The sequence below is a fragment of the Oreochromis aureus genome, linkage group 14, assembly GCF_013358895.1.
Source record: "Oreochromis aureus strain Israel breed Guangdong linkage group 14, ZZ_aureus, whole genome shotgun sequence".
In the NCBI taxonomy this organism is placed as follows: domain Eukaryota; kingdom Metazoa; phylum Chordata; class Actinopteri; order Cichliformes; family Cichlidae; genus Oreochromis; species Oreochromis aureus.
This window is the reverse complement of record NC_052955.1, coordinates 23,642,069-23,748,141: the sequence shown is the minus strand read 5'-3', so window position 1 is coordinate 23,748,141 and position 106,073 is coordinate 23,642,069. Positions and strand designations below refer to the sequence as shown.

At 38.4% G+C, this 106,073-nt stretch overlaps 3 protein-coding genes across 6 annotated transcripts; 2 read left to right on the top strand and 1 right to left on the bottom strand.

Annotated features, from left to right (window-relative positions):
- The first annotated feature begins 496 nt into the window (after window positions 1-496).
- LOC116322872 (von Willebrand factor A domain-containing protein 5A-like) lies at window positions 497-48,001 on the top strand. 4 transcript variants are annotated; one of them, XM_039622850.1, is made up of 25 exons: window positions 497-700; window positions 1,832-1,891; window positions 2,401-2,448; window positions 4,559-4,761; window positions 4,857-5,079; window positions 5,793-5,959; window positions 6,034-6,148; window positions 6,269-6,417; window positions 6,524-6,612; window positions 6,703-6,847; window positions 7,138-7,217; window positions 7,299-7,413; window positions 7,568-7,726; window positions 7,812-7,915; window positions 15,812-16,032; window positions 17,176-17,205; window positions 18,009-18,041; window positions 23,508-23,540; window positions 24,117-24,155; window positions 24,912-24,947; window positions 25,713-25,766; window positions 30,002-30,040; window positions 31,173-31,318; window positions 45,820-45,943; window positions 46,049-48,001. In XM_039622850.1, the coding sequence occupies exons 3-25, from the start codon at window positions 2,406-2,408 to the stop codon at window positions 46,126-46,128; spliced, it is 2,427 nt and encodes an 808-aa protein (XP_039478784.1). In that variant the 5' UTR covers window positions 497-700; window positions 1,832-1,891; window positions 2,401-2,405; the 3' UTR covers window positions 46,129-48,001. The 4 variants fall into 4 exon arrangements, with proteins under 4 accessions (XP_039478784.1, XP_039478782.1, XP_039478785.1 ...); XM_039622848.1 differs by having other exon boundaries at window positions 498-765; XM_039622849.1 differs by lacking the exon at window positions 497-700 and adding an exon at window positions 1,531-1,725.
- Window positions 48,002-51,590: 3,589 nt separating this feature from the next.
- On the top strand, window positions 51,591-75,764 carry LOC116322917 (von Willebrand factor A domain-containing protein 5A-like). The gene is made up of 22 exons (XM_031743131.2): window positions 51,591-51,722; window positions 54,763-54,810; window positions 55,420-55,622; window positions 55,718-55,940; window positions 56,062-56,228; window positions 56,303-56,417; window positions 56,536-56,711; window positions 56,799-56,887; window positions 56,987-57,131; window positions 57,635-57,714; window positions 57,799-57,913; window positions 61,727-61,885; window positions 61,971-62,074; window positions 65,459-65,679; window positions 68,687-68,725; window positions 69,689-69,727; window positions 70,028-70,057; window positions 71,139-71,177; window positions 71,571-71,606; window positions 72,670-72,815; window positions 73,265-73,388; window positions 73,499-75,764. The coding sequence occupies exons 2-22, from the start codon at window positions 54,768-54,770 to the stop codon at window positions 73,576-73,578; spliced, it is 2,373 nt and encodes a 790-aa protein (XP_031598991.2). The 5' UTR covers window positions 51,591-51,722; window positions 54,763-54,767; the 3' UTR covers window positions 73,579-75,764.
- Window positions 75,765-85,087: 9,323 nt separating this feature from the next.
- On the bottom strand, window positions 85,088-89,160 carry LOC116323011. The gene is made up of 8 exons (XM_031743270.2): window positions 89,135-89,160; window positions 88,581-88,629; window positions 87,943-88,085; window positions 87,709-87,829; window positions 87,538-87,632; window positions 86,690-87,049; window positions 86,562-86,609; window positions 85,088-86,194 (listed from the first exon to the last, which is right to left on the bottom strand). The coding sequence occupies exons 2-8, from the start codon at window positions 88,625-88,627 to the stop codon at window positions 86,151-86,153; spliced, it is 858 nt and encodes a 285-aa protein (XP_031599130.1). The 5' UTR covers window positions 88,628-88,629; window positions 89,135-89,160; the 3' UTR covers window positions 85,088-86,150.
- Between the last annotated feature and the right edge of the window lie 16,913 nt (window positions 89,161-106,073).

The window sequence follows — 106,073 nt, the reverse complement described above, 5'->3', positions numbered from 1 at the left end:
CAGGCAAAAGGAAAAAAACAAAAAGCACTAATAAGATTCTGTCCATTTACCGTTTTAAAATCAGTTTTGTCAAAAGCATCTGGAGGCAGAGGGTGGGGGGAGTGGTTCCCTATTTTTTTTTCTTTTTTTGCTGGGACTTGGTAACACTATTAGGTATATGTAATTACAAATTAGGTTGTTTTATATTTTTGCTAAGTACTGTTTAGGATAGGGAGGACAATGTAGTTTTAAATTTATTATATAGGCTTTATGGCTTTTCCTATAATACCATGGTGGGCCGGTCACTAGTCAAAATGCCCAGGCTGTCTTTTTTTGCCTCAGTCCAGCCCTTGTACCAGTGCATCATAGAGTTAAGGGAAATGATTATGGCAGACAGAACAGCAAAAGAAGCTACAAAGAGGCCATTATGGATATGGAAATCAGTGTTAGTAGGACAACAATCAAGAGTAGAAAATGGCACAAAATAAAAGAAAGGTGGCAAAAGCAATGGGAGGAAGAAAGGAAAGGGCGATGGTTTTATAAAATACAAAGGGAAATAGAAAAAATGAGGAACAGGAGAGAGGAGACAGTTACATCTCGGTGGCGAGAATGCACCATTTTGCTGTTTGCCAGCCGCCACTAAACAGTATAAAGAGGAAGAAAACGAAACCTGTCAGGATACACACGTCTGTTTTCTACAGTCACTGGTCTGTCCATAGAAGTAAGCTTCTATTGCACATCATTCTTCACTAGCGGTCTCCAGCGCCACATTTTCATATCTCACAGGTTTGTTTTAACCATTCGTTCTTTATGAGTTAGTTCATTCCTAATGTCACATCATCGGGTTTTATTTCCGGATTCATTATTGTCTTTAAAAAAAAAAAAAAGTTTTCGGATCCCAGTCAAAAACATGCAGTATAACCTATGCAGTTTCACAAAACAGAACGATTGAAGTGTCGCATATAATCGGGTGGGTGCACAGTCACTCTGTACAAAGAGATGCCATTCATCGTCGGGACAGGAAAGTCCTCTGACTTGAAGTTAGCAGAGGGTCGGAGAAGTCCCCGGTGCTGCCGCTTAACTGATTTTCGTGTTTTCTGGTGGCGTTTTCCAACGTGTATAATAATCCGTGGCAACATAATACAGATGCTTCTGGTCGCAGAGTCGCCATATTAATGCGCATCTTTGTAGAAGAGAAGACTCGATTTTAGTAGACGTGTGCCAAGTCATTAAAATTATGTTTAGACGATTTAAATGGTTAATAAGACGTCAAGTTAGGAGTAAACAGCAGCACTGAGAGCGCACTCCGCGTTAAAATGGTGACATTGCACATTTTCTGCAGCAAGAAATGTTTTCTTATTTCCAACGGTGCTCTTTTCACTATGATATACTGTTTTTTTTATATAGATTTTTAATTATCGTTTTATCATCATCACTTCATAAAGTCTCTGACTGGATTGCGCTGTACGCGTGACTAGTTAAACGCCCTTTCTATCGTGAGTGCTCGCAGACCCTCCTGCGGAAAGACCGACTTAAAAAAAAAGTTAATAACTACATTCATGATACCTGTTATCTCCAACGAGGGTTTTAGTCTTATTTTTCATATCCAGCTTGTGCACAGAAAGCAGTGTTGAGTTGAACTTCGTATCTGTTCCTGGAGACACAGCAACGCACGACACAGACCAAACCAAACCAAAACTAAAGGCCGAGTTACCATTAACTAAAACAATGCACCGTGTTTGTCAGGTGAACGTCTAACTACACGAGATTCGCTTTTTTCAGATGTGTGAAACCTGCACTTCCAAAGTGTTATTTTTGTTGTCACGTGACTTACTCTGTCATTGGATTACAGGGTTCTGAGCAGCTAGTTTGCGCTGTTCCTGATCATTCTTGAAACGAACTGGCTGGTTGTGTGAGTATTTCACTTGTTTACTAATGGCATCAAAATGTCCCTAAATGAGTTTGTCATGAACACAACATAAATAATGTGTACTGATATATTTTGATTACCTAAAAAGTCTGTATAGCTGCAACGAACAGTTGCATTCATTCTGAGTTATTTGTGCTGTTTTTAATGTCAGTAAGGCTGATCACAAGAAAAAGATAACTAGAGAATGGAAGTAATGGTTAGTCTTAACTTGGATGTTGACGAGAGATTCTGCTGCCACTGGTTATTAGCTTTGTCAGAGGAAAACTAGGTGAACATTTTAACTCTCAAACATTAACTTTAAAAACAATTACACTACTGCAAGTCAGCTCATCAGAGTTTGTTATATTCATTGATTTAATCATAACTACAACATTATATGACCAGATTAATCTGGAATTTTTTTTAATAATATCTACATAGGTAAGGAATGCCTGGAATGTACCGCCACTATAAATTTTATTTCACAGTCCTTAAATGTTTTTGTTTCACAGATACGATGATAAACCGCTGTGGTCTGCTAACTCTCCAGGAGGAACCAGGTACTGACGGAAAATAAAGAGTCTTCTGTTTTCTCTGCAGCCTCTTTTCATTCATCTAATATTCAAATGTAAAGACTTCTATCATTTGTACTATTATAAACATTTATTATTTACTAATTCCACACTTGCCCTGTGGACAGTCTTTATCCTTCAACCTTGGGTCCTCTACCAGAGGCCTGGGAGCTTGAGGGTCCTGTGCAATATCTTTGCAGTTCCCAGGACTGCACACTTCTGGACAGATGTTGTTTTCTGCTGGAGCCACTCGCCCGGCTTGGGGATCACTGCATTGTGTGCTCCAATTACCACTGGGACCACTGTTGCCTTCATCCTCCACATCTTCTCAAGCTCTTCTCTGAGCCCTTGGTACTTCATCAGCTTCTTGTGTTCCTTCTTCCTGATGTTGCTGTCAGTCAGTATAGCTACATCTATAACTATGTCTGTCTTGTGCTTGTCCACCACTACTATGTCCTGTTGGTTAGCCATCAGTCTGTCTGTGTCTGGAAATCCCACAGAATCTTGGCTCGGTCATTCTCAACCATCCTAGTGGGCATCTCCCATTTTGACCTCGGGACTTCCAGGCCACACTCTGCACAGATGTTTCTGTATACTATGCCGGCCACTTTGTTATGGCGTTCCATGTATGTCTTGCCTGCTAGCAATTTGCACCCTGCTGTTATGTGCTGGATTTTTTCAGGGGCATATTTACACAGCCTGCACCTGGGGTCACGACTGGTGTGACAGACCCCTGCTTTCATGGATCTTGTACTTGTTCCTGTGCTGCCATGATTCGTGCCTCTGTGTTCTCTTTCAGCCCAGCTTTGTCAAGCCACTGGTAGGATGTCTGGATGTCAGCTACTTCTACCTGTCGGTGGTAAATACCGTGCAGAGGCCTGTCCTTCCATGATGGTTCTTCTCTTTGCTCCTCTTCTTTCTCAGGTTTCTGCTGCCTGGGGTATCTAGTGAAACAATGTCTTGCTCACTCCTAGGATACAGCTTCATGTTATCCATGTAGAGGAGATGGTTGATGATTGGTCCATTCCATAGTATGTATCTGCAGCCAGTCTTTTTAATGATCTCACTGGGGGGTTCAGACCGATGCAGATCAGCAGTGGGGACAGAGCATATTCTTGGTAAATGGTAAATGGACTGATTCTTATATAGCGCTTTTCTACTCTCCTGGAGTATTCAAAGTGCTCTATACAACACGCCACATTCACCCATACACACCAATTCACACAAGTACTCTATGCTCTTTTTCAGTGCTTTTAACTAACTTACACTCACACACATTCATACTCCGATGGACGCATCGGAGAGCAAGTCAGGGTTAGTATCTTGCCCAAGGATATTTGGGCATGCAGACTGGGGGGGCAGGAATCAAACCACCAACCTTCCGATCAGCAGATGACCTGCTCTACCTCCTGAGCTACAGCCATCCCACACTTGATGGTGACTTGTGCAGTTGGTTGAAGTTGACCTCTAGTGTTGTTTGCCACATCCTCATGGAATTCCTGTTGATCGATGGGGATCAGGACTGTCTGGTCAGCTAGCCATTCTGGGTGTCTCTCATCCATTAGCAGCTGGTTTATTTGTGCTGAGAGACGCTCATTGAGTACAGTCAGTTTTTTAAGCTTTTTTAAGATCCTATTCAGGGAGGTTGTTGTGGTCTGTAGTTACTGAGCATTGTCGTTATGAGTTGCTTCCTTCTCCCAGATCCTCTTCCAGTTTTGCTCTGTATCTGGCCTTGGTGGAGCAGTTCTCATTTTGTTCAACTGCCACTGAGAGTACACCTTGGATCATTCTGTGGAGAACAGCTGGTTTATTCTCCTGCCTTCTGTTTCTCTGGTATACCTCTTCAAGGCTATGAGTCTTTGCTTGACGGTTTCAATGGCCTCAGCCTAATCACCAACATGCTCACTATCATATACATATTCCAATGACTTGACACACTTAATACAAAAATCCACAAAGTATGAAACAGAGGTTAACAATATTATCCCATTCCTTCTTCTGAATTTCAAAGAAATTACAGATATAAATCCAACATGTGTGAAACAACCATTTGTAAAGCATATATGGTTTATGTATAACCTGATCATGCTTCTGTCAGTTCCTCTGAAGAGCATTGAGGTGGAGCTGGAGGTGAGGGACCATGTGGCTACAGTGGTCTCCACTCTGAACTACAAGAATAAGGAGGACAAACCATTAGAGGCTGTTTTTGTCTTCCCTCTGCCTGGAGATGCTGCTGTCTGTCATTTCAGTGCTAAGATTGGACAGACACAGATTGTAGCTGAGGTGAAGGAGAAACAGAAGGTGAGCTGGAGAGAAAATATAACCTGATTGTAAGTAAGATTCAAAATAACAATAAACACAGTGAATGTCACTGACATGTGTCACCTGTCCTCCAGGCTCATGAGGAGTATGATGATGCTCTGAGCTCCGGTCAGCAGGCCTTCCTATTGGAGGAGAGTGATCAGAGTCCAGATATATTCTCTCTGAGTGTGGGCAGTCTGCCTCCAGGAGAGAGCGCCTCCATCAGGTTGGAGTACGTGACTGAGCTGGCTGTGCAGGCTGATGATGGTCTGAGGTTCTGTCTGCCTGCTGTGCTCAACCTTCGATACCAGCCTCAGGGTAGGAACACTTCAAAATACTTGGACCAGAAATGGTTAAACCATATTAGGTCTTGAACCAACCTCACAATACAGACAGAACACAATATATGGCAGAAACAGTCAAGCTTCTAATTCATTTTCTAGCACAAAAAGTGATTTTTCTTTCAAATCTATTTGTCAGAATATAAACTTTTTTTTTAGAAAGCAGAGGAAGATGCATTGAGTAAATAGATGGTCACTGTGTAGAATTTCTATCAGCTTTAAAAGTTGTAACTGAAATGAGAATATGTAAAATTTTTAATGGATATTTAATTATTTTACCAACATTGTTATAAATTAAGACTGGAGCATGTCCCAGTTTGCAGTGGTGTCTGTTTACATTCATCAAATATGTAAATCATTTGCAGAACACACGGATAAGCACCTTGTTGTTGTGATTTGGTGCTATATAAATAATATTGTATTGAATGGAATTAAACTAAATTTTCAGTAACTTAAGCTTTGATGTTCTGTTTATTCATGAACACTTCGACAGCTTTAAACTAGTGTACATACTATTGTCCATACTTTATTTAAAACATGGGAATATTTAGTGAAACAAAAACACTTTTACTTTAAAACAAAAATAAATATGGCATGTAAGAACAGGTTTAAATTATTTTTGCTTGTAAACATTTGTAGCTAATTAAAGCCTTATTATTTAGAGCATTTCTAACCTGATGTTGTGTACAGGTAGTGAAGGTGCAGGAGTCCAGGTGACTTCTGTTCCAGCCTCTCTGGTGCCCTACAGCCTGTCTTTCTCTGCCCGAGTGTCCTCTCCTCGTCCAATCTCTAAAGTAGAGTCCAACTGTTCCCTGGACCCTCTCCAGTACCTCAACACTGATCAAACCCAGGCCACGGTAGGTAAAGTGCTGATGTGTGTGGTTATTGCATATTACTGAGAACTAAATATGAATGTGTTTGTGGTGTGCAGGTCAAGCTGGCTGCAGGACACAAGTTTGACAGAGATGTTGAACTGCTGATTTATTACAAAGATGCCCACCAGCCCACTGCTGTGGTGGAGGCAGGACAGGCCTCTGCTGAGCCAGGTGAGTGAAAATGAGTGAAGTAGTTAATATGCAAATAAAAAGTTAATTATCTTTACTCTTCAAGTCAGGAGTTTGAATAAACATTGAAATGTTTTAAATTGTTTCTGTCTTACTTCTCAGGCTCTCTGATGGGTGATCCAGTGGTGATGGTCAGTCTGTACCCTGAGTTCCCCCAGTCTGTGATGTCTTCAATGGCTTCATGTGGAGAGTTTGTGTTCTTAATGGATCGATCTGGAAGTATGAGTAATACTCGCATCCGCAGTGCCAAGGTATTTGTAATATTTATATATATATTTATATATATATATAAACTCTTTAGGTTCATAGTGTTCCTCTCACACAGAGGCCTCACCATCTTATCCATGTTCTCTTAAGGATACTCTGCTGCTCCTGTTGAAGAGCTTACCAATGGGCTGCTATTTCAACATTTACAGTTTTGGGTCCAGATATGAACACATCTTCCCGTGAGTCTCTCCGTCATTTCAAGAAAAGTCCTGCTGTCTTTGTTAAGTATCTGAATGGATGTTTTGGTGCATGTGTTTCTGTGATGGCAGTAAGAGTGTGGAGTACAGCCAGCAGACCATGGAGGAGGCTCTGAAGACAGTTGAGCAGATGCAGGCTAATCTTGGAGGAACCGAGATCCTGCAGCCCCTCAAACATATTTACAGCCAGCCCTGCATTCCCAATCAGCCTCGACAGGTAACACACACACATTTACATTAATTTCCTGGGAACTTTAGAAAACTTAAGCTGGATATAGAGCACTTAGATTTGGAAAAAATGCTTGCATTCACTGATTTTTGTCTTTTTCTTTCTTTGTGAATGGTTGAATGATACATATTGTATAAAGAGGTTTGAGTGCTCAAGCAAAGTAAGAAAGTGCTATATAAGAAACATTTACCATTTCTGAAACCTAACTCAGCTCTCAGAACAAGCTGTGTGTTTGTGGGTCTGATGTTATGTCCTTATGTGCCAACTCTCCTCTCTAGCTGTTTGTCTTTACTGATGGAGAGGTGGGGAACACCAAAGAAGTGATAGATCTGGTGAAGAAGAATTCAGGTTCTCACAGGTGAAACCACAAAACAACAACTATATCTACACAATATCCAGAATGCCCAACATGTACTTAAAGAAAACTGTTGTATTGCAGGTGTTTCTCTTTTGGGATTGGGGAAGGAGCCAGCTCTGCTCTCATCAATGGGATGGCCAAAGAAGGAGGAGGTCACGCTCAGTTCATCACAGGGACTGACAGGATGCAACCAAAAGTAAGAAATTAAACACAATTAGAAGTCAAGTTAAACATTGCAGCAGCAGCAGCAGCAGCAGCAGCAGATACATATTTGAGATCAGACCTGCAGTGAGTAAAATCTCCGTTCCAGCTGTTTGCTTGTATTTGGAGAGTTTTTCATTATTTTTCAGGTGATGCAGTCGCTGCGATTTGCTCTGCAGCTGGTTGTGGTCGACATCTCAGTTACATGGGATTTACCAAAGGAAGTGTCTGTCACTGTCCTCTCTCCACCAATCACAGCCCTTTTCCAGGGTCAAAGGTCACTGATTTATGCCCAGCTCACTGGACAGGTAGGAGCAGCACCTTCTCATGTTGTTGTTTAGGTATTTGATGACAGTAAATAACGTGACTTCTAACCCTGTGATTCTGTGTCAGAGTTCAGAGGCAGCAGAGGGCTGTGTGACGGTGAAGTACAGCCTGGCAGGTCATCCCTCTGAGAACCAGCTGCACTTCAGTCTCAGACCTGCAGAGGACACTGGGTAAAACAGTTTAACACAAACAGTACATTGACTCTATGTACTAGAAAACAGTTAATAATGCATAGACCTAATGCTGTTTGTCTACTTTTAAACATGCTTCACTTCTTCCTGATCTTATTTTCTTGGACTATGGGGTAATATAATATCCAACTTTATGTAATTAATCATCACAAAGATTGAGACACAACAGAGTAATCTCAGTCTGCAGTTTGTGTGAAATCAAGGAGCCATTGTTTCAAGTCCAGAAACTATTGTGCAATAATCTGCCACAATTTTACTGTAAAATACATAAAGAACAAACAGCTTGATACAAACAGAGGTACCGCACCAACAACAACTAATTTGTGTCCCCAGTACATGTTTTGGTAAAGCATTACAGAATTGTCTGTGCATTCAACATTGTCACAGTGTTGTATTCGTTTGGAGAAGAAAACAGCCTGTCTGGGCTTTAGTTGTAAATTGTTCAGCATCAGTAAGGAATCTGTGCAACATACTGTCAGGACTACTTAACTGGGGTTAACCGGTACAGCATATCTGTGTGAGTATAGGTCACCATCAGTGTTGGTCAAGTTACTTGAAAAAAGTCATCAGTAACTAATTACTGATTACTTCCCCCAAAAAGTAATCCCGTTACTTTACTGATTACTTATTTTCAAAAGTAATTAATTACTTAGTTACTTTTTAAAAACACAATTTACAACCTGAATAGGTGATAAAGCGATAGATCTTTCAGCCCAGTTCTACTTTTTCTGCATAATCCATCATACAAAATGCAATAAAATGGAAAAGTCTCTTTTTAAAACTTGTTTTATTAGTTTTAATCTTTTAACTTTATGCATCAAGCAAAACATTAAATTATATGCAACATTCTCTGTCTGGAAGAAATTTGTTTAACATTTAAACCTATTTTCTGCACATTCTAGCACATAAAATAAAACATTTTTTTGTGTTTACACTCACTCTTTCAAATAGATGCAAGTAAAACACAGCAGAAAATAAATAAAGTCAAAGACTCAGCGGTCCTGTTGCTCTATTTTCTGCTGTAAAGCAGGACTGGGGTAGGCGGAGGTTTACCCTGGTGCAGGTGTGCCGCAGCGGTCAGTGGAAGAATCCGCGAGTTTCTCTATGAATTTCCCATTACAGTCGTAGCACACTCGGCGCTTGCTTGGAAGTTTAGGGGTTTTTTTTCGCTGTAAAAAGAAGTTTTCTTCCCACGCACAACGGATGCTAATGTTTTTGTCACTTTTTATGGAATCAAACTCAAAATAAGGTCAGTACTTCCACGCTTTAAACGCTGCATGCTCATACTCTCTCCCGCACTCCATATATTATCCATTGTTGATCTGCAGACAGCTGTTGTCACAAACGTCGCACGCGCTTACGTCACTGTCATGAGACATTCTGGCAAAAAACTCACGGTTTTAGTAACGCAGCGTTCCTACGGGAAAGTAACGGTAATCTAATTACCGTTTTTGCAATGGTGATCCCTTACATTACTCGTTACTTGAAAAAAGTAATCGGATTACAGTAACGCGTTACTGCCCATCTCCAGGGGCGGATCTAGAGAAAATTTCTTAGGGTGGCATGAGGGTGGCAAAGAAATTAAATGGGGTGGCAAAATCAAAGCCTTTTTTTCCCCCCAAACACACATGCAGGTGGTTACATATGGTTAAAATGATTCAGTTGCAGTAAGTATACACGTTTTTCATATAAACATAGTCTATAACTTAATTATTGTCTGTAGCCCACATAATTACACACTTTAGTTACATAAAACATGTCAGTTTTGATGTTATGTACTGTATAGCCTGTATAATAAATAAATATGTAGCCCAATAAGTATAAAATCCAGAAAGCTACACAACATGGGGCGGTTCATTTACAAACACAAGTCTAACTTAAGTTTCACATTGTTTTTTGTTAGAAAACAATCACACTGTTACAGCTTAAATTACACAAAATGTCAGAAATCTGCACTGTCATGAACAAAAATTTAAACCTAATTTTTCATGATTTGTTGGATTAACCCACTGAGGTCTGAAATACAACCGGCCATTTTTGACTCCTTTTGAGTTTACGTTTGTATTTCACCCTCAGATTGTTTCATTTTATTTTTTTCCCTCTTGCCTTGTTTGGTATCATTCTTTTCAGCTCAACTGAATTTAGTTGTTTTTTTCACTGACATACTGCATTAGTATTACTGATCTGAAATCACACAAAGAACTTAAAATCCTAGTAGTATGTTTTTACTGTAAAAAAAACCCCACAGACATGTTGACTAAATTTTTATAACTTGAAATGCAAATATAAATTGTACATTTTGTAAACATATACAACTATTTATCTAAAAATGCAGCCAATACACCTGCCACTTTTTTTTCATTTTGTACAACCATTTAAAAATATTACTAAAACTAAAATGAGAGAACAAAATCAGGTTTCGCAATAAGATGCCCCACAAATGATGTGTGCCAGTAAAAAAAAAAGTTTGTCCACCAAAAGACAGAGGAGAACAGCACAGGGATAAATCTGCAGGCCTGACAACAGGAGGTGTATCACTCCGCTGGTTTTCTACTTAGTGACAGTGTTTACACTGCAATGTGCCTTAGTGACATTCATTAGTGCCCTCACTGACACACAAAACAAAACGACTACACAACAGAACAACTACACAAGACAACACAACACACTAAGTATACACTCCACACTAAACGTCACAAATCTCCCACATCTAAAAACTCTCTCTCTCTCTCACTCGCTCGCTCTGTCTCGCTGCCGTTACCGTCACTCCCAAAACTCTCCCCTCTTCCTAAACAACCAAATAACCAAATCCCACGTGTTGACTTTTTTTTTTATAATTGGTCGACATGGTACATTTTTCCACCGATAGGAAAGAGGTGGCTTTTTTTCCCCTTTCTTTACTGTTTTCAGGCTGTCCTTAGAAAACGCTTAAAACACACACACAGACAAAAACGTGATGACAGTATTTAGAAAAAAGCATGGCTTATATATATTATCATAACTCTGGATTTACTGGCCTGTAATTAAAATTTTAAAACTTTGAAGCCCGAACTTTTAATGTGGGCTGAAATAGAGACTCAGCGTGGCTGCAGCTTTTTGCTATGTCAGCTTAAAATAGTCATGTGATTTGGAGGTGCAGCGTGTCCGTGGACCACAGAGGGTTAATAACACTCACCTTCCTTCCATTTCCAGAGTGTAACATCCAACCACCTGTGTAAAATCCGAAATTCCCATGGTGTTGTTCAAAGTGTGCTCTGGCACAATCATAAGCATGGCTTGCTACTGAAAACAAGAAAAAAGCCGCTCCTGCTATGGGCTGAACCATTTGTTAATAGTGGAGGGGGGGGGAACACTATGCAATATATTCAGTTTTAGCATTTATATTCACTGTTGACTGTAACTACGCTCAAACTGTTAATGCTATCTTATTTTAACAAACAACACTGTCATATGCAAAACTGGGGTGGCACTTGGGGTGGCAAGGGATCATTTTAGGGTGGCACTTGCCACCCCATGCCACCCTTCTAGATCCGCCCCTGCCCATCTCTGGTCACCATCCTCTTTCAGTGTGAGTGATAGAAGTGTAACATGAAGGTAACTGATAACTTTTTTGGTTCATTTTTAAATCTTGGAAATGCAATTGCTAGAAATGATGAATTATTTTCTAAAAATACTTTTGGACTTCACAATCAAAAACACCTACCTTTTACAGGAAGTTCAAATTACTGTTATCTATGGCGCTTTGAGGTGACTTTTGTTGTGATTTGGTGCTATATAAATAAAATTGAATTGAATTGAATTATGGTTACCAGATTTTCTTTAAAAATGTTTACATTTCTAGTTGCCTTCTTAACTATGTCTCCATGAAGCCCTACCTTTTTGAAGAAGTAACTAGTAACTATAAATAATTACTTTTTCAAAGTAACTTGTCCAACATTGATCAAGACCTGGATGAACTCAGATTTTTTTGCCCCTAAATTGTGAAAAAGCAGAGGTTATTTTACTGGGCCTTAAAAATCTTAGAAACATTGTGCCTAACCAGATACATGTTGGATTTACTCTGATGTGCATTTAATAATTTTAAGTAAGTAAAATTTTTATTTACCGCATTTTCCGCATTATAAGGCGCACTTAAAATCCTTAAATTTTCTCAAAAATCTGCAGTGTGCCTTATAATCTGGCGCACCTTATCTATGAATTCTCGCTGTGTTTACTGACCTCGAACCAATTTTATGTCGTACACGGCGCTCAAAAGTCTGTCAAAAAATATTTTAGCAGGACTTTGCTAAGCTACGAAGCCGCACCACTTGATGGATTGTCTGAGCGTTATGGCTACTGTAGTCAGGAGCCTCACGGCCAATGTTCCCTCTAGGCTGCGCACGTGCGCAATTGCGCAGTGCTGCCACGGTCTCTGCGCACAGAAAATCTGCGTTGCGCACAAAAAATCTAACCTGAATTGAAATTAAAATTAATACTTTAACAATCCTGTTTTGCAGTGTTAGTCAGTAAGTGACTGGCTGCTCCCGTATGGGATTAGAACGATGCCACCTTATCCCATAGTCCAGCCAATAATGCGATTTACATTCGTATATATGCAGCCAATCAACGTCGTTGACAGGCTATGACAGCATCCTTATGTGCCGACACCGGTGTTTTAGCTGGCAAATCGGCGTGGCTGATGTGGAGTGAAGCCACGTTAATGACAACGTGTACAACCATTGGAGATGTGAGCAGGACAGATGGAAGAATTAACGGGAAAAATGGGGACTTTATACCAGTTTTTAAATTGTGTTGATAGGCCACGTAAAACCAGAGTTATGATAAAATATATGCAATGTTTGGTTTTCTTCCTGAATACTGTCGTTGTTTATATTTACTGTGGGAAGAAACAGTAAAAACTGCGTTTTATAAGAAAAAAGGCTCGAAAGCACTTTCCGCCTGTGAGCAAAAACAAACCCCACCGCCCTCTCGCTTTCCTATTCGTCCAAAAAAGTACCATGTCGACCAATCAAAAAATGATATGGCAAGGTGGCATCTAGTTGTTAAGAAACGGGGGGGGGAAGTTTTAGGAGTTACGGCGGTGCTATGCGATGTGAGAGATTTGAGACGTTTGGCGCAAATCTTGTGTAGTTAGTGTGTAGTGTAGTCAATAGTTTTGTTGTGTGTGTCAGAACAATGAGGCGACTGCTGAATGTTACAGGTGTTACAGGAGTGATACATCTCCTGTTGTCAGGCCTGCAGGTATCAGGCTGTTGTTCTCCTTTATCTCATAGTGGACAGAAATTATTTTTTGGAGTGGCACAAATGATTTGTGTGGCATCAGATTTGATGCAGAACAGCTGATTGTTCTGTAAATAGTTTGTTTATTTAAAAATGCCTTGGCTGCATTTAAAAAAAATAGCTGCAAAAAACTTTGTTGTTTGCCAAACTGAGTTACTTTTTTGATGTAGTAACTATATAATTAATTGCCCAACATTGGTCATTATATACTATATTTTGCAGACAGAGAGTTACAGGACTCTCTCCCAGAGACTCATACTCATAATACAATTCAGAGGTTTATAAAAAAAATTTAAAAAAAAGAAAGTTTTCGAAATTGGAGTTCAAGTTATTGTTACTTCCAATAGTGTTAACATACTCCATACATACATACATCCTTCTTTGCCATGAAAATTAACTTCATCCCAAAAAAACCTTTCCACTGCATTTCATTAAAGGACCTGCTGTGATCATTTCAGTAATCGTCTTGTTAACTCAGGTGAGAATGTTGCCGAGCACAAGGCTGGAGATCATTATGTCAGGCTGATTGGGTTAGAATGGCAGACCTGACATGTTAAAAGGAGGGTGATGGACTGCTGAGGACTGGGGCAAAGTCATATTCTCCGATGAAGCCTCTTTCCGATTGTTTGGGGCATCTGGAAAAAGGCTTGTCCGGAGAAGAAAAGGTGAGCGCTACCATCAGTCCTGTATCATTGTCTCTGTCAGTGCGCCCCAGGGCACCTGTGGCTACAATGTAGCTTGCCATCGTGTGTGTGTGTGTGTGTGTGTGTGAGTGAATGGATGGATGACTGAACGTGTAAAGCGCTTTGGGGTCCTTAGGGACTAGTAAAGCGCTATACAAATACAGGCCATTTACCATTTACCATGCCAACAGTAAAGCATCCTGAGACCATTCATGTGTGGGATTGCTTCTCATCCAAGGGGCTCACTCACAATTTTGCCCAAAAACACAGCCGTAAATAAAGAATGGTACCAAAACAATCCAACAACAGTTTGGTGAAGAACAATGGATTTTCCAGCACGATGGAGCACCTTGCCATAAGGCAAAAGTGATAACTAAGTGGCTCGGGGACCAAAACATTGAAATTTTGGGTCTGCCTGGAAACTCCCCAGATCTTAATCCCATTGAGAACTTGTGGTCAATCCTCAAGAGGCGGGTGGACAAACAAAAACCCACTAATTCTGACAAACTCCAAGAAGCGATTATGAAAGAATGAGTTGCTGTCTGTCAGTATTTGGCCCAGAAGTTGATTGAGAGCATGCCCAGTCGGATTACACTGCAAATACTGAGTCTTTGCATAGATGTCATGTAATTGTCAATAAAAGCCTTTGAAACATATGAAGTGCTTGTAATTATATTTAGTACATCCCAGAAACAACTGAAACAAAGACCTAAAAGCAGTTTAGCAGCAAAAGTTGTGAAAATTAATATTTTGGTTTCTCAAATTTGGTTTCTTTGGCCACGACTGTACTCAGGCCATCTAAGTTCTTTCACACCAAACTTTCTCATCCATGTTTTCATGGGCCTTACTTTGTGCACTAGTGCACAAAATTAGGAAAAGGAAAGGACCATCCTCAAACTGTTCCCAACTTTGTGGGAACAAAGCACAAAAAGATCTAAAATGTCCAAGGGTCAACTCCTGAACTCCTGAAAAACAACCCTACACCATAAACACACCAAAATAAAAATGATACGACCAAGACAAAAACTGTAATATTTTGTAAATATAGTAATAAACATGAATCCACTGTCTAATTGTGTAACTTTATTAGCAGCATCCACCTGAAATGTGCCAAGAACATTGAGAGTAACATCCTCCTCTCTCCCCCTTAATGCTCTCCTGTCGCTATGGTAACACATAAATATATAAAAAAAAAAGATATAGATTACATTTTGGTCAATAAATTGATTCCATGATTACTTTTTAAACTCCACTTGATTATTTATACTACGCTTTCATTTCAGAGTGCAATGAGACAATACACTGCGTAATTATCAATAAAACAATGTCAGTTATTGTGAAATGAGCAAATTCCACCACATTTGAACATTCAGTCACATATTTAAACATATAATTTTAACATAACCCACTTTCTAAATCAAACACAGAGTGATATTTTGTTTTGAAAGAGATAAGTTGATTCTCCCAAAAAGAGAGAATCTAGCTAAAATCAGCTGCTAGTTGAGACTGAGATAAAGAAGGAACATTCAAAGAAGTAAGTCTATTTTGGGGATGCAAAACGATAAAAAAACAATTTGTATTTTTCTTATGAAACTTATTCTGAATGGGCAGAACACTTTGACACTCTTTGTTCTAGGTTGCAAGTATTTATTTTAAACAAAGAACTTTCTCATTTTAGGAAAGTGTCTGATCACAAATTTTAACTTGCGGAATTATTATAGTTTTGTGCAAGAGCATTAAGAAGTATGCTTTTATGCATTTTCCTTTCTGTTGGGGATGCCAGAGTCTATACAGTGGTATTTGAAATAAATACAAGTTACTGATAAACTAATGAAAGAAAAATGCAAAACATGATAAAATGTAGTAAAATGATAACCATTAGAACTGCAGTTGTTTTCCTTCTTGTCTGCAGACTAACAGTCCACAGGTTGGGTGCTCGGACTCTGATTCGCTCCCTGGAGATGGATGAGAGAGAGAGCAGAGGACAGCAAGATGGAGGAGTGAAGGAGAAGGTGGTGAAGCTCAGTGTCCAATCAGGAGTGAGCAGTTCTTTCACTGCCTTCATTGCTGTCAACAAAGACAACAGCGAAGTGATTCAAGGACCTCTTGTGCGCAGAAATATTCCAACGCCCTGTGAGTTTATTTCAAAAGAAAAAACTAAAACTCTGTCGGTCAGTTTGAAGATAAAGATAGCTGAATGTGAATGAAAGGAGTACAATTATAAGTTAATGAACAGACTTTTAGGGTCAGTTCACTAGGCTGGATGGCCTGTCCTAACCAAGCGAGGTTAATATGAAACCATACCAGCTCAGACGTTGCCTGGCTTAACAAGGTCCATGTCGGGTGTTGACGAAGCTGATGAGAAGTGGGCTACCAGAACAAGATGGCATTGGTGGGTAAAAGACGGAAAATAGGTGGCTGTTGGAATGCTGCTACACAAGTAACCCCAGCGGAAGGGGTTACATCAGAGGTGTCAAAATCCAGGCCTTGAGGGCCGGTGTCCTGCAGGTTTTAGATCTCACCCTGGGTCAAAACACCTGAATCAAATGTTTAGTTCATTACCAGGCTTCTGGAGAACTTCAAGACATGTTGAGGAGGTAATTTAGCCATTTAAATCAGCTGTGTTGGATCAAGGACACATCTAAAACCTGCAGGACACCGGCCCTCAAGGCCTGGAGTTCAAGGACCTGCAGTTCAAAAAAGTGCCCCTCCAACAGCCAAACCCATCTGTTCTCTGATTGGATAGTTAAATTTGTGATTGACATGACATTGACCAATCAGATGAAAGGAAGAAAAATAGGGTCAAAATTCGTACTTGCAACTTGCACACACGTATTTTTCTTTGGCTAAGTCCACACACAAATCTTTTTTTACACACACACAAATTCTTTTTACACATACAAATCCTGATTTACAAGTACAAAATATTTATGACCACAATTTGAGCCCATACTTGTCGCCTTACCACTCGGAGAGAAAAACTATGAATAGCAGAGAACAACAAATACTACAAACAGTAGTTGTTTGTTGGGTTTTTTTGTATATCACCCTAATAATGTTCTTTCCAAGAAATAAAATGTCTGGACTTTTTAGTTTTGTTTACGTAATAGTGTGTAAATCCATTCCAATGTGTGCTCGTGCAAGTTCTGAAATGACAGAGGAGTTAGGACATGATTAGTTAGGACATGATATGATAGCTTGAGTGTTTATGTTATATGTCTACATCACTAAAATGATATCAAGTTCTTTTTTTCTTTCTTCTTTTTTGCATTCTAGTTGCTCGGAACTGGGCAGGTAGTTCACTATGTAAGTAAAAGCTGAATATTAGTATAACACACTTCTGCACATCTATGATTTTCTTTTTCTTTTCTTTTTTTTTTTTTTTTTAATATTTGTAGTTTTTATTGATTGTCTTCCACAAAGAATTTACATTAGGGGCAGTACAACATTCCTGGAAACAGAAACCTGACATTTATATGCATAGATTTTGTCTATACACAATTTTGCTAGACAATGGAGATCAACATGTATGACAAACAATTCCAATTCCTCAGAATTGTAGCAAAATGTAAGTGGCAGCTCCCAGTTGTATTTAATAAATTAAATAATAATGTATTATTAATTTTATTTTTAGAGTGTTTATTTGGAATATATGGCTGGTTGATATTTTAATTACAGGCAAAGAGAAAAGCAGGCAACCAACCACCAACACCAACAAAAAAACAAAACAAAACAACCCCCCACCCCCATTACAAACAATATTTTGCACTGTTTGTGTTGTATATCAGCCTATTAATGTTAAAAAGTAAGAAATTAAAAGTCTTGACTTCTTTTAGTGTGTAAATCCATTCCAATGTGTGCTCGAGCAGCCGCGAGTACTAATAGCAGGCAGTCTGGCATGAAAAGGATAATGAAGGAGTGAGTAGAGAAAGATGGTTAGGTTAGGCAACTTTATTGGCAGACACATCAGGGAGGTGAGAGTAGTAAGTTCTGAAATGGCAGAGGAGTTAGGACATGATATGATAGCTTGTAGTGTTTATGTTAATATGTCTACATCACTAAAATGATATCAAGTTCTTTTTTTCTTTCTTCTGTTTTTTGCATTCTAGTAGATCAGGTGAGGAATGGTTGTTCACTAGAATGTAAGTAAAAGCTGAATATCAGTATACTTCTGCACATCTATGATTTTCTTTTCCTAATATTTGTAGTTTCTATTAATTGTCTTACACAGAAAATTTACATTAGGATCAGTACAACATTCCTGGAAACAGAAACCTGACATTTATATGCATAGATTTTGTCTATACACAATTTTGCTAGACAATGGAGATCAACATGTATGACAAACAATTTCAATTCCTCAGAATTGTAGCAAAATGTAAGTGGCAGCTCCCAGTTGTATTTAATAAATTAAATAATAATTTATTATTATTATTATTATTATTATTGTTATTATTATTATTATTATTATTATTATTATCATTATTATTATTATTATTATCCATCCATCTTCATCCGCTTTATCCTGGGCCGGGTCACGGGGGCAGCAGCCTAAGCAGAGAAGCCCAGACCTCCCTCTCCCCAGCCACCTCCTCCAGCTTATCCGGAGGATATTATTATTATTATTATCATTATTATTATTATTATTTTTAGAATGTTTATTTGGAATATATATCTGTATTTTAATATTAGACAAAGAGAAAAGCAGGCAAACAAACAAACAACACCAACAAAAAAACAAAACAACCCCCTCTATATTACAAACAATAGTTTGTACTCTTTGTGTTGTATATCAGCCTATGAATGACAAAAAGTAAGAAATTAAATGTCTGGACATGTTTTTGTTTATGAGAAGTGGGCTATCAGAACAAGATGGCATTGGTGGGTAAGAGATAGGTGGCTGTTGGAATGCTACTACACAAGTAACCCCAGCGGAAGGGGTTACATCAGAGGTGTTGAAATCCAGGCCTTGAGGGCCGGTGTCCTGCAGGTTTTAGATCTCACCCTGGGTCAAAACACCTGAATCAAATGATTAGTTCATTACCAGGCTTCTGGAGAACTTCAAGACAAGTTGAGGAGGTAATTTAGCCATTTAAATCAGCTGTGTTGGATCAAGGACACATCTAAAACCTGCAGGACACCGGCCCTCAAGGCCTGGAGTCGGACACCTGTGGGTTACATGAATGGGATGAGGGACTTATGGAATCTTTGTTACCCAGCATCCAAATTGATAGCAGAACTTATGAAGGCTGAAGAAGATGTAGAGGGTGGAGTTAACAGCGGTCCCAGTGGTAATCAGAGCACTAGGTGCAGTGACTCCCAGGCTAGGCTAGCGGCTCCAGCAGATCCAGGAACAACATCTGAGATCTCTGTCCAGAAGAGCGCAGTCCTAGGAATAGCTGAGCATTGCCGTTATGAGTTGTGTCCTCCTCCCAAATGCTCTTCAATTATTGCTCTGTCTCCAGCCTCAGTGGTGCTGTTCTCATATTCTTCCCCTGCCACTGAGAGTTTACCTTGGCTGGTTTATTCTCCTGCCTTCTATCTCTCTGGCGTACCTCTTCAAGCAGCTGCCCAAGGCTGTTAGTCGTTGCTTGGCAGTTTCTAAAGCCTCAGGTATGGACAGCTTGCTATACTTCTTGGGCACGTCTTCATTGCACTTTTCTGCAACTCTGATAGTTGGCTAACTTCCCTCCATGCTACCTTGATCTTGACCAGTAGTCTCCTTCTCCATGAAGGGTACTGCTCCTTGCAGCTGTTCTTCTTGTAGGCAAGCGTCTCACTGATCACTTGTGCTGTGGTCTAGATCAGCTGATCAGCCACAGTGATGCTTGCAGTACGAATTGCCCATAGTGCTGCATTCAGATCATCTTGTAGATCTTCAGAGGGTATTTCATGTAATCTTGGTAACTGGCTACAGAGGGTCCAGGTTTCAAGCTTTGCCATGATCCTATCATTCAGGTCAGTTCTTCTTGCACTCTACCCCGCTGGGGTTTCTCGCATAGTAGCAATCCAACAGCCATGTACTCATGTCTTGCCCACTTGTGCCTTCTCGTTCCATTAGCCCACTTCTCATTAGTGTGTCCTAGTTCCTCAACACCTGATGCAGATCTTGTTAATCCGGGTGACGTTCAAGACAAAAATGGCTTCAGTTTTCTGTCTCTTGGTCATATCCAAGGTGGGCTTGGTTAGCACGGACCTGAAGTTCCAAAGGCTTGTCTATGGGCTCAAATTATGGTCATAAATATTTTGTACTTGTAAATCAGGATTTGTATGTGTAAAAAGAATTTGTGTGTGTGTGTGTGTGTGTGTGTGTGTGTGTGTGTGGACTTAGCCAAAAAATACGGGTGAAACTCTGCAATTTGCAAGTAAGAATTTTGACCCTACTTTTCTTCCTTTCATCTGATTGGCCAATGTAATGTCAATCACAAATTTAACTATCCAATCAATTAAGAGGTTTGGCTGTTGGAGGGGCGCTTTATGGAGCTTCAGGTCCTTGAAGGGAATAATTGCCCTTTTACATGCCAGCTCAGCATTTTCCTTCATCACTACAAAGGAAAACAGTCTGTGGTGGTCTGAGTTTGGTGATATTTGTGTCACAGGTTTACGTGCTTAATACAGGGACTTTCACAGCCTTTTCAACAGCGCTGCAGACCACGGGGGGCAATGTTTTGGAAATGACAGTCTTCACTATTGGGGATAGTTAGAAAGGTTTCTTCGTTATGAATTAGCGATACATGTTTTTATTGAACATTTGAAGAACCAGCAAAAAAACCAGAAAATCTTGTAGAGGACATAAAGTCCAAGATAGAAATGACAAGCAGGGGCGGATCTAGAGAAATTTTCTTAGGGTGGCATGAGGGTGGCAAAGAAATCAAATGGGGTGGCAAAATCAAATAAATAATCAAATCATAATTACACACTTTAGTTACATAAAACGTGAGTTTTGATGTTATGTACTGTATAGCCTGTATAATAAATAAACATGTAGCCCAATAAGTATAAAATCCAGAAAGCTACACAACATGGGGCGGTTCATTTACAAACACAAGTCTAACTTAAGTTTCACATTGTTTTTTTGTTAGAAAACAATCACACTGTTACAGCTTAAATTACACAAAATGTCAGAAATCTGCACTGTCTGAAATACAACCGGCCATTTTTGACTCCTTTTGAGTTTACGTTTGTATTTCACCCTCAGATTGTTTCATTTTATTTTTTCCCCTTGTCTTGTTTGGTATCATTCTTTTCAGCTCAACTGAATTTTGTTGTTTTTTTCACTGACATACTGCATTAGTACTGCTATTACTATTAACAGTACTATTACTAATCTGAAATCACACAAAGAACCTAAAATTCTAGTAGTATATTTTTACTGTTAAAAAAAACCACAGGCATGTTGACTAAATTTTTATAACTTGAAATGCAAATATAAAATGTACATTTTGTAAACATATACAACTATTTATCTAAAAATGCAGCCAACACACCTGCCGTTTTTTTCATTTTGTACAACCATTTAAAAATATTACTAAAACTAAAATGAGAGAACAATCAGGTTTCGCAATAAGATGCCCCACAAATGATGTGTGCCAGTAAAAAAAAAAGAAAAAAAAAAGTTTGTCCACCAAAAGACAGAGGAGAACAGCACAGGGATAAACCTGCAGGCCTGACAGCAGGAGGTGTATCACTCCGCTGGTTTTCTACTTAGTGACAGTGTTTAAGTTGCAAATGTGCCTTAGTGACATTCATTAGTGCCCTCACTGACACACAAAACAAAACGACTACACAACAGAACAGCTACACAAGACAGCACAATACACTAAGTATACACTCCACACTAAACGTCACAAATCTACCACATCTAAAAATGCTCTCTCTCTCACTCGCTTGCTCTGTCTCGCTGCCGTTACCGTCACTCCCAGAACTTCCCTCTTCCTAAACAACCAAATCCCACATGTTGACTTTTTTTTAATTGGTCGACATGGTGCATTTTTCCACCAATAGGAAAGAGGTGGCTTTTCCCCCCCTTTCTTTACAGTTTTCGCGCTGTCCTTAGAAAACGCTTAAAACACACACACACAAAAACGTGACGACAGTATTTAGTAAAAAGCGTGGCTTATATATATTATCATAACTCTGGATTTACTGGCCTGTAATTAAAATTTTAAAACTTTGAAGACCGAACTTTCAATGTGGGCTGAAATAGAGACTCAGCGTGGCTGCAGCTTTTTGCTATGTCAGCTTAAAATAGTCATGTGATTTGGAGGTGCAGCGTGTCCGTGGACCACAGAGGGTTAATAACACTCACCTTCCTTCCATTTCCAGAGTGTAACATCCAACCACCTGTGTAAAATCCAAAATTCCCATGGTGTTGTTCAAAATGTGCTCTGGGACAATCATAAACATCGCTTGCTACTGAAAACAAGAAAAAGGCCGGTCCTGCTATGGGCTGAACCATTTGTTAATGGTGGACGGGGGGAACACTATGCAATATATTCAGTTTTAGCATTTATATTCACTGTTGACTGTAACTACGCTCAAACTGTTAATGCTATCTTATCTTAATAAACAACACTGTCTTATGCAAAACTGGGGTGGCACTTGGGGTGGCAAGGGGTTATTTTAGGGTGGCACTTGCCACCCCATGCCACCCTTCTAGATCCGCCCCTGGATGACAAGGAGCAGGTGCATCTAGTACAGGTAGAGCTGCTGCAAAAACCCACAGAGCTCAGCAGCCAGCGCAACAAATTCTGGATCCTTTGCTTTTAGTTAGCATTAACAGCACATCCTGTATCGATGTGAAAAGACCTTCATGCTGTGCACTGTGACTCACGGCAATGGTCCCGGGACAGCCCTGACTTGGTGTTAAACTAATAATAGTAATAATGGTTTTTCTAACCACTGACATACCACAACTTTATCCTTTCAACAGCTGCTGAAAGTTAGGGGACCTAGCTGCTATCGGATATTTATATAGAGATCCTCCAGCTTCAAACTGTATTACCCTTCAAGGACCTGCAGTTCAAAAAAGTGCCCCTCCAACAGCCAAACCCATCTGTTCTCTGATTGGATAGTTAAATTTGTGATTGACATGACATTGACCAATCAGATGAAAGGAAGAAAAATAGGGTCAAAATTCGTACTTGCAACTTGCACACACGTATTTTTCTTTGGCTAAGTCCACACACAAATCTTTTTTTACACACACACAAATTCTTTTTACACATACAAATCCTGATTTACAAGTACAAAATATTTATGACCACAATTTGAGCCCATACTTGTCGCCTTACCACTCGGAGAGAAAAACTATAAATAGCAGAGAACAACAAATACTACAAACAGTAGTTGTTTGTTGGGTTTTTTTGTATATCACCCTAATAATGTTCTTTCCAAGAAATAAAATGTCTGGACTTTTTAGTTTTGTTTACATAATAGTTTGTAAATCCATTCCAATGTGTGCTCAAGCAAGTTCTGAAATGACAGAGGAGTTAGGACATGATTAGTTAGGACATGATATGATAGCTTGTAGTGTTTATGTTAATATGTCTACATCACTAAAATGATATCAAGTTCTTTTTTTCTTTCTTCTGTTTTTTGCATTCTAGTTGCTCGGAACTGGGCAGGTAGTTCACGAAAATGTAAGTAAAAGCTGAATATCAGTATACTTCTGCACATCTATGATTTTCTTTTCCTAATATTTGTAGTTTTTATTAATTGTCTTACACAGAGAATTTACATTAGGATCAGTACAACATTCCTGGAAACAGAAACCTGACATTTATATGCATAGATTTTGTCTATACACAATCTTGCTAGACAATGGAGATCAACATGTATGACAAACAATTTCAATTCCTCAGAATTGTAGCAAAATGTAAGTGGCAGCTCCCAGTTGTATTTAATAAATTAAATAATAATTTATTATTATTATTATTATTATTATTATTATTATTATTATTATTATTATTATTATTATCATTATTATTATTATTATTACTATTATTATTATTTTTAGAATGTTTATTTGGAATATATATCTGTATTTTAATATTAGACAAAGAGAAAAGCAGGCAAACAAACAACACCAACAAAAAAACAAAACAACCCCCTCTATATTACAAACAATAGTTTGTACTCTTTGTGTTGTATATCAGCCTATGAATGACAAAAAGTAAGAAATTAAATGTCTGGACATGTTTTTGTTTATGTAATAGTGGGCCGGTCAATGCGTGGTCCACCGCCACCACCACCGGGTAAGTAAAAACTGAATGACAGTACATCACACATATACACATGTACTATTTAATCCCGCGCAGCAGATGTGGAGCACCCAAAATACATATACAATGAAAGGTGTAGTTTATTCTATAGGCTTGTGGATTTCTGAAAAAAAAAATAGAAACAAACCAACGCGTGTCTGTTTAAAGATATTCAAATTGTTAAATAATAAATACTGTATGCACAGTTGCTGTAGTATTTGCTTTGGTAGTAATTATAATGGGCCTGAGTCAGCAAGCAACAAAAGTTGGATTGAGTTGCTAAAACATTTTTGTTTTATTCGGAATATTAGTGAACATCTTTTATCATTACTCCAATGCCTCGCAGGTAGTATTATAAATAATATCAGAATTCAGTTATTCAGCTAGTTTATTTATTTTATTGATTTATTTTTGTTAGTTAACTTGAAGTGAGGCTGAGTGATTTTGTGGCAGACAGTGCTTGATACAGAATAAACACTAAACACCAGAGAACAAATATGTTAAACCAGGATGTTGGGCAAGAGGTATAAATACTGCAGGGACCAATTGAAGAACAGGATGCAGATGAGGAAAACTTACTTTCAGACATGTCAGGAACGTTACGCCATGAAAACAGAGCAACCAGACTGAACAGATAAACACTGGACAGATAGATTTTAAACACTGTTTGTACTCTTTGTGTTAGTAAGAGATTAAATGTCTGGACATTTTTTTTTGTTAAGTTTTTTCTTTTTGTTTACATAACAATAGGGCAGCAGTTGCAAATGTGTGCGCCACCGCCACCGGGTAAGTAAAAACTGAATGACAGTACATCACACATAAACAAATCTTCTATTTATTCATGCACAGTTGGTCTGGAACACCCACAATTTTATTGTACATGTACAGTGAAAGGGCTAGTCTATTCCATAGGTCTGTGGATTTCTGGAAAAAAGAGAAGTAAAAACAAACCAACACATTTCTGTTTAAACATATTCAAATTGTTAAATAATAAATACTGTATGGACAGTTGCTGTAGGATTTGCTTTGGTAGTAATTATAATAGGCCTGAGTCAGCAAGCGACAAACTTTGGGTTGAGTTGCTAAAACATTTTGTTTTATTTGTAATATTAGTGAACATCTTTTATCATTACTCCAATGCCTCGCAGGTAGTATTATAAATAATATCAGAATTCAGTTATTCAGCTAGTTTATTTATTTTATTGATTTATTTTTGTTAGTTAACTTGAAGTGAGGCTGAGTGATTTTGTGGCAGACAGTGCTTGATACAGAATAAACACTAAACACTAGAGAACAAATATGTTAAACCAGGATGTTGGGCAAGAGGTATAAATACTGCAGGGACCAATTGGAGAACAGGATGCAGATGAGGAAAACTTACTTTCAGACATGTCAGGAACGTTACGCCATGAAAACAGAGCATCCAGACTGAACAGATAAACACTGGATAGATAGATTTTAAACACTGTTTGTACTCTTTGTGTTAGTAAGAGATTAAATGTCTGGACATTTTTTTTTTTGAGTTTTTTCTTTTTGTTTACATAACAATAGGGCAGCAGTTGCAAATGCGTGTTCCACCGCCACCACCACTGCCACCGCCACCGGGTAAGTAAAAACTGAATGACAATACATCACACATAAACAAATCTACTATTTATTCATGCACAGTTGGTCTGGAACACCCACAATTTTATTGTACATGTACAGTGAAAGGGCTAGTCTATTCCATAGGTCTGTGGATTTCTGGAAAAAAGAGAAGTAAAAACAAACCAACACGTTTCTGTTGAAATGGTAAATGTGCAATACTGTATTTGTGTTGATGGTGAACAAATGTATCCTTAGATAGAAGGTAAACACTTTTGCCTTTATTTATACATTTTAAAGCTGGAGGGTGTGGTGTTGCTCATTTTTATTTTCTTCTAACATGTTCAGCCTGTTGTCAACATTCGACCTGTTTTTTTTTCTTTTTTCTTTTGGTAAACATAGTGTCTGTGTCAAGGCCTGTTGTGTACGGTGCTCAAACATGATTTATTAAGTAAAAGCTGAGTGACATCACACATCTATACATTTCTATACATTCTGCGCATTTCTGCAAATAAAAAAAGAGAAACCAACACATTTGTACACATCAGTATTTGACATTGACTGCACAGGTACAATCAAGTTTTTTTTTTTTTATAGTTGCTGTAATCAGCTGTATTCTTAGTCACAAAGTGAAGTTGTTTGAGTTTCTATTTATAATACTATTTATGTCAAGTTGCAAGTCACAATAATGACCCCAGAAACCATAAACTTACTGATCTAAACAGCAAATGAAATGTTAAATTTTTCCAACATTTTCATATCAGCATCAAAATCTAGCTGCAATTCCTTTGATGTGAAACCAATTTTTTAGGGGATCTAGTAAATAATTAGAAATTTAAAATATTAAATATGTGATCCTGTTAAAGTCTTTGTGAGATTCAGAGAAGGTCGTACGTGTACGTGTTGCTCTTTTCATAGAGCACTGAACAGGAGGAGGTGGTACTGTGTTATTTCATGGTTTTTATCCTTTCGGTTTTCTTCTACACTGCACAAAAGAGTAAAAACAATGAAAAAGACCCTGTAGTGAGTCAGTGTGTCCAAACTTAAATGATTAAATGGAGGTGGTATTTACCAACATACAGATTTAAATACAGTTTAAATATTGTAGTAATATTTAAACTTGCTGTAATACTCTCAGAAACTTGGTTAATCTGGCATGTTAACATGAACTGTTTCCTTGAAGATTCAATTCAGTTTTAATTATAGAGCATCAAATCACAACAGTCGCCTCAAGTTACTTTATATTGTAAGGTAGACCCTACAAAAAATACATACAGAGAAAAACCCCAAAATCATATGACCCCCTATAAGCAAGCACTCTGGTGACAGTGGGAAGGAAAGCTTCCTTTTAACTAGAGATGGCACGATACCACTTTTTTATGTCCGATACCGATACCGATATCATAAATTTGGATATCTGCCGATACCGATATGAATCCGATATAGTGTGTTTTTTAATCAATAAAACTGTTTTTTTAATATCTTGCTGCTTTTTGTATAAGTTCATACTCAAGTTTAAATAAACAACAACACTAAAGCTATTCTGTTATACCTGTATGTAAAAAATACACTGCACCCAAAATATTTTATAGTTCAGCAACACTGATCAATCTAATAAACTTAAACCTACTCCATCCTCCCTATTCTGGTATTTTAAAGAGTTCTTAGCAGACATATTAAGCAACCTAATTAATAGGGTTGCAAACTCCCAGCAAAAGAAAATAGGGAACCACCCCCCACCCTCCACCTCATGATGCTTAATCGATGTAATCAACTTTAATTTGAAGCAGGGTGAAAAAAAAATGCACAGAATTAAATTATTTTTCAAGAATAATTAAATAGATTCAACATCTTTCTTCAACAGAATTGCAGACTGCACAGATGGTACCTTCCCAAAGGAAAAAGTACTATAGCTTACTAGGGTATATTAGACTTAACAGTTACTATATACAGTAATGGACTTCTATACATTTTACATCAGATTAAAACTTTGGGTGTAAGATTCAGTTAATTATTTATTAAAAGCTAGACATTTTAAATGAGAATAAGAAAGAAAAGTATGTCTTTGTGCCCCTTTTCCCTGTTCATGCCCTATCGCCCCCTGGCTAAACTTTGCTAGATCCGCCCCTGCACAGTTACCAGCCGTCAGCTACGTAGAAAAGGATCCTGGTGTAGAAAGTAATATTAAATAAATTCTAACAACAGCTTATCAAGCTTAAACGTGCTGCTGTTGTTCAGCCGCTGGGTTCCTCTTTCTGGTGCAAAGTGGGCCAAAAACAAAGAAGAGAGACGGACTCGCGACAGAAAAGCCGATCAGCTGATCATTGATCAGTTTCACGATAGAAGTAGCAGCAGGAGAGGGAGAGGCAGTCGCTCCATATATCGGTTGTTAAGCTTAACATGGGAACGCTTTACAAACATTCAGAGATGAACTTACACACTTGCTTTACTTCTCTCTGGGATAACTTCCTCGGAGATGAAATGCTGGATTGGTAGCGAGGCTACAAATACACACAGCCGCTCTATCACGTGAGCACACTGCTCCGACGTGCTACGGTTATGAGCCGAGTTACGCCGTGTCGCAAGTTTTGTGAGGTGTTTTTGGGTTTTTTTATACTTAATGTATCGGATTACATTTTTAATTTCTCACCGATATCCGATCCAGTAATTTACGTCAGTATCGGACCGATACCGATACGCAATATCGGATCGGTCCATCTCTACTTTTAACAGGAAAAAACTCCGGCAGAACCAGGCTCAGGGAGGGGCGGCCGTCTGCAGCGACCAGTTGGGGTGAGAGAAGGAAGACAGGATAAAAGACATGCTGTGGAAGAGAGACAGACATTAATAACAAGTATGATTCAATGCAGAGAGGTCTATTAACACATGTTGAGTGAGAAAGGTGACTGAAAAGGAAATGTTCAATGCACCACGGTAGCATACACCTGTTGCAGCATAACTAAAGGAGGATTCAGGGTCACCTGGTCCAGTCCTAACTATATGCTTTAGCAAAAAGAGGAGTTTAAAAACTAATCTTAAAAGTAGAGATAGTGTCTGTTTCCCAAATCCAAATTGGAAGCTGGTTCCACAGAAGAGGGGCCTGAAAACCGAAGGCTCTCCCTCCCATTCTACTTTTAAATACTCTAGGAACAACAAGTAGGCCTGCAGTGCTATGGTATTATAAGTTTATTAAGATAAGATGGGGTCTGATTGTTTAGACCTTGTATGTGAGGAGCAGGATTTTGAATTGAATTCTGGATATTTATAATTTTAGAGATATTGCGTAAATGGAAGAAAGCAGTCCTACATGTGCATTGAAGGATGTATCCTGGTCAAAAATGACTCCAACGTTCCTCACAGTGTTACTGGGGGCCAAGCTAATGCCATCCAGAGTAAGAAGCTGCTTAGATACCACATTTCTAAGATTTTCAGGGCCGAGTAAAATAACCTCAGAAAATTAGAGGCCATCCAGGTCTTTGTCTTTAAGACATTCCTGCAGTTTAAACTAATTGGTGTTTGTTATCTGGCTTCATGGATCGAGATGAGTTGGGTGTCGTCTGCATAGCAGTGAAAATGTACACTATGCCTTCTGATAGTACTGCCTAAGTTACGCATGTATAAAGTAAACAGAATTGGTCCTAGCACTGAACCCTGTGGAATAATTAACCTTAGTGTGTGAAGAGGACTCTCCATTTATATGAACAAATTAGAGTCTATTAGATAGATATGATACAAAGCACTGCAGTGCAGTACCTGCAATAACTACAGCCCACATTGCAAAATTGGTACATCTTGGATCTATGGGCTCAAACTGTGGTCATAAATATTTTGTACTTGTAAATCAGGATTTGTATGTGTAAAAAAGATTTGTGTGTGGACATAGCTAAAAAATACGTGTGAAACTGCACTCAGGTTTCAACTTACAAGTACAGATTTTGACCCTATTTTTTTCTTTTCAGCTGATTGGTCAATGTCATGTCATTCACAAATTAAACTATCGAATCAGAGAACAGACGGGTTTGGCTGTCGGAAAAGCAGACAAACAAACAACACCAACAAAAAAACAAAACAACCCCCTCTCTATATTACAAACAATAGTTTGAACTATTTGTGTTGTATATCAGTCTATGAATGTTAAAATTGGAGAACAGGATGCATAGATTTTAAACACTGTACTCTTTGTGTTAGTAAGAAATTAAATGTCTGGACATTTTTCATTTGTTTGAGTTTTTTCCTTTTTGTTTACATAACAATAGTGCCAGCGTGCTACGCTTATACTCCACAGCCTTGCATGAGTAAGTAAAAACTGAATGACAGTACATCACACACATACACATGTACTATTTAATCCTGCACAGTTGATGTGGAGCACCCACAATTTGATTGTACATATACAATGAAAGGTGTAGTTTAGTCTATAGGTCTGTGGATTTCTGAAAAATAGAAATAAACCAACATGTTTCTGTTTCAACTTTTTAAAATGCTTTCTGTGCAATACTGTATTTGTGTCGATTGTAAACAACTGTATTCTTAGACAGAAGGTGATTACTTTTACCATTATTTATACATTTTAAAGTTGGAACATTGTGCCATCATTGCCTGACCTGGCCCACATCTGGTTGACATACACTCTGCCATGACACCAGTCAGTCAGAAGTGCCAGCTTCTCGGCCAGACCCGTTTTCTATGAGCCTGGGCCAAATAAACCAAACCACAATCGAGCCAGATATGGCATGCCATCACGTAAACAGTGCCATCTGGCAAGGCCTGGCCCATATCTGGATGACATACCACTTGCCACATACCACAGATATTTTCCTGAGGAATGGTCTGTAATTAACCTCAGAAGCTTTTTTTGTGTTTACTAATTCAGGTGCAGAAGCAAAGAGAATGAAAAGAGAGCACATTCAGTCAAAGTAAAAAACCCCAAAATGAGAGCATGTATTTAGTATTAATTAACACGTGTTTTGTCAACTGATCGAAATTCTTATTTTCTTAATGTGTGTAAAACCACTAGTTAGAATTTACTGGGTTAGAATAAAATAGTACATGCTTATTTTTTTTTCTGTTTTTCTCATCTTGGTAGAAATGAATGGAATTTAAAGCTAAGTGGAGGTGGCTGTACAATGTTTAGTTCAGTTGCTTAGATAATGAAATCCAGTTTTCTCCTGTTGAATAATCTATTAGTCTTATATTCCAATAAATCAAATAAAAATTGAAACACTGTTTAAGCTCCTGAATTCAATATATTGGCCACAAATTTTCACTGTTAAAAATATGACCAACCATACAGTTTTTTCTTTTTTTTCTTCAATATTTCTTAGTTTACAATGTGGTGGTTAATGCACTGATTTATCATATAGATTTCTGTCTTCTCATTTAGCACCATAATCAGGTCCAGTTGCTATTTCATCTTTGTTTTCCCAGCTGCTGCACCCGAGCAGCCACCCAGAGACCCTTTGCTGCACTTAGTCTCCCTGCAGGGGGCGTCTGGCTGCTGGCTGCTTGATCCAGCTCTGGCTACTGCACTGGGAAAGACCAACGAGGAGGTGGAAACGTCAAAGCCTGAAAAGGTGGATTTTTTTTCAGTTTGAATAATAACCAGTGTTGGGCAAGTTACTTTGAATAAGTAATTAATTATAGTTACTAGTTACTTCTTCAAAAAAGTAACTGAGTTAGTAACTGAGTTACAATATTCTAAAAGTAATTAATTACTTGAAAAGTAACTATTGCGTTACTTTAAAAAAAAAAAACATTTAACCCTCTGGGGTCCAGGTTATAATTGGCCATTTTTAACTACTTTTGATTTTCTCTCCACATTTTACCTTTAAAAACTATTTACTTTGCCTTGTTTGGTATCATCCTTTTCAGCACAACCTCACGTGTCTGAATTTACAGTTATGTTTTCATTTTGACATACTGTTTTAACACAATTGATCTATAATCAGACAAAAAACATAAAATCAGAGTAGAAAAAGTTATATTTTTTACTGTAGCAACCACAAACATGTTTAATGAATCATATTTCATAACTTTAAATGCAAATATAAAGAGTCAATTTTAAAATCCTATGCACAAGTTTTGCAAACAAATTTATTTGCATCCATTTACCTTTTACCTTGATTTTTTAAATAACCATTTCAAACTATTTACAGAACAATCAGCTGTTCTGCATTCAATAAGATATTTGTGCCACTCCAAAAAAATAATTTCTGTCCACTATAAAGGAGAACATCACAGCCTGATACCTGCAGGTCTGACAGCAGCAGGTGTATCACCTCTGTTTCTACTTGGAGACAGCAGTCACCTCATTGTTCTAACACACAACACAAAACTATCCACAACACTACACACTAACTACACAAGACAACACATTAACTACACACCCCAAACACGCCAAACGTCACAAATCTCTCACATCTCAAAACTCGCTCTCTCTCTTTTTCTGCTGTCTTTCTCTCACTCTCTCTCTTTCTCGCCATCACTCCTAAAACTTCCCCTGGTTTTTGTTTTTTTTGTTTTTTGCTCATAAACAGAGAGTGCTTGCTAGCGCTGTCCTAAGACAGTAAACGTGACGAAACTATTGAGGAAAAAACGCCGCGTATATACAGTACTATTGTTTATCATGACTCTGGTTTTACGTGGCCTATCAACACAATTTAAAAACTGGTATGTATCACCTTGTTGCTTTGTCTTTAAGCGGTCATGTGATTAACTTACCACGACTACTTTATTCTTCCTCAGTCAAACAGCAGCACTCATGCGATTGTTTTGCCTCCTTAGCTCCAGGTGTTGTGCTAGACAGTGATCGTGATTACCGTCCGCGGGAGCGCGCAGCTGCTTAAAGCTGTAGCGTCCAGATTACTTACAGCTACTTCCGTGCAACTGGTATAAGATGCGGTAAGCTGAACACAGCTTCAACCATCTGTTTGTTGAAAAATGGTAACAGACCGCATTTTCTTGTAACGCCGTTGTTATGATAGAAATAGTAGTTAGTTAGATTACTCGTTACTGAAAAAAGTAACGCCGTTTCTTGTAACGCCGTTATTCCCATCACTGATAATAACAAACAAAATAATAATGTGAGATATTGTACAGGGTGGGCCATTTATATGGATACACCATAATAACATGGGAATGGTTGGTGATATTAAAGTCCTGTTTGTGGCACATTAGTATATGTGAGGGGCAAACTCCTCAAGATGGTGGTGACCATGGTGGCCATTTAGAAGTCGGCCATCTTGGATACAACTTTTGTTTTTTCAATAGGAAGAGGGCCATGTGACACATCAAACTTATTGGTAATGTCACAAGAAAAACAATGGTGTGCTTGGTTTCAATGTAACTTTATTCTTTCATGAGTTATTTACAAGTTTCTGACCACTTATAAAATGTGTTCAATGTGCTGCCCATTGTGTTGGATTGTCAATGCAACCCTCTTCTCCCACTCTTCACACAGTGATAGCAACACCGCAGGAGAAATGCCAGCACAGGCATCCAGTATCCGTAGTTTCAGGTGCTGCACATCTCGTATCCTCACACAATAGACAATTGCCTTCAGATGACCCCAAAGATAAAAGTCTAAGGGGGTCAGATCGGGAGACCTTGGGGGCCATTCAACTGGCCCACGATGACCAATCCACTTTCCAGGAAACTTCATCTAGGAATGCTCGGACCTGGCACCCATAATGTGGCGGTGCACCATCTTGCTGGAAAAACTCAGGGAACGTGCCGGCTTCAGTGCATAAAGAGGGAAACAGATCATCATGTAGCAATTTCAAATATCCAGTGGCCTTGAGGTTTCCATTGATGAAGAATGGACCCACTATCATTGTACCCCATATACCACACCAAACCATCACTTTTGTTGTTCCAACAGTCTTGGAGGGATCCATCCAATGTGGGTTAGTGTCAGACCAATAGCGGTGGTTTTGTTTGTTAACTTCACCATTCACATAAAAGTTTGCCTCATCAGTGAACAAAATCTTCTGCGTGAACGGAGGGTCCTGTTCCAATTTTTGTTTTGCCTATGCTACAAATTCTGCGCGCTGATCTGGGTCATCCTCGTTGAGATGCTGCAGTAGCTGGAGTTTGTAAGGGTGCTGTCAGTGGCAAGACATTTTTAAACATTGAAAGAATACAGAAACAGTCAGAGTTTTGTTCAGAGAACTACGTGCGCACGGGTGAGTGATCGTGTGATACTCACTCCGAGGCTTTGTAGTCAGCTTTATTTATACATCGTAGCATTCCCTGTTTTGTCAGGCTGTAGCAGACAATCTGGGCGTGTATGGGACACAGTGTATATGTGTGTGTGTGTGTGTAGTTTCTATCTCGAGGAAAACAGAAGCCAGTTGGGTCCTGTTTCCAAGGGTGTCTGCAAGAGACTTTCACAGGAGTCAGCGAATACTGCGGGGCTCATGTGTATGTGTGTGAGAAGAAGCAAAGACAAAACATAAAGATATGTGAACACTATGTGCTTTCCAAGCCTTTCTCAACAGGAGCATGTGAGTAAACGAGCAAATGGAGCATTATAAGGAGAACTGAGTAAATGAAACATTAAAAAGGAAGATGTATCAAAAAGGAAAAACATCATAAAATCACAAAATCCCTTAACATTCCCTGCTGTTGTTCATATATATTTATGTACTTCAACTACTAGTCACTTGCAGAAGCATTTCCAACTAGAGTATCATTTTGTGAAAACGCGTACATGATCAACTTTAGTGGGTTTACACAGTTTAGTGCTTAGAAATCATCTTCTTCAACTTGTACCTTTTCTCGAGCTTGTTCAACTTGAGATAATGCAATGTAAGCTTGCACTCTTACAGTAAACATTTTGCTTATCATACTCCGAATACAAGGCAGTACACATGTGGAAAATAAGCAAAGTAACATAAGGAGCATTCCAACGAATGTTAGTCCTTTTGTGAGTAATGACTTCCATGACCCGCTAAGCAGCCATGTGAGCCAGTCCGCTGTGTTTTGCGTGTAATCTTGCTGCTGTACTCGTCTGAGCTGACGTAGCGTGTTCAGTGTGTCAGACAAGTTGGTGGAATGCACATTATCAGGTGTTTTGCATTAAGAGGCATGTGCGAACAGATGTAATAGTTTCTGTCTCTTGTGGAGTTGCACACATAACGGTACCAGGCATTGTTCATCCATGGGTGGTTGTGATCTTGTGTCATGTCGTCTGGATGTATTGTGTCATGTGTCAGTCTTGCCTCCAGGTGGTGCTGTTGTTCTTCTTGTGGAATCAGTAACAGCAGTCCCAACAGAATTGTGACACTGGCCATTAGAACGAGTAGGGTCTTCATGATGACCGAACACACCTGGTCCTGTGAGTGAGTAGACTAGGGGCGAGAAGAACAAGGGCGGATTTACCCAAACAGCCCTCTCTCCACCTCCCAGATCACTAACAGGCAGGGGTGCTGGCGTCTTAGTGTCTATGGGCTGTCACTCACTTTCTTACAGTGGCTCTGATGAATCCAGGAAGGTCGTTCAGCAATTTTGCAGGCTGTTGGTGTGGCCAGGAGGACTTGGTAGGGTCCTTCCCACCTCGGGAGCTCCGCTTTTTCCTCTGGAGCACTTTTATCAGGACCCAATCTCCTGGTTTCAACCTGAAGAGACTGGAAGAGAAACATCTGGCAGTTGATTGTTCAAAACTATTTCTTTGTTTTCTAACAGTTTTGTCATCCATTCTGCTAGTGTTGTTTCTCTTATGGATTTGTCTATCGGTTCACTTGTAATAGGTACTCTGCGGGGATATGAGAAGTGATGTTTTATACTGAAGCCCAGTGCTTCAGAGACTTTTGATATTACTTCATTTACGAAGTGTGTAGCACAATAGACAATTCAATCAAGACCTTGAGCCATAAACAGACCTCACGCACAGACATTGTTTTCATAACCAGACAATTTTAGACCTTGTTCCTTAAATCTACATAAATATCCTCTGGGTGACATAAAACACATTTTAAGTAAACAATTGCTTCTCATAAAAATTATGTATTGGGATGTTTGTGTGCAGCATTTTGCATATCAGCATAAGCATTTGCGAGCAAAGCATTCTTCATTGCATAAGCGTGTGTGTGCCATTTCTCCTCTATCAACGAGTGCACATGTGTTCATGTGTGTGTTTCACTTCATTCTGAATCGGTGTATGTAGATGTGTGTGTGTTCATCACTTTCCTGTTCTGGTGTTCCGGTAAACCACAGCCTGAAGCGTGCCCTGGGGTCCTGCCCTCCTCCTTTTCAGTCCGCTTGCCACCATTGCTGCTGTTCAAAGTTCAGTTTGTCCTGGTTCTGGCCCCAATTGGGACAGTCCTTTCTCCAGTGTCCATGCTCACCGCAGGTGAAAACTGCAACTTCTTCTGTGTTTTGTCCATTCGACCTCAGTTGCTCCTCCTGTCTCTGGCACGCCTTTTTGCTGCCGTGTTGGTCCATCCCTGTCCTGCACAGTGTTAATGCAGAATTGTTAAGGTCAGCATTCTTTTGCTCGGCCTTACTTGTCATAAGTTGTCGGCTTGGCAGGCGTCTCGTCACAGCTCTGTCAGCTGAAGCTGTCTGGGAATTTTCCCCCGTGTAGCGAAACGGGCCTTGGTTTTAACGCTCTCCGTCTCCGCTGCATAAGATCGCTTTCCTGCAGCCCTGTTGACATTTTCAGGAAATTGTTTTTGTAAGTCCAGCTGCTGCAGCATTTGGTCAGGGTCACGTCGAAGGTGGTACAGGGGAGAGCAGGAGTCCAGGTCAGCCTCGGCTTTCAGGGCCAGCAAAGCAGCCTGTATTTAAACATAAAGAGAAGAAAAAACAAAACAAAACAAAAACAAACAGAAGTGTACGAACAGGAAAATTATGTTGTGCTGGCTGTGATACAAAGAGAGGGGAGAAACACCGGGCAGGCCCTGTGTCAGCCTTCCCCTTTTTTTCTTCTTTTTCCTCTCACGATGTAATCAACTGATAACCCACCAAGTTGACAGGACAACACAGGTAGATATTTAGATATTTAAATTCTTAAGATCATGTTTAAAAGCACAAAAAGGAATTTACCTTCCGTCTCACAATTTGACTCTTAACCACTAAAATTGTTGTTTAATCACTGGTTGGTCATACCAGTCTCTTTATTTTCTTTTTGAAGTTTAATTGTTGTCCTGCAACCCAGAGGGTTTATTAGTTAGTAATAGATAAACTTCATCATTTAACAACAGGTGTATATTAATTTTTTTTTGCTGCTTTAACCTTGCTGGAAAATCTTCACGTGTTCATGAGTGTAAGCTGTTTTTTCATTGCGTTTGTCGGCAGGTTAATTTTAACTTTTTCTCAAACAAGGCATTTCTCCAACAGTTGCCCTTCACTCGCTTGTGCTAAGAAAGGCAAATGTGCTTGTAGTAGTTGTGAGATTATATCACATTATACCTGTAAACAAAATGAGCGAATCATGATACTGCTGTAGGCCACATCATACTTCTTGTTTAATCAGTATTTAGTTTCAGTTTGCATCACACCTCCCAATTGAAAGAATGTGAAAATCACCAGATCTATTAGATAGGTTTGTATTATCCTATACTGCTGATTTACTGTGAGTGAGTTACACTGTTTCATGACATTTCATAACGCTGAGTTATGAAAAGAGTACTGTGGTCAGAGAGTAGGGGCCTCCCTTTTTCCTTTGTGATAGTAAAAAGAACAGAGCACATGCCACGGGAGCGTCACCCCCACCTTTGGTGGAGGCAGAAAAACAGGGAGCCAAGGTCATAACTCAGGCTCACAAAGAGTCAGAAAAAATGTGAATGCTTAGTTTTGTGGCTATCGCGCATTGTATATAGCTTCTTTTCTTTGTTTAGTAGCTTTCTGCCTTCACCTAAGGGTGTACCCTAAGTATGTGACTCAGGTCTCCATAATCGGAGTTTATTTAAAGATAAATAAGATGATCCATTCATTGCTCGCAGATCATGCACTAGACGTATGTTGCAGTATTTAGCTTTCTTCAACACTTAAACAAAATATCACTTCTTATCCATTACCATTCTCTCGTATTAAAAAACAAACAAACAAACAAAAACCAAACTAAGTTTAACTTTTCTGCTTTGTCACTTAAAACAAAGCATCGCTCTCAACCCAGCTCTCAGCTGGCTCTGAAATTATCATCATCAAGCATGAAGTTGCATGAAGAGAGCTGTTTCAGAAGTCACAGTATTCCTCACTCAAGCAACATCAAGAAACAAACAAAAACAAGCTGCTGATGGCATGAACGCTTTACACACATGAGACAGGATGCAAAAAGCTGCTGTTAAAAACAGATCAGGGGTGTGAGGGTGAAAACTGGGTTCACAGACAGCTGCATGTTCGAGCTTTAATATGCAGCTTCTGCTCTAAAAAACAAATAAAAATAAAAATGTGTAACTTGCTCATCAGCTTGGTAGTGTCCACATATTTAATTCATTTTATTCAGCTTCTCAAACCTGTAGCTTTAGCTGTTGTATACAGGGTTTGGCTTATTAGTTGTTAGTATAGGTTTGCTCTTCATCTTAACAAAGTCTCATCTAAGATGACAGGTTTACAAGCAGGTCAGGTGTCTCTATGCACCTGATTAGTGTAGTTATTTTCCTTATTTTCTTCATCTCATATGTCATTATACTGAATTTGAGCAAACCTTAAGCTTGATGCAGACTACTTTTAACAATTATCCACCTCACATCACAACTGACTGAGGTGCCTCTTCATATTTAATATTATTTCATTATTAATGTTATTATGCAATAGTATATTACAATATTTATTTATATTTTATTTGTGTCCACCAAGGGCTGAGGATGAGCTGCAGTCTCACCCTTTCCCAAGCTGGAGACATTTTCCTTTTCACACACTTTCTTTGGCTGAACAATGACACAACCTTAATATACCTTGTGCGCTCTCTATTTCATTTAATATGTGTTTGTGTGAGTTATCTGGTTTCATGCATTCTATCCATTCTAGGCACGGTCGTCCTGCCAACTATATTTCATTATTAATACCAGTTTACCAGTTGCTATCCTTCTATTATCAATTTGAATACATTAACTAAGCTCTAATCTAATTTAACCTTTTGTTTATTCCACTTCATTCCTCTTTCCATGCTTTAAAACATTACACCTTGTTTTGCTTTTATTTATTAATACTGCCAGCACACACTGTGAGACGTTCTGGTACTAGAGTCAGAGGAGGTTATTAAGTCAGCCTTCTACCCTGAACTAAATTCAGGGCGGACTTAATTTTTCGCGTTGACGACGCAACCCTTTCTCTTTCTCACCAACAGTACTCACAGGAAAACAATAGGAGTAGTGCAGGAGCCTAGAGCTCCTATTCAATGAAGCACTTACTCCTCAACAAACATTCAGCGAACAGTTAGCGCTTTAGAGAAAATCCTATTTTTATTTGACACTCTCGCTTCTCTGGCTACCAACCTTTATTTTTGTTGCGGATTGAGCCTCTCAGGGCATGGTAATCCGTCTTACACAGGCGCAGCGTGGCTACCAACCTTTGTTTTTATGCTGCGGATTAAGCCTCTCAGGGCATGTTAATCCGTCTTACACAGGCGGCGTTGCTACCAACCTTTTGTTTTTATGCTGCGGATTAAGCCTCCCAGGGCGTGTTAATCCGCCCACGCAGGCGAGCGTGAGATATACTGGCTACCAACCCTTACTTATGTTTGTAAACAGGCCCCCACAGGGCAGGTTGTTTCGCCTTACACGGGCGAGCATATTACATAGGACACGTCTGTCCTTTTCCTTTTCGGTCCACACAGGACCCTTCTACTTTGAGCAGTGTCAAACTAAAATCGATTATTCAACGCAAAGTGTTTCTGGCTGCTTTATATTCACCTTCAATGTTGCGCTGTGTTCTTTTTTCCCGGCGTCACCGAGAACCCGCGTCGTGGACCTGTATAAGACACTGGCCAGTAGGCGAATGTACGACTCTGGCTTTTCCTCGCTTCGCTAGAAACGGTGGTTGCAGTGCAGGTAGTCACGACGCCAGGATCTGGTGGCTCGTCTGTGAATAGTTAGATGATACAATAATATCAATAAACTATCCGCTCGAAGGACCAATTAAATGTCAGTGGCAAGACATTTTTAAACATTGAAAGAATACAGAAACAGTCAGAGTTTTGTTCAGAGAACTACGTGCGCACGGGTGAGTGATCGTGTGATACTCACTCCGAGGCTTTGTAGTCAGCTTTATTTATACATCGTAGCATTCCCTGTTTTGTCAGGCTGTAGCAGACAATCTGGGCGTGTATGGGACACAGTGTATATGTGTGTGTGTGTGTGTAGTTTCTATCTCGAGGAAAACAGAAGCCAGTTGGGTCCTGTTTCCAAGGGTGTCTGCAAGAGACTTTCACAGGAGTCAGCGAATACTGCGGGGCTCATGTGTATGTGTGTGAGAAGAAGCAAAGACAAAACATAAAGATATGTGAACACTATGTGCTTTCCAAGCCTTTCTCAACAGGAGCATGCACTGTAAAAAAAATCCGTAAAAATACAGTACAATCTACTGTATAAACGTGAAGGAATTTTCCGTATTAGTCATTTACAGGTATTTTTCTGTATTTCTCAACTACTGCAATGCATTGTGGGAAAAAGGACCCAAAAAAGGAGGGAAAAGTCAGAGCAAGAGCAGCCATTAGACTTCTTTCAGGCTTCATCTGGATTTTGGACTCTGGAGTTGGAGAAACTGCCTTCAAATTTCCGTGGTAAGTATTAAAACTCATGTTTTCTTTTTTTAAAATAATTTTTTTCAAAAGACTCCGCATTTTTATTTAGAAAGAATTGTTAATTTATTTGTTAACTGGTTTCGGCTGTCTCCAGACAACTCTGGAATATTTTGCTGACTCATTTTTTAAATAATCGTTATTTAGGTTTAACATGACTTAAGCTTTTCATTTTAGTTAATGTTAAAAATAATTTTTACTGTGATACCACTAGTTTTGCCCTTCAGTGGCTGAACCAGTTTTCATAAATATTATAGTTAGCTGTCTGTGTCTCTCTGGGTATTACACAGCTGTGACTACTAACTAGCTAATTAGCGAAAGTCAGCGATGTAGCTAACTGGGAAAAGTGGGAACTTCATGGTATGTATGGAGAGGAAGAAATTATTTTAGGACTCTAATAAGTGCTATATCAATACCTGTGTTTTACAGTTGGCTCTACTGTACACTTTAAAGGGTTTCAGGCAAAGTTACACTAACCCCAGACCTTCCTGGCTGACGCTAGCAAATGCTAATGTTAGCCTCTGATTTGGGCTGCTAAAGTAAAGACTTTTAGCTAGCTGACCAGCATAGATTATTTCGGTGGTTAACAGACTGTAGTGGTAATATTATTGAAAGTATAGTTTCACCTCATTACATTTACAATTATGTCTATTTTGTAGCACATGGAAATGTTTAGTTAATATTTGCAGACAGACACATTTTCCTGTAACTGTGTTTTACTCCAACATTTGTTGAAAATAATTTATGAAATGCTGAGCAGCATTTCTAGTATGTGGAATATTTTTGTCACCCCACTGTGCTAATGTGATTAAATACTAATAATTATTACTAAAAAATTCAATAATTAATCAATAATAACTATATCTTGATTGAATTATATTGTAAGCGCAGTGCTGGTGTGCAGGAGCTTTATATGCCTTGTGGGGATGCTGACATATTATAAACTGTTATGTCTATATCAAGCTTTTAGCCAAATATAAGCAGAGATATTTGTGTCTTTCTTAAAAATTCAGATCCTTAGAGATTATTTGAGAAATGGATCAACAGCTATTACTACTTGAAGTACTCTAAATCCTGCAGTGGAAAAATATCCCTTATTTCACCTTTGATCACACACTTTGGTTTTCTAGTGCAGAGCAATGGCCAAGCAAAGGAAAGACTTCCCGAGTGAAAAAAAAAGAAGATGAAGATACAAGCTGGTGATGATCCAGAGCAGCTGGTCTCAGGAAATGAAGAAAACCCTGATCACCTTTTCCACAGAAACAAGGTGAGTTTAATGTTGTGGTTGATTTAGTTTTTCAAGGTATGTATGTTACTTCAATTATAAACTGCTTTTGTTGCAACAGAATGTCGTTATGTGTATGCAACTCTACGTGAATTATAATCCTTTGTAGGGCTGTGTGATATGACCAAAATCTCGCATCCCAATATAAGACATATCTCTCCTGATAACGATATATATCACAAAATAGTGCATTTTCTGTAAATTCTGTGAACTCGACTTACGTGAAGTGTTTTCAGTTGGGCGTCGTGTACCTGGAGTCGAGTGTTTTGACCAATGCATGAAACTATACATTTTTAGACATGAGTTTAAACGGCCGCCATTTTCTTTCTGAGTATTTGTTACACGGCGTGCTGCGAGGAAAAGCCTGTTCTAACGTTTGAGTCTAAGGATTATTTTGAGCACTTGACGGCTCTTTTTTGCTTTTCATTCGTAAACTCTCTCGAAACTCTTTCATGTGATTCTTGTGTAGGTGGTTAAAGAGGTTTGTTGTGTTTGAGTGGTGGTGGGGACCAGTTTGTATCAGACTTTTCATAACCATGTCCATGCTACAGAGGTAGCCCCTCGTTTAACAATAAGGTCCTCGATTTGTTTTGACTGGTCCATCTGCTTGGAGCTAGCTGGTTCTGCCTCATCCTTGCTGGCCATGCTGGTATTCTCTGTGCCTTCATCTGCGTGGTAACTGTAAGCGCCATTTATAGTTACTTGATGTTTTTATTTGAGGTCATTTGTTTGATGCATATTCTGAAATTTTATGTTTGAGAATAATGTATATCATTTCAGTTCATTTTGAAAAGTCTCAACAGAAACTTGAGCTTTATTGTGAAAGGGTTATGTGGAAGTCCGTCCAGAGTGTGGTTATTGTAAGTATAAGAGAAGAAGAGAACTTTAAGAAATAATATAGCCACTACAGTGACCATCAAAACCATGAAAAAAATATTGCCGTAAACAGTTTATTTTGCAACACCACAAAACAAATGATAGCGTATAATATGAAACGATAGACATTTTTATATCGTCATCTGATATATATCGTCATATCGCACCATCCTAATCCTTTTTTGTTTATGTTGTTTATGTTCAAGGTAAAAATTATAAAACACAAACTTTTAAAAATGTCTTGTTGTTTCTCTTTTTTTCCTCAGAATAAATTGCGACTAGTCTCAATGGCTGAGATGGAGGAGGAACACAGCAACACGTTAACCCGACTGCTGCAGTTCCTGTATGAACTGAGCAACTCTAAAAATCCAAGGAAAAGCTGAGTGTATTTTATTTAAAGCTCAGATGGACCTTGATGGACTAACATGCAGGCTGCATTCAGGACTTTGTCACACTGGTATATGAAGAGTGGTAACAAGAGAAATTGTGCACACACAACGTGTCACTTTATGCTTGCTCTTCTCCAGCCTCTGGTGTCACTTTGTAGTAATTAGTCTTACTATTGTCTTATTTGTTGTGATTTAGGGTGTGTGCGCACAAGCAGAGGTTTTTGTTTGTAACCGTAATCCTCGTTTTCAGAGCCTTGTCTAACATTTAATGGTCATGAAATATGTCAGACTTTTTCCTCTACTTAAACAGCTAAGAGCATTTGAACACAGTGGAGAAAAAGGTGTGCATTAAGGATTTTGAACTATGATGTTTAAGTGTTGTCACTGCTGAGGATCCTTATTCACTACGCTGCTGTTTACAGTTTAACTTTTCATCAGAACAAGCACTTCTAATTGTACTTTGCTCCTCACTGACAAAACAAGTCCAGTAAATGCACTTTTATCTTCAAGTTTGGGACAGTAATCTGTCTTAATTTATTTTGTGCTTTAGTTATCATATGGGGAAAGGTTCTGTGGTTATCTATCCGTCCTGTTCGCATAAACCCGAAGTTCAGGAACATCTTCTTTAGATCTGTTCAGTTTTATTCATGTGGCACAACTTAAACAGTCAAGTATGTTATATTGTAAGGTAAAGACCCCAAAGAGTTAATCTCGGACAAATGTTCACACAAATGTGAATTACATTCACTTCATTAATGAAGTAAATGCAATTCAGTAATCAAATGTGTTTGGCTATAACGGACTACATGTGTATACTGTACCATAAGTGGACAGACATAGATGTAAACCACACCTTAACCATTTGGCTGAGGCAAAACTACCACAAGGCAGTGATTCTAACTAAAAGGTACTCTGGATATTATTAAATGTGAACATATCGTTAAATATGACTTAACTATATTTTTTGTTTGTCAGGTGTCCTATTTGAAGAAAACACTTGGTAGCCACTTGAATGAATGTAAATAAACACATTTACATGAGGGCAACCTGATTTCAAGGAAATAAAAATGCTTAAATTTGAAAGCTTGTGAGTTATTTTGTTCATGTATCAGCTGTTTAGTCGTTTTATGACAAGATGGATGCTGTCGTTATATTTTAGTATAGTGTTTGAGTTAAGGAGAATAACAGAATATTTAACATTAATTGTACCAATGTTGTTGTGTATGAAGTACAAATTAATTTAAAAAGTTTTAATTTATGAATTTTTGAGCATATGGTGTACTAGGTTGTAATTGCATAGAAATGTACGTTTAAGGATATAAAGAACTATATTTAATGAGTTACAGTGAAAAGAAGTGTTTGGAAATAGTAATATAAACAGAAATTTCAATTTTTTGTAGTTAATGATACAAAAAATATACTGTGAATAAACGGAATTTTCCGTTTTATAGCTGAAGGAAATGTCCGTAAATAGTACAGAGAGTATACTGTAAATCTACAGAATTTTCCGTTTTATCATTTACAGAAAAGTCCGTCAAACTTCCGTAAAAAAACAGAAAATGTACTGGCAGAAAATTACCAGGACATTTTCCGTTTTTCTACGGAATCTTTTTTTACAGTGTGTGAGTAAACGAGCAAATGGAGCATTATAAGGAGAACTGAGTAAATGAAACATTAAAAAGGAAGATGTATCAAAAAGGAAAAACATCATAAAATCACAAAATCCCTTAACAGGTGCCATTTGTGAGTAGCTAATATCCGCCGAAGGGATGTTCGACTAATGCCACGCTCCAGTGACATGCGGCGAGTGCTACGCTGTGGGCTCTTGCTGAATGAAGCTAGGACAGCCACTGATGTTTCTTCATTAGTGAAAGTTTTCTTGCGTCCACATTTTGGCAAATCCAACACTGAACCAGTTTCTCGAAACTTAGCAAGCAGTTTGCTAACTGTAGCATGGGAGATGGGTGGTCTCGTAGGGTGTCTTGCATTGAAATCTGCTGCAATGACCCGGTTACTGCATTCACCAGATATCAACACAATTTCGATCCTCTCCTCACGTGTTAACCTCTTCGACATGTCAATGGCTGTGAACAAAGAGAAACTTGTAAATAACTCATGAAAGAATAAAGTTACGTTGAAACCAAGCACACCATTGTTTTTCTTGTGACATTACCAATAAGTTTGATGTGTCACATGGCCCTCTTCCTATTGAAAAAACAAAAGTTGTATCCAAGATGGCCGACTTCTAAATGGCCACCATGGTTACCACCCATCTTGAGGAGTTTGCCCCCTCACATATACTAATGTGCCACAAACAGGACTTTAATATCACCAACCATTCCCATTTTATTACGGTGTATCCATATAAATGGCCCACCCTGTACAACGAATTTGATTCTATGGTCTGAACAACAAAAACAGGATAAAATAAATGAAAAAGATGTCAAAATAAACGTAGGCGTGCCTCACAGCATGAAAGTAAACATCTGTATATCAGAAGATAAAACACAGTAACCACACACAGCAACAATTATTTTCTAATCATCAGTTCTTGACAAAATATTTCAGCACATTATTTTAGAGCTTCACAGTTTGGGATTACATCAGGAACAGTATCCAGTGTAATAATCTGCCAAATCAAATATGCAGAGCTACACATCTTGGTGACACCTTGTGACAAAGAAGCAGCCAAAAATATTTAATACTACTGGTTGTAGAAAGTAAAATCATGTAGGATGTTTTTATGTGTTTTATTTTATTGTCTTTGATTTGTTGAATTAGGCCAACAGTGAAGTGTGGGCCACCATTCTGGCTCTGATCTGGCTTCATGCTTTCAAGATGAATGCAAAGGACGAGTGGGAGCTTCTGGCTATGAAGGCTGCCTCATGGCTCCGTGCTCAGAATGGTAGTAACATGATAATTAAAGAATAAAATGTTTTAAAAATTGTTTCATGCTACAGTCAGCTTTTCTCCAACATTCATTATTTTAATATCTGTGTTGTGCTTTCAGCGCCGTGTGTGACAGAGTGTGTGGATGCTGGAAATGTCCTGTTGGGTTGCAGCATGAGGAAAGAAGCTCTGGGCCTCTGAGGGGTTTCTTATTGCGGCTTCACCTTCAGGGTGATCAGAAGCAGATCTGCGTACACCATACTGCCTTTGATTCAGTGCTGTTTTAAGTTACATACCCTGCTGCTGTTATGCAGTCAGAATTTCTATATATTCTTTTTCATGCTTAGTTCTTAGTGTTAAGAGGCATTTTGTATTTTGTGAATCACTCCCTGTAAACCAGTGTGGGGAACTCCAGGCCTTAAATGATTAGTTCATTACCAGGCCTCTGGAGAACTTCAAGACAAGTTGAGGATGTAATTTGGCCATTTAAATCAGCTGTGTTGGATCAAGGACACATCTAAAACCTGCAGGACACCGGGCCTTGAGGCCTGGAGTTGCCCACCCCTGCTGTAAACCAATGCCCCTTTCGAGGTCCTCCTTCTTAGTTACATTGAGGATTTTGTGCACGCTTCTCATGACAGAGAGGATAAAAGAGGCACAAAACTGTGCCCAGTCTGTGACATCAAACAAATTGGTTGTGAATCAAAACTCTTTATTCCTACTTTTCTAAGTAATCTTTAAATTTCAAGTAAACCTTTTCTGAGTAATCTGTTTCTCCCGTTGCAGTTGTGCTCACCAATCAAAACACAACGTCTATACACCACTAAACATTCAACACTTCTATAACAAAGTCCGTGAGCTGAACACATACAGGGTGCCTGAACATAACTGACGAATTATAATTTGTCACTCCAAGTTAACATGTTTGTTTTTTATTTTTAAAAAGCAAACTTTGTCAACCACCAGTGGTTTATTATTCTTTTTGTTCAGTTTGTTCTTGTCTTAATGTGTCTACTCAGACAAAAACTGTGTGCATTTCTTTTCTTTGCTCGGTCACAGAACGCTAATGCAGAAAGCAGTGCAGGGTTGGGTCAAACATCGATATCATCAGGGGCTGGAGGCATGGTTCCATGTTTCATGACAAAGAAGGATACTGTTCAAAATTATACATGATGATGTGCTCCCAATAATATTTGGAAGACCTACACACTTTTTTTAAATACTGGATTCTTTGTGTGCAAACAGTTCTTGAAAGATAAGAAATTGGTACGATTGACTGGGGCCAGTCTCTTTCTGTCATGGTCCTGGGTCTGGTGACACAGTGTTCATGTGTTTTCGAGTTTCGTTAATATTCTTTGATTTAGTGTCATTTGTGGTTTTGGTTTTCTTAATTGTTTTGTGCTCATGTTATAGTTTTTAGCCTTTAGGTTTTCATCCTTTGTGTCTTGCCTGTCTTTCACGTTTCTTGTTTAGTTCAAATTTGTTCTTGGTTTACTTATATTTTGGGATTATCAAAAAAGTTTTTTTGTAGGTTAATAAATGTTAGGTTTATATTGTTGAATTGTCATTTATGCTTAGAAATATATAACCATATATTCTTAGAGGTGTATAATCGATTGTGTAGTGATAGGATGTGTGATCCTTAGTAGTCTGCAAAGACTTTGTGTGCATTCCAGAGTGCTCTGGCATATACACAAACATCGTAAGGAGATGAGAGAGGTTGTACCTTCTCTTACTGTTTTATGGTATGGTAAACACATCTATGTCCATTTAGGTGTAAGTGCCTTTTGTTTAGATGAACTGCTGGACTTCCAGGCCCAGCAGATTTTGGGGAGTCATTCACGGGGTCACATCTTGACCCACACACACCCATACCTACACGTATACACAGACTGGTACTCTTTGTTCACATGTATGCCTATGTAAGATGCCATATGTTAATGAACTAATGCATATTCATACAACCTCAATAAAGAGCAGTGCTACGGGGGAGCTAACTGAGAGTGACTGGGGTTTGAGTGTCAGGAACAGCGCTCATCACAGTTCTCTCCCTCGTGCATGTGATTACCAAAGAGCTTTGGTGACTTGTGTCTTGTTTTTGCTGGTGTAGTAGAATTGTCTCATTTCAGCAACAGGTCTGTGCTAGACAAACCTATCAATAATTGCTTAATTTTTTGTTTTGTTTTTGTTCTTTATCTTTATAAGTAAGCCAGGAAGAACTGTAGGGCCATTTTAGATAAGGGTTTGTATCGGACCAGCATGAACTGGAGTGGGCCTGTGGGACAGAGCAGGAGAAGCAGCAGGAAACAATACAAATTGATCTTTGGTTATCGTTTGCCGAAATGGATAAATAAACCATAAAACGCAACTTTCAAATATTGGACTGCTTTTGCCTGTGTACAAAGTATCACCACAGTGCAGCAGGGGCTCATTGATTTGAAATTGTTGGATGTTTGGTTGGACAAACAGTGGAATCACCACTACACTCTTGGTCTCACCAGTAAGTCATGTCCCGATGCACCCCTTGTTCCCAGTGTTAAGCTTGTGTGTCTTTCTCCGCTTCTCCGTATTCATTGTGCTTCCTGTTTTATTTTGATAGTCCTTGTCCTGTGTTTAGTGTATTTAGTTTTGCTTCCTCCCTGTGTCATCATGTCTGATGTATCCCAGCTGTCTCCCTCTGTTCATTGTCACGTTTGCTGTGGTTTTCTTCTCGTCACGGTTCCAGGTCTAGGTTCTTACTTTTTGTTTATCTTTTGTTTGGTTCTTTAGTGTTCATTAGTGATGGCCAAATGAAGCTTTCTGAAGCATTGAAGCTCATTTTGAAAAACGTTTCATTACTCAAAGCTTTTCAACACAGTCATCTTTGGTGACATCTGCTGGTCAAAAGCAGCTTGAATCTAAAACTTCTAATGAACGGTTTCATTATGATTGCCCACTGTACAGCTGAATTGACAGCGTCTGTTTAACATCATGTGACAGTTCTGTTTGATATTGTGCTGATGTGGTCCTTTGAATATGTATTTTTTGTGGGTTGAAAAAATTATGTCTATTTTGATAATAAATCAAAGATGAATAAACCTTCCTTGTTTAAACATGGCTCCTTTTGCTTGTGACTTCTTGTTAGTTTTTTATTTATAAAAAAGCCAGGAAGAGCATCCACTTTTCCTGTACACATGTCTCTAATGATGTTTAGTATCGCTTACAGTAAGTATAGACACAGCTGCTTCATTTTACTCAGCAAAACTGAAAAACAATGATTCTGATCTAGAAAATTTGACCAACTTTGGTATTTAGATTGTGAGACACACACCTGACTGGTATATCACAGGAAGGTGATGTGTGTCTGTGTAAACACGGATGAGATCGGTCACAGGTAGGTGATTCCATCAGGTGTGTAGGGCTGAAGGTGGAAACCCAGAGAGGGACCCACCCGGGAGCACAGACCACAATAAACAAACACCAATAGCCAACAGGAGAGAGAGAAAGTGAGAAGACAAACCAGATGGTATCAGCCAGGGAAGACCATAGCGGACCATAAAAGTCTGATAGTCATATTAGCATAGAGCAACAGAGAGTGTTTTTCCTCATCAGTCAAAACAGCTTGTGAAAAAATTTCAAAGCTTTATTTTGGTTTATTTGTGTTTGCACATTTCTAGACAGAAGATCGTGATTCCAGTCTGCTCTGTTTCATTTAATTGTTGTTGATTTAATGAAACAGAGCAACAGTGAAGTGTGGGCCACCATTCTGGCTTCATTCTTTCAAGATGGATGCAAAGGACGAGTGGCAGCTTCTGGCTATGAAGGCTGCCTCATGGCTCCGTGCTCAGAATGGTAGTAGCAATGATAATAACAGATAAATGATTTAAAAAATGCTTTATGCTACAGTGTAATTTTGTGTTGGACAAGTGAAAACATTTGTTTAGACTTTTTACTTTATTCAAAATTGTAATCATAGTTAATTAGCTTAATACTGAACAAGTTGTGTGACAAAAATACATTTACATTACCTTAAATAATTAAAAACAACATGTAGAATGGGACATTTCAGAATCATATACAATACTACATACTTTTTATTGGATCATAATTATCCATTGATACGTATACTCTAGATGATGATTTGTATGACGAGTTTAATAACTCTATACTCCTGATTAGCCAGTCCACCTCTGACTGTTTTAGCCATGGGCGATGTGTGACCTGAACAAATTCAGAAGCCAAACTAAACTAATCAAATTAAGTTTGCTTACTTGCTTTTTTTATGGAAATTAATGCCATGTGTTACCTTATCCTGTGTAGGCAATGTCCTGTGTTAAGGTGTGACTATTGTGTTAAAAAAATCTCAGTTGAATGTCTGATTTACTCTATAAACTATATTTTAAAATAATTTGTACCTGTTGTTGACCACCGGTGATGCAACTTAATGAAGTATCTTTTACTGCTTTTGTTGCTTTGGTATAACTGAGGTGTGTTCTCTAATAAAGACACTGATTAATTAATGAATAAGCAGTGATTGCACTTTTTCTACATTTCAAACTGAAATGGGTCAACAGTTTCCATATTCGCAAAATACTCAACGCTATCATCAGTTCCTGTTTCCTAAATTTTTCTCTTGTTCACAAGAGGATGCAATAATGCCATATATTATAAACAAAGACTTTCACGTGGATCAATGGTGTTTTGAGGAAAGCTTACAGGTTTATGCATTTACTGTGAGCTGGTTATTGTAATGCTTTTTCTTTTATTCACAAAGTCTTTAATCTTCTCAAACTTCAGATGCATTGGTAGACCTTTCAGCTCAGTTGAGCGACTGGCCCTCAGCATGAAAAGGAACCGTATTGTGCATACCCTCCAAGTGAAGGAAGCTCAAGGCAAACCCGTATATGTTGGAGAGATTACATCTCTGGGCTGGCATTTATTTTATACTGAATGAAGGATTTTGTTGTGTAAAAGATAAAAGTTTTATTATAGAAAAATATTAAGTTTTGTTTTATAAAATATGTAAATTAATTGTAATGTTGCAAACTTAGTAATGATTGTTGTTTTTCTTTGGATAAAATTAATTAGATAAGTAAATTGATTTGTAAAGAAACATGTTTTGCTGCTATAATAAACTTTCTTCTTCCAATAAATTATTGTTGGGGTCTCCGGGGCCTCAGATCAGTCATCTATGTGTTAAATATGTTGTTTGGAACGAGGGTTACATAGTGTGATGTAGATATCTATTTATCAGACACCAAAAAAGTGGCAATACCTATTTTAAATAAATTGTGTTTGCACAGTTGTTTCATTTGATTGTCTTTGATTTGTTGAATTAGGCCAACATTGAAGTGTGGGCCACCATTCCATCTCTCTATGGCTATGCCATATTATCAGAATTTCTTTGAATTTTCTTTGTAACGATTTCTATAATCAATGAGCCAACTAAATGGAGAAAACCTATTTGTGCTGATTAATGAAAGCTTGCACCGTAAAATAGAGAACAAGGAGGAGGAAGAACAATTATTTTTAGTGTAAGAGTGTGAGCGTGAGATTTTTCAGGACTTCAGAGCTATTGGAAAGTAAAAATGTAAACCATAGAAGGAATTCTAAAAAAAAAAACAAACCAAAAGAAAAATGTTTTGCAATTTGAAGCTCCGCCCACCCAGTACATACCGGTTGGTGGAGACAACAAGGAAATGGGACGTACCCGGCAGCAGTGACTTGTTTCTATAAAGTCTGCTGTTTGTGGCGTAAACATTGCTACAAGAACAGAGAAGTGTAGTAAACCTATCAGGATACACCCGTCCATAGAGGTAAGCTTCTGTTGCGCATCATTCTTCACTTGCGGCCATATTTTCATATCTCACGGGTTGATTTTAACCATTCCATTCTTTATGAGTTTGTTGGTCAGTTCATTCCTAATGTCACGTCATTGGTTGCTATTTCAGTTTTCATTACTGCCTTTTAAAAAATGTTTTCGGGTCCCAGACAAAACAGTTTCACAACTATTCAGTGCCACAAAACTGTATAATTTTGGGTGTAGTGAAAAAGAACTATTGCCTTGGATTCTGAAAGCGTCACATACTAGCAGGTAGGTGCACAGTCACTCTGTCACAATAACAAAGAGATGCCATTAATTGTCTGCACAGAAAACGCCTCCGACTGGAAGTTATCAGAGCGTGGAAGAAGTCCCCGGTGTTCCTGCTTAACTGGTTTTCGTGTTTTCTGTTGGCGTTTTCCAACATTTCACTGCTTGGTAACATAATCCAGATGTTTCTAGTGGCAGATCACATTAATGCGAATCTTTGTAGAAGCCAAGATTCAGTTTTAGCGAGACGTGTGTCGAGTCATTAAAATTATGTTTAGATGGTTTAAAGGATGAATGATATTTTTCTTTTTTTAAGTAACTTAAACTGGTTGGACCAAAATAAGCTTAGCCTGCGAGCTGCCCTGCATGATGAGTCACAGGCACTACCCTGTGCTGACAACTAAAAGGGGTATTCATTGTTATTTGTGTGCGGATTATCGCTGAATAAATGCAGATAAACTAGTAATGCAGTGTTTTCTTCTTTAAAATGCTGAGCTCATACAGGACGATAGAAACAAAAGAGAACCACTCCCTAAAGCATGCACTCTTTATAACGCACTCTGTTGCGTTGGTCAGAAGCAGGTTATGTTCAGAGTTGAAGTTTTAACTTCAGCTGCTAACACGGAACGCACTCAAGAATACAAATTTAATCAATAAAATCATCAATTCGGTCGATTTTATTGATTGAATTAATTATTTCATTGATCTATTTTAAAAATGTTATTGATTTGAGTTGTTAACAAATCCGAGGGTCAAATGTTAAAATGTTTAGTCCTAATGTGCAGATGTCACGTTAGAAATAAACAGCAGCACTGAGAGCGCATTCAGCGTCTATCATACTCTGTTCGCTATAGATTTTTCAATCATCGTCACCTGATAAAATCTCTTTATGGTTTGCGCAGTATCGATTAGAAGCGTCATGTGACCAGTAAAGCGTCCCCCACCCCCCTGGCCCTGCGCACAGAGCCTAGAGCGGAGAGCCACCGCAGTCAAGTGAGCCCTGTGAGTCGGGGTGAAATCAGCCGCCTCCAAAGCTTAAAGTTTCATGTGCTTTTTCAGTAAGGTTTACAGTAGGGTATCTTCTTGCTCGCTAATCCAGACACGCACACACAAACACACACAGTTTGTTTTTCATTTTCATTTCTCAAGTTTTCATCTATTTTTCTTTTCACTTTTGCTGGTAATGTGCTTCTTCATTCACGATTCAATGGAATCTTAAATGTGACCTGCACCCAAACTATATTTGTGCCGAATTTCAACTCAATCAACTGCAGAATTCCTGAGAAGTGAAAAGACAGTTATACTCAAATTCAACTAGGGCTGCAGCTATAGATTAATCTATCGATTATTCCATTGAGTAATCGGATAAGAAAGACTTTGTCTTATTAATGAGCAATAATAAATATTGAAAAGAAAAAAAATCCAGATCTATCACAATGAACTGCTCATTGGTTTCTATTTTAGAAATTGCAATGTTTTTTTTTTGTTTTGTTTCGTCCATCATGTTTCATTTGTCAGGAAAAAACAACAACAAAACAAATCCTTTGTATTTACATGCCATATGAAGTTGTATTTTCTTAAATGCAAAATTATATAGAGAGTGAAAGTCTCTGTCTCCCCCACCTAGTTTGCTCTGCTCCTGGGGAATTTCTGATCATCCTTGAAATGATCTGGTGTTGTTTATAAACTCAACTTTCCCACAATTTGAGGCATTCAGAAAATACTGGTTGAGGCTGTGTAGGTGAATATTCATACAGGCCAAACAGGGCAGTTTCCTGGACTTTTAGAACCGAGAACAAAGCACTGATGTTCACAGGAAGATAGAACAGACTGTTTAATCAGAAAAAATATCAGTGTGAAAAACTGGTGAAGAAAATATGATACATTGTTTCAGGATGCATAGAGGAGGTCTTTCCTGCATGTCCTACCAGGACAAGTCTTAGGGCAAACCCCATAGATGCTGGACAGATAGCATTTTTGGGTTGGATGGTTGTGTGTATATTTGAGTTCTTTTATAGTGGCATCAAAATAACAAATGGTATTTATGAAAAAAAAGATTTTGTCATAAATACAATATAATTAATATGTACTTGATATTGTTGAAAACTGATATTGTGTTCAGAGGATAGTAAATAAGCTTTTGAGTAAACTACATGGAATAAAAGTGCAAGCAACAGAAAAATAAACATTTTGTTTTACAGTTAATTAACATATTTTATAACTTTGCAAATTGAATGATATTTTGTGCATTATATGTTACATCAGATTTCTGTTTGCTTGCATGAAAACCTTAGTATAGTAATATATATCATTGTGAAAGCATCTATATGTATATGCCGTGATTCCATAAGCAAAGTCTTTACGGCTACAATTAACAATTAAATCTGAGATATTCGTGCTGTTTTTAAACTCGGTGAGGTCGATCACAGGAAGAAGATAACGAGAGTGAAAGTAATGGTTGGGTCCAACTTGGATTTTTGAGAGGAGGTCCTGCTGTCATTGTTTATTATTCTCATCAGAGGAACACTAGGTGAACATTTTAACCCTCAACCAATTATTAACAACAATTATAATACTGGAAGTCAGATCTTCAAAATTTGTCATATTCATTGATTCAGTCATAACCACAACTTTATCTGATGAGATTAATTTGGAAATATTTCTTTTTTTTTTATCTATATTAATATCGCTTAGGAATGTCTGGAATGTAGAGCAGCTATGAATGTTATTTCAACACTAAGTCCTCAAATGTTTTTGTTTCACAGGTACAATGATGAACCGCTGTGGTCTGCTAACTCTCCAGAAGGAACCAGGTACTGACAGAAAATACAGGGGCTTCTGTTTTCTCTGCAGCCTCTTTTCATCCATCTAAAATTCAAATGTAAAGACTTTTATCATTTGTAGTGGAAGATAATAATATATGATTGTTTTACCATGACTGAGGCTGTACTCAACAAACAACAAACCCTCAACAGACCCTGGATGGTCATTTGCTCTTTAGGTTATCAACAAGAGAATTGCATTGAGGTTCATGGCCATTTTCACCTTCTACTCACCAAAGTATACATAAGAAAAACTTCTGCTCCTCCCATGCTGACTGGTGAAAAGTTCAAGCTTACTCGGTGAAGTTGACCAGTGGGGTGCTTCTGCATATGGCTACAAGTCATGCAGACTATATCCTTGTGCTACAAAAGCACAGAAGAAAATCGATGGATTAAAAAAAATAATAATAATAAAATAAAATAAATCAATCATAATATAAAAAAAAAATTAAACATTGCAACACTGTTGGACACTCATATTTAAGTACCAGCTTGGTTTAATGGTTAACTTTTGTGTGGCTGAAATGTAACAAAAGAAACAACCATTTGTAAAACATCTGTATCGTTTATGTATTTATAATTGTTCTGTATCTATGTCAGTTCCTCTGAAGAGCATTGAGGTGGAGCTGGAGGTGAGGGACCATGTGGCTACGGTGGTCTCCACTCTGAACTACGAGAATAAGGAGGACAAACCATTAGAGGCTGTTTTTGTCTTCCCTCTGCCTGGAGATGCTGCTGTCTGTCATTTCAGTGCTAAGATCGGACAGACACAGATTGTAGCTGAGGTGAAGGAGAAGCAGAAGGTGAGCTGGACAGTAAATATAACCTGATTATAAGTAAGATTCAAAATAACAATTAACACAGTGAATGTCACTGACATGTGTCACCTGTCCTTCAGGCTCGTGAGGAGTATGATGATGCTCTGAGCTCTGGTCAGCAGGCCTTCCTATTGGAGGAGAGTGATCAGAGTCCAGATATATTCTCTCTGAGTGTGGGCAGTCTGCCTCCAGGAGAGAGCGCCTCCATCAGGTTGGAGTACGTGACTGAGCTGGCTGTGCAGGCTGATGATGGTCTGAGGTTCTGTCTGCCTGCTGTGCTCAACCCTCGATACCAGCCTCAGGGTGGGAAAATCATCCAACACTTAATAAGTTTAATATTTATCACAAAACAATGTGATGTGATAACAAGTCCCAATTAAAATGCCCCACAGTGATTTGCAACTATCTCTCATGTCAAGTACAGGTAGTGAAGGTGCAGGAGTCCAGGTGACTTCTGTTCCAGCCTCTCTGGTGCCCTACAGTCTGTCTTTCTCTGCCCGAGTGTCCTCTCCTCGTCCAATCTCTAAAGTAGAGTCCAACTGTTCCCTGGACCCTCTCCAGTACCTCAACACTGATCAAACCCAGGCCACGGTAGGTAGAGTGCTGATGTGTCTGCTCTGTACTTATTACTGAGAACTAAATATGAATGTGTTTGTGGTGTGCAGGTCAAGTTGGCTGCAGGACACAAGTTTGACAGAGATGTTGAACTGCTGATTTATTACAAAGACGCCCACCAGCCCACTGCTGTGGTGGAGGCAGGACAGGCCTCTGCTGAGCCAGGTGAGTGAAAATGAGTGAAGTAGTTGGTCTGCAAATACACATTTTACTATCCATATATGAAGATTTTGACAGTGAAAAGCAAATTTAAGTAATTTTTTTTTTATCTGTTATTTTTCAGGCTCTCTGATGGGTGATCCAGTAGTGATGGTGAGTCTGTACCCTGAGTTCCCCCAGTCTGTGATGTCTTCAATGGCTTCATGTGGAGAGTTTGTGTTCTTAATGGATCGATCTGGAAGTATGGGCTGTCCTATCACAAACAGCAAGCAGCAAGAAACTCGCATCAGCAGTGCCAGGGTATCTGTATTAAGTTATTAGAGTCAGAAAATATTTCAGTGTTCCTCTCACACAGTGGGCTCATCATATTTTCCCTGTTCTCTTAAGGATACTCTGCTGCTCCTGTTGAAGAGCTTACCAATGGGCTGCTATTTCAACATTTACAGTTTTGGGTCTGGATATGAACACATCTTCCCGTGAGTCTCTCCGTCATTTCAGTCAGCCCAAGAAAGGCCCTTCAGTCTTTGTTAAGTATCTGAATGGATGTTTTGGTGCATGTGTTTCTGTGATGGCAGTAAGAGTGTGGAGTACAGCCAGCAGACCATGGAGGAGGCTCTGAAGACAGTTGAGCAGATGCAGGCTAATCTTGGAGGAACCGAGATCCTGCAGCCCCTCAAACATATTTACAGCCAGCCCTGCATTCCCAATCAGCCTAGACAGGTAACACACACAGTCTGACACTTTCCTGGTTATGGCTCAGGTAAGGGATAATCTGCTCATCAAAACATTGGTGGTTCAATCCCTGGCTGCATACCAATGTGTTCCTGAGCACCAATGCACATGATGCAGAGTGAGTATGTGTGTGCGTAAATGCTTGACAGAATCCTGCAGCCCTTAAAACGTACTTACAATCAGCCCTGCATTCCCAGTCAGCCTAGACATGCAACACACACACTGGCTTACATTAATTTCCTGGAGACATTAGAAACATTAGCTAGATAAAAGCACTTCAACGTGGAAAAAAGTGCTTGTATTCACCCATTTTTGTTAATAGGTGAATGAGACATGTTGTATAAAGAGATTTAGGTTCTCAAGCAGAGTAGGAAAAAGCACTACTAAGATTCAATACAATCACCATTTCTGAAACCTAACTCAGCTCTCAGAACAAGTTGTGTGTTTGTGGATCTGATGTTATGTCCTTTTGTGCCAACTCTCCTCTCTAGCTGTTTGTCTTTACTGATGGAGAGGTGGGGAACACCAAAGAAGTGATAGATTTGGTGAAGACTAATTCAGGTTCTCACAGGTGAAACCACAAACACACAACTATATCTACACAGTTTCCAGAATGTCCAACATGTTCTCTATTTAGAAAACTGTTGTATTGCAGGTGTTTCTCTTTTGGGATTGGGGAAGGGGCCAGCTCTGCTCTCATCAATGGGATGGCCAAAGAAGGAGGAGGTCACGCTCAGTTCATCACAGGGACTGACAGGATGCAACCAAAAGTAAGACATTAAACACAATTATGAAGGAGGATAATAACACCATATGAAGGACTTATTAACCATACTTCACCAACTTGTAAAAGATATTACATCATCTTATTTTGCTGGTTTGACTAATGGTAATAAACTTAATCCAATGTTTTTGTTTGACACCATCAGCAGATTCCTTAATCTGCCTCAATCTGGTTTCCCTGCCATGTATTCCAGTGACTGCATCAAGTCTGTGTGTCTTCAACTGACTCAAGTCTCTTGATCAGTTCTCTTCTCTGAGTTTAAACTAATTTTCTCAACAGATCTCCTTGACATTATTTCACACACTTTTGTCCCATACGTCCCATTATTGCACACGTTTTCCTGCCCAGTGGACATTGTCTCTCCTAAAATCGTTAGGAGGTTCTGCTTGTCATCTGTCCTTGGCTTTTCTCTATTATAAATCATTCCTTTCATCTTTAAAATACCCAGCGTCTTTCCTCCAGGGAAAACATCCATCCTTAGATTCCACTGTTTTAGGTCATTATGGGCCAATTTCCAAACTCTTCGAGAAAGTTGTTGCTCCACAATCTGGTTACTGACAAAACCACAGCACTGAAACAACTTGGTGGCAATATTAATTGTATCAGAACAAAAAGAGAAGCATTCCCGATATTTTGTTTAAGGAGTTTACACTCTACAGGCATGAATGGGGATTTATCTATGAATGAGTTTCTGTAAACTTTTGTGTTTCTATGTTTTTAACTAGATTTTTGCATCTTTGCGCTCTTTTAATGTTCCTGTACTCATATTAGCTTTTAATTTGTATTTTTTATATTAAGTTATTTGCATTTTTCTGTGCAATATTGATTATGTAGTATGTTAAGAAATGTGGGGTTTCTCTCCCCCCCCTTTCCCTTTTAAATTGTAGTGGTTTAGTCCAGAATCTATTTTGGCTGTAGCTTAACCAATGAACCAATACCACCTCGTTGATGTCAGTTGGTCAACTGGTTTATTTGTTAAGTTGTAATTGGTCCACTTGGAAATTCTTTTCTATCTTTTTCTGTTTCTTTCTTTTTCTTTCTTTTTTTTTTAACATTAACTGTTGGATATTTTGCAACAACCCTGATGAAGGCCACAAGGCAAAACACGTTGTTCACTTAATAAAGATGTTCCCACTGAAAATAAAATAAAATAAATAATAACAAAGGTCGATCAAATGGATCAATAGGCAAGGCCGTGATGATCCACTTGGTAAAGTAAATCCATTGGGTATTCTTGTTGGAATTGTTCAGACAACAATTCTGACAGCTAAAGAACCAAATGGGACAGGCAAAAAAATAAAAAATAAAAATGATAATAATAAAGTTGTTCCCTAGAATCTTAAGTGTTGCTGGAGTCTCGGCGTCATCAGATCATTGTTTCTTCATGCACTTTGGAAGTTGGTGAAATTGTGCCAGAAATATTTGTTGCTATCAATGTTCACCAATGTCCCATGTTTTTGCCATGTGTGGATAATGGCTCTCACTGTGGTTCGCTGGAGTCCCACAGCTTTACAAATGACTTTCCACACTGATAGATCCCAATTACTTTGTTTCTCATATGTCCTTGAATTTCCTTGGATCACAGCTTGATGTCAGGCTTTTGAAGATCTTTTGGCCTACTCCACTTTGTCATGCAGCTCCTATTTAAGTGATTTCGTCATTAAGAACAGGTGTGGAAGTAATCAGGTTCAGAAACTGAACTCAGCTTTCCAAAGATGTGATACACAGCAGATCATTTCTGGGCCATATAGGTTTGTATAGGTTTTTTTCCCCTCTGACTTTGAGGTGATCATGCTTTTGAGGTTGTGGTGCCCAAACCCTGGAATAGTTTTCAGCTTATCAGGTCAGGTGATTTTTTTTTTTGTATTTGTTTTAAACGACTGCTGAAAACACATTTTTATTGGTTAGCTTTCCCTTAATCTTTTCCCCTGTATTTTGGGCCATAGTTTGTATGTCGGAATAAATGTCTGACTGTAAGGTTGATTATGTGTCTGTTTATGTATATGTTCAAACATGCATACTAATATTTAATATGTGGTTGTTAATCAAAAAGTGAAGTGCTATACATATACAGGGTGGGCCATTTATATGGATACACCATAATAAAATGGGAATGGTTGGTGATATTAAAGTCCTGTTTGTGGCACATTAGTATATGTGAGGGGGCAAACTCCTCAAGATGGGTGGTGACCATGGTGGCCATTTAGAAGTCGGCCATCTTGGATACAACTTTTGTTTTTTCAATAGGAAGAGGGCCATGTGACACATCAAACTTATTGGTAATGTCACAAGAAAAACAATGGTGTGCTTGGTTTCAACGTAACTTTATTCTTTCATGAGTTATTTACGAGTTTCTCTTTGTTCACAGCCATTGACATGTCGAAGAGTTTAACACGTGAGGAGCGAATCGAAATTGTGTTGATATCTGGTGAATGCAGTAATCGGGTCATTGCAGCAGATTTCAATGCAAGACACCCTACGAGACCACCCATCTCCCATGCTACAGTTAGCAAACTGCTTGTTAAGTTTCGTGAAACTGGTTCAGTGTTGGATTTGCCAAAATGTGGATGCAAGAAAACTGTCACTAATGAAGAAACATCAGTGGCTGCCCTAGCTTCATTCAGCAAGAGCCCACAGCGTAGCACTCGCCGCATGTCACTGGAGAGTGGCATTAGTCGAACATCCCTCTGGCGGATATTAGCTACTCACAAATGACACCCTTACAAACTCCAACTACTGCAGCATCTCAACGAGGATGACCCAGATCGGCGCACAGAATTTGCAGAATGGGCAAAACAAAAATTGGAACAGGACCCTCAGTTCACACAGAAGATTTTGTTCAGTGATGAGGCAAACTTTTATGTGAATGGTGAAGTTAACAAACAAAACCACCGCTAGTGGTCTGACACTAACCCACATTGGATGGATCCCTCCAAGACTGTTGGAACAACAAAAGTGATGGTTTGGTGTGGTATATGGGGTACAATGATAGTGGGTCCATTCTTCATCAATGGAAACCTCAAGGCCACTGGATATTTGAAATTGCTACATGATGATGTGTTTCCCTCTTTATGCACTGAAGCTGGCACGTTCCTGAGTTTTTCCAGCAAGATGGTGCACCACCACATTATGGGTGCCAGGTCCGAGCATTCCTAGATGAACAGTTTCCTGGAAAGTGGATTGGTCATCGTGGGCCAGTTGAATGGCCCCCAAGGTCTCCCGATCTGACCCCCTTAGACTTTTATCTTTGGGGTCATCTGAAGGCAATTGTCTATGGTGTGAAGATACGAGATGTGCAGCACCTGAAACTACGGATACTGGATGCCTGTGCTGGCATTTCTCCTGCGGTGTTGCTATCAGTGTGTGAAGAGTGGGAGAAGAGGGTTGCATTGACAATCCAACACAATGGGCAGCACATTGAACACATTTTATAAGTGGTCAGAAACATGTAAATAACTCATGAAAGAATAAAGTTACGTTGAAACCAAGCACACCATTGTTTTTCTTGTGACATTACCAATAAGTTTGATGTGTCACATGGCCCTCTTCCTATTGAAAAAACAAAAGTTGTATCCAAGATGGCCGACTTCTAAATGGCCACCATGGTCACCACCCATCTTGAGGAGTTTGCCCCCTCACATATACTAATGTGCCACAAACAGGACTTAAATATCACCAACCATTCCCATTTTATTATGGTGTATCCATATAAATGGCCCACCCTGTAGAATAAAAGTAATAATGATGTCAAGTTAAACACTGAAGCAGCAAATTTGGAGAGTTTTTCATTGTTTTTCAGGTGATGCAGTCGCTGCGATTTGCTCTGCAGCCGGCTGTGGTCGACATCTCAGTCACATGGGATTTACCAAAGGAAGTGTCTGTCACTGTCCTCTCTCCACCAATCACAGCACTTTTCCAGGGTCAGAGGTCGCTGATTTATGCCCAGCTCACTGGACAGGTAGGAGCAGCACCTTCTCATGCTGTTGTTTAGATATTTGATGACCATAATTAACGTGACTTCTAACCCTGTGATTCTGTGTCAGAGCTCAGAGGCAGCAGAGGGCTGTGTGACAGTGAAGTACAGCCTGGCAGGTCATCCCTCTGAGAACCAGCTGCACTTCAGTCTCAGACCTGCAGAGGACACTGGGTAAAACAGTTTAACACAAACGGCACACTTCTGTTTTGAAATGCGAGTGTTGAATTTAAAACAATATTTTCAGAAACATAACTCTACTTACCTCTGCTTACTAGAAAACAGTTAATAATACACAGACATAATGGTGTTTGTCTAGTTTTAAACATGTTTCACTTTTTCTAATCTTATTTTCTTGAATTAGGGGTATCATAATATCTAATAGTATATGATTACTGATCACAAACATTTAGACATGACAGAGTAATCTCAGTCCGCAGTTTGTGGGAAATCAAGGAGCCATTTTTTGACCTTAAGTCAAAACACTACTGTGCAACAATCTGACACTTTTACTGTAAAATGCATGAAGAGCAAACCGCTTGACCCACACAGGTACCTCTCCAACAGCAACTAATTTGTGCCCTCAGTGCCTCTTTTTGTAAAGCGTGACTGTCATAGTGTTTGCTTAGAGAAGAAAACATAGTCTGTCTGACCTTTAGAGGCAAATCTGTCAGAAGCAAAGAGAAATCTATACAGGATACTGTTAGGACTCCTTTAGCCTGATAACTGGGGTTAAGTAGAGAAAGACGAAGTACATCTGTCTGGACTATTGGTCACCATCCTCTGTCAATGTGAGTGATAGAAACAGAAACTATAGCACAAAGGTAACTGGTAACTTTATTCCATAAATCTTGAAAATATAGTCACTGGCAATACTTTTTCATCATCTTTTAAATGCATTTTTGGACTTTAATAACAAAATAACACCTACATTTTACAGTAAGATCAGTGCACTGTTATCTATGTTTATTAGATTCTCTTTAAAAATCTTTACATTTCGTTTTGCTTTCTTAACAATGTCTCCATGAAGCCCAGTGACACAAATCAATAGATCAAACTACAGTCATGTCTTAAAGACATCAATACCTTGGTAAACTCTAATTTCCTGCTTCTAAATTCAAACCAAACTGATGTTATTGTCTTTGATGCTAAAAAATCTTCAAAACATGGTGTCTGACCAGATATTTAATAGCCTTACTTTGAACTACAGCAACACTGTGAAGAATCCTGGAGTCAGTTTTGATCAGAATATCTCCTTTAATTGACATGTCAACCAAATATTTAGTACTATTTTCATTTATTTGTGCAATATGTCTAAAATTAGAAACATCCCATCTCAAAGTGATGATTAGTTAGTGAAAAAATTAGACCATTTATTGCTTAAGGTTGGACTATTGTAATTCATTATTATCAGGTCACTGGAAAAGCTCCACAATAAACCTTCAGTTAATCGAAAACACTGCAGCGAGAGTACTAACAGTACTAACAGTACTAACTCTCACTCTCTCTCTCATACTTTCTAAAGCGCACTCACACACACTCACACTCACACTGACTCCGTCTGCCTCCTTCTCACCCCCAAACAGTCTCAACAGATGATCGTCTCTCTGTGACCCTGGTTCTGCCAGAGGTTTATTCTTGTTTAAAGAGAACTTTTCCTTTCTCCGGTTGCCAAGTGTTTGCTCATGGGGAGCATCTGGTCATTATTTTTCTTTTCTCTAATATTATAGGGTTTTAAGCTTATATCCAAATTGAATTAAATTAACTGGCTAATTGCAAATGATAATAATTTATACTGCCTAGTGCCTATCAAAGTGACCTTGGTGATTTTTGCTGAGCTGCAGCCTTTCTTTACTATAACTCCTGTTAAAACTATTTTACTTATGTCTATATCCAAAACAAATACCACAACACTGAAGTCTAGGAAATGGGTCCAGCTTTCGTTTTAACTGAAGCACAGCTCAGGGATTTCTTAAGCTGATTTATTTTTTTTGTACTTCTCAAAGTCCAAAAAAAAAAAAAAAATGTTTCCAAAGTAACTTCAAATTTCAAACAGCCAGAAAAACCAAGCCCAGCTCAGTGAATACATGGGTTATTCCATTCAAAGTCAACATGGGACTTCTGCCTATCCGTCTACGATTTTCATAAAAATGTTCTGGTACAAAGTGTGGGCACATGAGTGCTGTGAAATTTTCACTTCAAAAATGAAATACTACTCAAGATATGTTTCTTTGAAAAATGCTCTGTCAACCCTCTTTGGGGCTTTTTTTTTTTTTTTTTTTCTGACTCGCTTAACCTCAAAATGAATCAGGATCCGTTAATCTTGGATTCAGACATTAAAAATGTTTGAGTATGCTCTTTAATTTTACTTTCAAATTGGATCGAGCAAATACGACAGGTTGTACTACTAAAACAAAAATATCACCAGATTGTCCTGCCCAAATAGAATATGTGCATATTTTTCATTTGTGAGACCTGAGGGACTCCACTTCAAATCATCAAAGCTTTTTTCAGTGTTTTCCACTCGACCATCTGGAGACTCCAATATTTATGTTGTATTTTGAAGAGACAACCTACTGATTGTTTTTGTGCCATTACTTATCATCTTTGCTCAACATAACATAAAATTGAAAAGAAATAGCATTTTCTTCTATTTTGTTATTAAGAATATCATGTTAAAAAGTATTCATGCTTTATTTTGCAATATTGCCAGCACTCAAGACCTTTACTATTCATGTTTTCAATACTAAAGGTCTTTAGTGCTGGCATTTTTTTTTTTATGTATCTGTCTCAAATTACAGATCCTGATTTATTCCAATGGTATGAAAGTCCATTGAAAATTTCAGAAATTTCTCTTTGATAATTTTTGATTCATGCTCAAATATTACCTCAGATTTAAATGTGTGGGGAAATACGTCTGAAAGTAGGTTGATTTACCATTTAAAATAAACAGAAATGATTTGTGATGGACACTGATTTGATTTTGTATTTGTGCCAAAGTAATAGGGTCATGAAATGGTTGATGAATGAGAGAGCTCAATGTGTTATGACCGGAACCTTGCACATAAAAAAAAATTGAATTTCTTTATAAACTTCTGATAACAACTGTACAAAGCTCTTTGTTTTCTGCAAAAATTCTTTCAAAACAAGTGGACTTTAACCCCATGAGTCAGTGCTCCTGAAAACATGCATACAATAATATTGTTAATAATCAACTACCAATGTAATCAACGTTTGACTCACTTCCAGCTTATCGTAGCTTTCCTTGATTTCAGCAACTTCTGTGCTGCAGCCTGAGCTTTTCTAAACTTGTTATGATCAAATTAAGGTTACTGTGTGGAGTATTTTGCTACAGCTACTTATCTGACTCAAAGGTACAGACTCCTTTCCCGCAACAAAGCAGCAAAGTTAGAGTGACACTGAGACTAAGATACACAGATGTGTATCTTAGTCTCAGATACACCCTATTTGTGTGTAAATCTTTTTGTTGTTTTCAAGTGATGAAAAGGAAATGGATGGAAAGGAAATTATTGTGGTTTTGTGCCTTCTTGTCTGCAGGCTAACAGTCCACAGGTTGGGTGCTCGGGCTCTGATTCGCTCCCTGGAGATGCAGGAGAGAGAGAACAGAGGACAGCAAGATGGAGGAGTGAAGGAGAAGGTGGTGAAGCTCAGTGTCCAATCAGGAGTGAGCAGTTCTTTCACTGCCTTCATTGCTGTCAACAAAGACAACAGCGAAATGATTCAAGGACCTCTTGTGCGCAGAAATATTCCAACACCCGGTGAGTTTATTTCAAAAGAAAAAATAAAACTCTGTCAGCCATAGACTGAAGATGAAGATAGACTTGAATTAAGGGGTACAATGATATATTGAAAAGAAGACTATAAGAGTCACAGGATCCAGACATTACAAATATAAAGAAAAGTTGGTTAAGGCAAAAACTAAGATTCAGTAGCAAAAAAATGATGCAAGGAATCAAGATATCAAGATGGATGTTAACACCACGGACCCACACAGCGTTCGAACACAATTAAATTGTCTTTATTGTACAGCTTTTACACACACACACAATATTTCCTCCTCTGCAACTTGACCACCAGTCTTCCTGTTCGGCACCTTATGTTTCCCAAAAGCTTGCAGCTGGCCCTCTCTCTGCTGGTCCCCAGCATAACTAAAAACGTGAGAGTGTTCGTGAGCTTAATTCCCTCCACCTGGACCTCAGTCTCCCTGGGACTGGCCCTGGAGTCCGCTGCACCACCCTTCCACTGCAGCGGAGCCATAGACCACACACCTGCCACACAACCCCAATGCCTGACTGAGGCCTGGGCCGCATCTGGCTCCCCCTGTGTAAACGGAAGAGGAAATTGTCCATGACCATCTCTGGCCTATGGTCCACCTTGAACCTAAAGGGCTGTAAAGTCAGGTACCACCGAGTGATCCAGGCGTTTACATTCTTGATGCAGTGGAGCCACTGTAGCGGGGCGTGGTCTGAGCAGAGTGCGAACGAGTGTCCCAGGAGGTAATAATGAAGGGAATTGACAGCCCACCGGATCACCAGACACTCGTTCTCCACCATGCTGTATTTTGCTTCCGGCTGATGTAGAGGACAAGGCGGTTAACCCGTCTTACCTGCTGGGACAAAGCATCCCCCAGCCTTCTGTTCGAGGCATCTGTCTGCAGGATGAAAGGGATGGAAAAGTTTGTGGAGGAGTGGCTCCCCACAGAGAGCCTTTTTCACCTGCACAAATGCTGCTTGGCACTGCTCCACCCACTGGACCAGATCTGCGGCACCCTTTCAGGTGAGATCTGTCAAAGGGCTGAAACTAGGCATGAACTGGTTATGGTACCCCACCAGGCCCAGGAACTGCCTCACCTCCTTTTAGGTCTTGGGGCGCGGGGAGGATACAATGGCAGTTGTCTTCTCCATCTGTGTACGCGCCTGCCCACTCCCCAAGTGGTAACCCAGATACTGTACTTCCCTCCATCCAAATGCGCATTTCTTAGGGTTTTCCCTGAGCCCTGCCTGCCGCAGAGTCTCCAGGACCGCAACCACCTGCTGCACATGCTCCGCCCAGGTGTTACTGTGGATGATAACATCATATAGGTAGGTGGCAGCAGCGTGAGGCCGCCCCACCCAGTCCATGGGGGACTGGAAAGTGGTTGGGGCTTTGAGCAAGCCGAACAAAAGTGTGAAGAATTGGTACAAACCATACACAGTGGAGAAGGCTGTTTTTTGTTTGTTTTTTTCCCCCTTAAACTCTGCAGACAAGGGAACGTGCCAGTAGCCCTTGGTTAAATCTAGCATCGTGCAAAATTTGGCAGTGCCTAACTCATCCAGAAGCTCGTCGACCCGGGCCATAGGATAGGCCTCAAACCGTGACATTTCGTACGTTATGTGCCGTGCGACTTTTCTATTAACCCCATTTTCAGCATCTCAGTGGCTTTTAAGCACCAACAACTGGGTGTGTTCCTCCTCTGTGTGAGTGTCACAGCTCACTCGTTCAATGATACAAAGTACGGGTAGGGCCACACGGCTTTAGGGCACACCAAGTGACCATCGATTACTATCTTGGTCAAAGGCTGAGCGTAGGGTGTCATCACGAGACTGCTCCAGTGGAAAATCTTCTGTGGGGCGAATGAATCCCTCACTGGGCCTCATGAAAAGGACCCACCACTTCTTCTCCCCAGGAGTCTGTGTTGGACAACCCCGCGTCACCACTTAGCACCACGCAGACACTACAAGCTACTACTGGTCGTGATCACATCCTGACATACTGGCCCAAAAGTTTATTAAATCCCAGCCAATTCATCCCCAAAGTCAAGGATGCGACAGGTGCCAACTAACTGCAGCCTTTATTCTATGTGTGTTCCCCTTAAATTAAATACGCAGCGGCACTATGGGATATTTGTGGATGTCCCCATGCACACATCTAACCTTCACCCGCTCCGCCTCCAACAATGTGCAAGGGCAAACCAGGGTTTGGTGGAGCAGAGTCTGCATGTGGCCCACGTCCACCAAAGCCTGGCGTATACCCCCTTGACACCTTACCGGAATGTTGTATGTCCCTCCTGGACCAGGGGAGGGTGCCAGAACCCCTGCGATGTGAAACGCCTGTTTTGTCAGCATGTGCGCCTCCCCCTCCGATAGCCCAGGCCACCTAGCTGCTTCATCGTGCAGCTTCCGGGCTCACGTGAACGGCTGATCCTCCCCCGTCATCCGACTGGCCTGAAACTGCCGGCGGTGATGTCCTCAAAGTTGCCTCTCAAAGCAGGCGGAAGGCTCAGAGCCGCTGTCTGGCCCTGTCGTCACAGTAGTGACTGCCACCACTGTGGCCCAGAAGATTTCCAAGAACATCTGGGGAGTCATCATCACGGATCACAGCATTTGATCACACATGCCTCCTCTTCGGCAACTTGACCACCGAGCTTCCTGTTCAGCACTTTGTTTCCCAGCGTAGCTTGCAGCGGTTTTTAAAATTTTGTTTAGTATGTAAATCAATGCCAATGTGTGCTCAAGCAGCCATGGGTAATTAAAAGCATGAAATCTGGCTTTTAAAGGATAATAAACAAGTGCTATAAATGCTGCAGCGACCAATAAGACTAAGCTTTACTGGCAGACACATTTGGGAGGTGAGAGTAATAAGTTCTGAAACGCCACAGTATCGTATCACATCACAAATACTGTTTGTAGTGTTTGTGTTATATTTCTACTTCCCTAAAATAACATCAAGTTCTTTTTAACAAATTCTTATGAAATATTTGACTTTTTATTTTTTTTAACATCCTAGGTGTCTTCGGCATGGCACAGTGTTCAGCAGGATTTATGAGTAAGTAGAAGTTGAATATCAGTATAACACACATCTGCACATCTATGCATTTCTAACAATAAATAGAAACAAGCCAAAATATTTCTGTTTTTACTTATTCAGAATGTTTTGTTATATTTGGAATATTAGTGAACATCTTTTATACTTACTCCAGTGCCTCACAGGTAGTATTGTAATATTATAATCCAGTAGTAGTTCATTCTATCTCCCATGAAAACAGAAAAACCAGATTAAACACATTAAGATCTTATATACTTTAAATAATGCTAGTATTGTTGAAGTATTTGTATTATTTTTCTGTATAACCAAACAATGTAAATAAGTCAGTACTCAACTTTTTATGCAGTTGTTGACCTAATGTGTTTCATCTCGTCTTCATGGGAGTTTACACTTCAAAATAACGGTGAACATCTTTTACACTTTAAATATGACTTATAATATGAGAAGAGATATTTTACTGTTATTTTATCATTACATCATACCTGTGAGGCACTGCAGTAATATCAGAATTTGATTATTTTACTAGTTCAGTTATTTATTATTGTTGGCTAATCCTCTAGGTTTTTTTTATTATTATAACCTGGTGAGGTGAGGCTGAGTGATTTTTGTGGCACACGGTGCTTGATGCAGAATGACCACAAAATGAGATAAAAATTAACTGGAAAAAAAAATCTAAACGCTAGAGAACAAATTGGAATTAACGAGTTGTATAAACCAAGGTGTTGAGCAAGAGGTATAAATACAGCAGGAATCAATCAGACAACAGGATGCAGGTGAGGAAACTTTACTGGTAAACATGTCAGGAACATTACGACATGAAAACAGAATAACCAGACTGAACAGATAGACATTGTATATATTTTGAACACTGTTTATACTGTTTGTTGCATTGGTATGTCAGCCCATGAATGTTAAAAAGTAAGAAATTAAATGTCTGGACCTATTCGTTTGTTTACATAATAGGGAAGATGGCCAGGCCAATGTGTGCTCCAGTGCCCATGAGTAAGTCAAAAGTGAATGACAATACACCACATATTTGTGCATTTTTTTTTTTTTTTTTTTTTAAAGACTAAGTTGTTAACTTTTTTGAAATGTTAGATGTGCAAAACTGTATGCAAACAGTTGCAATATTTGCTTGGATAACATTTGTAATGGGCTGTGTCCCAAAGTGAAGGCTTTTATCTGATAACTTCAGTCTGTTTAAGGTTGATTTATACATTTTTAAAGCAGTGTTGTTCAAACTGTTGTAATCATTCACCCTGATTTTTTTTTTCTTTTTTTTTTTTTTTTTTGTAAATATAGTGTGCATGGCTGCTGCTCCATCCGCTATTAGTAAGTAAAAGCTAAGTGACCACACACACACACACACACACACACACACACACACACACACACACATATATATATTTCTGAGAATAAAAGCAAAGAAACCAACATATTTGTATTTGAACTTATTTGAAATGTTAAATGTCAAACATTAACTTTACAGTTGCTGCAGTATTTCTTTTGACAGTTGTTGTAATTGGCTGATTCCTTAGTCAGCAATTAAAGACATGCAAGCTTTTACTTGTAGTAGAATTTATGACAAGCTGCAAGTCACTATAATGACCTCAGAAGCTTTACTTAACTTACTGATCTAAACAGCAAATGAAATGTCTAACTTTCACAACATTTTCATGCCAGCATCATAATCTAGCTGTGATTCCTTCCATGTGAAACAGATTTTTCTGAATTAGTAAATAATTAGAAATGTAACTTATTAAAATGTGGCCCTATTAATACTGTGACAGATACCATCACTTTGTGAAATTCAGAGAAGGCCATATGTGTATGTTTGGCTCCTTTAACAAAGCAGTGATTTCTTCTTCACTGCACAAAAGAGTAAAAACAATGAAAAAGATCATGTAATAAGTGAATGTGTCCAAAATTGAATGATTAAATGTAGGTGATGTTTATCGGCATTTAGATTTAAATACAGTTTAAATATTTTAGTAATATTTTAACTTGCTGTGAGACTCTCCGAAGACGAAAACTTAGTATGATGTGGAGACATCACATGTTAACATGAAATATTAACCTGATTTTCTCATGGTAATTTGCTTTCCTTGAAGATAAAGACCGATGAATGTGAATAAAAGACTACAATGATACATTTAAGAGCAGAATATCTGAGTCATGTTCAGATGATCCAAAAGCAAAAAGTGCGATTGACTTTAAAATATTTGTTACAAGAAATCAAGATTCTAATTAGAAAGGTGACGATGATATACACTTAAATACTTTTATACTATTTGTTTTGTATTTGTATATCAACAAGTCAGTAATTTAGTGTTCCTTAGTACATTTCACAAGAATTTGGTGACTCTTTTGTGTGCGTGTGCGTTAAATTCTTTCTTTCTGTTTTACATTATAGTGTGTGACTCCGTGGCAATGTGTGACACAATTACCCAGAGTAAGTAGAACCTAAATGACACATTTAAACATCTATGTAAATGTGTAGATGTGTGTATCTGTACATGTGGGAAAAAATCCCCCATCATGTTCTTTTTTTTTTTTTGTCTTTTTTTTTTTTAAAAACTTATTTCACATGTGAAATATGCAGTACTGTATGTACAAGGCCATTATTAGTGTCCGTTATAATGGGCTGTATCTTTAAACAGAAAGTGAAGGTTGAGTTAGGTTATGTTAGGTTAGGTTATGTATGTATGTATGTATGTATGTATGTATGTAGTCACTAATAACCTCAGAAGGAAGAAAGTTGATATTTCTTGTTAAATAATTTAAATGTAATGTGTTCGTCTCATGCCATCTACTTTTCTTTTATGATTTTAACCTTGTGATGTAGGGTCTAGCTTTGGAGGAGGAGTTTTACATGACATTGGTAAGTAAAACACAAATATATAGGCATTTCTATTCATACGGTACTAATCACATTGTGTGGTCCTTCATATGTGTATAAGTAACATATGTATGTAGAGAAATATGTCTCAAAAGGGTTGCAAATGCATATCGGATGTACAGATGTATGCGTTTCAAAAATATTTTAGGTGAGGTCAGATTGCTTCGTTTTTCTGTGAGTTCAAGCTGCTGTGAGTCTTCAAAAGTCACACCCAAGTCATTGTACACACTTGTAGAGCTTGGTTTAGGCTTATGGGTCAACCCTTTTGAACACATTTTTCTCCATACATATGCATCAGTTAGAGGAGCAAACAAGCAATAAAAAGAGTAAATACAGAAAAAACAATTTTAATAAATGTAAGAATCCATATTTTGTATTTGTAAATTAGGCATTTCTGTGAATACACAAACAGTTAGACACAGAGGAAATTATGTGAGCTGTTACATGTAGGAGTTGGTTTGGTGGTCCAGAACATCATGTATGTCAGGGTTTGTTTGTCCCTCTGAAAATTATTATTTTCTTAATGTGTGTGAACCCATCAGTTATAATTTGCTGGGTTACAATAAAATAAAAAAACATGGACTTTCTTGGTAGACATGAAGGGAATTAAACACTGAGTGGAAGTGACTGTACAATGTTTAGTTCAGTTGCTTAGATAATGAGATCCAGTTTTCTGCCACTGAGTAATTAGTTTTCTATTCCAATAAATCAGATCAAAACAATTGAATATATGGGCCATATATTTTCTCTGTTAAGCATGTGAACGGCATACTTTACATCATAATTTATCAAGCTTTCAACTCACTTACTTTCAGATGGTATTAATTAAAACCTCGGTAATTGATGGCGTGTTATTGCCAGCTTTTATTTTTCTTTAATAAGTTCACACTGTTGAAAACATTTTATTTGTGATGTCGATCTCAAATAAATGTTTATTTGTTGCATAGTTTACAAGAAGGTGGTTTATGCACTAGTTTATAGAGTTCTGTCTTCTCATTTAGCACCATAGTCACGTCCAGTTTGTATTTCATCTTTGGTTTTCCAGCTGCTGCCCCCGAGCAGCCACCCAGAGACCCTTTGCTGCACTTAGTCTCCCTGCAGGGGGCGTCTGGCTGCTGGCTGCTTGATCCAGCTCTGGCTACTGCACTGGGAAAGACCAACGAGGAGGTGGAAAAGTCAAAGCCTGAAAAGGTGGACTGATTTCAGTTTAAATAATAACAAACAAAATGATAATGTTAGTTATTGTAAATCGGATGCTTCATGCTTCATGCTCCATGATTTGAACAGAAACACATGATGTAATTAAAAACATAACAAAAAAAAAGACAATGAGGTGAAACTAAATGTAGGCCTGACTCACGGCTTGAAAATAAACATCTGTATATCAGAAGCTAAAACACTGGTGGTAATCACACATCTAGACAGAAATCCCTTTGGGATTACATCAGGAATAGCATCCAGTGTAATAATCTGCCAAATCGAATATGCAGAGCTACACACCTTGGTGACCCCTTGTGACTAGTAAGCAGCCAGAAATAACTAATACTACTGGTTGTAGAAAGTAAAATCATGTAGGATATTTTTTTTTCTTTGTGTGTCCTCTCTGTTTTATTTTATTGTCTATTATTCTGGTGAATTAGGCCAGCAGTGAAGTGTGGGCCACCATTCTGGCTCTGCTCTGGCTTCATGGTTTCAAGATGGATGCAAAGGACGAGTGGGAGCTTCTGGCTATGAAGGCTGCCTCATGGCTCCGTGCTCAGAATGGTAGTAACAATGACAATAACATAAAAATGCTTTAAAAAATTGTTTCATGCTACAATCTGCTTTCTCTTCCCCCCACATTCATTCCTTTAATGTCTGTTTTGTGTTTTCAGCGCCGTATGTGACAGAGTGTGTGGATGCTGGAAATGTCCTGTTGGGTTGCAGCGTGAGGAAAGAAGCTCTGGGCCTCTGAGGGTTTTCTGAAAGTGGATTGGTGAACAGAAGCATTTCTACTTACACCGTACTGCATTTGACTCAGTGTTGCTTTGTGAAATCTAACATTTTATAATTGTTATAAAAACAGAATTGTTGTTTGGTTATAAAATGTTATTTTACATTTGAGCCCAATTTGACTTTAATGTTCAGAATTATCTGAAAACCCATAATACACAGTAAAGATTAGACATCTACTGTGTGTGTAGGTGTGTGTGTGTCTCCATTCTTTTTCTCTCCCACTAGATGGTGATAATGTGCATACTTGGTTACTTTTGACTTGTTTCACAAACCAAAGCCAATTTCAGCCATTCCACTTCCTTCAGTTCAGGATGCTTGTGAGATACTTTTAACAACGGGAAAAATTAAGGAAAGTCAGTGAAGATGTAGGAAGGAGAATTTTAGATTTGGATAAACTAAACAACTGCAAACTGTGATTATCAGTTTGAAAAAAATGTATGTATGAAAAAGTTATTTGGATGTTCATCCTGATGGGACGTTCAGGAACACCTAAGCATCCCAACTCATCAGCAGTACGTACACTAACAGTGTTTTGATCACATTTAAATTTAATAAGTACTTTTTTATTATTCTGTGGAATTGAGGATGGCAAACAGATTTTTCTGTGTAAGAAAAAATGTACAGCTGGTGATGAAAAAGCAGGCATCACAAGCAATTCTTTAAAAAAATACTGCAGCAATGTTTTAAAACGGGGTACAACTAAGACATATTTACTGTTGTGAAACATTGATAAACTGGTTGTTGACAAAGACTTGCAATGGTTTGGAGGTGGAGCTTCCCTCGCAGTTTTCTTTACCTTCACAAGTCAGGTTAGTTCTTCCTGATGTATGGAAACAAAATGTAAAATTCAACAAGTTAAAGTGTAGATACATCTGTCTGTTTCTCACACTCACTTGATCCTTTTCCTACTGTAAATATGTCTTAAAGTGCTCAGAGCTCAAGTGGGACTTAGCAGTTCACACCAGTTAACCAAATAATCTGTCTAGGATGCTGGAGTACCCGGAAACAACATGCAAATTTCTTAGTTATTGGTGCGAGGTGACAGTGTTAAACATCACATCAACATGCTGCCCGAAATACAGACAAGCGTCTGGAAATCAACTCACAGGAAAGTCCAGATGAGGATCCAGTTTCTCTTACTCGATCTGAAAAGTGATCCTTAATAAAACAGCTCAAGTACCTCATCTCTTTGCAGCTTGTCTAATGTGGCTTGAATACTTTTGAGACATACCTAGACTACTATCACAATAATTAAGTTTTTTCATGACTTAATTTGGTACAGAAGTTGTTCTCTATTTGCTTGTTTGTCCTACCAAACACATCATCCAAGAAATAAAGCAGAAGAATATTGACTTATAGATTTCTTATTTAAATATCTACCAACACAAAAAGTATTCACAAGTTTTATTATTTTTTTCCTCTTTTGCTATATTGTATAATTTCAATTATACAAAGTAAATCTTAAGAATTTACTGCATACATAATCATTCTGTGGTAATGACAGCTCATTGCATCTGCTTGGACTTGAGGATTTGCTGTCAGTCTGAAAAATCTGATAGAAATGAAAGCTGGGATATGCATGGGACTCGCTTTATGGAGCTGTTGACCTCATTCCTTATTTGACTACAGAAACAAACCCACCAAAACACCCTAAACACACTCCGGATATGCAATGCGAATACAATTTTTAAAATGTAACAAAATAAGAATAAGTAATAAAGGCTTAAATGAGGGAATACAAACATATTGTGTGACGTGGATCATTATTAATGTAAGTACTATCTATCCATCTGGTTCAACCTAACACAGCACATGAAAAATCTACCAGAAATAGTTAATCCTGTTGATTAAATGTTATTGTTACATCCAATCACCTTTTGGCTTCTTCATGAAAGAGCTGCTCTCTCTGTATTCCATGTTTGCCACACCTGAACAGCATTCTGCTCATTTGTGTACATCCATATCCAGCTCCAGCAACAACACTGGGCTCTGTGTTTTGTAGTTGCATGACTAGTGCTGGTCAGTGTGAACTGGACGTCCTCTTGGAAAGTGAAATATGGTTAACCTGTGGAATCTGTCCTACTGTTAAAGTGTTTATATGTATCATAATAATTTGTCAACGTTCCTTAAAAACCTCAAAATTAATTTCCTCGCATTTCTGTGGCTTTTGTTAATATTGCACACACAACATCATCCAGAGTAAATAATAGACTGGAACCATCGATGGAGCGTTTTTCATGGTGATAATTTGTATTCGTCTCACAGTATGAAACTGGCCTTAAAACTTAATTTTTTAAATTTATTTTTAAGCTATATTTTTCCAGACATGTTTCTATTATTTTTTCTTTTTTATGTTGATGAAATTTCATATTAAAATTAAGTTACCTGGCTTCCCCCTTTTCCCTACAAAAATAAACAAATTCTTGTTTCCACATGGCTAATGCAAATACAAACACAGAAACTGTCTTGTAAAATAACACAAGTTCGGGGGTTTTTTTCCTTGGTCAAATAGAAAGCAAATATGTGCTTTTTACTTTTTTTTAAAAATAGCATGTGATGAAAAACAAACCCAACAACATTTCATCCTCTATAAAATCTAAGTTCAGCATATCAGGACATAATGAAAAATGATCTGGTCGGTATTAAATTAAGGAAATACAGCCTCAGATGATCAAAAACACATGGGATATTACTCTGTGTTATTATTTATTTTACAAAAACTAAACCAAAATGCAGAAGAAAACTAGGTACACCATTACTGCTACCATAGGAATTAATAGAGCAGAGCAGCTATCTGAACGCTACCCCAACAGAGGTTGATTATCTTGTTAATAATTTTACCTTCTCACTACGTACGACTCTGGATACTGTAGCTCCTGTGAAAACTAAGGTCTCAAATCCGAAGTACCTGACTCCGTGGTATAATTCTCAAACACGTAGCCTAAAGCAGATAACTCGAAAGCTGGAGAGGAAATGGCGTGTCACAAATTTAGAGGATCATCATTTAGCCTGGAGAAATAGTTTGCTGCTTTATAAGAAAGTCGTCCGCAAAGCCAGAACATCTTACTATTCGTCACTGATTGAAGAAAATAAGAACAACCCCAGGTTTCTCTTCAGCACTGTAGCCAGGCTGACAAAAAGTCAGAGCTCTACTGAGCCAACAATCCCTTTAACGTTAACTAGTAATGACTTCATGAACTTCTTCACAAATAAAATTCTTATCATTAGAGAAAAAATTACCAATAATCATCCCACAGATGTAATATCATCTACAGCTACTTTTAGTACCATTGATGTTAAGTTAGACTCTTTTTCTCCAATTGATCTTTCTGAGTTAACTTCAATAATTACTTCCTCCAAACCATCAACGTGTCTTTTAGACCCCATTCCTACAAAACTGCTCAAAGAAGTCCTGCCATTAATTAATTCTTCGATCTTAAATATGATCAACCTATCTCTAATAATCTGCTATGTACCACAGGCCTTCAAGGTGGCTGTAGTTAAACCTTTACTTAAAAAGCCATCTCTAGACCCAGCTGTCTTAGCTAATTATTGGCCAATCTCTAACCTTCCTTTCATATCATAAATTCTTGGAAGAGTAGTTGTCAAACAGCTAACAGATCATCTGCAGAGGAATGGCTTATTTGAAGAGTTTCAGTCAGGTTTCAGAGCTCATCACAGCACAGAAACAGCTTTAGTGAAGGTTACAAATGATCTTATGGCCTCTGACAGTGGACTCATCTCTGTGCTTGTCCCGCTAGACCTCAGTGCTGCGTTCCATACTGTTGACCATAATATCCTATTAGAGCGATTAGAACATGCTGTAGGTATTACAGGTACTGTGCTGCAGTGGTTTGTATCATATCTATCTAATAGACTCCAATTTGTTCAAGTAAATGGAGAGTCCTCTTCACACACTAAGGTCAATTATGGTGTAGTATTCAGCCCCCTTGAACTTTTCCATATTTTGTCACATTACAGCCACAAACATGAATCAATTTTATTGGAATTCCACGTGAAAGACCAATACAAAGTGGTGTACACGTGAGAAGTGGAACGAAAATCATACATGATTCCAAACATCTTTTACAAATAAATAACTGCAAAGTGGGGTGTGTGTAATTATTCAGCCCCCTGAGTCAATACTTTGTAGAACCACCTTTTGCTGCAATTACAGCTGCCAGTCTTTTAGGGTATGTCTCTACCAGCTTTGCACATCTAGAGACTGAAATTCTTGCCCATTCTTCTTTGCAAAACAGCTCCAGCTCAGTCAGATTAGATGGACAGCGTTTGTGAACAGCAGTTTTCAGATCTTGCCACAGACTCTCGATTGGATTTAGATCTGGACTTTGACTGGGCCATTCTAACACATGGATATGTTTTGTTTTAAACCATTCCATTGTTGCCCTGGCTTTATGTTTAGGGTCGTTGTCCTGCTGGAAGGTGAACCTCCGCCCCAGTCTCAACTCTTTTGCAGACTCCAAGAGGTTTTCTTCCAAGATGGCCCTGTATTTGGCTCCATCCATCTTCCCATCAACTCTGACCAGCTTCCCTGTCCCTGCTGAAGAGAAGCACCCCCAGAGCATGATGCTGCCACCACCATATTTGACAGTGGGGATGGTGTGTTCAGAGTGATGTGCAGTGTTAGTTTTCTGCCACACATAGCATTTTGCATTTTGGCCAAAAAGTTCCATTTTGGTCTCATCTGACCAGAGCACCTTCTTCCACATGTTTGCTGTGTCCCCCACATGACTTGTGACGAACTACAAACGGGACTTCTTATGGTTTTCTTTTAACAATGGCTTTCTTCTTGCCACTCTTCCATAAAGGCCAACTTTGTGCAGTGCACGACTAATAGTTGTCCTATGGACAGATTCCCCCACCTGAGCTGTAGATCTCTGCAGCTCGTCCAGAGTCACCATGGGCCTCTTGGCTGCATTTCTGATCAGCGCTCTCCTTGTTCGGCCTGTGAGTTTAGGTGGACGGCCTTGTCTTGGTAGGTTTACAGTTGTGCCATACTCCTTCCATTTCTGAATGATGGCTTGAACAGTGCTCCGTGGGATGTTCAAGGCTTGGGAAATCTTTTTGTAGCCTAAGCCTGCTTTAAATTTCTCAATAACTTTATCCCTGACCTGTCTGGTGTGTTCTTTGGACTTCATGGTGTTGTTGCTCCCAATATTCTCTTAGACAACCTCTGAGGCCGTCACAGGGCAGTTGTGGAGCTGTTTTGCAAAGAAGAATGGGCAAGGATTTCAGTCTGTAGATGTGCAAAGCTGGTAGAGACATACCCTAAAAGACTGGCAGCTGGAATTGCAGCAAAAGGTGGTTCTACAAAGTATTGACTCAGGGGGCTGAATAATTACGCACACCCCACTTTGCAGTTATTTATTTGTAAAAAATGTTTGGAATCATGTATGATTTTCATTCCACTTCTCACGTGTACACCACTTTGTATCGGTCTTTCACGTGGAATTCCAATAAAATTGATTCATGTTTGTGGCTGTAATGTATGGAACGCCAGGACTGCCATAATGAATTAATTAAATACACCATTAAATAATTAATTAAATGTGGCAATAATTAATTAAAATTGGAATTAATTAATTAAATAAATAGTTATGACACATGTAATTAATTAATTATTGACACATTTAATTAATTATTTATGTATTTCACATTTTAATTAATTATTGACACATTTAATTAATTAATTATTGACACATTTAATTAATTATTTATGTATTTCACATTTTAATTAATTATTGACACATTTAATTAATTAATTATTGACACATTTAATTAATTATTTATGTATTTCACATTTTAATTAATTATTGACACATTTAATTAATTATTTAATGATATATTTATTTATTTCATTTTGGCAGTCCTGGCGCCTGGCTCTCACCATGAAATAATTTTATCTGTCAACCTCACCCATCAAACCCAGGGGGCGGGGTTAACGCTGATCGAGTCAAAACCATTGCTTTGGCCTGGTGGCCATTGTTTCTAGCACACAACAACCGGCATGTGGAAACTAACAGAACTGAACTCTGAAAAACCCTGTTTGTGTGTCACCAAATACGTTTTAATACTTTTTTAGCCGAGAATGTAGTGGTTTAATCTTCATATGTCTGGTCGGTTTGTCAAGATACAGCCTCTTTGAAAAAGTGCTTCGATGATTTCGGAGATGTCTGCCCAGTCTCACGGCAAAGCGTGGGACAGACCCGCTCGCCTCGCAAGGAATCGAGCTGTTATTGCCGCCGACAAAGCGCAGGCCCCGGTACACAGCTGTAATAGCCCCCGCTGACACTGACTTCTTTTACTGAGGTTATATTTATCGGTGTTTTATTTCCTGATGTTCTTATGTGTCCTACGTGTTTCAGTCGCCAATTCTGAATTATAACGAACATTAAAAACATGTTTAAGGAGGAGGGAGAGCAAATAAATTTGATTAACAGCTGATCTTTGGGTTTTTGTTCAGTAATCAGCGTGACCTGTGTATAAACGCATAAAAGAGATAGCGTTGGTGTTTCCGTCATGTAGTAACTGCTGGCTTTAACTGTACAAAGGTTGTTCGTCACTATGAAACACATACAGACTTCATGATGTTCGGCTAATATTTTTATTGTGAATATTAATCATGAGGGTAAACGGCCCTGTACACCACGGACCGAGGTCAGCATGTCCACGATATCTTCAGCTCTCTGAGTTAACACAGAGTTTCCCGGCTGACTAATCAAACTGTCATCTACGAATAATTCACGGGTCATATCAATATGATTTTACAGAAAATCAACCTTATTACTGCCAACTATTCCAGAGACGTGAAAATCTACAGCATAAAGAACACAAAAATATAGCAGTCTAACGCAACACTGTAACAGAGATGAACCGTCAGTTTGTCGCAGATCAAAGTGGAATGAACGTGATTGGTTGAACAGTTCGTGATCATTTTCATCAGCGTAAGAGACTCAGCAGCAGATTAGAATAACAGTTATACATTTAATAAATCACCAAATGAATACACGATCGAACCTGTTCTAACATCCAGAAGTCTGCACGATGTGTTTCATAGTTTGTAACAAGCCTTTGACAGTTAAACATAACATGACCAAAAAAGAAAAAAAAGAGAGAAAAAAATCACACAAATTATATGTTAACCTCATTTATTTTTAGTTAAGTAAACTCTAAAAATTCTAACAGATACCTGGTGTTTAGAGTACAGTTGAACAACTATTAAAAACAGATGATATAATATTTCTGTCCAGGTTGCCGTCTGCATTATGAACATGCTGTTGCAAACTCCGCTCCTCTCGGTGGAAATGCGCCGTCTCTTTCCTCTTTGTATAAAACATTTTAAAAGTCAGATTAATCTCAAAATTCACTGTTAAACCCAAAACACACCAGATAAAGAAAAGCGAATAGTTCAGTCTAACACATGTGCCAGTGAACCATTAACAACACGTCTGTAAAACTATGCAGTTATGAAAAGTAACTTTAGGCTCAGCCAAACCGATTTGCTCAGTTGTAAATAAAACAGTGAAGTAAACGTGACCCGACAGACAAAACCTGAGTGAATTAAGTCCAGTGTTTAACCACTGAGAGCTAAAACTCAGGTGAGGTTTCAAAGCTGTGTGCCGGTGATTGGACATCAGCCACCGGTGAAGCTGGTTCGCCTATAAAGTGCTCTGTCAGGAAACAAGCTCCAGCAGCTCTGCGCTCGGGAAAAATACTATATTATCTTGTGCAGAAAAATGCGCTGACATTGCGTTATATCGAGCACCGGCTGCCCAGTTAAACTGTGACTATCACCAGGTAACGTGGGCGTGTTTCTTGAATTAGCAGCAGGTGTTAAACAGCTGACAGGTGAGGAGGATGCATGCAGGTAAACTGAGGGTCTGTTGAGCTGATCGCTGGTTTCGTGAGAAAAATGTCAGCTCGTTCTTTATGTTACAGAAGCACAGACACACAAGACCAGGTGGAAAGAGACGATCGTTCGGTGAAAATGAGAATATGCGAATGCGACATGTGGAACACGGAGAGTGGAATATGTAAACAAACCGGTTAACGTAACCCCCTCGGTGCACTCTGCATGCTGACTGTTAGCAGAGCTACTGAAATCTCTGAAAACATCTGAGAACTTATGCAAACATGTTCTATGTTGACAACCTGACCAGACATGTGAAGATTACAGCGCGACATTCGCGGCTAAAACACTGTTAAAAGTGTAGTTGGTGACAGAAAAACGGGGTATTGTAAAACTACACCATCACCATTGCTGGCTGTGATTTGATCTGCATTCTGGGATACCTGGCTGCCTCAAGTCTACAGAAGCAATCGATTATCTAGGATCGACCTGTTTTGACTTACTTTGCACGGCAACCAATCAAATGTTAGAGAAGCTGCATGGGCAGCGTTAACCCCGCCCACTTAGTTTGATGGGTGAGGTTGACAGATAAAATTATTTCATGGTGAGAGCCAGGCGCCAGGACTGCCAAAATGAAATAAATAAATATATCATTAAATAATTAATTAAATGTGTCAATAATTAATTAAAATGTGAAATACATAAATAATTAATTAAATGTGTCAATAATTAATTAATTAAATGTGTCAATAATTAATTAAAATGTGAAATACATAAATAATTAATTAAATGTGTCAATAATTAATTAATTACATGTGTCATAACTATTTATTTAATTAATTAATTCCAATTTTAATTAATTATTGCCACATTTAATTAATTATTTAATGGTGTATTTAATTAATTCATTATGGCAGTCCTGGCGTTCCATAGTAATGTGACAAAATGTGGAAAAGTTCAAGGGGGCCGAATACTTTTGCAAGCCACTGTACATGCTTCCCCTAGGCAGCATCATTAGAAGACATAGCATAAATTTTCACTGCTATGCAGATGACATGCAGCTCTATCTATCCATGAAGGCAGGTAACACACACCAATTAGTTAAACTGCAGGAATGTCTTAAAGACATAAAGACCTGGATGGCCGCTAACTTTCTGCTTCTTAATTCAGATAAAACTGAGGTTATTGTACTCGGCCCTGAAAACCTTAGAAATATGGTATCTAACCAGATTCTTACTCTGGATGGCATTACCTTGGCCTCCAGTAATGCTGTGAGGAACCTTGAGTCATTTTGACCAGGACATGTCCTTCAACGCACATATTAAACAAATATGTAAGACTGCTTTCTTCCATTTGCGCAACATCTCTAAAGTTAGAAATATCCTGTCTCAGAGTGACGCTGAAAAACTAGTTGATGCATTCATTACTTCCAGGCTGGACTACTGTAATTCACTATTATCAGGATGTCCTAAAAACTCCCTGAAAAGCCTTCAGCTAATCCAAAATGCTGCAGCAAGAGTACTGACAGGGACTAGAAAGAGAGAGCATATTTCTCCTGTATTGGGTTCCCTTCATTGGCTTCCTGTTAAATCCAGAATTGAATTCAAAATCCTGCTCCTCACATACAAGGTCTTAAATAATCAGGCCCCATCTTATCTTAATGACCTTGCAGTACCATATCACCCTATTAGAGCACTTCACTCTCGCTCTGCAGGCTTACTTGTTGTTCCTAGAGTGTTTAAAAGTAGAATGGGAGGGAGAGCCTTCAGTTTTCAGGCCCCTCTTCTGTGGAACCAGCTTCCAGTTTGGATTCGGGAGACAGACACTATCTCTACTTTCAAGATTAGGCTTAAAACTTTCCTTTTTATAGTTAGGGCTGGACCAGGTGACCCTGAATCCTCCCTTAGTTAAGCTGCAATAGACGTAGGCTGCCGGGGATTCCCATGATGCATTGAGTTTTTCCCTTTCCAGTCACCTTTCTCACTCAGTATGTGTTAATAGACCTCTCTGCATTGAATCATATCTGTTATTAATCTCTGGCTCTCTTCCACAGCATGTCTTTCATCCTGTTTTCCTTCTCTCACCCCAACCGGTCGCAGCAGATGGCCCCGCCCCTCCCTGAGCCTGGTTCTGCCGGAGGTTTCTTCCTGTTAAAAGGAAGTTTTTCCTTCCCACTGTTGCCAAAGTGCTTGCTCATAGGGGGTCATATGATTGTTGGGTTTTTCTCTGTACCTATGAAGCGCCTTGAGGCGACTTTTGTTGTGATTTGGCGCTATATAAATAAAATTGAATTGAATTGAAAGTTTCAGATATGGTGGATAGAAAAATTATTTTCCAGTTTACACGAAAACAAATGATCTACTTAGATATTTACTATTACATCTTATTTCTTCCGTCCAATAACATCTACGACAAAGTTGTACAGGGTGTACGGAGGACCTCACCTTAACTGTTAAGCTCACCTTTTTAGCTTATGATGTCCGTATGAATTCAGTGCATAAATCAAATACATAAACTCCTTGAGATGTTGATATTATAATGCATCTGTTTTTCTGTAATGTGTGGTTACAGCACAATTTCCCTAAATGTGTACTTCTGTTTTTAGTCACTGTACTTTTACAAATTAGCTCAGGTATTAAAAAATACAAACATGACACAAACAGGAAGGACACTTTTATTATTCAATGTTCTGTCTGAGTCTTGCTTAAACGGTATGAAGCATCTCATGGACCTTCTTTCTTCTCTCTTTTTTTATCATACAATTTTAAACTTCTTAACCTTTTTTTGTTTTTGTTTTACATCAAAACAATCAACATTTTATATTTTCTAATGAAAGCACAGTGACATTTAAAGATATTTTTCTTAAATGATTTTGCTGCAGCAACCTCAAATTACTATCAAATGGTAATTAGTTTCACAATAAGATTATGTGATTTTTCCACATGTGAGTGGAGTAACCCGACCAAGACAGGTCACAGGCAACGTCTACACTAATCTGGATAAATTTGAAAATGGTTTTTTTGTCTAAAAACGCTCCGCGACCGCACTATCATTTTCCATTGTTTTCATCCACACTGAAAACGCTACGTTCCTGTACTGCGCATGCGTAATCCACTTTGGAGAGTGTTTTCAAAAAAGCTCAGTTTTTCTTGAGCAGTGTGGTCTCAGTGTGGACAGAAGGCCAAAACTGAGAGAAAAAGATGTTTTCATACAAAAACATTAGTGTGGACATGGCCACAAACTGTTTTCATAGAACTCTGTCTTATAGTTCTCAGAGGTAACAACATTTACCACTTGGATGTCAGTATTTGGTACAAGCTAGGGTTGTTAAACCCAAGCCCCAACCTGCAGGCCCCAGGTGTCTGACCTCTAACCCTTGCTGCCACATGTCCATTCAAGGCCCTTGTGCAGCAGTAGTAAACGTAGTAGTGGCAGTGGTAGTAGTATTGTGCAACACACATCCAAACAGGCTTCAACAACCATCATTCTTCTGACTTTCAAATAGTGAAAACATCCCACACATGCATGTCATAGTCTTAATTGCAATTTAGAAAATTTGATAGGTAAAATGTCATCATAAAAAGAGTTTAAAGCTCAATTGGGCATGGACACAGACTTTATTAATCACCAATTGGGGAAATTCACAGTTACAGGAGCACAAAGGTCAGCAAGAAAAAGTGAATCAGAGATATATTACAAAAATAAAAAAATAAACAAATTACAAAAACAGTGCACAGATTTAAAACGAGCCAATCAACCTATACAAGATTAATTACTACTAATCTACAAATGATAAAATAAAGCTGTCTGCACTTAGGTAAACTCTTTTTTTTTCTGATTTAAAGTTTCATAACAGGCTTATTTATCAGAGCTACTAATGTAGCTCTGATAAATAAACCCTGGTTACTTAAGTAACCAAACATATAAATTTACCCTTGCAAAAAAATGCACAAGATCATTCAAAAAGTAGCACAAACAAAAAATGACTCAAAATTTATAAGTAGAGCTGGGCTAATATTCAAGCAGACAATAATTTAAAGTTTTTGTGCCTCTGTAGATTATTATTATTATTATTCAACAAGACCTCTGATTTCAAAGCATGTGCATTCACATTTTGGAACAGGCCCAACATTGTTGTTTAATGGCTTTTAGCTGCTCTGCTTTAAATTTGAGGAGTCTGTTTTTATTTTGTCTTGTGAGTGTGTATTTTTCTAAAGAGATCTGCATCCGTTTGATAACACAAACACAAACTTTGTATGCAGTTCACAACAGAGGTAAAGAGATTTAAACAAACCAGAATTAAACTTTAAAAACTTTTAGGAACAAAACTAAATGTACTAAAGAACAAACTGAAAAAACCCCAGGCTCATGACATTTCTAAAATCTGTCACAAATAATTCAATTTTCAATTCAATTTAATTATATTGTGCCAAATCACAACAACAGTTGCCTCAAGGCGCCTTTTAATTTAAGGTAAAGAACCTACAATAATACAAAGTATTAAAAATAATGACATCCAAAATAGTTTTCCTGTGAAACACAACAGTAGCCTAAAGAGAGTATTTACACACTGGGTTTGTTGGGTCATTCATCTGTTTCCTCAGCAATCTCATCTCAGTGTGACAAGGAAGATGTAGTATATCCTGTTCTTGATTGACCTATTAGCATTGATTGCTGTTGTCCTTGCTGATGTCAATGCAAAGCACTGTAACCCAAAACACAAATGTGGATTTAAGGTGATGAAAACGAATAACAGAACGACTTTTGTTTTCAGTTTGCATACATTCCTTCTAAGAAACATAAAGTGAACATAAAGTTACAAGTTTCTGCTTTCAAACTGAAAAACAGTTTCAGTAATCAATCAATCAATCAAACCTTTATTTGTCACATGCAAGTTTGCACCTGCAGTGAAGTTGGATGCCCCCGACCATACATACATAGGACAGACATCATATGGGAAGACAGGTCGGAGACAGGTAGTAATTGGAAGAACATTGAAATGTACAATACAATGGGCAAATGGAGCAGGGGGAAAAAGAGACCTCTGCTCATACTGGGCACAGTAGATATACCTGGATTTAGAGTAGATGCTTTAGTAAAGCAAGTCTTGTTCTTCAGACCTGGCAATTGAAGAAAGGTGAGATTTAAAAACATTTGGGTGCTTATACCTGACCTAATCTTAAGCAAAACAGCCACTTACGTTGACAGATGAATGGCAGTTTTTCATGGCAGTTTGCATCCAGCCACTTGATTTCTTTTGCCTCATTAACCGAGATGATCTTTCCACAGTGGTTGTTTAAGGAGTTCACAGGAAAACTGTTGTTCCACTGATAATATGAAACCTTTGACCCTGAAATCCATTTCCATTCAGGATTTTTGCCAAAAATGGATCGTTCCAGGCCGACCCACACCCCTGTGTGTGAGTCTGTTTTATTTTGCAGCAAATTTTTAACTTCAACACCGACTGTGTCATTGTAGATTTCAACCAAGGAGGAATTCTCTTGCCGACAGTGCTCCAATGCATCAATCCAAGTTTTGTTTACTGAGTGGAACTGCAGATCTGAACACAGAAAAGGTAGGTTAAGGTTTTTGCAACACAGATTTTAGGATGTGGTGACACAAAACAGACTTCTGCCTTACTGCTACAAATGCAAAGCTCTGAGGACTCTTTTAAAGGTTTTTACAATGAAAAGATCAACTTTTTAGTTTTTCACACTGGGCATTCATTAAAAAACATCAGGTGCAATGCAGGTAACAATGCATTGCACCTAAAAATGCAAATGACCAGAATTTTATTTTAGCATGTCTCATGTCTGCAAAGTCTCATGTCTGCATTATTCTTTAATTTGGTTATTTGCATTTTTCTTCTGACTAGTCTAGGGCTGCACTTCACCCCTATGCACATCTTATGCTGTGTCATATTTCAACCATAAACAACAGTCAGCAGACATTTCCTTATTTTTTGTTTGCTAAAGCTCCAAATTAAAAAAGTTCTAAAAACTGCTTAAAAAGCAGCAAAATGGTTTCATCGTGTTGAATAAAACTTACCAGTGTCATTACAGATACTGACTGGGTTTTGTTGAATGCAGCTGAATTTCATTCTTACTTTCTCATTAGTTACCAAGGAGATACACATTTTCTCCCTGGAAGAAAACAATAATTATCTGTAATGCACACTACTGGAGCAAAAACAGCAGAATGAGTGCAAGACATGTTTACCCTGATGTAACGTTGATACACATGTTATCAGTGAGATTTTTGTCACATTGATTTCCTCTGACAGCTGGAGTGGATACGCCTTTGCAGTTCTGAGCAGTGTCCAGTTTTATGTTGTTGAATCCTTGGAAACCATATGTAAAAACACACAGCATGCAGACATCTTATTATATGTCAGTTTTTAAACTATGGACATTTAGTAGAGATAAGAACAAAAGTGTGGTTTGGAGAGCTTACCTTCGTTTACGTTCAAAGACAAACAGCTAGTTTTGTATATATCAGAGTTGCTCCCAGGCATACATTGATCCAGTGTCTGAGCCATAACCATCACTGTGTCAGGGTTTGTGCTGGTTTGAAAACATTGAAGTGTCCAGTTCCAACTGTCAAATATGCAGTTAGGAGGGCAAGCTATTTGATTTTGTGAGGAACAGCTGAACAGCTGGACTGTTGATTACACCAAAACTGTATTTAGTTTCCTTGTATATATATTACTTTCATTGTATGTGTTTTGCTTTCCATATATCACTTTTGTTTTATCAGTAAGTTAGATAAAATGATATGCAGTGGAAAATAATTTCTTTGGAAAAAAAATTGTAAAGATAAAGAAATACAGGAACAAATGTATACATAAATAAATAAATAGATAAATAAATAAATAGACAAGTACAAATTTGACAACAAACATGCATTTTAAAGTTTCCGAGAGAACCAAATAACTCTGCGTGCAGATCTGGATTCTTTTCTTAAAATCAAAATAGTGCATTTACTAAACAAGGGAAAGGGTTATTCTTCTGTGTGATTAGATTTGATAATTGTAATTTTGATAAAATAACTTTTAAAGGTTTCTAACCATGACCAGTCGGTTTGTAACTTACCCAGCAGCAGTGATAAATAGATCAGCCTTTCCATGACCTGTAATCATGACTAGAAAATTATAGGAAAGTTATGAAAAAACTTACACAGCACATTCACATAGAAAATGTTAAAATATTTCCACCCTTTGCCCAAATGTTAACATAACTGTGAAAATTACATATCCAAGGTGCAAAACTAGAGTTAGGGTACAATCTAGGCATTCAAATAGAAACACATTATATACTGTACACTTGTTTTCATGATACAGAAACACTTCTGAAAGATTACTTGGATTCTGGTATTTAGTGCAAATGTCGAAACAGTTTGTCCATTAATCATAAAATCATTATAGCCAGAAGGTTCGGGTAATGCCTTTCTCTAATAATGACTCAATTCTCTTAAGACTTCAGCTGGTATAGAAAATGAATAGCTCCCAATCAAACATATTGCTTCGACCTACCAAACCAAATGTTCCTTTTTCTTTTTAAACTAACTGAATAAGGTTATTTTTAAAGTTAAATCGCATATAAGCAGATTTTTATATTTGTGTTCTTCAGACAGGTCTTGAACTTACCCCATTGAAGTTTGCCACTGTTGTGATAAAAATGTAGGCAGAGAAATGTGATGTTGTTTTATAGAGATCCACAGGTGTACAGATGTCACCTGTTTTGACTAAAGAAACACACCCACAAAATATTTGCCATTTTTTAAATAATATTATATTAATATTAATAATAATTTCAATTTTTTAATGGATGTGTAATGTGGTTGACATTTCTAAAATTGGTCTAATATAGTAAGAGGGAAATGACTGCAGCTACTGTTTAAAATCATCCTTAAAAACTGATAACAGGAAACTCATACTGGAATTAGTTCACAGTGTTATGCTTCCCTGTTTTACCCTATGTACGTATGTATGTAAATCTAGATCCAGAGACCTTACAGTGAGAAAGTGTGTTCAGTCAAATGGGAAACAAATATGTGGTTATCGGTTTTCATGACAAGCAAACAAATATATTGAGTCACAGCCATGATACAAAAACACTTCAGTTGTAGTTTTAGTATTATGTTTACAGGAAGTGTTGCTGGATCACTAATTAATCTGCCACCACCTGCATGTATACTTGTAGAATTTATTTAGTGCTTTAGATTTCACATCATGACTCATTTTTCATGTTTTCAAATGTGATTTAAAAGGTTCACTTGCCTACTTATCTACCTGCACTGCAGGCATAAAGGTGGATAAGGTGGATAGCACACATTAACCTTATGTATGCCACATTATCCCGAGCGAAGTAATATTTACATTCAGACAAGTCATCTCTATATTTAAGGTTTGTTTTTTAAGTCATATAAGGAAGCATTCCTCCTTAAAAGTTAGTAGCTACATAATTTTTAGTTCATTTCCTTTAATCTTTGCTGTATAATTTGCCACTGTGCTTACACATCCAGAGAGGAGCTACATATACATACACATGACGACTCTCTAATTAACCCTGTAAATGCTAGTATATCATATTTGATACATGAATTTTGGGGATAACTAATATAAATAACTTTGTATTGAAAACAATACATTTTTATGTGAAAGTGTGCTAAAGAAAAATCTAATTGAAGTAGAACTGTTGAAGGAAACATTAAGTAAATTATATCCATTTGTGTATGCTTAACTATGATGTGAATTCTTTATGTTAAGAATAGCAAAGCAAATATAATGATGGGATTTAAAAGTAAAAGTTTAAACTTTGTGTTAAATCTTGTAAGTCAGATAGACAGAGAAAGACAGATGTGGACATCATATGATTACATCTCAACAACTTGACTGGATGGCCAAAGTGTGAAGATATGACATCCAGTGAAGGAAGAGGGAGAAAGAGTGAGCAGGTAAAAGTGTGGCATAAAAGAGATTTGGGGTTCTTCCCTTTTGTCTTCAGCGAGATGAGCAGTTCAGAATCTCGGATCTAAGAGGTTCTCAGTTACAAATTCCAGCAGAGATGCTAAAGGGGGAACCGCAGTCCAGCCTGTGAAGCGGTGAATAGATTTTGTAATTTTTGGCTTTTCATCTACTCGTTTTTGCCAGGTTAGTTGGTTATTTTAGAAGAATTTTGATTTATATCATACTTCCACCTGATGTCCAGCTGCTTTCCTATTGGGTGATTATGATCGACACAAAACACTGGTATAAGGGCATCTTTAAGCATGGCTGTGCTCATCCTTTCTCCAACCTCTCTTTACCAAAGTTATGAACAAACTCAGCATTAGTTTAGAGTAGGTTAGTTAAATGAGTAAAATTAAAGGGATTTGATTATTATTTTGTGAATTTTACTATTTGAATTTGCTTTGCTCTTGCTAAATTTCTTTCTGCAGTTAAATCCTAAATTGTGGACATTCAGTAATGAATGAATTGTATGAATGAATTGAGTCATTCATACTTTTGCAAAATAGTAAAGGTAGAAGTCTGAGTATTGTTCAGTATAAGTGCCACGATCAATAGGGGAGCTACTGTTAAAAAGCGGAACTGATAGGATTTGACCTGCATGGCTACTCAGGTTTCTTCTTATAAGGATTAGCGGGGAAGACACCTGAACAATTTCAAGGTAGTTATTACTGGGTGAGCCCCCTCACCCACATCGGCTCCAGAACCCTGCATTATATACTCTGTAAGACTCATAAGATCCGGGATTAGGACCCTTTTTTTTTTTATCAGAGAGCTGAAATCAACTTCCTGTATATGGGCTTTTGGGCCTAACGATCGACAATTTACACATGTTACTTTCAGTTAAAACAAAGTAACTAAAAGTAGCTAACTAAAAGACACAGAAGAAAAACAGTGGACCTTGTTTTTCACATGACTATAAATTTAATAGGAGAAATCAATAAAAATAATATTGTTATTGTCATTTTTTGCACTTTGTTGTACAGAGGGTGAAGTGGTACAGTGGCTTGCAAAAGTATTCGGCCCCCTTGAACTTTTCCACATTTTGTCACATTACAGCCACAAACATGAATGAATTTTATTGGAATTCCACGTGACAGACCAATACAAAGTGGTGTACACGTGAGAAGTGGAACGAAAATCATACATGATTCCAAACATTTTTTACAAATAAATAACTGCAAAGTGGGGTGTGCGTAATTATTCAGCCCCCTGAGTCAATACTTTGTAGTAGAGCTGGGCGATATATCGAGTTTTTTTAAAAATATCGATATATTTTTATACGAGATATAAGATGTGACAATATCCTTTATATTGATATAGTCTATGTTACGTTATAATTATAGTTGCGGAGCCGCAAGTTTGCCTGTCTTTCGTCCACTTTTGTCTTTACGCAACGTTACTCGGCCTCACCTCTCCTTCACTGAACACAACTCCCCCTCCTCCCCCATCGCTTCACCTGCAGGCAGCGACAAGATGGACACGGCAAATCTCCGTTAATGAGTTACTGCGCATCGCCCCATGCGTGGGGCTGGACGGCGTTAACGAGCTAACCACGCTAACGAGTTAGCCACGCTAACGCCATGCACGGCCTGAAATCCTTTCATTTTCTCAAAAGTTGACTGCGCGCCTTTTGTATGAATTCTGGTTGTGCTTGATGACCGCGAACCGATTTTATGTGATACATAGCGCTCAGCAATCTGTCAAAAAATGTTTTAGTTCGACTTTGGTAAGCTACGGAGCTGCACCGCTTGATGGATTGTCGGAGCATTACGGCTACCGAGGAGCCTCGCGGAGTAATACGTACTGCGCTTCAACGTAATATTACCGTATTGTGTGTATAAGGACCATAAATGGCACCTGTTCAGAGACATGGTTACGAAGCGGATTTCAAACTCCAGGCTGTCAGTCACGCAGTAGAAGTTGGGAACAGAGCAGCTGTGAAATCTGTCTGTTATTATGCTCAGCGTCTTTTAGTTTACATTTTGACTGCACAATTGTGAGCTTTTTGTTATGCACAAAACAACATAGTTTTCTTTTATTTATAGAGCATCATTATTTAATGAATACTCATAATTTATTTTTGAGTAGTTTTTTTCATGTACATCTATGCTGTATGTTAATAAAAGTGCCTGTGTGACATCTGGGACACAGCTTTGACTAAGAACTCTCTTTTTGTTCTTACTTTATGGCTTTAAAAAAATATCGAGATATATATCTTATATCGCCATCCAGCTAAAAAATATCGAGATATGAATTTTGGGTCATATCGCCCAGCTCTACTTTGTAGAACCACCTTTTGCTGCAATTACAGCTGCCAGTCTTTTAGGGTATGTCTCTACCAGCTTTGCACATCTAGAGACTGAAATCCTTGCCTATTCTTCTTTGCAAAACAGCTCCAGCTCAGTCAGATTAGATGGACAGCGTTTGTGAACAGCAGTTTTCAGATCTTGCCACAGATTCTCGATTGGATTTAGATCTGGACTTTGACTGGGCCATTCTAACACATGGATATGTTTTGTTTTAAACCATTCCATTGTTGCCCTGGCTTTATGTTTAGGGTCGTTGTCCTGCTGGAAGGTGAACCTCTGCCCCAGTCTCAACTCTTTTGCAGACTCCAAGAGGTTTTCTTCCAAGATGGCCCTGTATTTGGCTCCATCCATCTTCCCATCAACTCTGACCAGCTTCCCTGTCCCTGCTGAAGAGAAGCACCCCCAGAGCATGATGCTGCCACCACCATATTTGACAGTGGGGATGGTGTGTTCAGAGTGATGTGCAGTGGTAGTTTTCCGCCACACATAGCGTTTTGCATTTTGGCCAAAAAGTTCCATTTTGGTCTCATCTGACCAGAGCACCTTCTTCCACATGTTTGCTGTGTCCCCCACATGGCTTGTGGCAAACTGCAAACGGGACTTCTTATGGTTTTCTTTTGACAATGGCTTTCTTCTTGCCACTCTTCCATAAAGGCCAACTTTGTACAGTGCACGACTAATAGTTGTCCTATGGACAGATTCCCCCACCTGAGCTGTAGATCTCTGCAGCTCGTCCAGAGTCACCATGGGCCTCTTGGCTGCATTTCTGATCAGCGCTCTCCTTGTTCGGCCTGTGAGTTTAGGTGGACGGCCTTGTATTGGCAGGTTTACAGTTGTGCCATACTCCTTCTATTTTTGAATGATCGCTTGAACAGTGCTCCGTGGGATGTTTAAGGCTTGGGAAATCTTTTTGTAGCCTAAGCCTGCTTTAAATTTCTCAATAACTTTATCCCTGACCTGTCTGGTGTGTTCTTTGGACTTCATGGTGTTGTTGCTCCCAATATTCTCTTAGACAACCTCTGAGGCCGTCACAGAGCAGCTGTATTTGTACTGACATTAGATTACACACAGGTGCACTCTATTTAGTCATTAGCACTCATCAGGCAATGTCTATGGGCAACTGCCTGCACTCAGACCAAAGGGGGCTGAATAATTACGCACACCCCACTTTTCAGTTATTTATTTGTAAAAAATGTTTGGAATCATGTAGGATTTTCGTTCCACTTCTCACGTGTACACCACTTTGTATTGGTCTTTCTTGTGGAATTCCAATAAAATTGATTCATGTTTGTGGCTGTAATGTGACAAAATGTGGAAAAGTTCAAGGGGGCCGAATACTTTTGCAAGCCACTGTATTTTTAATAAAAAAAATTAGGTAAATTAGGCAGCAGCATGCAGATGTCTCTGTACAATGAAAAAATTTCATTTTGACATAATGACAGTTTTACACGACTGGAATCGAGTTATAATCAAAATAGAACTGCAATTAATCGCAATAACAAACTAAATAGCTTTGACATGAAAACACCCACAAAGCATTATAACATATACAGGTCATACACATATACATCTTCTGTAATGTCTAAAATAAATAAAGACAATGATTTGGATATTAAATGTCTGAAGGTTCAAGTGTTTACACAGCGACATGGATGCTGTCTAGCGGTCAGACAGACAAAGGGGACTACTGGCTAGTGAAAAAAGTTTTTATATTATGGTACAAACAAGTCATTAATCTGATTGTTTAAAAAGTTGGGAAGAAGCCGTGGCTTAGGAGTTGAGTTGAGAATGGCAAACAGATTTTTCTGGGGAAGAAAAATGTATAGCTGGTGATGAAAAAGCAGGCATCACAGGCAATTCTTAGAAAAGAATTCATAAATATTCTTAGAAAATACAAACATATTGTGTGTGGTGGATCATTATTAATGTAAGTACTATCTATCCATCTGGTTCAACCTAACACAGCACATGGAAAATCTATAAAAAACACTTAATCCTGTTGATTAAATGTTATTGTTATGTCCAATCACCTTTTTGCCTCTTCATGAAAGAGAGCTGCTCTCTCTGTATTCCATGTTTGCCACATCTGAACAGCTCCTCATTTGTGTACATGCATATCCAGCTCCAGCAGCAACACTGGGCTCTGTGTTTTGTGTTTGCAGAATTAGTCCTGGTCAGTGTGAACTTGATGTCATCTTGGAAAGTGAAACATGGTTAACCTGTGGAATCTGTCCTACTGTGGTCAGACTTGCTTTTATGTTAGTGGAAGATAAGCATAGCTCTTTGCCATTTTATTTTTGTGAGTTTGCTCCTGAAAGGCTGATGGGGTATTGTTGTCACAACCAGACTCTGATATCTGGATGATTGAGCATGCATCAAGACAAGTCAAACTCAAAAGGTTGATTCCGTTCATCTGGACATAGCGTTTTCAATGGGAGAAACGCTTCGACACTCTTCTAAGTGACTTCTTCAATCTCAGCTGACTGCAGGTTTTCCCAACCTTATAAACATTACATTTGCACAATAACTGAAACTAGCTCCACTTAAGGAACAATGGACTGTGAGCTCAGTTCCTTGATCATTAATATTATATTAATGAAAATTGTCATGACCATTGATCAACAAACTCTGATCAAAGCACACTGATCAAAGACCATTGGTCACTGATGAAAGACTGGTGATCAATGGCCATTCACAGAGAGTTGAGAATGGTTGCAATCACAGCATTGTAAGATGGTGAAAGATGTACCCTTAGGCCCCCTCCTCGATTCAGAGATGGTCTTTTCGTTTTCACGTAAATGGCCTCCTTGATTCCACGCTCAAACCAGCGTTCATCCCTGTCCAGGATGTGTACATCCTCATCACTAGGGATGGGTACCGGTATCCGGTTCTGACATAAACGGTAGTAACCAGACCAAAAAGCAGCGCACATTTCGGTGCTTTATTTCGGTGCTTTTTTTTTCCTGAGATGTCATACACTTTGGATTCTAGCCAATCATTTTACATTTGCAAGCGTAGTAGGCGGGCCCAGGTACGTACGTTCTTTTAGAGCAGAGCTACAGATTAAAAATGCCCAAGGCGAAGCGATCAAAGTCTGGCTGTACTTCACAGCAAAAGATGCAAACTCAGCAGCCTGCAACAAGTGCTTTAAGGTGATACTGTGCAAAGGAGGTAACACCTCGAATCTGATGAAACACCTGGCGACGTATAGCATTTTGTTAAAAGCCGAGAAATGCGCCGTATTTGATAGCTTGCTGCGAGACCTCATACCGTGCACATCTACTGCGGGTGGGTTGCCTGTTATCGGACCCGGAGTTAGCAACATCCCCCAAAAACCCGAAGAGTAGAGTCCTGGCCCCTAGCCCTGCCAGTGTAGCAGAAATGATGAGGATGATGACGGCAGCAGCAGCCGTTCTCCTCTGCGTGAGTAGCTTCATGTTGTCCGTGTGTAATTTACGTTGAGTAGGCTAACCACCTTATTAAATTAATGCATGTAAGGTGAACTAGCAAACACCGTCATAGTTACATGCGGCTGTTTTCTTGTTTGATGGCAGATACTCCCTTCACCCTGGCCAAAAAGGCTAAAATGACCAAAGAAAAAGTGGGAAACAGTTAAACATGAGAGCTTTTTGGACAAAGTTTGTGTTTTTTCCATTGATTAAGCACTGCTTCCAGCCAAGAGTGAGACCATATATGCCCTATAGCTGCAGAAAAGGCTAACATTGTTATCTTTTTACAAAAAAACAGCTGAACATGAGGTTTTTGGACCAATTTTGTGTTCTCCATTCTTTAAGCACCGGTTCGAGCACCGTTTAAGCACCGGCACCGTTTCAAAAGTACCGGTTTGGTACTGGTATCGGATAAAACCTAAATGATACCCATCCCTACTTGTAAGTGTTCAAAAGTTACACACAAATCATTGCACACATTTGTAAATCTTAGTTTCTGGTCGTTAATCATATTGCACACATTTGCAACCCTTTGAGGCATATTTCTCAGAGGTTAATCACTTTTTCACACAGGGCCATGTAGGTTTTGATTTTTTCCACTTTATAATAAACAACTTCATTTAGAAACTGCATTTTGTGTTTATTTCTGTTATCTTTAATATTTACAGTTGTTTGATGATCTAAAAGATTTAAGCTTGAAAAACATCTAAAATTCGGAAATCACGAAGGGGGCATACCCTTGTTTCTGGATAGATTTGTTTTGTTTTGGTCTTTTGCATGCTTACACATACACTGATGATGGTTAGAATAGTCTCTGGGTCAGGGAGCCGAATGAGCCTGAATTAAACCGTAGATCTAAGATAATAATGTTATCAATGCTAGGCAGTGAGGTGTTTTTCTTTTCTGTCTTTCTGATTGCAGGAGTAGATACGAGGTGGTGTTGGGACTGAACGGGGAGGATTTGTAGCAGACTGCCACGTTGGGAGAAGATAGTTGCTTGTTCACACAAAGGTCCAGCACTGTAACTTGTAATTTTCAACTGTCAAAGCAAATTACATCTATTTAAACAACAGATAATCTTGTTGGTTTGTTTATTTGTTTATATAAGGTGTATATACTGGCTATTAGTATAAACCAAACAAACCAAACAACCTCTGGCCAGGTGGATGGCACAACATAGAAGAGCTTACTCATCAGGCCAGTACTCTGCAGTCTATTTACACCTACAGGCCAGTGGACACTCTTTCAGTGATGAGTAGGGATGGGTATCGTTTAGGTTTTATCCGATACCAGTACCAAACCGGTACTTTTGAAACGGTGCCGGTGCTTAAACGGTGCTCGAACCGGTGCTTAAAGAATGGAGAACACAAAATTGGTCCAAAAACCTCTCATGTTCAGCTGTTTTTTTGTAAAAAGATAACAATGTTAGCCTTTTCTGCAGCTATAGGGGATTTATGGCATCACTCTTGGCTGGAAGCAGTGCTTAAGCAATGGAAAAAACACAAACTTTGTCCAAAAACCTCTCATGTTTAACTGTTTTCCACTTTTTCTTTGGTCATTTTAGCCTTTTTGGCCAGGGTGAAGGGAATATCTGCCATCAAACAAGAAAACAGCCGCATGTAACTACGACGGTGTTTGCTAGTTCACCTTACATGCATTAATTTAATAAGGTGGTTAGCCTACTCAACGTAAATTACACACGGACAACATTAAGCTACTCACGCAGAGGAGAACTGCTGCTGCTGCCATCATCATCCATCATCATTCTGCTACGCTGGCAGGGCTAGGGGCCAGGACTCTACTCTTCGGGTTTTTGGGGGATGTTGCTAACTCCGGGTCCGATAACAGGCACCACACCCGCAGTAGATGTGCACGGTATGAGGTCTCGCAGCAAGCTATCAAACACGGCGCATTTCTCGGCTTTTAACAAAATGCTATACGTCGCCAGGTGTTTCATCAGATCTGAGGTGTTACCTCCTTTGACAGTATCACAGTATCACCTTAAAGCACTTGTTGCAGGCTGCTGAGTTTGCATCTTTTGCTGTGAAGTACAGCCAGACTTTGATCGCTTCGCCTTGGGCATTTTTAATCTGTAGCTCTGCTCTAAAAGAACGTGCGTACCTGGGCCCGCCTACTATCCTCGGAAACGTAAAATGATTGGCTAGAATCCAAAGTGTATGACATCTCAGGAAAAAAAAAGCACCGAAATAAAGCACCGAAATGTGCGCTGCTTTTCGGTCTGGTTACTACCGTTTATGTCAGAACCGGTGCCCAGTACCCATCCCTACTTACAAGCATTTGCTTCAATCCACACACAAATATGAAGCAATTTGACTACATGCTTCATATTGACCTTAATAACACATACAATCATCATGTGATCATCATGACAATGATACAATATTTTAGCATGTACAAAGTCTCATGTCTGCATTATTCCTTAATTTGTCATTTGCATTTTTTCTTCTGACTAGTCTGGATGCACATCTTATGCCGAGTCATATTTCAACCGTAAAGAACAATCAGCAGTTCTTTTTTTAATTACCAAGTAATTTCCTTATTTTTTCTGTGGTAAAGCCCTGAGTTAAAAAAAGTTCTAAAAACTGCTTCAAAATCAGCAAGATGGTTTTATTATGTTGAATAAAACTTACCCGTGTCATTACAGATACTGACTGGGTGTTCTTGAGTGCAGTTAAATTTCATTCTTACTTTCATATTATTTTCCAGGGAGATACATATTTTCTCCCTGGAAGAAAAAATAATTACCTGTGATGTACACTACTGGAGCAAATCATAACTGAAGGATTACATTAACAGCAGAATGGATGCAAGACATATTTACCCTGGTGTAAAGCTGATACACGTGCTAGTAGTGAGATTTTTGACACATTGATTTCCACTGACAGTTGAAGCGGATATGATGCTGCAGGTTTGAGGAGTTTCCATATTTATTTTGTTAGATCCTTGGAAACCATATGTAAGAACACACAGCATGCAGACATCTTATTTTATGTCAGTTTTTAAACTATGGACATTTAGTAAAGACAAAAACAAAAAGTGTGGTTTGGAGAGCTTACCTCTGTTTACCTTAAAAGACAAACAGCTAGTTTTGTACATATCAGAGCTGCTCCCAGGCATACATTGACCCAAGGTCCGACCCATAACCATCAATGTGTCAGGGTTTGTGCTGATTTGAAAACATTGAAGTGTCCAGTTCCAATTGTCAGCTATGCAGTTAGCAGGACTATCTATCGGTTGATCTTCTGAGGAACAGCTGAACAGCTGGACTGTTGATCACACCAAAACTGTATTTAGTTTCCTTGTATATGTATTACTTTCTTTCTATGTGTTTTGCTTTCCCTGTATCACTTTTATTTGATTGGTAAATTAGAGAAAATGATATGCAGTGGAAAATTAATTCTTTGAAAAAAAAAACGTTAAAAATAAAGAAACACAGGAACAAAATAAATAGACAATTACAAATTTTACAATAAACATGCACTTTAAAGTTTCAGAGGGATTGCACAAAACCAAATTACTTTGTGTGCAGATCTGGATTCTTTTCTTAAAATCAAAATAGATATAATAGATTTGATAATTGTAATTTTGATGAAATAACTTTTTAAGGTTTCTAACAATGAGTATGTTAGTAATATACCCAGCAGCAGTGATAAATAGATCAGCCTTTCCATGACCTATAATCATGACCAGAAAAATACAGGAAAGTTATGAAAAACTTACACAGCACACTTACATAGAAAAAAAAAAAGTTAAAATATTTCCACCCTTTGCCCAAATGTTAACTGTGAAAAATACATATCCAAGGTGAAAAACTAGATTTAGGGTACATTATCTTTGCTTTGGTATCTAGGCATTCAAATAGAAACACATTATATACTGTACACTTGTTTTCATGATACAGAATCGCTTCTGAAAGATTACTTCTTTCAGAAGCGATTCTAGTATTTAGTGCAAATCTCGAATCAGTTTGTCCATTAATCATAAAATCATCATAGTCAGAAGATTCAGGTAACGCATTTCTCTATAAACATTAATAAACTACTGTAATAATGATCCAATTCTCTTCAGACTTCAGCTCGTATAGAAAATGAATAGGTCCCAATCAAAGACATTTCTTAGACCTACCAAACCAAATGTTCTTTTTTTTTTTTTAAGCTAACTGAATAAGGTTATTTTTAAAGATTAATCACATATAACCAGATTTTTATATTTGTGTTCTTCAGAAATGTCTTGAACTTACCCCATTAAGACTTGTCGTTGTTGTGAAAAAGATTCAGGCAGAGAAATGTGATGTTGTTTTATAGAGATCCACAGGTGTACAGATGTCACCTGTTTTGACTAAAGAAACACAACCACAAATGCTTATTTAGCTTCTTCTTCTTCGTTTTTTTTTTTTTGTATAAGGCCCTGTGGATGTGAAATGTGGTTAACATTTCTAAAATTGGTCTAATATAGTAAGGGGGAAAAAAAGAACATTCTAATAAAGGAATTCAAATAAACTCTGTCAGGTTATTCTGTGGAACTTTGACAACAGATTAGCTATTGTACTCCCATCCACTGATATAAAACAAGATGCATAGTTTGATTATTAAACCAAATCTTCATTTCCACCACGAGCATCTAGACTGCTCTAATCTGTATCACCACAGGGCAACGTTCCACTAAGACGGCCCATTGCAGTCTAACCGCCAAATACCTCAACAAATCATGTTTGTTTCTTTTAATGATCTCTCCTCATTAAAATCAAGGGTGATTCTTTCACAGAAATTCTTATTTGTTTAACAAATATAAGTGCATGCTTTACATGATGCTTGCAATGCAATTTCTTAGCTACAGTTTGAAAAATAGCAAAATAGACTGGTACCATTTATGCATCCTGTTTTTTTGTTGTTGTGTTTTTTGTTTGTTTTTTTTAAATATTTCTTGATAGTGAGTTAGATTTCTTTATATTTGTCTCACAGTATGCAACAAATCTAAACAACCATATTTTACTATTGTTTTTTTCAGCTGCTGTTTCAAATCATCCTTAAAAACTGATAACAGGAAACTCATAGTGGAATTAGTTCAGAGTGGTTTTTTTTACCTTATGTACCTATGTATGTAAATCTAGATTCAGAGACCTTACAGTGAGAAAGTGTGTTCGGTGAAATGGGAAACAAATATGTGGTTATCAGTTCTCATGACAAGCAAACAAATATATTGAGTCACAGCCACAATACAAAAAACCTTCAGTTGTATTTTTATGCCTACACTGCAGGCATAGAGGTGGATAAGGTGGATAAGGTTGATAGCACACTCTAACCTTATCTCTATGTTACACTATCCTACACGAAGAATAATTTGCATTCAGAAAAGTCATCTCTATATTGAAGGTGGGTTTTTTTTTTTTTATTCATATGAGGAAACATTCCTGGTTAAAAGTTAGTAGCTATATAATTTTCAGTTCATTTCCTATTAATCTTTGCCATATAAAAGTACTCTATATTGACCTGCAGTGTCATGGTTACTGCAATACTGTTAATGGAAAATTGTACTTAGTAGTCAGTATAATCTTTTAATGATATAAGTTTCCATATATGCTTAGAGGTGTATAATCGATTGTGTAGTGATAGGATGTGTGATCTTTAGTAGGCTTTGTGTGCATTCCAGGGTGTTCTGGTATTCAAACCCACATCCTGGGAGCATGGGAGAGGTCATACATTGTTTTATTGTTTTACGGTAGGATAAACGTAGCTATGTCAATTTTAGTCTAAGTGCCTTTTTTACATATAGATGAACTGTTGGATTTTCCAGACCAGCAGGTTTAGGGAAGTCGTTTATGGACATACACACACACACACACACACACACACGCACACACACACACACACACACACACACACACACACACCTAAACATCCACATTCCAATGTAAAGAACAAACACCCATTGATGTATAAATAAAGACCAGCGCAGTCTCAGAGCGCGTGCCACAGAGCCCTCACTCTTACTGCGGGTGCTCTGTGCTGCCCTTGTATACAAGTAAAACTGTGTTTCTCCTCTCTGATTCTTAACTGAAGAAGTGCTTTAGAATACATCTCTTGACAAATACAAAGTCGCCATTTTCTCTGTCTAAAATTAAAGTCTCCCTTCCTCGGATTACTGTTTACTAATCTTACTCCATAAGATAATGGGAGGAAGGGGGAAGAGGATGTGGTTTATCGATAGTCTACCACTTGAATGAATCACTAACAGCTGATTTGCCACTGTGGTTACACATAAACACGACTCTCTAGGTAACCCTGCAAAGGCAAGTGTGTCATATTTGATACATGAGTTTTTAGGATAACTAATATAAATAACTTTGTAATGAAAACAATACATTTTTATTTGAAAATGACAAATCTAATTGAAGTAGAACTGCTGAATGAAGTCAATTATATCCATATCTGACTGTATACTTAACTGTGATGTGAATTCTTTATGCTAAGAATAACAAAGCAAATATAATGGAGGGATTTAAAAGTAAGTAAATGTTGTAAGTCGGAAAGACAGAGAAAGATAGATGTGGACATTATATGATTAAATGTCAACCACTTGATTGGATGGCCGAAGTGGGAAGATATGACGTCCACTTAAGGAAGAGGGAGAAAGGGTGAGCAGGTATAAAAGTGTGGCATAAAAGAGATTTCTGGCTCTTCCCTTTTCTCTTCAGCGAGATGAGCAGTTCAGAATCTCGGATCTAAGAAGTTCTGAGTTACAAATTCCAGCGGAGATGCTAAATGGGGAACTGCAGTCCAGCCTGTGAAACTGAGAATTGATTTTGTAATTTTTGGCTTTTCATCTACTCATCTTTTGCCGTGTTAGTTGGTTATTTTAGAAGAATTTTGATTTACATCATTGGTCCACTGGATGTCCAGCTGCTTTCCTGTTGAGTGTTTATCATCCACACAGAACACGGGGATGAGGGCATCTTTAGTCATGGCTGTGCTCATCCTTTCTCCAACCTCTCTTTACCAAAGTTAAGAACAAACTCAGCATTAGGTCAGAGTAGTGAGTAAAGTTAAAGTGATTTGATTATTATTTTGTGATTTTTACTATTTGAATTTGCTTTGCTCTTGCTAAATTTCTTTGATAAATCTTTTTGCAGTTAAATTCTAAATTGTGGACATTCACTTTCTAACCTTTTAGAAAATAGTAAAGGTAGAAGTCTGAGTCTTATTCTTTATTAGTGCAAATAGGTCTACATGTTATTCTAGTCATAAAAATATGTTTCCTTGGTGCCCCTTGTCCAGGCAACTAAAATCCTCCCTAGAAATAACAATTACCACAATCAGTAGGGGAGCCACTGTTAAAGAAAATGGAACTGATAGGACTTAACCTGCATGGCTACTCAGGTTTCTTCTTATCAGGGTTAGTGGGGAAGACACCTGGACAATTTCAAGGTAGTTAGTACTGGGCGAGCCCCCTCACCCACATCGGCTCCAGAACACTGCATTATCTACTATGTAAGACCAGAGACTAGGACCTCTTTATCACTTTACACATGTTACTTTCAGTTACAAGAAAGTAACTAAAAGTATCTTTTTTTCACATGGATGTAAATTTATTAGGTGAAATCAATAAAAATACATGTTATTGTTATTATTTGCACTGTGTCGTACAGAGGGTGAAGGGTTAGTTATAATAATAATATTAGATAATGATGTTACTAGTGCATGTAGCAGCATGCAGATGTGCATGTATAACGAAAAAATGTCATTTTGACATTTTGACAGTTTTACACGACTGGAATCAAGTTATTAAAAAAAATAGATCTGCAGTTGATCACAATAATAAACTAAATAGCTTTAACATGAAAACACCCACAAAGCATACAGGTTATGCACATACAGATCTTCTGTAATGTCTAAAATAAATAAAGACAATAATTTGGATTAAAAAGTCATGCTTGTGTGAGTCTGTCTGTCTGTCTGTGTTACTATTACTCTTGTCTATCTATACCAAACTGGGAAACCTGGGTGGGCTGGGTGTAGAGATAGACTGGGTGACTAGGAGGATAAAAACACCTATTTTGCCTAACAGGCAAATGACATGGAAATGTAAAGGTCATAACTGCAGGACAGGTGTATGGTTGCAGCTGGTCAAGCTGTGTTTGCCCCTGCAAACAAACAGAGGCAAACACCACACAATAAGAGTGAGAGTGCATGGTAACAGATCAAGCAACCCCAGAACAATAACTAAGGCAGAGTCACTTGTTCCCCATTTTAATTATGCTACATTTTTATTGTACTTTGTTTTATAATGATTGTTTCTTCCTTTACAATAGTGTAATACGTTACCTGCAAAATTTGTCTTGTCTTGATGTCTATATGCATCACTGACAGGAAATTTGCACACCATAAATAGTTTATATCATTACGACCCAGCTCAGAAGCTCTTTACAGACTCATCTCAGTGCATTTTTCAGAAATTACAAAAAAAGAGACACTGAGCTGTCAGTCATGATGTTTTAAAGCATTAAGTCAGAAAGTTAAAATAAGATCATTAATTTTACCTGTTTCTCAACTTCTCTTAAGATATTTCTCTTTCTGCCCCTGTCTTTCTCTCTCTCTCTCTCCCTGCAGAATGAACCAGGGTGCGATGGTGTTCTTAAAAGAGATGTTCCCACTTGCAGTGCCATGCAGGTCACCATGTCAGGTGTTCCCCTGTTTATTCCTAATGAGGCACACTCAGGCGCATTTTAGACTTTCACACATTACCAACCACTAAATGCAGCTTGTACTGATATTTGGAAAATGGTAATAAAATCTACACAGTTGAGAAAATCAGAGCAACATAAGAAAAAACAATTGAGTAGGGTTATTTGTTTGTTTTTTGTTTTTTCTTACAGGAACATGTTAAAGGAGCTTTGGTTGGTCTCAGTTTCTGAGTGTTAGGGACATGGATACCCCCACTTCCTTTTTCTTAAATTGCAAAAATCTGTCTCTCAGGTCAAGCAAAAGGATCTGTCTTTGTTGGCCTGATTGTACGATGATAACAGATCTCTTTTAACTTAGCAGAGTCACTGTGCTCCAGTTATGTACTGTGTTGTACTTTTTTTCTCTTTTTTTTCGTTTTTAAGAGAAGATAAGCAAACTCAAAGCATGAGATTTTCAAACATTTATTAAGATAAACACCAAGGTACCTGTAGCTGTCCACGGCCTCAATGTCCAGTTGAGGCTGTTGGCCAAAGAGAAGGGAGGAAGGAAGATGTGTTTGAAAAAAACAAGACAGACGGAAAGACAGTAGATACAGCTGTAAAAGTAGGGATTTTAAATGTAGGGAGTATGACTGCTAAAGGGAGAGAGCTGGCTGAGGAAGAGTTATCAGATGACTAGAAAAGTACAGCAGAATGGTGAGGGAATATGTGAATGACACCTGGGTCAAAAATCAAACTCCAAGAAGTAGAAGTCTTCACTGTTTATATCCACTCAGTGGATAGAAACATAAAGTTCACCAGGAAGGATATCAAGGATAATAGTTTGCTTTTCCTGGACCGTGCTATTCTCAGCAAGAATAGCACAAGAATCATTGAGGTTTACTGAAAGCCCACACTCACACACCAGTACATACTTACTGACTTCCATGCTCTGCAGCACAATTGGGGTGATCAGGACCAAACAAACAGCAGAAAATGTTGTCATCATTAATGTAAATCCCTTATGTAGCAGGTTTGCCCGATAAAAGTATCATGCACTTCAGACCCAGCCACACACTGCGACACACTATGACTGGTTCATCTTAAGGGCAAAACTCAGCTCAACTGAGCAGCCT

What these genes read in the sequence shown, in the direction of transcription:
- LOC116322917 (XM_031743131.2), top strand. Translation starts at nt 54,768, where the DNA reads ATGATGAACCGCTGTGGTCTGCTAACTCTCCAGAAGGAACCAG. An exon ending in CTGACAGGATGCAACCAAAA is followed by an intron (nt 57,914 to 61,726) that starts GTAAGACATTAA and finishes ATTGTTTTTCAG; the next exon opens with GTGATGCAGTCGCTGCGATT. An exon ending in ATGGCTCCGTGCTCAGAATG is followed by an intron (nt 73,389 to 73,498) that starts GTAGTAACAATG and finishes TTGTGTTTTCAG; the next exon opens with CGCCGTATGTGACAGAGTGT.
- LOC116322872 (XM_039622850.1), top strand. Translation starts at nt 2,406, where the DNA reads ATGATAAACCGCTGTGGTCTGCTAACTCTCCAGGAGGAACCAG. An exon ending in CTGATCAAACCCAGGCCACG is followed by an intron (nt 5,960 to 6,033) that starts GTAGGTAAAGTG and finishes TGTGGTGTGCAG; the next exon opens with GTCAAGCTGGCTGCAGGACA. An exon ending in ATGGCTCCGTGCTCAGAATG is followed by an intron (nt 45,944 to 46,048) that starts GTAGTAACATGA and finishes TTGTGCTTTCAG; the next exon opens with CGCCGTGTGTGACAGAGTGT.
- LOC116323011 (XM_031743270.2), bottom strand. Translation starts at nt 88,627, where the DNA reads ATGATTACAGGTCATGGAAAGGCTGATCTATTTATCACTGCTGCTGG. An exon ending in CTATTTATCACTGCTGCTGG is followed by an intron (nt 88,086 to 88,580) that starts GTAAGTTACAAA and finishes CATATTTGACAG; the next exon opens with TTGGAACTGGACACTTCAAT. An exon ending in AGCATCTACTCTAAATCCAG is followed by an intron (nt 86,195 to 86,561) that starts GTATATCTACTG and finishes TTTGGGTTACAG; the next exon opens with TGCTTTGCATTGACATCAGC.